A 132,826-nucleotide genomic window follows, 5' to 3' on the forward strand; every position below is an offset into this window, starting at 1 on the left:
TGTAGTGGGTCTGGTCTGGGTCTGTATTTATAGGGTTTTCTCAAGGATCTGTATTTGTATTGGGAAGTCCGCCCTGGAAACTTCAGCATGGTTTCTATTCTGGGTTTTTATTGGCAGGATCTGAATTTATTTTGGGGGTTTGGTCTGAGTCAGTAAAATACTTGCATTGAAGTTCTGACAAGCCTGCAAAGCATAATCAGGGTATATAAAGTCCATACCAGTCTGATTAAACTGCTAAGGCTCTGTACTGTACTACACTGAGCAGAAAATGTCAACTCAATGTGATGATGCATAGGAAAACAATCCTTACAAAACAAATTAAACATGAAAGATAGCACCTATTCACGTACTTACAGATTACATGCTATCTGCCTGAATGAAAATGAGAAACTAATACCTAGAAATCAAATAAAAGGCTCATACATTCATCTGGTGCAGTCATTTGTCTGACTGTGTAGGTAACTAATATAGACTCTTAAAAACATGATGCAAATATGATGCAATGTAAAGCCTAGATAGAAATCTACCATTAGTGTTAGTGAATGTGTCAGATTATAAAACAAACCGTTTCTAATAAATATGTAAAGTGCAGAGACTAACATTAAGGTCGGAGCCCCACGTAGCATAAACTCCACGATTTTTGCAGTACTTGTAGTACCATAGTTTTACAGTATGTGCAAAGTGAATGGGATTCTGATTAATTCCATCCACACATTGCAGAAAAAAAATCCACATCAAAATGGTGCGACCTCAAAAACCATTGCATTTTATGTAAAATGCAGCATGTTTGTTATATCTACAGATACTCTGGCACTTTCCCTGTATGTATAATTGAAGAATAATGTCTACAACGGTTTCTGTGAAAAGTGCGTACGTAATGCGTTTCCACTGCGGTTTTTCCCACAGCGCTTTTTGGCTGTGGCTTGTGGGGCATTAGCCTCAGAGTGACTTTTTATTTTTGAGACTAATGTATATAAAGAAAGTGTTTCACTGGTTATCTTATGATTTACTTGGCTAATACCAGAATACATACATGTCTATGTATACATAGCTGATGTGATGTTTTACACTGATGATGATGATGGTAATCATGGCATGCTTTAACGCTTATGTTTATTTAAATTATGTGTTGAGCTACTATTTTGATGTACATCTGGTCACATGACTATATTTAGTGGTCCTCAAGTCAGCAACGTGTGAGGCATAGCTCCTCATGAAGACAAGAAGCTGTATCTATAAATAAGCATGTTTCTGTGCTACTACAGCAGTTGGGTGTGTGCCAGTGTGTCACACCTGACACCCATTGCCTGGGGTGGTGACCAAGTCTCCCATGAGAATGGAGTTGAGGAAAAAAATAGAGCTGCGGAGATATAGAGCTGCAATGCTGCAGATAAGACAACATCTGAAACTGAAGGAGGCTGACTGTAGATATTGCTGCAACAGAGCTAGGCAGCCATGTTCAGTCAGCTAGCAGAAGGGTGTATCTTATCAGCAGTGTCAGTACCCTGTATAGTTGTGCCAAACAGGAGTGTCTGGTTTACTGCTGCAACCCTGATTTAAAGAGAACATAATGATTTATGCTGCCCTAAAGTATCTGAGAGTAGGATGAAATAATATAGTGTTTTATATGTAATGGAGCAGGAGTAAAAGCAGAGGCAAACTTTACAGGACTCCTAGGAGAGACAGTGAGTCCTAAAGCCTTGCCCACTCAGGATGACAGACAGCCTACTGGGTAGGGTCAGGGGACACTCGTCCACATTAGGGAGAGTGTTTGCCTACATAGGCAGTACAGAGACTTACAAGTCATTCCTGCTCCGCTAGGGATTATGGGTAAAAAATATGCAAATCTATTCTCCTGGATGGAATTAGGAGAACAGAGTGCACTCTGTACACCACCCTATAGAGGGCAGCATCCTTAACATCATGAACGACTCAGTTATAAAGTCTTTTAATGTGCCTATGTAGGCACACGCTCTTCCTAATGTGGACGAGTGTCCCCATACCCTGGTCTATAGTCTCTCACTCTGCCAAATCAGTATCCCTACGCTATGCTGAGGATGGCCCAATAGGCCGAAACAGCGCTGTTCATAGCTGGGAATCTATTCCTTTTGGGACAGAAATACTGATTTGGCAATTAAATCCATATCATGATTAAAAAACTTTATAACTGAGTCGTTCATGATGTTAAGGATGCTGCCCTCTATAGGGTGGCGTACAGAGTGCACTGTTCTCCTAATTCCATCCAGGAGAATAGATTTGCATATTTTTTAGCCTACTGGGTACACACACTAAAATAGGGAAAGTTGTTAATCACTGTGTGTGGGTAATATAAGCAGGACACTGTTTTTCTTAGGGCTAGTTCACACGGGGCACGGTTAGGCGTATTTTGGTCCTGATTTTGACGCGGAAGCCGCATCAGAATAGAACCAAAATGCGCCTGGTATGACTGTTGCAGCTTCCGACAATCACGGCTTCCCGCTCCGGAGTAGGCCCAAATGAATGGGCCTAGTTCGGAGGGTGCTGCTGCGAGGCGGATGCCAGGGCTGAATCAGCCGCGGAATCCACCTGAAGAAAGGGCAGCTCGCTTCTTTTTTTCGTGAACGGCAACATGCCACTCACGGAAAAAAGTAAGCTAGAAGTCTACATAGACCTCTATTGTGAGGGGGCGGATTATGACGTGGATTAAGCGCCAAAATCCGCTCCCTCTTGCCCCGTGTGAACGAGCCCTTAGGAGTCCTAGTGAGATATATTTTTACCCTATCTATATGTTACAAAAAAATCAAATCTAGTTGAGTTACTTACAATTGCCATTTGAAGGGGTGTGTGACTTATTAGAAGAATTGAACAGAGATAGGAAATTTTATGGTATAGTCAGGAGCAATTGCCCAGGGCCCCCGGGATCCAGAGCCTGATGACTCCGGATCCCGGAGTCAGGCCCAGCCATATCAATAACAGAAAGGGATCCAGCGTCAGGTGCCACAGGGCCCCTTTCTGAGGTGAGTAAAAATAACAAACATTTTTACTACTCAGCTGTCCTAGGCATCCAATGTCATCTTCTGAACTTCAGCTGACATCACGTGGTCCGAACATCGCTGCTGAGGCCAGGCCCAATCACAGGCCTAAGCGCAACATCAGCTGCAGAGAAGAGGAAGATGACAGCAGGAACAGCGGAGCAGCAATAATAGTAGAGGTTAGGCAAGGTAACTATAACTGTTCTTTATTTTCCCTTACCTCCCCTGGGCCTCCGATTATACTCTGGGAACTGAAGAGACCCCAGAGTATAATATAATAATAGCACTGATGGAGTCTGTGAGGCCACTGTGCAGCATTATACTGGGGGGCCCTTCTGGAGAGCATGTTATTTTCTGTGGGGCCACTGTAGAGCATTATACTAGAGGGGGCCCTCTGGAGTGCATATTATACTGGGTGAACTGGGGAGCCTATTATACTGTGTGGGGCCACTGTGCAGCGAATTATATTTGTGTAGGGCTTCTCGGGAGCATATTATACTCTGTGGGGCCACTGAACAGCAGTATACTGGGGGGCACTGTAGGGAGCATATTATACTGTTTTGGGCCACTATGGAGCATTACACTAGGGGAACCCCTCTAGGGAGTATATTATACTGTGTGGAGGACATTGTGGAGCATTATACTGGTGGGAACCTCTGGAGACCATAATATATAGTATGGGCGCCAGTGTGGAGCATTATTCGGGGGGGGGGGGCACTAAGGAGCATTATACTAGGGGGGGCCTCTGGAAAGCATATTATACTACATGGGGCCCACTGTGCAGCATTATACTGGGGAGCATATTATATTGTGTGGGGCCACTGTGGAGCAATATACGGAGGGGGGAATGTGGAGCATTATACTAGGGGGCCCTCTAGGGAGCATATTATACTGTGGGCCACTGTAGTGCTTTATACTGGGGGAAGGGGCAATGTGGAGAGCCTGTTATACTGTGTGGGGCCAATGTGGAATGTATTATATTTTGTGGTGCTTCTCGGGAGCATATTATACTCTGTGGGGCCACTGTAGAGCATTATACTGGGGGACACTGTGTGGGGCCACTGTGGATCATTATTCTGGCAGAACCCCTCTGGGGAGTGTGTGGAAGCCATTGTGGAGCATGTTATACTGTGTGCAGCCACTAGCCGTGTAAGGGGGCTATTATAAAGGGAAATTATATACACGGGGAGCTATTAATAAGGTGAACTATTATTTATAAGACAGACTATTATTTTTAAGAGAGGAACTATTTATAAGAGGCCTGTAAAGAAGTTGAAAATTATTAAATATAAGGCATCTATTATAAGGAGGAGCTATTATATATAAATAGGGAAACTATTTATATTTTATTACTATACTATATTACTGATACAGGGCACTATTTACCATTTATAAAGGCACTATTACTGTTAAAGATGTAATATTATTTATAAGCAAGGACTATAACAACTGATGACTAGGTGCAAAAATCTATTAGGCGGTACAAGGGTGCGCATTTGAATTGTGTGTGGGGTAAAAAAGAGGCATTATTAAAGGATTACTACTAGAAGATGATGGTTTTGTTTGTACATCAGCATTTGGGGCCCGCTTTTAATTTTACCCAGGGCCATACTTTGTCTAAAACCTGCCCTGACTATAATTTAAAAAAAAAAACAAAAAAAACAGGGCTCATCGGTTATACATCTTCCATTTCAGCCCAGTCCCCAACAAACAGAACATCAGTGGCTAGCCTCAAAGCCATGTGCTGTTTGTTTACACGTCACCACTGCAGGTGGTGATTAGCTAAAGTGGCCATGTGGTGACCAACAGGACATCAACAATTTCCACTCCTGCAAGGACTGGAAAAAGCAGGGACTGAGCTGCCAACGCTGAAACAGAAAACATAACGGGTGAATTCTATTTTCATGTATTTTCAGTATATACAATTCAACTCCTTTAAGTCAACCATGGCTTTGTTTTCCATCTTGGAAAAATTAAGGTCATGTTGCCCTAATCTGTGATTTTACCACATCTTGCAGGTGACCATTTGTCACCCTGTTGCCCTAGTCTATAAATCATCCTGTGGTTGGGACAAAAACATAACAGCTATTTATAAAAAAAAAAAAAAAAAACATCCATTATACATTGCATATTAAAGAAATTGATTTTTCTTTCTTGCCTTCTTTATATGACAAATGATCTCATCTCTTTCTATGGCTAGTTATCTCATCCTGATTTATGTTGTTGTTACCTCTGCTAAGGCAGAGAGCGGGTGTAAACCAGTCATTATATCAGTATATCAGTGAGGAATGCATGAAACCAGTGGTGTGTTCACTTACTCTGTGGGAGGGATATCTGTGGAAAACATCTCCTGGTCTGTTCCTGCCAACAGCTCAGCCTTCATTCCACGTGTGCACAACACCTGCTTGCAAAACCTGCAGTGCAAGACAGAGACTTGCTTCTCCTTAAAGATGGACGCCACAAAGGACATGATGCTGCAAGTGTAAAAATGCCTTATTAACATTTGCATTGCTGAATTTATCACTTATAATAATTAAAAGGAGTTATGTACTATGATAATTGTTGATCATGTCCCTACATAGCCAGCTAGATTTGTTATATTTGCTGGATGACAAAATTGTTTCACTAGACTAGAGGATGAAGACAACATGACAAAAGACTGTTGAAAAAAGGAGAGTTTAGAAAATATTACATACTACATATTACACTATACCTCCTCAACCATGGATATATTATATACTATACCTCTTCAACCATGTCATGGATTTGCGGGTTACCGTATTGCTATTTAAAAATGGAAGGTTGGTCTAGTGCAGGGGCGGGCAATTCATTTTCCCATGGGGCCGCATGAGAAATTTAAACTGTTCTAAAGGGCTATGCGTGCCATTGCAAATTTAGCTCTACCCACTTCTACGTTAACTCTGCCCATTCTCAATCATTTTTCCATGTGCCCCCACAAAGTATAATCCTCCTACAGTTACCATAACATTATGCACCCCCACATTATAACGTTTCCCTCCAAATGTCCCACAGTATTAAGTCCATCTCCAGCTGCCCCAGTTTAATGTCCCCCCTCCATCTGCCTTTAGTTTAACTGCCCCCTAGATCTAACCCAGTTCCCTCCTCTTACTCACACATACTGTCTCTTCTCTCCTTATCTTCCTTCAGTCTCCATTCCCAGCAGCTTGCTTTTTCTGTGTAACAGCAACAACATTGTCCCGTGTGGCTCCACCCACTAACGAGTCTTAGCCTATCCTAGTGAGCTAAGGGACCTGTGATGACGTCATCACAGGTCCTTTAGCGGACTTCCCATTCAGCATCTACTTTTTTCCCAAAAGCTATAGGGGCTGGACAGAACCAGTCGATGTGGTCCGCGGGCCGTACATTGCCCAGGTCTGGTCTAGTGTCTCACCTCTTGCATAGATAACGCACAATTTTTATGCCTACTATTTTAGAGAAATATCTACTATGTGACACTACAATCCATATATTATTAAAGGAGTATTTCCTTATCCAGGATCCTATACACACATGTTGCTTACACTAAATGAAGACATTGCTTTGTCTATCTTCTTCCATTTGCCTGCGCAGTGTTCACAGCTTGTTCCTTAGGTCACAGACCACCTCCCTGGCTGGGCTAGTGACTCAGGGCTTCTATAACTCTTCTAGATTCTCTAATCTTTCATGTTAAAACCCTTTAAAGGGGCTCTATCACTGGGAAAAGTCATTTTTATCTAAACACATGCTTGCATAGGCTTTAGAAATGCTACTTCACACCTACCTTTAGTATGTAAATTGCCTCAGTGGTTGATGAAAATAAGTCAGTTTTTATTCATATGCTAATGAGCTTTCAGCCAGTACAGGAAGTTCCCAGCAGCCTCCTCTCTCCCATTATCTTCTATGTGTGTGAGGCAAAAAGGAAGCCGAGTCTTCAGCAGCAGCAGCAGCCTCCCATAGGAAACAACAGGAGAGGAGTGCACGATCTATCATGCAACAGTCTAATTAGCATATGAATAAAAACGGACTTATTCAGAAACCACTGAAGCAAGCTACATACTAAAGGTAGGTGTGGAATAGACTTTCTAAAGGCTATGCAAAGGTGTGATTAGTTAAAAATGACTTTTCCCAGTGATAGAGCCAATTTAAACTGTATTATAGTATTGTCATTGCTAGTATGCAATTCTATGACTAGGTGTCTATTACAATGCTGGTCTTCACCCCTAACCCTAAAAGAAATGATGTGTGAAGAATTCTTAGATTACATATCCTCATAATAGTCTATGAAGCATAGAATAGATTACTATACTGTAGAATATGCAGTTGTTGATACCGTCACTAGGAAGTGAAGAGCAATGTAACCAGCAGCCAAGAGAGGAGTCAGGGTGCAGGAATGAAGTTGTAGTAGGAAGACAGTACATAGCTAGAGCCAAGATAATAAGGGAAACAAAGCCAAGAAATGTAACTCATATAACCAAAAAAGACAGAACAATAGCCAAGACCAAGAAACGGAACAGATTTGACTATCAGAATCATACATGAAAGACCACAGTCATGGAAGATACTCTAGTAGGGAAAGCTTTATCAGACCAGATTTGGATAACCTGCTGCACTATGACACTGGATCACATAGTTGTCTGGGTTAAAGATCATCTTTAATACAAATAGCAAACAGGCGAAACACAACTTTTATTTTAAATAATACTATGGAAAAATAAAAAGGTGAGCTGTGATTGGCTGCTTTGGGCAACAAAGACAGTTTTTATATTAGACCGTTTTCTTAAAGAGTTATTTCTATTGCCATGGGATATGCCATAAATACTTGATAGATATGTGTCCCACATCTATCTCAGAGACCAGGCCCTTTCATGGCTGCAAGTAAATGGTGAAGGGCCACTCGTGCAAATCTCTCTACTCATGCTCAGTGGAGTTCCAAAAATAGCCAAGCATGCTGTTCCCACAAGTGAATGGAGAGACTTACACACTCCTGTACTATCTTGGCCGTGAGCTTAGGGTCGCTACCTTGTTGGAAGATGAACTTTAGGCCAGTGGTTCTTAACCTTGTTTGAGGTACCGAACCCACCAGTTTCATGTGCACATTCACCGAACCCTTCTTTAATGATAAATCAAATATGATTTTTTTCCAAATTCAAGACATAGGTATGCATACAGGGTTCCTCTGTCCGCTTGAGAAGTCGGACATCTTCTCATGCGGACAGGGAAGGACGGGCACGGAGTGCAAAAGAACGCACCCGATGCCCATTCAAGTGAATGACAGGTGTCACGGACACAGCTAGTGTCCGCTCCTAGTGTCCGTGACAGATTTTGAGCGGACACTAGGAGCGGACACTACATGTCGGACACCGACGGTAGTGTGAACGCCCCCTTAGAGATGAGCGAACACTAAAATGTTCGAGGTTAGAAATTCGATTCGAACAGCCGCTCACTGTTCGAGTGTTCGAACGGGTTTCGAACCCCATTATAGTCTATGGGGAACATATACTCGTTAAGGGGGAAACCCAAATCCGTCTCTGGAGGGTCACCAATGACACCACAGGAAATGATGCCAACACCTCTGGAATGACACTAGGACAGCAGGGGAAGCATGTCTGGGGGCATCTAACACACCAAAGACCCTCTATTACCCCAAAATCACAGCCTAATAACTAAACACTTTACACACTCAATACCACCTCTCAGACAGTAGGAAAACACCTTGAAACATGTGTATTTGGCACTTGGAGTGAGGAGAGCTTGTCACCAGCAGTGAATTTGGCCCTTGTAGTAAGTTGAGGTTGGCACCAACATTTGTTTTGAAAATCAGGGTGGATTGAGCCTCTAACCAGCAGAGTTTGGGCAAATTCATGGTGGAGGGAGCCTCTAAAAACCCCAGTTTGGACCAATTCATGGTGGAGGGAGCCTCTAAAAACCCCAGTTTGGACCAATTCATGGTGGAGGGAGCCTCTAAAAACCACAGTTTGGCCAAATTCATGGTGGAGGGAGCCTCTAAACAGCCAAGTTTTGGGAAATTCATGGTAGAGGGAGCCTCTAAAAACCCCAGTTTGGGCAAATTCATGGTGGAGGGAGCCTCTAACCAGCCCAGTTTGGACCAATTCATGGTGGATTGAGCCTCTAAACAGCCAAGTTTTGGGAAATTCATGGTGGAGGGAGCCTCTAACCAGCCCAGTTTGGACCAATTCATGATGGAGGGAGCCTCTAAACAGCCAAGTTATGGGAAGTTCATGGTGGAGGGAGCCTCTAAAAACCCCAGTTTGGGCAAATTCATGGTGGAGGGAGCCTCTAACCAGCCCAGTTTGGACCAATTCATGGTGGAGGGAGCCTCTAAACAGCCAAGCTATGGGAAGTTCATGGTGAAGGGAGCCTCTAACCAGTCCAGTTTGGACCAATTCATGGTGGATTGAGCCTCTAAACAGCCAAGCTATGGGAAGTTCATGGTGGAGGGAGCCTCTAAAAACCCCAGTTTGGGCAAATTCATGGTGGAGGGAGCCTCTAACCAGCCCAGTTTGGACCAATTCATGGTGGATTGAGCCTCTAAACAGCCAAGTTTTGGGAAATTCATGGTGGAGGGAGCCTCTAAAAACCCCAGTTTGGGAAAATTCATGGTGGAGGGAGCCTCTAAACAGCCAAGCTATGGGAAGTTCATGGTGGAGGGAGCCTCTAAAAACCCCAGTTTGGGCAAATTCATGGTGGAGGGAGCCTCTAACCAGCCCAGTTTGGACAAATTCATGGTGGATTGAGCCTCTAAACAGCCAAGCTATGGGAAGTTCATGGTGGAGGGAGCCTCTAAAAACCCCAGTTTGGGCAAATTCATGGTGGAGGGAGCCTCTAACCAGCCCAGTTTGGACAAATTCATGGTGGATTGAGCCTCTAAACAGCCAAGTTTTGGGAAGTTCATGGTGGAGGGAGCCTCTAACCAGCCCAGTTTGGACCAATTCATGGTGGGTTGAGCCTCTAAACAGCCAAGTTTTGGGAAATTCATGGTGGAGGGAGCCTCTAAAAACCCCAGTTTGGGCAAATTCATGGTGGAGGGAGCCTTTAACCAGCCCAGTTTGGACCAATTCATGGTGGAGGGAGCCTCTAAAGAGCCAAGCTATGGGAAGTTCATGGTGGAGGGAGCCTCTAACCAGCCCAGTTTGGACCAATTCATGGTGGAGGGAGCCTCTAAACAGCCAAGCTATGGGAAGTTCATGGTGGAGGGAGCCTCTAACCAGCCCAGTTTGGACCAATTCATGGTGGATTGAGCCTCTAAACAGCCAAGTTTTGGGAAATTCATGGTGGAGGGAGCCTCTAAAAACCCCAGTTTGGGAAAATTCATGGTGGAGGGAGCCTCTAACCAGCCCAGTTTGGACCAATTCATGGTGGATTGAGCCTCTCAACAGCCAAGTTTTGGGAAATTCATGGTGGTGGGAGCCTCTAAAAACCCCAGTTTGGGCAAATTCATGGTGGAGGGAGCCTCTAACCAGCCCAGTTTGGACCAATTCATGGTGGATTGATCCTCTAACCAGCCCAGTTTGGGAAAATTCATGGTGGAGGGAGCCTCTAACCAGCCCAGTTTGGACCAATTCATGGTGGAGGGAGCCTCTAAACAGCCAAGCTATGGGAAGTTCATGGTGGAGGGAGCCTCTAACCAGCCCAGTTTGGACCAATTCATGGTGGATTGAGCCTCTCAACAGCCAAGTTTTGGGAAATTCATGGTGGTGGGAGCCTCTAAAAACCCCAGTTTGGGCAAATTCATGGTGGAGGGAGCCTCTAACCAGCCCAGTTTGGACCAATTCATGGTGGATTGATCCTCTAACCAGCCCAGTTTGGGAAAATTCATGGTGGAGGGAGCCTCTAACCAGCCCAGTTTGGACCAATTCATGGTGGAGGGAGCCTCTAAACAGCCAAGCTATGGGAAGTTCATGGTGGAGGGAGCCTCTAAAAACCCCAGTTTGGGCAAATTCATGGTGGAGGGAGCCTCTAACCAGCCCAGTTTGGACAAATTCATGGTGGATTGAGCCTCTAAACAGCCAAGTTTTGGGAAATTCATGGTGGAGGGAGCCTCTAAACAGCCAAGTTTTGGGAAATTCATGGTGGAGGGAGCCTCTAAAAACCCCAGTTTGGGCAAATTCATGGTGGAGGGAGCCTCTAAACAGCCAAGCTATGGGAAGTTCATGGTGGAGGGAGCCTCTAACCAGCCCAGTTTGGACCAATTCATGGTGGATTGAGCCTCTAAACAGCCAAGTTTTGGGAAATTCATGGTGGAGGGAGCCTCTAAAAACCACAGTTTGGGAAAATTCATGGTGGAGGGAGCCTCTAACCAGCCCAGTTTGGACCAATTCATGGTGGATTGAGCCTCTAAACAGCCAAGTTTTGGGAAATTCATGGTGGAGGGAGCCTCTAACCAGCCCAGTTTGGACCAATTCATGGTGGATTGAGCCTCTAAACAGCCAAGTTTTGGGAAATTCATGGTGGAGGGAGCCTCTAAAAACCCCAGTTTGGGAAAATTCATGGTGGAGGGAGCCTCTAAACAGCCAAGCTATGGGAAGTTCATAGTGGAGGGAGCCTCTAACCAGCCCAGTTTGGACCAATTCATGGTGGAGGGAGCCTCTAAACAGCCAAGCTATGGGAAGTTCATGGTGGAGGGAGCCTTTAAAAACCACAGTTTGGCCAAATTCATGGTGGAGGGAGCCTCTAAACAGCCAAGTTTTGGGCAAATTCATGGTGGAGGGAGCCTCTAAAAACCCCAGTTTGGGCAAATTCATGGTGGAGGGAGCCTCTAACCAGCCCAGTTTGGACCAATTCATGGTGGAGGGAGCCTCTAAAAACCTCAGTTTGGGCAAATTCATGGTGGAGGGAGCCTCTAACCAGCCCAATTTGGACCAATTCATGGTGGAGGGAGCCTCTAAACAGCCAAGCTATGGGAAGTTCATGGTGGAGGGAGCCTCTAAAAACCACAGTTTGGCCAAATTCATGGTGGAGGGAGCCTCTAAAACCCCCAGTTTGGGCAAATTCATGGTGGAGGGAGCCTCTAACCAGCCCAGTTTGGACCAATTCATGGTGGAGGGAGCCTCTAAACAGCCAAGCTATGGGAAGTTCATGGTGAAGGGAGCCTCTAACCAGCCCAGTTTGGACCAATTCATGGTGGATTGAGCCTCTAAACAGCCAAGTTTTGGGTAATTCATGGTGGAGGGAGCCTCTAAACAGCCAAGCTATGGGAAGTTCATGGTGGAAGGAGCCTCTAAAAACCACAGTTTGGCCAAATTCATGGTGGAGGGAGCCTCTAAACAGCCAAGTTTTGGGAAATTCATGGTGGAGGGAGCCTCTAAAACCCCCAGTTTGGGCAAATTCATGGTGGAGGGAGCCTCTAACCAGCCCAGTTTGGACCAATTCATGGTGGAGGGAGCCTCTAAACAGCCAAGCTATGGGAAGTTCATGGTGGAGGGAGCCTCTAAAAACCCCAGTTTGGACCAATTCATGGTGGATTGAGCCTCTAAACAGCCAAGTTTTGGGAAATTCATGGTGGAGGGAGCCTCTAAAAACCCCAGTTTGGGCAAATTCATGGTGGAGGGAGCCTCTAACCAGCCCAGTTTGGACCAATTCATGGTGGAGGGAGCCTCTAAACAGCCAAGCTATGGGAAATCAGAGTTGTGGGAAATCAGGGTGGAGGGAGCCTCTAACCAGCAGAGTTGTGGGAAATCAGGGTGGAGGGAGCCTCTAACCAGCAGAGTTGTGGGAAATCAGGGTGGAGGGAGCCTAGTATTAGCAGAATTGTGCAACGCTTATGGTGGATGAGTATGAGGATGCGGAGGAATTGGAGAGGTTGAGCACAGACATGGAGTTTCATGTTGGGGTGCTTTACACAGGTGGGCACGAAAACAAAGGCTCTATCCAGTGGTGGTTCATTTTTATCAAAGTGAGCCGGTCGGCACTCTCAGCTGACAGACGGGTGCGCTTGTCAGTGATGATGCCACCGGCTGCACTGAACACCCTCTCAGATAAGACGCTGGCGGCAGGACAGGACAGCACCTCCAAGGCATATAGGACAAGTTCAAGCCACAGGTCCAACTTCGACACCCAATACATGTAGGGCGCAGAGGGATCGGAGAGGACAGGGCTGTGGTCGGAAAGGTATTCCCGCAACATGCGCCTATACTTCTCACGCCTGGTGACACTAGGACCCTCTGTGGCGGCACTTTGGCGAGGGGGTGCCATCAAGGTGTCCCAGACCTTAGACAGTGTGCCCCTTGTTTGTGTGGACCGGTGAGAACTTGGTCGCCTACTGGAGAAACTGCCCTCCCTGCCGCCAACGTCACATGCTGGAAACATCTCCATCATATTCTGCACCAATTGCTTGTGGCAAGCATTGATGCGATTGGCCCTCCCCTCTACCGGAACAAAAGAGGAGATGTTGTTTTTATACCGGGGGTCAAGGATAGCAAAGATCCAGTACTGGTTGTCCTCCATGATTTTGACAATACGCTTGTCGGTTGTAAAGCACCCCAACATGAACTCAGCCATGTCTGCCACAGTGTTAGTTGGCATGACTCCTCTGGCCCCACCGGAAAGTTCAATCTCCATTTCCTCCTCATCGTCCATGTCTACCCATCCGCGCTGCAACAATGGGACGATTCGAAGTTGCCCGGAATCCTCCTGTATCACCATCACATCATCGGACAACTCTTCTTCCTCCTCCTCCATTAAACGCGATGAAGCGGACAGATGTGTGGACGTACTCTCCAGCTGTGACAGATCGGATGCTATCCCTGACTCCTCTGTGTGATCTGAGTTATCCCTGATGTCAATCAGGGATTCTCTCAGAACACACAAGAGCGGGATTGTAAGGCTCACCATCGCATCCTCAGAGCTCACCCTCCTTGTGGACTCCTCAAACACCCGTAGGATGTCACAAAGGTCTCTCATCCATGGCCACTCATGGATGTGAAACTGAGGCAGCTGACTTTGTGGCACCCTAGGGTTTTGTAGCTGGTATTCCATCAAAGGTCTCTGCTGCTCAACCACTCTATTCAACATCTGAAACGTTGAGTTCCAGCGTGTGGGGACGTCGCACAAAAGCCGGTGTTGTGGCACATGCAGGCGTTGCTGGAGAGATTTTAAGCTAGCAGCGGCTACTGTCGACTTGCGAAAGTGGGCGCACATGCGCCGCACTTTCACCAGTAGCTCTGGAACATTGGGGTAGCTCTTTAGGAAACGTTGCACCACTAGGTTGAAGACGTGGGCCAGGCATGGAACATGTTGGAGTCCGGCAAGCTCCAGAGCTGCTACCAGGTTCCGGCCGTTATCACAAACGACCATGCCTGGGCCCAGGTGCAGCGGCTCAAACCATATTGCCGTCTCATCGAGGAGGGCATCCCTCACCTCGGAGGCAGTGTGCTGTCTGTCCCCCAAGCTGATCAGCTTCAGCACGGCCTGCTGACGTCTACCAACGCCAGTGCTGCAACGTTTCCAACTCGTAGCTGGGGTCAATCTAACAGCGGAGGAGGAGGCGGTGGCGGAGGAGGAGGAGGGGGGGGGGTGTTCTTCTCGTGTCCCTGCCAGGAATGTTAGGCGGGGAGACAAGGTGCACCGGGCCAGTTTGGGAAGCAGTCCCAGCCTCAACTACATTCACCCAGTGTGCCGTCAGTGAAATGTAGCGTCCCTGTCCGCATGCACTTGTCCACGCGTCGGTGGTCAAGTGGACCATTGTGCAAAGCGCGGAACTAAGGGCCCGCCTGATGTTGAGTGACACGTGCTGGTGCCAGGCGGGGACGGCACACTGGGAGAAGTAGTGACGGCTAGGGACGGCATAGCAAGGTTCCGCAATTGCCACCAGGTCCAGGAAGGCGGGAGTTTCAACAAGCCGGAACGCCAACATCTCCTGGGCCAGCAGTTTAGCGATGTTGGCGTTCAAGGCTTGCGTGTGTGGGTGGTTAGCGGTGTATTTCTGCCGCCGCTCCAATGTCTGAGAGATGGTGGGTTGTTGTAAAGAAGCGCCTGATGGTGCCTTTGATGGTGCAGGAGAAGGAGATAAGACAGGAACAGGGGAGGATGAGGAAGAAGTCAACAAAGTGGTGGAGGCAGATGAAGTGGTGTCCTGGCTCGTCCTCTGGAGTGCATCGCCAGCACAGTCAGCAGTGGCAGTGGCGTGAACGGCAGGCGACCTTTGTCCTGCCGTTGCTGCCTGCCACTGATTCCAGTGCTTGGATTCCAAATGACGGCGCATTGAAGTGGTGGACAGGTTGCTCTTCTCAGAGCCCCTAATCAATTTCGAGAGGCAAATTGTGCAGACAACACTATATCTGTCCTCGGTGCATTCCTTGAAAAAACTCCACACCTTCGAGAAACGTGCCCTCGAGGTGGGAGTTTTTCGGGGCTGGGTACGAACTGGAACATCTTGGGAGATTCCGGGTGTGGCCTGGCTTCGCCTAAGCTGCTGACCTCTGCCTCTAGCTACCCTTTTTGGTGCTGCACCTGCCTCAACATCCACACTACTTTCCCCGCTTGACATCCCCCCTGTCCAGGTCGGGTCAGTGTCCTCATCATCCACCACTTCCTCTTCCAACTCCTGTCTCATCTCCTCCTCCCGCACAATGCGCATGTCAACTGGATGCCCTGACGGCAACTGCGTCACATCGTCATCGATGAGGGTGGGTTGCTGGTCATCCACCACCAAATCGAACGGAGATGGAGGAGACTCTAGTGTTTGAGCATCTGGACACAGATGCTCGTCTGTTAGGTCCGTGGAATCGCGAAATGGAGGGGCAGGTTGAGGGACAATGAAAGGAGCGGAGAACAGCTCTGGGGAGCAGGGACTGTTGGGGTTATTGTTCTGTGAAGCTTGGGAATTTTGGGAGGAAGGAGGACAATACTGTTGGGTAATAGGAGGAATGGAGGCAGAGGCTGACTGGCTGCTGGACAATGTGCTGTAAGCGTTAGTGGCAGGACTTGAAGGTATTTGTAACCCCAATATATTCTTTGAATTCCCAGTCAGAAACTGGCACTATATGGCAGTAGCAAGAAATGAGGGTATTTGTAACCCCAATATATTCTTTGAATTCCCAGTCAGAAACTGGCACTATATGTCAGTGGCAGGACTTGAAGGTATTTGTAACCCCAATATATTCTTTGAATTCCCAGTCAGAAACTGGCACTATATACCAGTAGGAAAGATAGTGGGTGTATATAGCCCCAATTCTATTGCTAGGGGACTTGCAGTGTATTTCTGGGGTGAAGGTGGGAGGGCACACAGTTGGAACGGGGATCGGGGGTGTATATATAGGGTATACGGGAATACACTGTCAGTGTATTCTATTCAGGATCCGGGGAAAGCTGGGTTGCGGCGATTGAGCCCGTCAGTGCCACGTTACACTGACAAGCTTCTCCCTGGAATTTAGCTCTTACAAGAGCTGTTGGTTGTCTTCTCCTTCCTATCCTAGCCTGTCCCTTCCTACCCAGAATCTAAGCCCTAGCTAAATGGACTAAAGCCTCCGTTCTCGGTGAATTGCAAGCTCAGAATGATGCGAACCTGGGCGGCGCTGTTCTTTTAAATCAGAGGTCACATGTTTTCGGCAGCCAATGGGTTTTTCCTACTTTTTTCAACGTCACCAGTGTCGTAGTTCCTGTCCCACCTACCCTGCGCTGTTATTGGAGCAAAAAAGGCGCCAGGGAAGGTGGGAGGGGAATCGAGTAATGGCGCACTTTACCACGCAGTGTTCGATTCGATTCAAACAGCCTAATATCCGATCGAACATGAGTTCGATAGAACACTGTTCGCTCATCTCTAATAGGTATATGTTTTTTTAATGGTACACAAAATGAACCGTGCATAGGGCCTAGGGTTTGATCGAACCCCAGTTAACAACCACTGCCTTAGGCCCATTTTGTTTTCCTTCAGCCCTAGCCAGTCTCCTTGCACCAGCCCATGAAAATTGCCCCCACAGCATGATGCTGTCACCACAATGCTTCACATTAGAAATGGTATTATTGTTTTACACAGTCAGAATCCTTTAGGTACTTTTTTTTGCAAACTCCAGACTGTTTTACTTAGGAAAGGCTTCTTTCTGACCACTCTACCACAAATGCTGCAGTGATGGTTGACCGTCTCGAAGTTTCTCCAATCTGCACACAGGATCATTGAAGGGTACACTGAAAACAGGATACAGCATACAGGAAACCAATAGCAGGGAGTCAAACACCATCATCTCATTGCGCCAAAAGTCACCAGGACTTGTGAGGCTGCCAATTTGAGCCTACTCCTGCCTTTGTCACCCTGGGCCACTACAGAATGTTTTTGAAGAAGACCTTTCACCACCTTCACCAATTCAAGCTCTTAGTAATTGTTAATAGGCGTGTTCCACTAATTCCATCGCAGCAAATTTTCTTTCTAGTCTTCATGATTCCCGATCAACAAGCAGTTAGTTTTGATGCTTGATGTGCTATTTAAGCTCTGTAATGTCAGCATTGATTGCTTGGGAATGGTGGAGGCTAGAGAAAAAATTCCAACTGTGCCAGAATAAGTGGAGCAGCAGCTATTTAGTGATGTAAAGCGCTCGACTTATTGGAGAGAGTGAATCTTCTACTTTAATGCCATCTCTTAGTTCATGAAAATTGGCCTGAAGTTTAGTGTTTTTGTAGCCCCATTACTAAACATCTTATTAAATGATAACTTACTATGTTGTGGTCACTATTACCGAGGTGTCCCCTGAATTTTAAAAATCTGTTAGGTCTTTTTGTCAAAATTAGGTCTAAAAGAACCTCTGCTCTTTTTGGGTCCTGCGCTTTTTGTGAAAGGTACTGGCCTTTAATTACTGAAAATTTTTTTTTTACCCTTGTTGCAACCCTTCAGGTTTCTGACTTCCAATTTCTACCTGTTTTGATGAAATCCCCCATAGTAATGACTTCAATACATTAGATTTTAAGCTTCATTCAATTTCCTAGGGACTTACATGAAACCCCTAACATGAAGCACTTTTCACAGAAAGTCTTCAGCGCTTTCTTTCTGCTTCAATTACACCTATAGGGAAACCTACATCGTTTCTGTAGGTATAAATGACATGATGCGATTTCCAAAACTGCATTCATCTTGAAACTTGCAGCATGTCCTATTTTTTGCAATTTTTTTTTTTCGACTTTGGCGAACGATGCATTTGAACGATGACTTTGGCTATGATTCCTTGCGTTGGGTTCTTCTTGTACTGTTTAAACAGTGTCCTATTCATTCACCTCTGTAACTGATTTTCCACCACACCCATCTCTTTCACTTTGGTTTCCCTTTGTTCCTCTAATAGTTAATCTTGCCTTACCTGTGTGATTGACAGCCTATCTTCCTATCAAGTCTGGGGTGGGTTCTTCCTTCCTATTTATTCTCTCTAACACTCTCCTTGGCGCTTGCTATTGCCTTGTGCATGCTGGCTATTTCCTCTTCGCTATTGTTATCTCTATATATATTCCTAACCTCTGACTTTATCTTTGACTATTCTCTTGGATTTTGATTCTGTACTGTGCTGCTCGACTGGTATTGACCCCTTGGCTAGTTGACCTCCCTTTAGCTGTTGTTTATCTTGTCTACATTCTGTGTCATAACTTGTATCTAAGAAGGGACAGTCGCCCAGTTGCCCTCTAATGCCTAGGGTAGTTGAGGCAAGTAGGCAGGGACCAGGGAGGGTTCAGCTTACGGCTCACTGTCTCGTCATGCCCCTCCCCCAGGGTTCACTAGCTCCAGTGGCCTCTGCCAGTCTTTGTTTATTCTTGCTATATGACTGCTCAGGGCCGCCGATAGGCCAGCACTACTGCTACTGGCGTCAGGGGCCCGGCCAAATTGAAAAATGGGGGGGGGGCCCCGGTTTTGGCCCGCCACCGTGTGCCGGCCCCCTGGCCCCCGCAGCAGTCATTGTATGTCCTATTTCAACTCAGATCTGCGTCCGCAGATCTGAGTTGAACACATACGCGGCTGAAGCAAGGAGCTGACACAGGTCAGCTCCTTGTTTCGCCGCTGAACGCCGCCTACTGGCTATGTACGCGTTGTGATGACGTCACGTCGCGTCTATAACTGTGTCAGCGAGAGAGAGGCGTGGAGAGAGCGGCGAGGGAAGGAGAGGAGAAGGTAAGTGTAATGTGGAACGTGAAACTGGGGGCAGATGAAGGAGAGGACAGCATGACACTGGGGGCAGAGATGTGGGGACATGAATCTGGGGGCAGAGATGTGGAGACATGAACCTGGGGCAGAGATGGAGGGGACATGAATCTGGGGGCAGAGATGGAGGGGACATGAATCTGGGGGCAGAGATGGAGGGGACATGAATCTGGGGGCAGAGATGGAGGGGACATGAATCTGGGGGCAGAGATGGAGGGACATGAATCTGGGGGCAGAGATGGGGGGACATGAATCTGGGGGCAGAGATGGGGGGACATGAATCTGGGGGCAGAGATGGAGGAACATGAATCTGGGGGAAGAGATGGAGGAACATGAATCTGGGGGCAGAGATGGAGGGGACATGAATCTGGGGGCAGAGATGGAGGGGGGACATGAATCTGGGGGCAGAGATGGAGGGGGGACATGAATCTGGGGGCAGAGATGGAGGGGACATGAATCTGGGGGCAGAGATGGAGGGGGGGGACATGAATCTGGGGGCAGAGATGGAGGGGGGGGACATGAATCTGGGGGCAGAGATGGAGGGGGGGGACATGAAACTGGGGGCAGTTGAAGGGTGTATATGAAGCTGGGGGAGAGATAGAGGGGGGACATATAATTTACGGGTGAGTGTAGGAGGACTATACTGTGTGCGGGCACATGAAAAATTAATGAGTGGGCGGAGTCAACATAACAGTGGGTGGGGCTAAACTTGCCATGGCGCGCCACACATTTTGTCCCTCTTTTGGTTCTTCAAAAGTTGGGAGGTATGGGTACAGGGGGCAATGGAGAGATGTTAGAAGGTGGACGGGGGGGGGATTGTTGGGGCATCGGGTGTGCGGCACTGCAGAGAGGGAACTGGGGCAATAATATATAATATATAAGTTTTTAGCTGGAGAATAATAATGATGTAGGGGCTGCTATGCTACTAGCATAGCAGCCTGTTTGGGGCTGTGACTTTCACTTTAAAGTAGTGTTCACATTGCGTTTTTGGCCTCCCTTGCCGGGATATGTTGGTAACCAGTCACAATCAGCTACCCACTTATCCCTGCACGGAGAACTACAGGCCCCCCTTTTTTTATTGGCCAGTTCTACGTGCAGGGATAAGTTGACAGCTGATTCTGACTGGTTACCAACGTATCCCGGCAAAGGAGGCCAAAAACGCAATGTGATAAAGCCCTGAGGATTTATTAAGAGGGCTCTTATAAATGGTGTTGGCTCTCTATAGGTGCTTTCACACGTAGCAGATTATACCTGCAAATAGAATCTGATTAAGCCTTGTAATGCAGCTAAATAAAGGGAAATGTAATACATAATTGGTATGTCGCAAAAAATGACGGGGGGGGGGGGGGGGCAGACACTTAGGCTGTATGGGGCCCCAAAATTCCTGATGGCGGCCCTGTGACTGCTGTAGTGACTTCAGCAGTGATATTAGAACGTGCAGAACCTGATTGTCGAGATCAGAACCATAGCCCGGCACTATAAAGTGACTAATAGTCACGGGTCATGTGAAAATAAGCCAAATGTAACCCTTATGGGGTCAAGCTACCTTGAGACAAATGGACAATTGTAGCACAGTGAAACAGAATACATGCTTTTGCTGAGAAAAAATGTACTTCTTCTACTCTTTCTCTGTATGAATACGTATATACACTGTCTTTTTCAAGTCCGGAAGTCAAAGATCGTGCACCTTGTACCATGGAATGGGGAGCTAAAAAATATAAATTTTTCTTTGGGATTTATGTACTTCTTTCAAGTCTTCACAGTAAACAAATCTGATCATTAAGACGTTCCATAACAATGGTGCAGGACTTATCATGAATCAAGAACATCCTCTGCCACAAAAGTGTTGTGAATGATTGTGAAGTTGGCATGTTCTTTGACACCACTCACACCCCTCCACTAAAAAAGTGGTAAGGCCAGTTTAAAAATGCCACTTCTGACTATTTTAGGTACAAGTGGTGTTAAAAAGTGGCAACCCACCAAAAAGTAGTGCATATTCTTAGCAAATCTGCCCCATTTAGATTTATTGGTATTATTTTTTAATAGCAAAATGCCAATAATTGGTTCCAGATAGCACTAAACAAAAACACATCAAGCAAACATTTCCTATACTAAAGGAAACCTCCCCCTTCCATAACAGGAAAGTGACAGCTGACAATAGCACAGCAGGTGTCCCCCGCTGACATGTACCGTAACTGTTTCATTTCCTGACCACACCAGTTATATAATGATTAATCGCTGTAGTCAGAACTGCTTTATCAATCTTAGTGTTAACAACAAAATAGAACCTGCAACCCATCAATGAGAAGGAAAAAGTGTGAACAGAGACCACCTAAATACTCAGATACAGTATTCGATTGTACCTCTGAATTCACTGCCTTACAACATGTGCCCGTAACAACACCACCAAAATCATTGGTACCATTTAGGAATCACTACATCTAAATTACTGGCAGATATCCCACAAAGGCTATAGGGATACAGAGATATAATCTGTATATTAGAGATGATCGAGTAGTATTCAATTGAGTAGGTATTCGATCGAATATTCAAATATTGAGGTCTACTCGAATTGAATTTTTTAATATTTCACTACTCGCTCATTTCTACTGTATACGTTTTTTTTTTTTTTTAATGCCTACGTTGTCCTACTTCCTGTCCCACCTCCCCTGCATAGTTATTGGTGTAAAAAAAAGCGCCAGGGAAGGTGGGAGGGGAATCGAATTTTTACTGCGTTTACTGCGTGGTATTGGACTGAGTACAAGTATTTCGAATACCGTAGTATTCGATTGACTACCTACTCGATCAAATACTACTCGCTCATCTCTAATGTATATGTGATTCCTTTCTAATCAGTATATTCACATCTGTATTATATGGACCATATTACAATTGGAAATCCAGTTCAACCAGCTGCTATGGCTGAGTTCACACCTGCGTTGGCTCTCTCTGTTCGGGCATTCCATTCCCCTCTCCACGTGAAAGCATTTTTTACCCTTTTTGGGTGGAAACCGAGTGGACCCCATTATAGTTTGGGGTCCGTGGGTTTCCGAAGATAACTGCTTCTTTTAATCATATTAGGTTTCCGTTGGCAGAACAGTCCGTGCGGTCTCCGCACTTTACTCTCCGCATGTTTCGTGCAGAAACCAAGCGGAAACCACATGAACTCCATCACAGTTTATGGGGTCCACGGGTTTCCCAGGTAAGCAGGCTGTATATACTATATAATTACATGTATCTCCTGTCACTGCTATATACAGTGCCTGATACATATATACTCCTGTACACAGGCTGTATATACTATATAATTACATGTATCTCCTATCACTGCTATATACAGAGCCTGATACATATATACTCCTGTACACAGGCTGTATATACTATATAATTACATGTATCTCCTATCACTGCTATACACAGAGCCTGATACATATATACCCCTGTACACAGGCTGTATATACTATATAATTACATGCATCTCCTATCACTGCTATATACAGTGCCTGATACATATATACTCCTGTACACAGGCTGTATATACTATATAATTACATGTATCTCCTATCACTGCTATATACAGTGCCTGATACATATATACTCCTGTACACAGGCTGTATATACTATATAATTACATATATCTCCTATCACTGCTATATACAGTGCCTGATACATATATACTCCTGTACACAGGCTGTATATACTATATAATTACATATATCTCCTATCACTGCTATATACAGAGCCTGATACATATATACTCCTGTACACAGGCTGTATATACTATATAATTACATGTATCTCCTATCACTGCTATATACAGAGCCTGATACATATATACTCCTGTACACAGGCTGTATATACTATATAATTACATGTGTCTCCTATCACTGCTATATACAGAGCCTGATACATATATACTCCTGTACACAGGCTGTATAACACATCACATTGTCTGTATCACAACATACACAATATAACACATCAAATCACATTTGCTAGCCCACCAAACTTTTTAAAGCACTTTTACAGTTTCACACGTCTGTGTCCGCCCAATACTCAAATCACCGCAGACGAAGTCGCGGGTAAAAGCTAGTATTGAATAAAATTGAAAGCCTAGGGAGCCATCTTGTATTCCTTCTAATAATTGTACCTGAAGCTCTTACGAATGAGGAATGATAAGGTTACACTTGGTCAGAGACACTCTCTATGGCGACCTAGTCCTGATGACGTCATTACTATAGCTGACACTGCTATTTCCGCTACTCCTGTGCTAGCGCATTCCATAAGACAAGCTGTCAGGAAAGAGTTAATGTACCTCAGTGGCAGCCGCTGACCAGGCTTTACTTCCGCCCTCTGACTGGCCTCTCTCGCAGTTTGAATCTCCCGCTTGTGTCCCCGCCCACCTATTGGCCCCTCCTACCCTCTCTCATAACCTTTCAATCAACCGCATCTTCATTACTAATCCCGCCTCCTCCCTGTGATAGGCAGCTACATAAGTCACGCCTTCCATTGTAAGCTTTGACTTCTCATTGGTTAATACGGCTGACAGTCAAACCCCACAGCACACACCTTTTTTCAATGACGTTTACACACGCCCATTCGGGTCAAAGCTCTCAATGATTGGCTGCAGCGCACGCTTTCTGGGAACGCCTCCAAGAGGCGGACTGGTTTCAGCAGCTGTCTGTCTGGATCTTGGTACAGTGCTATTGGTGTAGAGAATTTGAGTAGGTGGGGCTTAGGTATTCCATTGGGAATTGTAGTTGCAAAAGGAGATCCCTTCCTGCTCTTTTCATGGACTGAACGGGATGTGAGGGAGGATGAAGAGACTGGAATTTGGATGTAGAAAAGATCAACAATAGTAACAGTACAGAGGTAAACAAGAGGGTGCGGGGTAATGTGCCTGCTGCACTGGAGACAAAGGGAGTGCAGGGATTTAGTGGGGTGTGTCAGGTTCCCTTGTGTGCAGCGCATCACATCATGTGTGGGAATGCATGCAGGGGGTGGAGGGCTCCCAGGGGACATGATAGTAGTGCACAGAATCCTGTTGCTTGTGCATTAGACTCTCAGCTTCCAGGCTACTCTGTTACTGCCCATGGTCAGTGATGAGGGAGAACAATAGATGGGATTCTTAGACTACTCTGCCATGGACAGTACTGAGTGGGGGTCACATTCTTATGTGAGATCACTCCTCCTGGGGTCCCTGGCTGCTCCCTCATCCAGGTCACAGATATTTGGCAGGGTGTGCAGGCGCTGAGAGGGATTGTACACATTACAGCCCATCCTTGCAGCAAAAGCTTGTGAGCAACAGTCATCTCCTTGCATTCATTAGGCAGCTCCCAGATGCTTCCACTGCTCTGCTGGGGCTTGCAAATGTTAACCCCTTCTACACCTGTTAATCACAAGGAAAATGGATTGGCAGAATTATAAAATATTGTTTTTCGTTGCCTCCCATTTACACGTGACGGTCTGATGGTCTTAATGGTTAATGATTTTCTTTATCATTATGGGAGTATATTTTGCAGTGAAAGTTGCGTTGTAGCGGTGTGTTTACACACCCTTAACTAATTGTTGTGCAGTAACAAAGTCTCTGCTTTGTTACAAATCTTGAAATCCAATTTCCCGTGCCATTATCTGGTCCCTGTGATGTGTAAGGCTTTTCCTTCCTGGCTGACCCTCTCCTCCCCTTTCCTCTTACTTTCTGCCAGCTCTTTCTCTTTCTAAAGTTTGGGATTTTTTTTTTTTTTTTCTTTGCCTGATGTTTTATTGCTATCCTCTTAGCTAGTAATGCCATGTACGCCATAGCATTTCCAGGGTCCTAGAGCTGTGTCCATTCCTAAATAACTCAGATAAAAAATAGAAATATATTATTCTGTATGCACCAAGTGTCTTCATTGTGCACCACTCTGATCTTGCATATGAGGCGGTGCTGTGCAACCATTTCCAGGCTTTACATACATTAATTCATTGATGTTCTCAGCAAGGGAATTCACAAAGATTGCATTGAAGACAATGGTAATATAGTCATGGCTAGGGGGAGCTGAGATCTATTCCAGTGCATTGTGTCTTTGGATACAGTTTTGCATTGCTTGCTAAACATTTATCAATAAAGATAAAATATCAAACACTTAATTTACCTTTCCTTGAGGACCACAGATGTTTATCTTGTCCCCTATATAACAGCTTTTCCTATATCAATCTACAGCTGGAAGTTGTAGCTGTGTTACCAAATTCACTTTTACTGCTCTTTTTAATCTATTGCCCTGTTGCATTTCCAGCCCAGAAAAGCCCCCGTCCCCCTCCTGATTCCCTGTCTGTGTGAGATCATTGGTGGTGGTGAAGAAAGCCATGCAGTTGATTTGGGGAAGGACTTAACACTCTGTACTGTTAATGTCTGCAATCAGGAGAGGACTGCAGGAGCCAGGGCTGCTGCTTGGGATTTGGTGCAGGGAATAAGACCAAGGCTGCTGCTGCATCAAGCATTTAGCTGCATGTTGTCAGAAGGACCCAGAGCTCCCCTTGTCCCTTTCAGATCCAGCCTCCAGTCCTGTCACCTCTCCATGGACTGACAGCCCAGTGGATTCTACCAAAATCACATTGCTCGGAATCTGCAAGATCTGTTCTTCAAAGCCTGGATTGTAGCACCAGAGCCAGACAACATGACATCGCCAGCAAAATTCAAAAAGGATAAAGAGATCATTGCTGAGTATGACACCCAAGTCAAAGGTATTGCTTTTTATTCTCTGCTGAGCTGAAGGTTTATGGGGTGGATCTGGAATTTGGTGCGTTTCTGATTTAAAGAGCAATGTAGGATGGGGAATTGCTGAATATTTTTTTTTTTGAAGGGCTGGGCTGCGGTATGTTAGTCAGCAGGGCCTGAATGTTTCAAGAAATTTTTGGGCAGTAACTAATTTGTGGGAGCTGTTAACCCCTTCTGTCATACAAGGGTTAATGTTAGATGATCTGTTTTGCAATCCATCTTGTGACTGTGCTGACAGCAGTCTACATATTCTGCATAATGCAGCATGTAGCCCTTTGTGACAGGAAGTTAACCCCTTTTCAGCTGTCATTCCAAGATTCTAGGTTTTCTGATACTAGTGATATCCTGATGACTATTCTTGAATATTAGCAATGGTTCTGTATACAAACTCAATGGATTCTTATAGAGCCAATTCTATTCCTGTGTTTCATATTCTAACATTATGCATTTTATTACCCAATACCTTGAAGAGTATTGTGTTGTGACAGGAGGCTATTTAAAGGAGGCCACCATGAATACATAATGCTTATCCAATGTACCATATGAATGTAAAATGCTAGATTTTACTTAATGTATCATTGGGTGTTGTTATTGTTGTATGAGCATACATTTAGCATACCTTTATTACATAGCTCTTATACAGGCCACATACCTTGTATTACACACCCGTTGTCTCGTTATACACCAGATGAAGTTTGCTTGGGTCATATTGGTATACCTGAATATCCATAGATAGCTTCTACTTTTGTGTGGACAGTGTACATATTGACAAGCCCACATGAAGCCTGGGGTGATTGGAGTGGCCTTTAAATAGATTTTGTTGACCCATTCTTGTTACTTTTATCACTAAATCTCACCTGTTCTCTCTGTATTCAGTTTTAAGAATGGGAACAAGCAACGTGTAGACTAGGGGTTGGCAACCTTCTTTTGTATGGGGTGCCAACTTTAAAAAAAACCAAAAAAACAACCAAAACCCTATAACATCAATCAAATTAGATTATTACATTTTCAGTTCATTGTGATGCTTGTCCCTGACTTTTTATTTATCTTTTTGCAATGATGATTCTTGTATGGTGAATTCAGCTTAGGGATGAACACTGGACATTGGTTTGTTTAAAACCGACTCCGTGGGTGGGAAAATATGTATCTCATACAACCTGGTCTTTTTGTAAATCCATACAAATCTGTCCAGCCTTGCTGAAATGAGGGTACCCATGTTTAGCTGCTATATTATATTTCTGCACTTGCTTTAAGGTTAAAAAAAAAATAAAAATTGCACATGCAAATGCTGTCTCCCAATTAAGCTACCTCACGACCCGGATGCTAGGACATCTGTGCCTCCATGGTGCAGGAGAGGGATTACTGCCTGGAGCCACACTGCTCTGACAGAGACAGACCTGTGCCAGGTATATATATCTGAGGTGCCAACCTCCACACTGGTGTCAATGGTTGCTGACCCCTGGTGTCAGATCTTATTCAGTTATCTTAACTCTTCATATACATTAATGTTGGCTAAATCTGCTGATTAAGCAGTATTTACCAGTCATCTAATGTGTATGGGGGATTCTGACAGCAGATATTGGGAGGGGGGGTGTATGAAGCTGTTGGTTTCCAGCATGCCCCATTTCTTGGGTTTATAGAGGAGATGCACTGCTGCCAGAGATATTTGTTAGTAGCTTATTGTATACTTGGCTGAGGGTGCATCTGTGTGATTTAGACAATGGTTTAGGCGCAAAATATGCTTTGCTATATACTCGCATTACCAATCCACTTTCGGGTGCCCAACGCTTTTCTTGTCCCCCCCCCCCAAATGTGTTCGACAGTGATATATCAGATGATCACAATGGTTAAAGGCTGCGATGAATTGTCATCAATAGTCACATCCCCCAATTATGTTGAAAACCTCCTAAAAGGGCAAACTAATATGCAAAAAGTGTAGGTCTATGAGCTGGAACCCCCAGTAATGCTGGAATGAGCACGCTCAATGAACCCAAATCTGTCTCACCTGTCTACATTAACTTTACTATCAAATGTCTGTAAGCTGTAGGGCACATTACATTTTCTTTTGACATGCCCCTATGAAAGAGATAACCTTTTGTATTATGGTGGACTATTCTTTAATATGCACAACATTTATTGCCTACATACGGATGAAATTTGTGTACAACTTTGCTTGTTCTGTTTTATTCTAGTTTTTATTTTCAATTTTTTAAAAATTAGTAATCCTTTTTGCTAATGATGCTTGTGTGCAGGAGCCCTGGATGCGTACATGGTTGTCATGGAGGAGGAGGCACACACGTGTGTCCTGAGAGCTTTGGTACTGTCCAACTATAGGTTGTTGTTAATTATGTTGCAGTCATTGAGACACCCGGCAGTAAGGGGTATTGCTGATGTAGGCGTTCTTTATTCTCGTTTATTGTATTATCATATTCTGACTTTGTGTTTCTCAAACTTGGCTTTAAATCAGGACAAAGGAACGATCGCAGAGATTTAGCATGCCTCTTACAATGTTGTCTGGAAAGGTCTAAAAATGTTACTTTCCTGTGATGGTGCTCGGTCCCACCTGCTTCTGCTGCCCCTGTACCTCCACGGCGTTCTCCATAATTACCCGCTTAATATGACTCCAGTTTAAGCAACTTCAAAGAGATTCTCTTTTTTTTCTTTTTCTTTTTTTTCTAGAATTTAAAGGAGGTTTCTTTGTATGGCTCAGCTGTGTTTTCAGTACATTTTCTTCTGTTGCAGCTTATCCAAAATTTATCCAGATGTATCTGTCAGTTGCACAGAGTATAGGTTTTATGAATCTGTGATATCCCTCTTCCGAGGAAAAATTTCACGATAAGACAGATCCACCCAAAAATTTAATAAAATCAGAAAAACCGTAACAAAATCCGCAACATAAAACAAAGAGTGGTTACAAAAGGAAGGGGAAATATAAAGGAAGCACTTACATTTATCCCTTCTACTCAGGCCTTATTCACATCTGTGTTCGGGTTTCTGTTCAGCGAGTCCACTTGGGGATCCCCCATCCCGAATGGAAACCTATACGCATTAAAAACAGTTACCTGGGAAACCTGCGGAGCCCATAGACTATAATGGGGTCTGCGTGGTTTCCGCTCAGTTTCCACATGAAACATGCGGAGAGAAAAGTCCTCCAAGCATCACTTTTCTCTCTGCATGTTTTGTTCGGAAACCACATGGGCGCCATTATAGTCTACGGGCACCACAGGTTTCTATTAGGTAACCGCTTTCTAATGCTTATAGGTTTCGGTTCGGGGGTCACCAAGCAGACTTCCCAATCGCGGATGTGAATCGGGCCTCATTGGGCCACAAAATCTGTGACAAAAACTTTTCTCAGCTTAAAGAGAGTCTGTCAGCACAAAATTGAGATATAAACTAATCCCAGTACTACCTTGTAGGGCTGTCAGCATAGTTTACAATGATTTATTTTTTCTTCCGGGCTGCTGCTCCATTCTTATAAAAAAAAATAAAAATAATAATAATAATCTTTTTATCTCTATATAGATTCGCTTCCTTCACTTCGGGTGCAGTGTGTCATCCTCAGACTTTCACAGTACAGTCAGTGGGCGGAGCAGATAGTGAGGCCCCTTGATGAAAAGCCACACCTCTAAAATCCTTCTCTGCTCATTTGCATAGGGATAAAAGGATAATTTTTTTTTTACAAGAATGGAGCAGCGGTCCTGAATAAGAAATACATCTTTGTAATCTGTGCTGACAGCCCTACAAACTACTGAGATTACTCTATAGCTCAATTGTGTGCTGACAGACTCCCTTTAAGTAGAGCTGCTTGCCTTCCGTGTTTATTATATAACATAACAATGGGTTAATGGGTGTTTCTTTATATACCGTGGTTATATTTTTAATAGTTGTGTTGGTTAAAACTGCTGTGTATTTTAGTTTCCCTTTAAAGAATTTCTCAGTTTATATGTTTTTTAATAAATCTTAATTCTGTTGCCAAAATAATGTATAGAAACTGGGTGAGTCCCTTCTGGCAGAAAATGTATTCGTATAATACACCCAAGTTAGGATGAGTACAGCCGCACCCACGAGCCTGAACACTGCACCCCATTCAGGATGTCTGCAGGGTGAGGTGCGTGCTGGGGTGTGATAAGAATATTCAGCTGTAAACTACTACATCTATCAACCGTGCGATATTATTCCTGAATGCAGAATCGGAGGAATAGGCTTACTCTCACCATGTGGAAGGTCCACTTGCAGAATATTTTGTATTGTGCAGTTTTATTTCTATTCGTCACCGACCAATTGCTTATCTTTTCATTATTCTGAAATCTTCTCTCTCCTCTGGTATCGGCAGAACATCCCCACAGCTGCAGAGCTCTTACCAGTGAAAGCCTTAGAATTAGGCTGTGATTTATTTATTTTGGCAGCCTGCCTAAATGACTGCATCCATTCATTGCCTGCCCCTTCTTTTCCCCCTCTCGTGTTCCTTTTTCAAGCGGTGGTTCCACTGGGATCATTTATAACTCATTCCCTTGGTCTTACTATCTTTGTATGAGCCCAAGTGAATCAGGGCTCTTTTGTGCATTGCTTTTACTACATGCACTGGCTTGGTGCACATCTTCGCTATCTTATGTTGTCACCATATAAGATGGTAGACATTGGATGGTGGTGTTCTGCTAAGGTTATCAAAGCTGATCTGAACTCAGTTGGCTATATGATCCTAAAAAAATCCAAACCTTTAAAAATTTGTGTTTAGAAAACTACTGTTCACATTTTTCAGATTTCTAGAAACTTGTTGGTCAGGCATGACTTCTCAAGGGTCTTCCCTTAGGACCAGGAAATGGTGATGCTTGGCTTTACCGTTTGTTGTAGTCCATACCAAAACTTATAAACATTACCTCCCCCCCCCCCTTTTTTTTTTTTTATCTTGGGCCTAACAAGTACATCTTAAAATAAGTATATGTTGTTGCTAACCCTTCGTTCACATCTGCGTTCAGTATTCCGTTCGGGGAGTCCGCATGGGAAGCCCCGAACGGAATACCGAACGCAACTGCAAGCGGTGTGCAGTGAAAGCACACGGATCTCATAGACTATAATGGGGTCCATGTGCTGGCCATGCGCTGCCCACGCGAATCATGTGGACAGTTAAGTAGATTGCGAACTACTTTCCTGTCCGCATGATCCCTGCGGCAATCTGGCGGCAAGCACACGGACCTCATTATAGTCTATGGAGTCCGTGTGCTTTCACTGGCACACCGCTTGCAGTTGCTTTCGATATTCCGTTTGGGGAGGGACCTCATGCAGACTTCCCCAGACGGAATCCAAATGTAGATGTGAACGAGGCCTAAGGGAGCCTGCACACGGAGTTACGCTCCGCTCATTCTGAACGTAATACTCGTAATACTCGTTCAGAGTGAGCACGTAAAAAAACGATCCCATTTATTTCTATGGGTGCCGGCATACGTCTGCTACTCATTGAAATCAATGGGAGGATTCCCCCCCCCATTGCTTTCAATGTGATATCACACACGCGTATCACATTGAAAGCAATAGAGAAAAAGCCTCCCATTGGTTTCAATGGGGAGCGCACGTATGCCGGCACCCATAGAAATCAATGGGATCTGAGTTTTACGTTCAGAATGAGCGGAGCGTATACTCCGTGTAAAGGCTCCCTTACTCATAGCAAACCACCTATCCTCCAAGGCAGAGATGGGCGATAAATGTTTGGGCACTGAGATCCCATTAATCACTAAAACAAGGACATTTTTCTTCCTCACTTGCATGATACTGGTGTAGAGAGGCATTAATGGAGTTTGCACTATAGACAGGACAATGACGAGAACGCCATTCGCAGCACCTTTTCCTTCATTCTCTTTCCATGTAAATGAAAGAGGATCTCGATTTTAGTGATGAGATGTCCATGTATTTTGAACGTCTCAGCATGAGACAATAAACCGCCTTCACTTTTTTAACCACGTACTCTTTGGTGTGTCGCCTGATTTTATTTTTTTTAATGTTGTAAAGCAGAGGTGGCATACATATTATCAATCTAGACAAGGATTGCTATCAATCGAAATGCAAAACCATGTTAATTTCACGAAATTAGCTGCAGCCACCATTTGGAACGTTATAGGAGCTTTCTGGGCTAAAAATATTACTAACCAGAAAAAAAATATTCCCTCAAATCAATATAAAGTCTGGAGTCACATCAACAAAAATTATAAACGTCTAGAAATATTCATTGAGAACAGCTCAGCAAAAGGTTTCCTGACTATTTATTATTGTAAAATAAATATACATATACTAGATAAATCATACAAATTCAAGGAGAGGTAACAAACAATACACTGCAAAACACTGCCTCTATGATACAAAAAAAACTCTCCCTTCCCGCTCCTCCCAAAGAATAGAGGATGCCCCCCAAATAGATAACCTGCAGAGTATAATCCTAAAAAGGTGCAAAAAAAAAAAAAAAAAACATCAGATGATATTCCTAATCACATGTAAACTTATGATGTACATAGATCTTATGCAAAACCCATTTGCTTAAATATAATCACTAAAATAAGGTAAAATACCTGCAAAAGTTACAATGGGAAAAGTGCCAAGTATATAAAGTAACAAGCACCAAGAAACACGAGACAAACAGCTATTCACATCTGCGCCCGTTCTCCGTTCATACGGGTTTTCGTTTCCTGCACAAAACAGAGCAGGAGACGGAAACCTGCAGGACTCTTTCATACCCATTCATTTGAATGGGTTTGAAAGATGTCCGGCCGTGAGCGTTTTATGCTCTCCACCGCAAAACTGTTTTTTTTTTTTTTTTTTTTTTTTTTTTTTAAAAAAACTGACACAGAATCGGTCATGTAGTACTCCGTACTAAAAAAAAAAAAAAAAAACGGTTTTGTGGCGGAGAGCATAAAACTCTCACCATCGCTCACGGCCGGACCCAGTCTGACAGGTTTCCGTCTTCTGCATACGGAAGACTGAAACCTGAAAACGGAGTTCAGGCGTTAGTGTGAACCCAGCGTAAGGTACCAAGTATTATAAATAGGCACTTAGTTTATTTTCCCTATAGATATACTATGACCAGCCGCAATAGTGATGTATAGAATCTCCCATAAAATAGTGAAAAAAACCAAAGCTTTAAAAAAATGTTCTAAATCACTCCTTTCCCTAGAATGCATCTAAAAGTAGAAAATTACTGTGATACACATTAGGTATCCCTGTGTCTGAAAGTGCCTGGTCTACTGAATATAGGGTATCTACAGGGGTTAATAGGAGCACTGCAGATACCCTATATTCAGCCAGGCTGAATTCCAAGTGGGGGGAAGAAAACTCAGTCCTCAAGCTCAGGGAAGGGGCAGACAGACAACCAAAACACCCCCTCCCCTTTCCCAGTACCCAGCAGCTACTGCACCCAAAAACTCCGACCATTTTAATTTTTGAAAATTTTCAGTAGCTGCTGCATTTCCCTCACTAGGCTTATACTCGAGTCAATAAAATTAGTAATTACTCGTACTAAAGTATGGATAGCACTCCAGGTAATTGAGCTTGCTTCTAAGTTTTATTTGCAGAACACATATTCCATGTTAGAGCATGTTGTATCCACCACAATAGACCTTATCATATACAGGATTGTGAAAATGTAGTATAGATATTTTAAGAGCCAAGATTAACATTTCAGGCTGCAAGAGCTGACAATTAGAAGAATATGAAGGCATGACGACTGCCGTGTAAGTAGAAAAAAATATAGAGTGCTGCTCACATCAGTATAGTATGAGCTAATCTGTGGAGGTCCTGGCTACCAGACCTTCACTGATCTGATACAGATTACTTATCCTTCGTAGAGGACATCAATATTTTTAACATGGAAAACCCCTTTTAGACGTCTTCATAATAAATCAACATAATATAATTTTATTTTATAAAAACTAATAACTTTTAGTCTAACAAAATGATTGTGCGTCTTAGAGCGAATGCAGGGTGTAGCTACCCCACGCACATGGTTATCGCATAGCATAGTGTGAAAGTATAAGAAGCGGTAACTTATTCTCTGTTATTAAAAGGACGATGCATGCCGGGTAAGTTATTCACTTTGAGCCTGTCAGGAAGAAGTGATGTAGAAATTCAGAATTTGATTCTGAAGAACTTTATAACAAGAAGGCGTGAAATGAAAGGAACTTGTAAGCAAAGTGATTTCTAAGTTTTCTGTCAAAATATAAAAATAAACACCCTGATGCTGGGTACACACTAGCGCCCGGACTCCGTTTTCAAGTTTCCGTCTTGTACTGCATGTCCGACTCTGTGTCCGGTTTAAAAAAATCGGTTTCGCAGCGGAGAGCATAAAACGCTCACCGGCGCCCACAGCCAGACATCTTTCAAACCCATTCAAATGAATGGGTATGAAAGAGTCCTGCAGGTTTCCGTCTCCTGCTCAGTTTTGTGCAGGAAACGGAAACCTGCAGAACAGAGACCGAGCGCAGATGTGAACGAGCCCTTAGATGTATCTTTGTATATATTCTGCAGGGCCTCCATTTTATAGATTAAACCTATATGTAGCTTGTAATTTTTTGGGGAAAAATTGGGTTTGCTTTCGAACCCTATATGTATGAACTCAATTGATTTACTTTTGGACTGTAACTGGGTAGCAAGTTTTATTTTTCCCCTTTCGTACCAATGGTTACCGTTCTCCCTGACTTCGCCTGCATGCCTTTGGACTGATATACCTCCACAATGCTGTCAGATGAATTACTTTCATCTTTGCTCTGTGTGTTACTATTATGTGAATGTGCACAATACAGTTTTGTATAGTAAAAAGGAGAACCCCATAGCAGATTGGTGTATATATATGTGTGCTAAAAGATTGACTATAACTAGCAAACTATTCATTTAACCATGCTTTAGGTTGGGTTCCACATAGTGTAAATGCTACGATGTGTCAGTGGCAGAAATGCTATGGCAAAAACCACGTCGTTTTACAGTACCTGCAAAGAGAATGAGATTCTAGAAATTCCCATCCACACATTGCAGGAAAAAATCTGCAGCAGATATGCTTCGATTTAAAAAACGCTTGCATTTTTGTAAGTTGCAGCATGTCAATTATACCTACGGAAACGCTGGCGGTTTCCATATACGTATAATAGAAGCTTAAAGTTCGTAGTGGAAAACTCTGCCAATTTTCTGTGAAAAGCACTGTGGCAAAAACAGCGATGCATTTCCGCTACAGTCTTTTCCAAGGTGTTTTTTGGTGGCCAATCCGTGAAAAACTTCACCAATCTACAAAAACAGGGAATATGTAGGTAAACATTGAGTTAGTTGTAATGAAGGTGTCCTATAGTTATACTCTAGAATTGTTTTTTATTATTTAGATACTGTACTTTGTTGCCAGTGACTCTGTAAACTGACTCTTCATGAAAGACAGGTTGAGTTCTCAGTAGGGGAGTGCAGAATGGTCATTAACCTCTAAGGTATTCACCTTTCCCAGATTCCAGACAGGATATTACCCTTGTATCTAACAGTGCTTTAGTATGTGAATTTCGCAGTCTGCACTCTCTGCCTGCACAACTCTCAATTTACAAATGATTTTTAGGCACAAAGTTTCTCCAGTATCTCTAGGCCTTCTCTTTGACCTAATTATGTAAATTCCACCATGAATAACTCTGAAATCCCACTTACTGCCTAGTCCTAAACCTTCTAATGGAACGCAGATGGAACGCAGGACCTCGTTCATTAATGTGCATGTGACCAATAATATTCCCGTGGGGGCAAAGTTTTTTTCCTGTAGTCTCCATTATGTACTTTCAAGTTTTTATGTTGCTTGCAAAACAGGTCAAATGTATCGCAGTGCTTCCTGCTGTGGGATTAAATTGGATTTCAGGCCTGTTTCACACATGTGCATTGGATGAGAATTGAGAACAGAACCTTGCAAATTGTCATAAAATTCCAGAGAGTAGATGGTCCAGCGAAAGCGTCGTGGTGTTATACATAGTATTAAGTGTTTTTTTTTTTTTGTTTTTTTTTTATTTAATCGACAAATTTGCAATATTTCATTGGCCATCAAAAAACTTAGTGCAATATTTAGGCCCAATACTAAATTTTATTGAATGCTACAGCTACGTATAAAGCACTTCTGATGGTCACAAGCAGGACTCATTTTCTGAATTCTTGCACGGTAAGGGAGCATTCACACGGCGTAATGTCCCGCGAGATTTGGCACGTGTACGCCGCGTGACCCTTTGCGTGCCGTACACGCTCCCATTCATTTCAATGGGAGCGTATGCGCCGCGCTAGTTTGCGGCCGTGAATAAATGCACGGCCGCAAACTAGCGCGGCGCATACGCTCCCCGCTCCCATTGAAATGAATGGGAGCGTGTACGGCACGCAAAGGGTCACGTGGCATACACGTGCCAAATCTCGTGGGACGTTACGCCGTGTGAATGCTCCCTAAGAGTGCATTCACACGGAGGAGAACTGCGCTGAATTTGGTGTGGAATCTGCGTCAGATTCAGCGCTGAAAAACAAAGCCTCCCATTGACTTGACTTCAATGGGTTCAATGCTAGCAGAAAAAGGAACCCATTGAAGTCAATGGGAGGTTTTTTTTTTTTTTTTTTTCAGCACTGAATCTGACGCAGATTCCACACCAAATTCAGTGCCATTTTCCTCCGTGTGAATGCACCCTAAAGCCACATGTAGCGGGCACTGTTCTTCTAACTGTTATATTGGTAGGCATTTTCTGAATGCATATTTGTGTGCACGCAGTCATTGCATTCTAAAATGGTGTCAGATTAAACTAAGGGGGCATTCACACTGAGTAACGCCGGGCGTGTATCACAGCCGTACACGCTGGCATTACGGCAGACTGCCGAACACTTCCCATTCACTTCAATGGGAGCGCTCGTAAACGCCGCTGTTACGAGCGCTCCCATTGAAGTGAATGGGAAGTGTTCGGCAGTCTGCCGTAATGCCGGTGTGTACGGCTGTGATACACGCCTGGCGTTACTCGGTGTGAATGCCCCCTAAAACTGCATGTTTCCATTCTCCAGATGGATGTAGGTCTCGCCTCTTGGAGCTTCACATGTTGAGTATTTACAGTAGATCATATTAATAATAATAATAATATTATTGTTTATATAGCACCATTAATTCCATGGTACTTTGCATTTGGGGGTTACATACAGTACACAAAATATACAAACAGATATAATACTAACAGTGACTGACTGGCACAGTGGAGCAGAGGGCCCTGCCCGCGAGGGCTTACAATCTCATGTTCAATACCCCTTTAAAGGTGTATGCAAAGAGGAATAAAACTTACTAATGCATTCCTGCACGGGATAAGCTTTATTACAAACATATATATCTGCCCCCTTATGGAATGTACCGAGTGGTGTGAGGTTTTCTGCTGCCACTGCAATTGTGTGATGTCATTCACCAACTCAACTGTGCTCTCACTAATCAATTCAAATCAAACAAGCTTTATTGGCACGTCCGAATAGATATTTGGCATTGCCAAAGCTAGTAAAGGGGGGGGGGGGGAGAGTTGGATTGTGGTGGGTGTGGTGGGTATGGTGGGGTGCGTGGTTTGGGGTATAACAGTCCGTGGAGTCTCATCTTCCTCTTGTTTGGTGACAACTGAACACATATTGGGCAGCGATCTCCACAGTGGCCTCTTCTTCTCCTATATGTTCATAGAGTAGAATGGTGTTGGTCATGTTGCCAAGAGTTTGAATCTCAGCAGGAGAACAAGAAATTGCAAAGATGATCACAGCTTTGTTGTACATGTATATAATTTGTATTGTAATAATGCTTATCCAGGGCAGGGAATGCATTGAAAAGGTTTATTTTTCCCTGCATAACCCCTTCAACACCGCATAGATCTGGCTAATAAAGGGAAGCCCTGAGCGGGTGCAATAGGGTTGTCTTCAAAAGAAAACTCTTTAATTTACTACGCTAGCTTAACCTTAAAGAGGTATACCTAGTATATAGCTTGTATGAGAGTATGCCATGTATGTGAGCCCTATCTCTGGGAAACTTTTTTTTTTTTTTTTTTTTTTTTTACTCCTATAGACCTGAACGGAGGGATGTATTATACTTGTTTGTACAGCAATTATGCAACACCTTTGCAGAGTGTAAACCCAGCTTCCATGAGACAACTTAAACTAACTTTACATTTGTGGGGGAGAACATTTGTGCATATATTTTAGTACTGAATGGAAACTGGAAACCAGTCTGATGACAGACGAGGACAAATGGCCAATTATTAACCAGCCTGCATAGTTCCTCCGGAATTTTCTCGCTGCGTGTGTATATTAGGGTTGTGGTATACTTCTGATTTCCATGCTAATTGTACAAGAGCCAGGCACAATTCTGCCCTAATTCAATAGACCATAATATACCTAATAGTCTTCCTCTATATTTATTTGGATGAATATGCCTATTTAAGCTATTTGTGTGTATAGTCGATGGAGGCGGCCTGCATAATCTTATTATGGCTTTAGAGTTATGAGAAAGAGATGAACTGTAAGTGGTTATTTGTCTTGATTTATGACAGCCATGTTTTTTCTGCAGCTATTGTGTCTGGTAATTCACATGAATCTCTCTGCTTATACATTTTCATCATGTATGGGGCCTCATTTACAGAAAGTCGTGTGGACGGAAATGAGGAGATATTGCCCATAGCAAGCAATCACATTCCATGTCTTTTGTTTGGTAACCTACACTAGATATATAATAAGAGAATTGTTTCGTTTCTATGGGGATTTGTTTAGTGTGTGTGTGTGTGTGTGTGTGTGTGTATATATATATATATATATATATATATATATATATATACACACACACACACGCGCACATCATTTTGGGAGTCCATATATCTACATTTGTGACTATTTCAGTAACTGATGTATTAGTTCATTCATAGGATTCTGTTCTCTCGGCGCTTTAGCAGTGATCCCCCCTCCCCAACGCTAGAGCAATATATGCGCATTCTCCAGGCTTTGTACTATTACCATAGTGCTGACTTGCTTTTCTGCACAGCGAAGCATATTTCTGCTGAATAGTAGCCTGTGATGTGCTGCTTGGATGTTGTTTTGTATCCTGGCAGTGATCTAACAAACCAGTAAAAAAGTGCCACGTGGGAAGAGGTAGACTGCAGGGTGTATGGTTACTATGGCAATCTTCCTTGCTTAGGTTTCTTCTCGCCTTTGTCCTTGTGACAGCTGCTGACCTTCTGCTGAATTGAAGTCAGAAGGTCAATGACTACTTTACTGTGGAAGGAGGTCAGTTTGGTGCAGACACTGTTCTACAAATGTCCGCTACTGTGCAAGTGACAAATGTCCAAGAACATTCTGTGGCCTGTGTACTGATCTAACTCCAGATTTCTGGGCTTGCAGGGGTTGTGTGGTTCTGCAGTGCGACACTCTGCCTCCTTTAGTAGAGAAGGAGTTAAGGAAATCTTGGGCCTTTTGCCCAGCTGCCTGATGAATTAAAGGCTGTGATTAAACAGAAGGCCGCGTGCCCGGGATCCGCCAGGAATGTGCCTTGTGCTAGCAGGATACTCGCACATAGAAACTTGCCACTGGGCTCTCTGTGTACGCCTTCTTACTGTGTCCTAACAACTTTTTTTTATTGGAGGCATCTTAACCCCTTGTATGTCCAAGGGGTGATTGGAGGAGTGATCTTTACTTTAAATATAAGACTTTATTATTTTTAAATATTAACTTTTTTTATATATAAAATTACAAAGGTTCACAATTTAAATTGCAACAATCTTAACAAAATGCTGACACACAGGTCAGAAGGTAAGCATTATAGCGAATTACAGCAAAAGATTACTTAGCACAAGGAAGCGTGGTCACTCAGGAACACACAATGAATGTGGAGGCAGTAAAAGCAATCCTAGTAGTAGTGGTTGTTTGCCATATCCATCAAAAAGAGTTGCTTTGGCTAAAGGTACTAAGCTGAGAACAGGGTATGTAAGTGTATTACAAACTAGGTAGCATTCAGAGGAATTGACAAAGAGCCAGCAATCCATGCACTCCAGTTTCTCCAATATCTGGGAATGATCATGGTTCCAAGTTGTAACAACTTGTAGTGTATATGGATTTCCATCTCAACGTAATATATGTAATTGATGTTCTGAAAACAGGTGGTAAATCTGTAACGCCTTTGTGTAAGAGCATCAATGCAGGATGGGGTTCTGATAACGCATCTGTTACTAAAGATATTAGGGGTGATCAATATATCAGCTTAGTACAACATAACCGAGAATGACTTGCTGAGCCTTTCTTTTAACAACCCTGTGATACTCACAGCAATACTGTGAGCCTAGTGATCTGGGGTTTAGTACCAACGTAGAGCCAAAGCCTTGACGTCCCAATCACGTCTTGGTTGACTTTATTCCCGTGACTCTACATAGATTAATTAATTATACGCAAAACTCTGCCATGACGAAGAGAGCTACAAACATTAGTGAGAATTAGCTGTGGTTGGAAATTATAGGATTGACAACATTGTAGAATGAGGCATTCTTAATATAATACCAATCCTTCAATTAAAGAAGTGTAATTGTATTTGTTTGGTTTCTCATCTGAAAACCACAAGGAAAATGGAATTGTGTCATTGAATCTAAATCAAAGGGGCATAAAAAAAATAATTAACATGGTTTCCACACATAAACAGTAGAAAACAAGTAGATATCCACAAGCTGATCCATTCCATTCAATGGTTCAAGTATTTGCAAGCATCTGTATGTAAAACTCATCTATAAGGATTCCTGTTAGTGTAACCTGCAAAACTGCGTCAGAAGCCAAGGATCAACCTAAGACTAGGGTAGAGCGATCGGGATGGGAAAAGTTCGGATTCCGATCGGCGATCGCGAACGTGAAATTTACTCGATCGGAATTCCGATCCTGATCTTTTCCGGCGGGATCGAGGTCGGAGGTTATTTCCCACAATGCTTGGCTAGTGGCCAAGTATTGTGGGAAAAGCTAACAATGTTAGCTACTACTACTACAATGTACAGTAATGGAGATGTAGCAGGGTCCAGTATACGGCATAGCAGGGAGGAAACAGAAGATTAGATGGTATCTACTCTTCGGTTTCCTCCCTGCTGTGCCGTATACTGGACTCTGCTACATCTGCATTACTGTACATTGACTTGTCTATCTACTCTTCTGCTTCGTCCCTGCTTTACTATATACTCGGTACTGCTATATCTCAGATAAAATCTACGGTAAAGCAGGGAGGAAGCAGAAGAGTGGCAGGCTGAGGTAAATCACTCTGCGCTGCTGCTATAGCTGCCTTATCTGCAGTAACTGACACTCGATGGCTGCGGTTATTTTAGGTGAGTGCCCTTCTTCCTGCACTGTACTACCAGCCGGAGCGGTGCCCTCTCTGCCCAGTACCTTTATATCTCCAGCATGCCCTCGTAGGCCTGCACGTATTCCTGTTCTTCAGGGCGCTGCTGTGAGGACGACGAGGCACTCGCCATATAAGCAGCCATGGGTGAAGTTCGCAAATAGATAGATACTACTGTACATTGACTTGTCTATCTACTCTTCTGCTCTGTCCCTGCTTTACCGTATACTCAGCTCTGCTACATCTCAGATGTAGCAGAGCTGAGTATACGATAAAGCAGGGACGAAGCAGAAGAGTAGCTAGACAAGTCAATGTACAGTAATGCAGATGTAGCAGAGTCCAGTATACAGCACCGCAGGGAGAAAACAGAAGAGTAGATAGTATCTATCTACTTGCAAACTTCAGCCATGGCTTATTATATGGCGAGTGCTTTGTCGTCCTCACAAAGTAATTAAAAAACAATGTTTCATGGCCATTTAAGTGTTCCCTTGCTTTTTCTATGTATTCTAAGAACTTGTATGTATTGTTTGTTTTATAGCTTTTGAAAACTATCTTTAAAAAAAAAAAAAAAAAAAAACCTGAAAAAAACATTGACTTGCATTAGGATCGGAATTTGGTTCGAATGGAAAATGATTGGAAATCGGATTTTAAAATCGATCCTGATATCTCAAGATCGGCTCAACCCTACCTAAGACGTGTGTTTGCAGTGGAACCTGCTGCAGAAATCTCAGTTTTCTAATGCATGTTTGTATATCATGTGATGTTTTACTGCAAGACTCATAGGACAGCGAGCAGCATCTGACTTTCTTCATTGCACATATCAAAAATAATACTGTTTTTGGTAGCACTGCCACATTGTGCAAAGAATGCTATTGATAGGCACAATTCAGCCCATTTGTAGGATTTTTATTATTTATTTATATAGCACCATTAATTCCATGGTGCTTTACATTTGGGGGTTACATACAATACACAAAATATACAGGTAGATATAATACTAACAGTGATCGGCTGGCACAGTGGGGCAGAGGACCCTGCCCGTGAGGGTTTACAATCTATGAGGGAAGGGGGGGTAGAGACAGAAGGAGATCAGTGGTGTGGCATCAGACATCTCTTCAACTAGCTGGCATGGTTCTTATATCTGATTTCCATCAATGGTGTTTCTGATAAATGACCCAGCATGTGTCCATGTCTCTTTGTACAAACATTTCTGGTAGAATGATTTTCCTGTTCCCCCTTCTCAGGGCTTGAGTTTTATGACTGTAGTAGAAGGCGATAAAGGATGAAAGAAGTCTCTTCTTCTAGTAAAACTTTTCATTCCTTAGATGTGAGGCTGAGCAAGTCTTTTAAGCAGAATCCCTGGCCTAGTGACACTGGAGACCTCCACTAGAAATACATAGCTGTAGATCCTGGGGCTTTCCATTGACTCATTGTGCGTGTGGTTTCTTTCATTAGCAGTGTCCTTAAATTTCATACAACCCCCTTACCCTTCGCTAGCATTTTCTTGGTCAAACACTTTCAGACACTTCTCCCCAGGCCTTTTACTTTCTAAACAAGCTTTTCCTTACTATAATTGTCACACTTACTTCCCGAGCCCTATTGAAGAATGCATCTGTCTCTCCGCTTAGGCATCTCATATTCCCTCTGAGTCCATTTTAGTCTATATTGTGTGTCCTGCTCAAACTAACATATTGTATTCTGGCATGTTTGACTTGGCAGGGTGCTCCACTGGAGCTCAGCCTAGGAAACCCTTCTGCCTACACCTCTTCAGGATTCCTTTAGCCACCCAAACTTTTCTAGGATTCTGGCAAGGAAAATGCAGCTCTCAGCTATTTACAGAGTATGTGTTTTACCTAATTTTACTATTTTAGCAAACTTTGATGTTCTGGGCATATTATGAGGTGGAATAACCAGTAAGTGGTTCTCATCCTTCAGTATACATACCCGCATGCCCTGGTGGCATATATTGCAGCTAAGAACCACTGGTCTATATTACATGCTGCAAGTAGGTCTGCCTGCCCACCACATGCACCAGCGGCCATCTCCGAATTGAGCTCTTCCATCAGCACTGATGGAGGTGATTGCTGGTGCCCTGGGAGTGAGTGGGGAACTACAGCCATCACTCACCACCCTAATCCCAATTCCTCTGACATCACAGTAGACCCCAGAGCAGAGAGGAAGTGGGGAGCACTCATTGCTCTTCTAAAGTAAGCATGTGTGAGCATGTGGCCACGACAGGTGGAACCTGCATGCAGTGCAGTATGTAATATAGACCTTATTGGGTGACCATTATATGCTACGTGGGAGCATAACCTATAAGTAACTACTACTTTTGCACTAGTGGGTACATCACTTGAAAAGGTTAGGGAACACCGAATTAGACCATCTATGAAATTTCATATAAAAGGCAGTAGGCAATTCTTACTGTTGCTGCAGCGCCTGAATTTTTGCTTATAGTGTGATAAAATCTGGTACATTTGGTCATTATATTTACTAACTGAACATGCCTACATTTTTAAGTAGGCCATACCTGGACTTGTCACAAAAATACATTGATATTTATGGAATTTTTATTTATTTATTGAAATATTTCTAGAATATGTTACATCTAGTTTTACTTATAGCAGTAATAACATATATGTGTGCATAATGGTACAACCACATCCAGCACCAAATCTTAGTTTTCTTTTTTCTTTTATTACCCATCCCCCTTCTCCTGTGTGAAGTCAGCAATAGAAAGAAGCCTGATTCTCTTGCAGCTGGTTGACAGTGACGTGTATTGTGAAGCATCAAGGCCTATTGTTCTCTGTAAGATAAAGATAGATCTAAAGCTAGATCTTGATTCTTTATCTAATATGGCCAATAATGAGCTCTTATAATGTTACTATTAGTACTGTAAGGACAAAGGTTATCAGATATGAACAAATTACATTTTATTCAATTCATAAGGCTTTGGCTGTACGCTAACAATTGAGTTTCGCCCAGGAAACACTGTCTGTGTGCCGGCCATATCTCCTAGACTGAACTTGATTGTGTGAATGGCTCTCACTGTATCATGGTCCGCTGGGCCTGATTTTTTTTTTTTTTTTTCATGGATGGCACACTTGCACATTGATTTACATGTAATAATTCCCATTTGTTTTTGTTTTTTTGCTGAACATGAACTGTAAAAATTAAAATGAAGACACCTTCATTAAAGGGGTTCTCCACTTTTTACTATTGATGGCCTGTCCTTTGACTAGGCCAACAATATTACAGTTTATACCTGGGACCCACGCACATCAGCTTTAGGGCTAGTTCACACGTGAACTGCCCGCGCGGGTTTTGACACAGAGAGAGACGCGGCGAGCCGCTAGCGGAGAACAGAAGCCCGGCGGTCTCCATAGACCACCATTATAAGGGGAGGTTTTGGACGCGAAATCCGCTGTCAAAAACCTCCCCTTATACTCACGTGTGAACTAGCCCTTACTGAAACCGAGTGGCTCTCGGTAAAGTTTATATATCAAAAGCTATTCTGCCTATTCGTTGTACAAACCGTAGCAGCAGGTGTAGGTAATACAGCTCTATCCTATTGATGTATAAGAATAGGCCATCAATAGAAAAAAAACTGGATAACCCCCATTAAAGTAGCAGTTTGTGGACAACTTATTTTGTAGTCATTGCATGTGGATCAAATGGTTGAATCGCTTATCATTATTAACAATAATTCCTTCTGTCCAGATTCAGTGTAACTCCATTTATCTCTGTAAAATGTGTCACCAGTAAGTTCCTAAATAACATTTTTTCAAGAACAGAGTTACTTAGCATGGATCATACAGCTACATGGAAACATGGAACAAGGAGTCTTTTATGTTTAATGTTTTTCCTCTCCCATTTCAGAGACAGATTAAACCCTTGAAAAATGACAGCTGTTTCTACTGCTGAGATTTCCTCACTTTTTTTTTTTTTTTGTAATGAAGCAGGGAACTGAATTTGGCAGAGAGCTGAACAGTCAAAACACACCGTTTGTAATTTAAGCTATCTCCATTCCAGGCCTCTCTAGGTTTACAGACCCTTAAAGGTTGGCTGTATGTTGATGATGACTAAAAAAAAAAAAAAAATGTTGGCGTCAAATATATGCCATTGACGCTTCCTAAATGGTCACTAACATTTTGACAAAATTTTCATAAATCAGTAGTCCAAGTAGATTTAAGAAACTTTTGCAATATAAGTTATCAAAGAAAACAAATACTGATATTTCTACTACTCAGATCCTTTCCCTCTTTCCGAAACTCTTTACTTACTCTGAAATCTATGCTGAATTTGTTTTGGTCTCCCAAGACTGACTGGCAGTTCACTGAAAAATCCAATTACAGCTGTAAAGTAGGATAGAGGAGCTGTGTAAGGCCCACTTCACATCTGCGTTTGGTATTCCGCTTAGGGACCCCACGAACAGAATCCTATACGCATTAAAAAGCGGTTAGCTGAGAAACCACACGGATGACCGTGTGGTTTCCACTTTTTTTCAGTACGAATCATGCAGAGAGAAGTCCTGCAAGCAGCACTTTTCTCTCCGCATGTTTTGTGCGGAAACCACTCGCACCCCATTATAGTCTATGGGGTCCTTGTGGTTTCTTAGCTAACCACTTTTTAATGCGTATAAGTTTCCTTTTGGGGGGGTCCCCAAGTGGATTTCCCAAACGGAATACTGAATGCAGATGTGAACCGGGTTCTTAGAGAGTAGTAGAGCGGCTGCAGCAGCTAACAGTGAGTTCTCTATCTCACCCAAAGTATGTGCTTTATTCACATTAGTAATGTTAGTAATTCTTAATAGTCACCTATATGATGGTAGTGCTGATGCTTCTGAGTGAGTAAGGTTTAAGAATCATAAACTCCTGTTTTTGCCATGTACTATGTCTAGGAGACATTATAAGTTTTTACCCACTAGTTCAAGGAAGACTAAGAATTGGATATTGAACCTTCGTACAGTAGTAGAAAACATCTTGTAATAGATACTGTGGTAGTGATGCGTCTCGTGCATGCACATATGGCATATTATCCTAAAACTCATATGAAAGTTTAAAGGACATGTCCTATTACAGACACTTAGAACTTGCCTGGATTCTAAACACTGGGTTCCCCAGAGATCTGGCAAATGCAATATCCAGCAACCCCATAGAAGTGAGTGGACGTCAAACACACAAGCACACTAGAGATTTAATCACATGGAGGATGCAGGAGACTTTCAATTTTTTTTCTTTGCCAAATCTCTGGGGAACCCATTGCAAGAAGCCCCAGCAATGTGAAACTTATTTCCTATCCACAGGATAGGGGATACGAGTCTATAGTGGGAAAACCCCTTTAAATATTCTTTATTTAGACCTCTAGCACATTATGGTGTAATATTGGTTAGTTCTTGTAAATCATAGTCATGCACTTCTCATTTCTGGTCATGGAAATTAGCATCACAGACATAGAGGACATTGACACACAATCACATGTAACATGTTGGCAGTGACTCCATAGGTGCACAAAGATTATTTGTAACACTTCTGTTTCAGGTAACTCAAATATAATTGTCATAGACCGTGTACATCTATAGCTTGTTCTGTACTTGGATGTGTCTAAATACATACGGTATTTATTTCCACTTGCATATATAGCTCAAGCACATTGTGTAGTGCTGTACAAAATTTTGACATTATTCACGCCAGTCCTTTTCCAGTGGAGTCTGGAAAAGGACTTTTGCCATCTCAGACCAATAAAAGTATCAGTATGTTTGGGGTGTATGAGAAAACTGGAGTAAATCTACACTGGCGTTAGGCGGACATAGAAAACCCTTGCAGATGTTGGATTTAAAGTAGAACTCCCACAAAAATTTTAATATCTGACCCGTTAGAAAGATACTTGATGTAAATGGTAGAAAAGGTAATCTTACCGGTGGCAGTATTTGTGAGTTATCCACTGTTTTCTGGTCCTCAGCTCTGTCACATGACACAGCAATCAGCTCGTTTCTCTATTCATTCCTATAAGGGTCCATTCACACGGAGTAAACGCGCGCTCATTTTGGCAGAATACACGTGTAATGAATACACGTGTGAAAATAAGACTCCCATTGACTTCAATGACATTTTTTACACGTGTAAAAAAAAAAAAAAGTGCCAGAAAATGCAACGCATTTTTTGACGCGTTTTTTTTACACATTTAAAAGATGTCATTGAAGTCAATGGGAGTCTTATTTTTACACGTGTAGTCTGCCAAATTGAGCGCGCGTTGACTCCGTGTGAATGGACCCCAAGAGCTACAGTATGAGTCTCGCGTGAGTGAATGGAAAAACCAACTTCCTATCATTCATAACCTGCTGTGTCCGTTGGAGAGTCTACTGGTCAAATGACAGAGGGCCAGAAAAGAGTGGATCCCTTTTAAATTTAAGTCATGTGCCTATGTAATAGTCCAGAGGCTGAAAATTTTGGTGGGAATTTTACTTTAGGCTAATTCGGTTCTTCCCCCAGTGCTTTTGACAGAAAGTTAGCAGAGCTTTCTCTATGGACTTTCTACTTCAGTTATACCTTTAGGGAAACTAAAAGTTTCTGTAGTTTTTGGAAGTCACGGCTGGTCTGCAACATGTATTTTAACACAAAGTGGAGATGGGATTCGCCACGTGGGGCCCTGGCCTTAAACCCAGCAGGACCCCAATGCATCAAGAACAAAAACTAACTGTTGACCATTCAGCTAGATCTGTTTCTCCGAAAACACATACATGCGCACACGCACACACTTTTTTCTCCACATGATTAGTGAGGAAACCACACGGACCCCATTATAGTCTATGGGGTCCATGTGGTTTCTCAGCTAACCACTTTTTAATGTGTATAGTTTTTTTTTTTTTTTTTTTTTTTTTTTTTTTATGCGTACAGCTTTCCATTCGGAGGGACCCAAGCGTACTCCCCGAACGGAATACCGAACGCAGATGTGAACCAGGCCTAAACTTTAAAATTGTTTGCATGCACCCGAAAAAGCAAGGAGTCATATGCTAAAATCAGAAACTGGGGGCAGAGGAGGTAAAATGAACAAATATAACTGTAGATTGATTTAGACTGAAATCTACATCTACGCAATTCTTTGTTCTACACACACATTTCTATTCGCTGCTATATAGCCAGAACGTATAATAATTTATAGGACTGTGTATTTGTCTATAGTCAGCCGGGTAGTTTTTTTTACTAGTATCAGCGAGCGTGAATGGTTTAATCTTCTCGGTATTGTCGTCTCCCGGTCTGTATGATAATATGTGTATTCTGGGTCACTCCCACCCATTCTGCCGTTTAATAAGAAGTAAAGATGCGGCAATCTTGTTATCAGCTCTGGTACCCAGGAAGTGTAAAGGTTTCCATGGCAACCTTCTTCTGCTCTGAAGATGCTCCTCGGCTGAGACTGAGGCACAGACACCTATTTGCAATGCTGCAGTCACCTCCCATGTGAACACAACTTGCCTGGAGTACCAGAGACACGAGCTTAATTCTCCCCTCCCCCATCCAGATCCCAAAGCTCAATGAGAATAAAGGGCACGGAAAAATGTAGCCTTGGTAAATGACAAATTCATACGTAGTGTTAACTGTAAGGAAACCCAGGAAGCAAGTCATGTTAAATTGAGTATGCCATGACACAATGAAAAATATTAATTTAAAAATGTCATTTATTACATCGCATGGCACTTAATATACAAAACATGGGTAAATGTGTAATGTAAGTACAGTTGCTCTCAAAGCACAGATATAAAAATGGCTGTGCTAATGCGAACCTTTCATCATCTCCAGCACATCTAATTCTTTACATCAGGTAATAGGTGATGCTCCACTCATTCTGGCACATTTGGAATCTTTTTTTTTTTTTTTTTTTTTTCTAGCCCCCAACGTTCCTGAGTGATCAATACTGGTAGTTTTGGTGCCTGACATGCTATTTAGGCTCTGTACTGTCAGGAGGGCGGTATCAGGCAGGAGCAGACAAGGGGGTGTGATTCTGAGATCGGAGACTGGCTGCCTATGATTGGAGATATGACTGATGCCCCCTCATTACAGAGCTTAAAGGGGTTGTCCAGGAGATGTGTGTGTGTGTATATATATGTATGTATATATATATATATATATATATATATATATATATATATATATATATATATATATATATAAATTGTTAATAGGAGGCCGGGGAGGGGGAGAAACCCCACACTCTCATGTCCCTGGTGGACCGGTCCTGCTGCTCTGCCGGAGGTCCCCACCACATGTGGCCGCTGAGGCCAATCGGCGGCCTCAGCAAAGTTATCCTGGACAATCCTTTTTAGAAAGCACATCATTCACTCAACCCAACTGCTCAGGATTCCAACTGCATTGGTATACTTGTTAAGAAATGCTAAGAACGGGAATTAGTGGAGGTGGCAAAAAGTCCTCTTTAAAGGGATTCTATCATTAGAATCCCTTTTTCTATGAAGATCACATCAGAATAGTTTTTATAAAGGCTATTCTTCTCCTACCTTTATTATTTTGCTCCATGCCACCATTTCTGTGAATTTTCTTTTTTCTTCCAAATGCAAATGAGTCTTCATCAGCCGGCAGAGCCGACTGTGCATGTTCTTTTGGCCATTTTCCTGTGGCCTCTTACACAAGCGTCCGTTCAGCCACAGGAAAATGGATGATGGAGAGCATGGATGCTTTCTGAAGACACATTTGCATACAAAAGAAAATTCGCAGAAATGGCGACACGGGTCAGAATAATAAAGATCAGAGAAGAATAGCCTTTAGAAAGGTTATTCCTGTGGTCTTTTTAGAAAAAGGGATTCTAATGATAGAATCCCTTTTAAAAGGGTTTTCCTATTTAATTAGCCATATTTAAATTAGTAGCCAATAAAGTTAAACATTCTTGTATATAAATAATAAAGATTTAAAAAACTGGATCATTTTAAAGATTTTCTCAAACCATCCAAGTGGTGAAAGTCTTTTTTTTCTTGATCGTTGCTAATGGATACAACTATAAGTGCAGGAATTTTCTATGGTTTTCGGCTTGTCGGAAACTCCTGACAGTCTCAGTGTGGCGAGGTCATCTTTGGATACATGTAGTGTCCCTGCCTGATGACCTGTCATTCAGTTCCAGGTTGGCCGCTCGCTTTTGGTGGATCATCATGCCAAACGTTAGTATTTTCACCGGAGAGCTGGTCAAAATATCCAACGTAACCTATCTGTTCACACTACCGTTATTTATAGTCCATTGCTGTCATCGAACTTTAACGGTAGTAGAGTAACAGACCCAATGGTCCATTGCTCTTATCCTGTGACCCACTATCAGTCAGCCGGCGAACAAATGTTTGTGGCATTAAAACCTGAAGTGAAAATGTGAAATGTGTATGGCCATCTAAAGTGAATAAACCTCACCGTCTGTACTGTACTTCCAGTATAGGCCCCTGAACAGACTGCCCAGTGCATCACTAAAGAGCCGGCTAACCAACAGACTGTGTATGGCTATCTAAAGTGAATAAACCTCATCGCCCATACTGTACTTCCAGTATAGACCCATTGCATTACTAAAGAGCCGGCTAACCAGCACACAATATGATAGTAATGATACATGAGATAAATTGTGACCCAACTCCTGTTCACCTGAATTCACCATAACGTACTTGAAGATCAGAGTGTGCTTGTGTTTATAGTAGAATGAGGGGAGTGAGATGTTTCCAGACACTCCTGTGAAACAAAAGATATTTTGGAAATAAGAACTTTTATAGAACTCAGAAGAAAACAACTTTTTTTTTTTTTTTCAAAGGCTATGTGCCAGTAGCAGATGAGGAACTTTAGTGCATAGTTAGTCATATCACTTGCACGAGCTTGGCAACCCATTAGTTGTGTTCCATTTGCTCATGGTTGTCATTTTTAAAAAGTGTTTTATTTTTTTTTATTTTTTTTTTATTTTTTTTTAAGAAAAGTCCCGACTTTCTACCACTGGGTCATATACAAGAAAAAATATCAAATTTTCTTTTTGCTATTATTGAAACTGAAGACTAAACCATACATAATTGTCATTCTTCTGCTCAGCAGTGATGGTAATCTTGGAAGTTCATGGCAGTGTTAGAAACCTTGGAAGTCATTTTGAAACATTGGGTTGGATACACCTTTAGACGGAGACCACATCTTACAAAAAAGCCATGGTTTTTGTTGCAGAATGCTGTGTATTTTATTTCCCCCCCCACTAAAGCCACAATTGGCTTCAAAGGGAATGGGAAATATAATTTTCTCTTTTGCTAAATCCATTCCTACCTCCTTTGACCATAAAAAGCTGCAGCAAAAGATACTAGACACAGTCTGTCACTAGAACCCAACATATCAACCTTCTCCTTTCAGATGAGTTGGGGGTCAGTGGTTAAACCCTTGTGAATTGCAGCCTCCATTGGCAAGATTCTGCGATTATCAATATGTTAATGAGCTCTTTGTAGCAAGGGGGGAATTGCCATTGCTCCAGAAAAGTCATCCGCTCCAACACCCTAACCCTATGTGGGTTCTGTTGACAGACTTTCTTTAGAGGGTTTTTTTTGTTTGAAGACCATTTGCAGTTATCTGTGAGGCATACTTCAGCAGAGGTTTAGGCTATATAGGGATGGAAGATGATAAACCTTGTAATATACTATACTATGCCATATTCTCCTGACAGTGAATAAATCTGTACAATAGAACTTTATGGGAGAGGGGGAGGGAAAGGAGAATCAGAGAGGCATCTGAGAAACAGATCTATAGAGAAACAGTTTTCCCAACATAGATGAGATTTCAGGAATTACTATGTAGCATTTTCACAGAAATTACAAATTTTAATTATGTAGACTGCCTCATATCTCTCTCATTCCATAGGCTTCATTGTAAACTGAACTTCTTGTGTACAGGGTACAGGCCAAAATCGCTTAGGGAGGCGGTAAAGCTATGAGTACTAGTTAAAGACACAAGCACTTGCCTGTGTGCACATAGTAGTTGTGATCAGTGCTGGGTACACATATCTAGCTGAAAGGGCAAGAGAGGTGCTGTGTTCAGTACTGCCATGAAGGGGCTTTGATGGCTCCGTGTAACCTATAGGCCATCAGTGGCAAATCCTTGAAAATTCTTTAAGGCCGGGGCCCCACAGGCCAGAAACGCCGTGATTTGCCCGTGGTGGAAAAATCGCAGTGTTTTACAGTATCTGCAAAATGGATGGGGTTCATGTGAATCTCACGTCCACTTTGTGGGAAAAACTGCGCGTACACGCTGCAACTTCCAAAAACAGCACAGTTTTGGAAATTGCACCATGTTAACTATATCTACCTAAACGACGGTGGCTTTCCCTTCAATCCAATGGTAACAGAATGTCCGCGTAGGAAAACTCTCTGAACTTTCTGTTCAAAGCAATGCGGAAAGAACCGCTTTAGCGTGACGTTTCTGGACCGTGGGGCCTTAGCCTAAAGAGGACTTTCACTACTTCCATCAATTCAAGTTCTTAACATCTGTGAATAGGGGCTTCTCCACTGCTTCTAGTGTAGTTGGAATTTTTTTCTCTAGCCCTCACCATTCCCGAGCAATGACTGCAGATAGTTTTGTAGACTGATGTGCTATTTAGGCTGTGTGATGTCATATGGGCAGTGTCAGGCAGGAGGACATGATTCAGAGCTCCAATCAGTGTCGGAGCACAGAATCGCAACTATTGTCTGCTCTGCCTGACAACAGCATAGAGTCTAAATAGCATATTGAGGGACTAACGTTAACAGCATTGATTGCTCAGGAACAGCTGGAGCTAGAGAAAAATTCCAATTTTTGTCAAAAATCAGTGTACTTGCTGGAAGTGGTGAAAGGTCCTCTTTACAGAAGTACTCCCATCTTAAGAAGTTAGGAATAATGGATGACTTGCAGGTCAGACCACTGAAACCACCAACAATCCAAAGAGCAGGGACTTTAAGTAGTTCTAAATAGAGCAGTGCTGTGTGTAGATGCTCTCTGTACTTTGGGTCTCTCCAGCATTCCCATTGTAATGAAGGTAGCAGTGTGCATCCATCCCACCACTCCATGTAGAATAAGGAATAAAACTCCTCCAGTCTTCTGATCGGTAGGGGTGGCTTCCTCTCCACTCTGCTTGAAAAATACATGTAAACTCAGCTGAACCGAACACTTATGTGCATGGGATGGGGGGTCAGGAGTTCAGTCAACAGCTAATAAACTTGTATGGGCACCTTGTTAAACCAAATTTCTTAAAGTCCTATGTGTGTGTTATGTGCGTATATGTAGCCAAATCTGATATCTGTCTCCTGATATGCTTTTTGTATCAGGTTAAATTGTGTACTGTCTCGTCAGAGCTTTTCTATCCATGTACTGTATATAGGTATATGTATATTAGAATATCAAATATTAATTTATATAATTTGAATCATTCCATGATATGACGTTAATCTGGTTATTTACATTGAGAGGGTGACAAGGATCCTGACCATGTCCTGCTTACGCAGCTGTCAGGTTTTTTTTTATTTTTTACAGTATATCGTGGGGAATAAACAAGTAGCTGTGTAAGCATGCTAAGTACACTATTCCAGTCTCTCAATGTAATCAGGAACAGCAAGCAGAGATCTTAACATGGTGTTTCTTTGTTTTTTTCCTTTTATATAGCCGTGGACAATTGTTTGTGTGTGTATATATATGTATGTATGTATATATATATATATATATATATATATATAATATATATATATATATATATATATATATATTACACTATATAAATTATATCCCTCTTTTGTTTTGTCACTGCTTATCTTTATCTTTTTGTCCCCCATGGTCTTATTCCCTATTTTGCCTGCAACCTACTTGCTTTAGATCATGATCACTTGCCTTGATTCTGTTTCTGACTGTTCAGAGTGGCAGCAGATGGTGATGGGGAAGTGACCATGTGCCAGACACCGCAGCGCCCACACCCCACCTTTCTCTTCATTCTTAATCCGTTCTCTTCCTCACTGTCATATAGCTCAGCACGAGCTGCAGCCATATCCTACACCCCCCTCCGTCTCCCTCTGCTGCCTGTAAGGAAATGACACGGTTGGAAATAACATTTATAACATTTTGTGTGCAGCTCTTCGAAATCCTGTTTGAGGAAATGAACCATATGATACCAACTTTAGAGTTGTAACTACTGGCGAGAGAAAATAACAAAAGCACTGCTTTCATGTTGAATCATTTGGTGGCCATTACAGCATTAACCACTTAACAATGGAAGTAATGGCAACCCCCTATTGCCTGCATTATTATGGTGGATTTTATAGGTATGGAATGTTTAAAGCTCATTTTGGCCTTTGGTAAGAATCTCTAGTTCTCCAGCCCTGGATTTTGTGGTAAAACATTTGTATAACCTAGTAAATGCCGCAGGTTCATTATGCCATCTATTCTTACCCTCTGGCTGTTTGCATAGCTTTACCCTTATTCTGTATTTGGTAGCTGGTATGACGCCCTCAATAAATAGCAAAGTGTAGGGTTTACAGGACTCTCCCCTGCTATAGCCATGCCAAGCAGATACTTGGGAAGAGTTTTTATTTCCTCGCTTATCTACCTCCACAAACAGCAACTTATATGGGGCTCAAAAGCAAGTTGACTCTTATCTAATGGTGGTATTGGCTTTATAAGCTACAAAGTGCTGACAAACTACAAATTGTAAAGTGATCCAATGATGTGTGACTGTTAGAACTGCATATTGCTATTCGGTGACTGGATTAGACAAAAATATGGACAATGTGCCCCCAGTTTACAAAATACCTCATTGATCCATGTATTATGGGGCATTCATCAAAATGTCCACTGCCCCTTGCATATAAGATAAGATAATCCTTTAATAGTCCCACAGTGGGGAAATTTCAGTATGTTACAGCAGCATAGTAATACAGATACAGGATAATACACAGTAATATATTACGGAAGTAGAAACACATATGCTAAGAAGAGAAGCTATACTAGGAGTCCATAGTAGCTAGGAACAGACGAAGAAAGAAGACTTCATAATCATAATCATTAGTTTTCTGTACAGCGTGATCTTCGCTTGGTCTGATGTAGATTATGTAGCCTGATCGTGGTTGGAAGGAAAGACTTGTGATAGCACCTCTTCTCACACTTGGGGTGAAGCAGACGGTCACTTACAGTGCTGCCAAGTGCCATCAAGGTCCCATACATGGGGTGGGATTTATTCTCCCGCATGGAGCTCACCATGGACAGTATCCTTCTGTCACCCACCACCTGTACTGGGTCCAAGGGGCTCCCCAGGACAGAGCTGGCCCTTCTAATCAGCCTGTCAAGTCTATTTCTGTCCCTGGTTGATATACTGCTCCCCCAGCAGGCCACACCGAAAAAGATGGCTAAGGCAACCACAGAGTTGAAAAAGGCCCTAAGAGGTAACCCCTGACTCTAAAGGCCCTCAGCCTCCTGAGCCGGTAGAGTCTGCTGTGGCCCTTTCTGTACAGCGCCTCCAGGTGATCAGCCCAGTCTAGTTTATTATTGAGGAGCACGCCTAGATACTTATAGGTCCTGACTATCTCAATACATGTTCCTTGGATCTCCACCGGGGTCGGAGCACCTCTCTGTTTGCTAAAGTCCACCACCATCTCCTTGGTCTTCCCAGCATTAATCCTGAGCTGGTTCTGCTGGCACCATTCAACAAAATCCCGGTTTAAGTCTCTGTATTCCCTATCGTCGCCATCAGTGATAAGGCCTACTGTAGCAGAGTCATCGGAGTACTTCTGTAAGTAACAGCTGGATGAGTTGTGCCTAAAGTCAGCAGTGTACAGTGTGAAGGGAAATAGGACAGAAGCTACAAAATGGCCTTTCTGTGGGTTGCGTACAAGCTATAACTGGGCATCTGGGGTTGTGGGCAAATCTGAAGCAACCACCATGTCCCTCGCAAGGGAGGAATAAGTTGGGGGTTGGGCCCAGAATCAATAGAAAACACGTGTTGGGATCAAATCTCTGGCTGCCTAGACTTTGTCTCTAGGGCATCTCTATTTGTCCTATCAATAATGTAATGAGCTGGGATAAGGGATTGGAAACTGTGTTAGATCAGTGTTACTCAAACTATTGTTCTACCAAGAGCCATGACATTCCCAATAATGTACATTCGGCTTGGACAAACAAGAATGTTCTGAATAGGGAGGTTGGCAGATTAGAAGTTGCTTATCTTCTAGGGAGGGTACAAAATCCATCAGCCTGTCAGATCCAGGGTTTCCCCAACAGCAAAATTTTGAAGATCTCATCGACCATAGTGAAATTCTGAGAACTGGCATCAAAACTCAAATGTATATGAACACGCTTAAGGTTAATTTAATGTCAGGTTGTTGATCTTGGTTCATGTCCCAGGGGTAGCATGTAATGTCACCTATATGATGCATTATGCGCTGGCTGCTTTTGCTCATTTTAATGCAAATATATGGTATCTGAATATTAAGCTTTTCCTGATTCCTGCACTATCAATCCTTTACCCATTACAAGTTAGAGTCCTGCAATGAGGTTAATAAGACAAGGCCTCTTTGAGTGAATGAAATGGTGAAGTTAGCAGAGCTTTGGCTAATTGTTTTATGGGTCATTTCCTGCTGATGAGTCTCTAGGGAGACCCAGGGAATCCTCCCTTCTGGCATAAAGTCCCTGGGTAGTGGAGGAGAGGTCACTGCTGTCACCTTGCAGCAAGCCTCTGCTGTTCACAGGGCCAGAGATGCACAGGGTAGGCGGAATGTCTGTCATCTCAAGCACATGGACAATATGTGTTCCGCCATTTAAATCTACCCACCCAAGTGTTAATTTCTATCTTTCTGGTTTAATTACTCTCCAGTGACTAATAAAACTGATTATTATGGAAATAACAGCTTTTCTATGTAAATGGGGAAGAAAAATGGCTTGTTGTCCTAACCCCAAGGAACAAAAAAGGATTCCTACTGATAGGAATGCGTGTCTGGAATACATGTGGCTGCTATTGAAGTGAACAGAATTTCAATGTAGAAGATTTTTATCCTTACAACCACCAAAGTGGTGCAGAGCTTGATATCCAGATATCCGTATGATCTATATAACTCTATCATAATTGAATTTTTCATGCAATCATATGAGTGCAATGACTAGAAAAAGGTGTTTTGATTCAGTTTAAGAGGTTTAGTTTATTAGTGGTATTCGCCATGAAATACTAATTCTGAACCATCTTTTCATATACTTTGTGTTGTGCCATTCCTTTGTTATTCCTCCTAGAAATTTTTATGTAAACGGACAACTGGGTGTTATTTGGGGGCGAGGGGTGTCACTGTATATTGTCCAGTCAGTGCTACCAGGCCAGACTGTAATAATCTATACCCCTTTGACAAGAGGAATCCTGAATGCTTAGTTTGGTGAAAAGATATCATTATAACATTAGATTGTGTTGCAGGAAGTCACATATGGACTATAAAGGGGGTTCAGTAGTAGCAGTTACTGAGCTCTGGAGCCGAACGTCTGATGCACACAACCGGTGTGCTAGTTGTATTGCACATGAGTCCCATTATTCTAAAAGGCAAAATGTAACCCTGCTACAGACTTTGCATTGGGACTCGGGCTTCAAGTTACATCTGTAGGACTGTGTGAACAATCTTTATGAAACATATAAACGCCTTTTGTTCTTGGAGAGATAAGTCACCACCCAAGGTGACTGTTTCTTCTTCATTTGGGAAAGGGCTGTCCTATACACATGCACACTTAGCTTGGCCAATGAGTTTGGACACGGTACCTTCTAATACAGGATTGCTGTGAAACTACGGCTCCCAACATGATCCATTTACTTCCATGAGCGTTTCAAGAACAGCAGGGCAAGTATGCATGCTTTGAGTTGTAATTTTACAACAGCTGGAGTGCTGAAGGTTGCCTTCCCCTGTTCTAATGTGTATGGGTTGCTTAAGGGCTAGTTCACACAGTTTTTTGGCAGCGGATTTTGACGTGGAATCCGCCTCAAAATCTGTCTGCCAAAACGACTCCCATTGTCTTCAATAGGAGCCGCTCACTTCATTATTCTGCTAACTAGTAGTGGAAAAAAGAAGTGAGACGACCCTTCTTGCCAGGGATTCCGCAACTGACTCGTCCACGGTGCGTAACTCCCTCCCGATTAGGCCCTAATCCGGAGCAGAATGCCGCGACGGGATACCGGTGAACTGCATCAGCATTCTGTTGCGACTAGCCATGCGGTATATTCACACGCGGAATCCATTTTCCGCCATGTGGCCATACCCTTACTCTTCTCTCACCATTCAGAAATCTCGTGAAGCTGCATGGGCACCTTCAATTGCCTGAGAGGATGGGTAGCATTCTGAAACGTAAAAGGTTTGGCCACATTCGGGCCAATAATAAGAGACAAATGTTATTGTTTGTTTAATAAAAAGTTATACAATTTTTCAGTATACTTTCTGTATCAATTCCTCGTGGTTTTCTAGATCTCTGCTTGCTGTCATTCATTCTGCTTACTCCTGGTGGATAAAATTGTCCATGGTCTTGTGACTTGCAGTCCATATCACACAAAATGACACAAAAAGAAAACATGGATGGCATCTCATAAAATGGAGTTAGTTGTTCCTAAGCGTAGCGCAGATGGGCAAAAAGTGACAGTTTAGCAACAACAATTGTTTTGGATTAGTTCCACTTTACATTCCACATGTCATGCTGGTGGAAATTCCTGTTATTTTATGAGTTGAGATCAGTTGAGCTTTTCCACTTTCATCTTCTCAGAGAAGATCCCAATAATTGCCCCGCTCTCTGTATATAATAAAGAATGCATGGTGCAACAGGTGGTATATAAAGCTTTTATGTATCTCACATATAGAATATTAAACGAGGACTCAAGGACGTGACGGAGATGTCTATTGACATATTATATGATTCCGTAGTCCTGGACATGCAAAGTGTTTAATTCTGCCTCTTTAGATTTTCTTTGATGATTTTCTATAAAGGCTAGCAAGGGTTAATATGGAAAAAGAATTTGCCTCTTTGGTGTATGAGACAGTGGGAAGGGGATGGGGTCTGCCGCCTTGTAATTACAGGCTGTGCGGAGACGTCTGCTTTGTGAAATTAGCCTCGAAAGGGTTGTAGGAACTACAATTTATTTATTTTTGTCTAAATTTAGAAATGTTCTGTATGTGGGATAACCGTTCAGGATGTAAAATGTGTGACTTTATAATTAGGAATGGATACAGTTGGCCATACAAAGTAGTTTTTGACAGCCTTTGTGTGGCCATTTGAGTGATGGTGGGATTGTTTTTGTGAATGATCAGCTATTTAAAGGGATTCTACCATTAAAACCTTTTTTTGTGGATAAGATGTCGGAATAGCCTTTAGAAAGGCTATTCGTCTCTTACCTTTAGACGTGGTCTCTGCTGCGCCGTTCCTTAAAAATACCAGTTTTTTTACCAGTATGCAAATGAGTTCTCTCGCAGTGTTGGGGGCGGGCCCCAGCGCTCAAACAGCAATGGGGGCGTCCCCACTGCTGCCAGAGAAGTGTCTCCAGCGCCGCCGCCTCCTTCGTCTGCAGCAGGCTCGTAACTTCTAGGCCTTGGACAGAGCACCCGAAGAAGACATTGAAGATGACGCTGTGGACGAAGAAGGAGGCGGCGCTGGAGACTCTTCTCTGGCAGCGGTGGGGCCGCCCCCATCGCTGCAAGAGAACTCATTTGCGTACCGGCTATTCCGACATCTTATCCACAAAAAAAGGTTTTAATGGTAGAATCCCTTTAAGAAAAAAAACTCAGTGAGTCTGCATAAATCGCCGATCATGACACTCTAATTTTAGCTGACTCTTTGTAACTGATGGTCAGCCAGAATTGGCCATTTTGGCCAACAAATGTCCAGCTTTACATTTCCATTATTCATTGCTGTGTGTTGTCCATGTTCTCCACACTGAGCCTACAGTCCTCCTAATTTTAGCATGGATGTGTTTCCATGGTTTTTCATGGACCCATAGATTTTGAAAGACTTATTTGTGCCACAGAATGGACCAAAATGGGAATGTCTCTGTTTGCCCAAATAGGTTTGTCCTCATGAGTTTGTGGTCACCATAAATTCATCTATTTTGTGCACTTATGCTGGTAGGATGGAACTGAAATGTAGAAATGCTATACTTCCTTATTTTGGAGAAATAAAAAGGATTATACTTGTTCCTATCCTCCCATCTCAATATGAGCCTGATGTCATACTGAAACCAGAGGGAGCACTGACTTACCACTTATAGAACATGAAATCTTCAGCTATATTGTCTTTCTACAACCGGGGAAGGAAAGGTAAAGGACAGGTTAGAACAATACAGTAATTTGACATGTCGCCTTATTAAGGTGGTGTGAGGAGGGTTCCCGCTGTTGTTCATTCATCGCTTTTAGGTTTTGTATCTAATCCATGACTAGTCAGAAGGTAGTCATGTAGTTACCGGTATGTTTTCCAAATGTGGTGTGCAGTACTTTGTGTGGATGTGTATATATGTATGTATATAATTATATATATTTTCCTTGGTTCACCAGTATGGTGTTTTCTTACCCTTGGCATCCTGCATGGGTAAATACCATGTCCTTGGTAATCTGGTGATCAGTACAGAAAAATACAGCATCAGCTACTGATGGAAAAGATTTGCTTTGAGCTGTAGATTGGAAGGAGCAATCCACTAAATTAAAGAACCCAGGTAATTATAATGTGGGGAATTAGAGAACAGATCAAATTACACCTATAATTGCTTTTTAATTAGAATTTGTGCTATCTATCGGTGAATGGAGGGCAATAACGCATTATACAGTAATTTCCTGTATAATAGAATAAATGCGGGTTCTGTGGTGGAGTCACATAGGATCTACATTTCCCCTGTTACACGTACTGCTCCGATTATTACTGGAAATTGAGAAGAATGGTTAGGTCTGCCTAAATGTCATAGACTAGTTGGAGCACACTGCCATGTCAGATTTCATATATCGTCTTTGGCTTGGTGTTTCGCCAACTGCAGAAAGGCCTATATAGGGGCTGCTAGTGACAAACTTTGACATGCAGCGCTTTGCTTACATTTTATTCAGCCAAAATGTGCCTCTAGTTCGATCTGTTAAATTGAATAGAACCTATAACAATAATACTAGTCACATTGCTATAATAAATAGTAATAACAATGATATATGCAAAGTAACTATTTTAGGGATATAAAGAAAATACATTGTAATGGAGCTGGAGACTGAAAATGTTCCAATAAATCCATATAATCTTCATGTAATACCATTTTTTGTTTTTCGTGAATAATTAATAGGAATCTCTGAAGTTGATTCAGACAGTACAGTTGAGACTTACAGTAACCCTTTCCTGAAAACTCATGTTCTGTTATTCTATATAATTATATTGCAGTGCAATGAAAGTTGGGCGAAAATAATATTTTGGAACGGTAAACGATAAAATAGTGAGTCTTTGCAATGTTGCTAAATTTCTAGATGGAAGTGTGTATTCTATTTACTGTCTCAACCTTGCACGAAACATAAAGCTGCAAAGAGCTTCATAATGTGGCACAAAAAAGGTTCAGTCTACGGTATGTGACCATATACCACCAGTGATCCCTAAGGTTTTGAAGGGTATAAATAAAGGGACTGAGTTATTTACTCTGCACTGCCCCAGGCACTGGCCAAGAACTGCATCTCCCCTCTGTTCAATTGAGTAGATTCTATGGCAGTATACAGCATAAAATTAAGATGGCTCTACTTTACTCTAGCATTGTAACACCTTCGTTGGTAAGGGTCTGAGTACTTGGACCACCACAGTAAGCAAATGATGGCATTATCCATAGATATGTTGTCACTTATTCTGGCCAGAATACCCCTTTAATTTATCAGTAACAATAAAAATTTAGATGACTGAAGCCCGAATCCAGTTTAATTATAAATGGCTTCCTAGAAATACTAGAAAAGTTAGTAGAACAACAAGATCATAAATTAATGGTTGAAAAAATGTGCCATAAAATAATTTCCAAATCTCCAACCGTGTACACCCATGGTATATATTGATCTGAGACATGGATGTTTGTTCTGGGGAATGGACGCGGTTTGTCTGCTGGAGCTCTCATGCAGGAAGTGTTTATCATTGTGTTAAAGTCTCTTATCCCAGACGCCCCTTGACAATGAGCCAATACAGATAAAAACATGTTAGCCTCCATGAAATGGAGTGGAATAGACTGTAACAATGAATCTCGCCTTTTTAGGATCCGGCCTTCAGTACTATGTGTAGGATATCCTTCATTTTGGTTTGGTAACCACTTCTGTACAAATCTTCTGCAAGGTTTGTGCATTAGTCTAAAAGTATCAATGTTATTAATAGCTCCACATGATCTTGGCAAGAACGCCACACAGGAACTACTCTTTCTCTTTATTCTCTTAGTCATGATGTCTTTTTACCAAATCCCACATCATGTGGTTTCTTGTAGGACTGAGTGTTTTGGCTTATAGTTTTAGTTTTTGTTGGTAAGCAAAAATTACAGGATAGCCAACAGACCATCTTTCACCCAAGTCTTGCAGCATATGTATTGTGGCTGCTTTATATTAGTGCTAGAAGTCTAAGGTCTCCGACATTGGCCACAACATCATAAAGTTCCCCATGGTGCAAGAAAAAACTCAAATTTCCAAAAATTATACCTGCAGCCCATTGTGCCAATGGCAGATCTAGATCCCTGCTGAAATTACATTGAGAAAATTCCTTTACAAATCACAGGGAACTTCAGTAGGTCACACAAATCAAATCACCCATTTGGCAATCTTGCAATATGTTGCGTATCAAAGCATTTCCCCCCCCCCTTTATAGAATTCATTTTCTATGTGTAGGATGAGAGATTGACATAAAATTGTATGTATGCTCAGTGGGCTATACCTCTTGCTTTGTGGCAGTAGGGTCCAGGCTTTACATTCGACAAACTGCAACATCTTCAGTAGTTTGTTTTTGGTTTTCACTGTATACATGGGTCTTCTCCAACCCTCATAAAAATGTGAATATGTTAAGAAGGCTTCCCCCTGAAATTGTCCCCAGTTTGTGTACATATGTGCATATGGTGTGCGGCTTTGGGCATAAGTGGATTAGACTATTTCTGTTACATCACAGTCTCTTTCACCGGCTTTTCACCCTTTTTTTTTTTTTTGTCGTGATTCATATTTGAAAATGAAATCACAGTAAGCTATTGCTGAAGGTCGGCTCAATGTGATGTTATACCATTATAGTCTATGGGGTCTGCAGGCATATACATACATATATATATTTTATTTATTTATTTTACTTTAGACTCCCCATGTGAACACGAAGGATAGAAACCGAGCGCTAATGTGAACCTAGCCTATGGGCTCATGTAGTGCAGAAAAGACCATGCGTTTGAAGAGTGACATTTCCATAGGTATAATTGACATGCTGCAATTTTCAAAACGCAGGCATTTTTAGCAGCTGTTCGGCTGCAAATTTATTTTATTTTTTTCTACAATGTGTGGATTCAAATCCCATCCAATTTGCTAGCAATGTAAAGCACAGCATTTTTTGCCCCACTATATTTCCGCCGTAGCCAAATCGCTGTGTTTTCACAACACTGGGCCGCGACCTAAAGAGACTTTCCCTTGAAAACAACCATATTGAAATTTGCAGACCGCTAAAAGTTAAGTTTTGCTAATATACATAATTTAAGTATTTTTCTAAATTTGAAATGTTTTCTTTAACATCTTCGTATTGACAGTCTTTTGTTTTTATTGGTTATCAATGGATCTGACCATGAAAGCAGGAACTTTCTATACTCTAGTACTTGTCAGAAACCCAGGCAAGATGCCATTTGTATGGACATTTTATCAGTCATGGACATAGGGAGATGATAACCCGGCCACAAATAAAGAAATCATGAAAGTGCCAAGCCATAGAAAGTTTTTGCATTCATGGTCTTATCCATTAGCAACTGATCAAGAAAAAGGTGTTCCTAGAAAAATGTCTAACTTGTTACCGTAATTGTCTACAAATTTTAATTATGTTTAGGTTTGTGGGAAAACTCCTCTTAGGGGGAATTCACACGGAGTAAAGTGGAGCGCGATCTGGCACATATACGGCATGTCAGTTTGCACGCTCAAAAAGATCCCATTGATTTCAATGGGAGTTACGAGCGTATACGCCGCGTAATTTTGTGCCTGTAAGGTGGCTTCCTTAATTTCCTTCACAAGAACATTGCATGGGTAATAAAACAAATCAAAATTAGTCTTGGGGTGAGAGGTCATAGGTCATTAATGTGTGAGTAGATTATGGTATACTCATGTGTTATATATACTTCTACATCTTGACAGTATGATGCAGCCGGGCACAGGACCAGCCAGTTACATAAATTATACGGTATTTTTGGATTTTGGTCACAGGAATTCCTTTCATTGTGTACAAGCCGTACACATTGTTTATCCTAAACAAGCCTAAATGTCAGTAGCTTAATGTGATGTTTTTACGGATGCTTGTGACTATACTGCCATGAACATGTGTTTTCAGTTTCCGTAGGATGCCAATGCGTTAACAGAACGCTATAGTCGCTATAACAAATCTGCTTAATGATAGTGTATTAATATTTGTCGGCAATGTCTTAAGCACATCAGGAGTTAAAGTCTGTGCCCTGACTTCTAAGGGCACATGGGATGACTGTCTGTTGCCCGGGGTATTGTGGGCTGTCAGGAATCCAGGCATTGTGGGCTCGGCACAGCTGAACAAAGCAGTATTGAGCCCCACTATGCTCTGCTGCATTGAAATCTGAGTGGGTCAGGAAATTCCTGACATTGCTGTGGGAACACTCGGAGACCCAATGCTACTGCTAAAGTGAGTGTGCCGCAGACAATATGCAGCCATTCCACCTAGAAAAATGAAAAGATGGGTTTTACACTAAAGGTTTCCACCCAGAGCAATGTTGGGCCGCGACGATTGTATCAAACAATATAGTGTTGAGCTTTAAATGTTTCACAAAATCCCATCCTCTATATCTTCTACTGTTTTACAAGGATGATATCTCTCGCCTTCTCTTAGGATATGTTCTTTGTTACATGGATCCGTATTATCCTTGTACCTTTAATAGCTTGTTAAAATTCCAGTAGCCATTGTTTGTAGAAATTGTGTGCTGTGGCCTAACTAACTCTTTTAGGCTACCATGTCCTGCCCATCCCTGATCATAGGACAAAGAGTCGATTCGTAGCTTTTTCATTGGCACCTGGGTTAGAAACAAGGCTCTCTCTATCATGCTCATGTCTCATGACAGCAAACTGCGTCATCTTGAGCTACAATATTTAGGTCAGGATGGAAAATAGACATCATTTGAAGATGTAGCTGGTTTCTCAAGAGAATTGCAGTCTCCTCACTTCTGAGAGATACCTGGACACACATGACCACATTTCTTTTTATATTGCTTTGGAATCACTTTATATATTTCATTATTCTTCACCTGAAATATTGCCAATATCTACTTGCTACCTATAATTTACTTCTGTTGCTTTCCATACCTGCTCCTCACTGCTATTTTTCCCTTGCGGCTCCTGAATCAAAGGTGACAGCAGCCTTGAGCAGAGGGCTTTGGCGAGAGAACTATGCAAATAACCACCAACAGCAAGATACATAGCAAGAAGAATTTGACTCTTTTTGGAACCATCAAAAGTACAGAATATATTTAGACTCAGCACCTTTATACATAGAAGCCTTAGGGAATGGGAATTTGGAATTTTTGACTTGTGTGCATAAATGCTTGTCCCATTGCTGTATCTGTCCACTTTTGTCTAAACTAGTTGATCAAAACTAGTTACATTTGCAGTTCTGGAGCCTGGAAAAGCTGGGCAGGAGTTATAATAGTGGCCATATCTTTTGTCACTCAGCTTTCTCAGTAGTAGATATAACTAACACTGGTGGTTATTTCTCCAAGGCAAGTGTTTGATTTTTGTTTTTGTTTTTTGTTTTTTCCTGTACCCCCTACACAGGAAAAATAGGGTCTAGGGAAAGACTGATTACTCAAAAAACACACAAAAAAAATCCCTATTAAAATTTAACCTTTAATAATTACTTATTAAAACGCAAATCCCCTTAATAAAATAGCTGGTGGTGTGAAGGGGCCAAGGAGTTACAGATGCACAAAAGAGCTATATGGGGGGTGCATGAAAAGTGGGACCAATCCCTCAAGACATTTCATATAGTCTCCACTATCCCTGTACAGAATGCATTACCCCTATGTTACTATTGAACAGCTCCAATGATAACTCCTGCCCTTACAGACACTATGTTTCAATGTAAAAGATATAGATACATGGGTAAGTAGTCAGTGAGTTAGGTCCTCTAGCCTCAGCTAATACTACCCTGTCCCGTCAATCCGTAAGGACAGGGCTGCCAGACGTGTACACCCTCACTCAGTGGTACCCTCTACACTAATGATTCAACCTCAACGCGTTTCACTACATCGTTCATCAGGATGTAAGTATGTAATCGGATAGATGTGCGGTAAAAACCTATTTTATTAAGCTATTTTATTAAGGAGATTTGCGTTTTAATAAGTAATTATTAAAGGTTAAATTTTAATAGGGAATTTTTTTGTGTTTATTTATATAGCGCCAACATATTCCGCAGCGCTGTACAATTTGTAGGGTTCAAATACAGACAGAAAGATACATTACAAAGAAAGTCATTTCACACAATGGGACTGAGGGCCCTGTTCGCAAGAGCTTACAATCTATGAGGTAGAGGGGGTGACACAAGAGGTAGCAGGGGCGGTATTGCTTATGCAGAGGTCAGACACTTTTGTAATAGAGATTACTGTATTACACAAACAGGCGGTGAATTTCAATTCTCCTTGTCTCCAAAAACCTGAAGTGTTACAGTTGTCACACTTCTATTACCGAGTAATGACCACAGTCATCTCCTCACCATTTACAGGGCAGGATTGGAATAGAAGGTAACACTTGATGCTCACCTCCTCCCCATCCATGTATCAGGACCTCTGCACGCGCCAAGCTATTGATGATGCTCCATCCAGTTCTATGAGACTGCAGGAGAGCTCTATGGCCCTATTACCCTAGAAATGTAGAGCAGTGGCCATATATACCACCCTTCTGAATTCACATGGGAACTCAAAAAGCCTTGTGATCCCTGTGGATCCTATAGGCCAGCCTCTAGTGATCACACACTTTTTCCCTATCCATACAATCTGGGATAAGTGTCTATAGTTGAGCAATGCCTTCTGTATAAGAACTGTCATACTTAGTACCTCAACAGAAGGCTGGGTTCATATCTGCTTGGTTTTCGTCCGATATTCTATTTCGACGTAAGAACTAAAGGTTAAGGTGAATCCATCTAATGACTGACACCATTCCAAGGCATCCCATTGACTATAAAGAGATCTCTTGCAGGTACACTGTTTTCTCCATCACTTTGCCAGATAAGAAAGTCATAATTCCAGGACTTTTTCATCTGCCATTTTGAATGGACTCTGTGCCATATGTAGTCTAAGTTCTGTGCCATAAACAGATTTGCTAGCTTGTACTGCAATACTGACAACTATATATATTTGCTTTTTCTCCTATAGAAATCCGAGCCCAGTTGTTGGAGCAGCTGAAATGCCTGGATCAGCAATGTGATCTGCGCACCCAGCTTCTTCAGGATCTGCAGGACTTCTTTCGTAAGAAAGCTGAGATTGAAATGGATTATTCCCGTAACCTGGAGAAACTAAGTGAGCGGTTCCTTTCCAAAACACGTGGAGCCAAAGATCAACAGTTCAAGTAAGATAAAATACACCAATGAGTTAAATGAACCATTATTGTAATGTTACTTAATAGATGCTGCTCAGTGCTCAATGACTACCATATTAGAATTTGCTAAGCTACTTGGATGTCTTCTATTAGCAGTAACCCTACTGAAATAGCTGGTGATCAGTCGCACTTTCTAGGAGTTTAATTATACTTTACCACTAGCACATAATCTTGTATTGGAAAAGAATGCTAATTCCCGTCATCGAGACCACAGTAGAGTCTGAGAATAACTGCGCGTCTAGAAATAGCAACTATGTCCTGGCGTTTTCAGGCAATGAAAAACGTACAAGCACCTTTGGAGGTTTCTTTGCTTGCCATGTGTATGGTGATCAATCTGAACGTAACTTTTCCTATGACTAAAAATATTTGGAGTCGATTTTAATGAATGACTTTACAGTGGATCTTACATCTTGATGCAATTCCATATTTGTCATCTTTTGGACTCTTCTGTTGGTAACCTCCAAATATAATCAGTTCTAGACTTGCGGCAGTTTAGCAATACCAGAAAATGAAAAGCAAATCTATTGAACATTATTAACCCTTGACAAGCCATACATAGGAAGAGTCAATGCCAGAAGCACATTTCCCATGCTGACAGTCTAGGAAAGTCTAGCTCCTTTTATTTATTGCATTACTATTGTAGAAGATCAAATTTTGTGGTGTCGTCCCCGACCCCTCCCCCACAATAGATTACAAATTACTTCTAACAGATCTGTTTTGTGTCCTTTATGGTGGAAACCTACATGATAATACATTTAGGGTATGTTCACACAGAGTTTTTCAGAGACGATTTTGATGTGGAATCCACCTCAAAATCCGCCTCCAAAAACTGCTCCCAATCACTTCAATGGGAGCTGCTTGCTTCTTTTTTCCGCTAGCTAATAGCAGAAAAAAAGAAGCGAGCTGCCCTATCTTGCCGCTGACTCCGCGAGGCTCCCTTCCAGAGCAGAATGTCGCAACTGTATGTCGGTGCACTTCACCAGCATCCCATTGCAAATAGCCACACGGAAGTGTTCACATGCAGAATGCAAATTTGGACGTGTGAACATACCCTTAGAGGGAGTATGCCATCTTCAAAATTTATATACCTATGCTATGAGAAATCTTGCTGCTAATAAAATAAGTTTATAAATAATATTCACATTATCTGTTCTTTATACCCGGGGCTTGGCCACATCTGCTGGAACACCCGTTCTATGCTCATGGTTTCCAGACATCAGGACCTCATGGGTTACTAATATCACTTACGTTAGGATGTGGCAGTGAGCAGTAACCAACATGAGAATAGCTACTTATATGTAAGACTATTATGGTCCTATTTATCACTATGTAACAAATGTCACTGTCATAATAACCTGTTTAACACCACATTTTTGTCTGAAACTGTAACCTATCTCCATGTGTATGTTGACAGTTCACGCATGGTGTCATCTATTACAAAATGGTTTTCTTATAAAAAGCAGGACACTTGATGTAAAAAAGTCAAATCTGACATTTTACTGTTGTATAATAAAACCCAGGCCATGCGCTTTGGGAGGGGCCAGCGTGTAACTGTGCTGTACCGGTATCTGGCATATGTCTCTTCCTGACCATTCTAGTAAACAGCAGATGTTTTGTGCAGCGGCTGATGGAATTCCTCAAATTCCAGTAGTAGCTCAGAGAACCAGAGCGTCCGGCTGTTTTTCGCAGAACAGTTTAAAAGTGGGTCAGTCTTGTCATGGAGCAAAGGAAGTGTGGCCAGAAGTACTTGGAAAAAGATCCTGCCAATGCTGGCAGCACGCTAACAAAGTGTCCTTGCCACCAAATGTACATGGCTTTCCAAAGTGAAAAAAATAAAAAATCCTGTCCCAGACCTGCTGTTCCGTTATCATGTTCAGTTTAGCTCCAGATATTAGTTGGATTTGGTGTAGGAACAAAACAAGGACTAGTGGGTAACTTTTCTTCTAACCTCAAATTTACACTCTCTATTGTATATTCAACAACTTTTACTATGCTTGTTATAATAAGAGCCTACAATATGCTTATTTCTATTTTATAGCCTAACGTGACACACGCTAGATATTCACTAATATTCACATCATAATATAGGATATAACTGTGTAGCTAAAAATGTGATACGCAGGGATATTCAGCAGCATTTTGCACTGCAAATGCTATATGAAATTGGAAATTGCCCTGCAATTTCCCGACTGCTTTCATTCTTTGCATTGCAAAGATTGGGGGAAAAAGTTACCGACTCTGACTCCAGCTGTAAAATAAAATTTATTATTTTAATGATATTCTATAATTATTGCTACAACTATTGCATGTGATGTTTGTTGCATATTTAATTCCATTGTACAATCACTATTTTTGTAATATATTAGGAGCAGTAAAGTTCTTCCCATTGACCCTGGCTATCTGCGATTTATGAGGGATTCAGAGTTGGGCTGTAGGGGAAAAAAAAGATGTTGGAGTTGGTGGTTTGGCCTATTGACTCCACAGCCCTTGCTTTGCCCTGCAGTTTTATTGCACAGCATGGCTGGGATATAAGTTCCATACACTATTCTGCAGCTGTAAATAGTCATAGGTTAGTCAATACATGGCATCGAACACCCAGTGATGTTGCCCAGTTTGTTCCTGGCCTAATCCTCCTCCATGTATATACTGTATGTGCCAACATACAAACCAGAGGCTGAAGCTATTAGATTTTCACAAATTTGCAATAAATGGTAGTTTCTGGATGTTTTGGGCTTGATTGACTTATCCTTTGCCAGCCTGTGACCCTCCTTATATGTCCTTCAAATGCTCTACCTAGCTATCCGGCACCTGCATCTAAATCTAGTTATCCAGCACCTGTATGTATCAATGTGCAGGTATGGGATTTCCAAGCAGCTGACCGATACCTAGATAGACCCCGTCAGTTATGTAAATTGCAAGTTTTGGAGTACTTCTAGCTGGGCAACACACATTAAAACCCAATTATATCTTCCATTACACGTTTTACTATGTATATATGTCTGCTTCAGGGGTACGCAATAGAACAAGTGGCATACAGTTAGGTTTTTAAAGGGTTTTTTCCCCATCTCCTGTCTTGTCTCCTCTCCCCTTTTGGTTTTATTAAGTTGATGGATGGGCTTAACTTATGTGATGGACAGCTCAGATCAGCAGATGCTTCCAAGACTTACCTGCACACTACTATCCTTACAGTGTTTTAGAAGGGCTCAGCAGATGAGAGCACTTTGAAGAGCTGACAGGCTGCTCCATTAGCCATCAGTCAGTGAGGAGAAGAGACTATAGGTGGCAAGGAAAAATGGGGACTGATGTCACCAGCTTGACCACTGTAACTAGATAACAGAGGTGGTCTGAAATCTATGCAATGAGCTATAAACACTAAGGACACATAATGAGCGGTATCTGGTAAACAGAGCAAGATGGATAAAGCAATGCATTAGTTAAAACATTTCAGTTAACTTAGACTTCAAGTTTAACTATGATCTTGTAGATGGGAATACACCTATAGGCTAAGGCCTCATGTAGAGAACCGCAGCAAAATCGTGCTGTAGGAAAAACTACAGCAGCAATGCATCCTGGTTTTTCCCACAGAGCTTTCCCAGAGGATTTCACTGTGGACTTTCTGCTTCCATTATACCTACAGGTAAACAACTAGCGTTTCCGTAGGTAATTTATATGCTGCGATTTCCAAAACTGCGACTGTTTTGGAAATAGCAGTGTATCCGCTGTGTGTATTTTTCACACTGTGTGTGTATGAGATTCACTAGAATATATAATTTATTTTTTATTTTTTCCCTACGGCATTTATGCCACGTGGGGTCCTGGCCTTAATGCCACACTTGATGAGCAGATTAAACCTAAGGTTATTAGGAATCTTGTTTAAATGGAGTCTATCACCTATGCCATTTGCTTTAAACTATTGTCCCCATAATATTCCTGTATAGACCTTTGGGTTGGTCACAGCAGCACAGAGTCTTTCAGATTTGTCAGTTAAGGTATCAAGTGTTATGTCACGTGCCAGTGATTAGTATTAATAGAAAATGGTTAGAATGGGATAAAATGTGCATCTGCATTGCCCCACGTTTATTCGTCTCAATTAAATAAGAAATGCACATACTTACCAATGTAGCGGATTAGCGTAGACCTCTGCTTACAATCGGCGAGGCATCCATAGAAGTGTGTACATCAGCCTGAAATTTGCATTTACATGCAGAAATATCTTGCTGGGAATATTAATCCCTTCTGTTCCCTGTAATGGAGTTTGATCGCCATTTGCATGGAGCTGTGGTGACACAGAAAATGTATGCAGGTGAGTATGATATGCGTCGCTAACATCAGTTAAGTAATTTTTTTCTTTTTTTCTTTATTAATCCATGTTATTTATGTCCTATATACCGTAAATAGGACTATAACATATGTAATGTTAGAAGACAATGCTCCGCTACAGATTCTGTAGTCTCCTATAGCCTGAGGCCTGCTGCTGATGGAGAATACCCCTGTGTAACAGAACAGCGTTCCTCTGCTTTATCATATTCTTGCATCACACGCTGCCAAGCGCTTTCATCAACTAGCGATCACATATTTTGCTTTGTTTACTGACTATGCTTTATATCATTCCTAAAGAAGGACTCCGGGCGACACTTGAATACTGCATAATGCCTTGTGCAGTGCCTTAGGTGGTTGTGCACAACAGATAGATACAAAGACCACCACGGAGACATTGTTTGTCCTATACTACTCCCCATATCTGTCCCTGTACTTTGTGTAACATATATGAATTTTGCACAAAGTCTTTGTTATAGCTGGTAAATGTAAATCTAGCTTTCTATTTGATATACTGGAGTGTGAATTGGGATCAAGGTGCATTTCTTGAAGATTTCCAACTCTCCAGGTACAAGGATGTTGTCTACATTGGTGACAACCATACTAGTCTTTTGTCTCTGGAGGTGAAGTGGATGGATGTGAGCTCATGGTTCAATTTTTCAAGGCAGCTTTTTCTATTTACCATTTTGTGTTGCATAGACATGGTGATAATTCCTATCACATACTGGAGCCATCTTCTGTATATTCTCCTGCCATCATACATCTGACATGTTTCATCACTTCTGACACACGTCCTCACTCAGCCAATGCAATAATACCAGTAACGTGTCCATTACATGTAGTGGTTGCTAAGAAAGTCACCAAGAAGAGAGATGAATTGTGGTGCATTATGACTTCTGCTGACATGGGAAGGAGTGGTGAGGACATCTGTGATGGCAATTTTTTTTTTTTTTTTTTTTTTGCAACAACTTGTGATTTATTACTTTAAGAACTATTTCTATGTGTAAACATATCTTAGTGTCATGGCGTCCTTCACAAACACACCCACACACAGTTTACATGTTGTTTGACTTAAAAATGCATGCATGATTTTCTGAAATGTTACATGTTTTTATAACATTTTTGTTGAATTTTGCAATATAGTGTGCAATATAATTGGGGGCTGTGGGAAGAAATATGCTACAAACTGCCTAAAAATACTAACTTAAGTGCATTCTGTGTTTGGGGAGGTTGAGCTGCCAAGCCAAAAATCACACCATGATTAGAAAAAATACATCAGAAAAGAGAACACCATGATAGGAAATAATCAATCATTCTATGGCACAGGTTTGGTGCAAGGTGCGCTTGAAGCCCTGATCTGTGCCTCACCTTCTGCATTCTGCCAATGAGAGCAGGGTAAGGGTCCAGACGGTCCTCAAAACGACTGAGAACGCTACCGATAAGATTGCGGTCTCCTGGACCTTTGCTGTTCATTTCATGTATATAATTGCATAATGTTTTATATCCCATAAAGAGATGAATTACACACAACTTGATTTATGTTTGTGACCCATTTAGAAAGGGTTAAGAAGGATCTTTGAGCTTAGTTACTGTTTAGCTTTCTTAAATAATGTGTAAACTGCCTCTTGAGGACTTCCTGGATTCTTTTAAAACCAAAAAGGGGAAGAATGTGTAACTTGTGAAAAACCAGATCAAGCTCTGAAGAATAACACTCACATTTCCTGACTTTTACATGACTTGGTATATTCCAGAGAAGATGTGTGAAGGAACAGAAACCATGCAGCTACTTACCACAGTATTTTTGAGCTTTGCTTCAAATAACAATTGCAGGAAAAATTTTATAATTCGGGTTCCAAAATACTACAAACTAGAAATATATATATGTGTATATATAATATTTATTCAGGCACAAAATAATCAAAACAAAATACAGCCTAAGGGCTAGTTCACACGTAGGCAAAGGGGCGGATTTTGACAGCGGATTTCGCTTCAAATTCCGCCCCTTTACAATGGTGGTCTATGTAGACCACCGGGCTTTTTTTTTCCGCTAGCGGCGGGCTGCCGCTAGCGAAGAAAAGAAACGACATGCCCTTTCTTCAGGCGGAAGCCGTGCGGCTTCCACCCCCAGAAGCTCCCTCCTATGTTGGCTCATTCATTTGAGCCGACAGCGGAGGGGAAAGCCGCGACCGCGATGTTCGCGGCAGGCGGGTTTTGACAAGAGAGAGACGCGGCTCACCGCGTCTCTCTTGGTGTCAAAACCCGCGCGGGCAGTTCACGTGTGAACTGACCCTTAACTTTGGCAAAAACAAAATAAATACCTGCTCGTCTGAGCAATTAACTAAACAGATCTGATAACATAACTATACGTGTGGTTTACTTCCAGCCACATGAACAAAATAGGCACAATATTATCTCACCGGACTCTGGGTTACAGGACAGAAACATACACCTCATCTCCCTTCATGGAACTGCACTGGAATGCAGGAGCTGCAGCTTTTTCTGGTCCAGTTACGAGCCCAGGCTCTACACCTGGAGCTGAGGCCTACTCCTGGTCCGCCCTGGACCACACATATGTCAAAACTGGGACTGATATATCTGGACTCCAGTATTCTGCCTGTCACCTTCCATATCCATATACAGTCCTATGAAAAAGTTTGGGCACCCCTATTAATCTTAATCATTTTTAGTTCTAAATATTTTGGTGTTTGCAACAGCCATTTCAGTTTGATATATCTAATAACTGATGGACACAGTAATATTTCAGGATTGAAATGAGGTTTATTGTACTAACAGAAAATGCGCAATATGCATTAAACCAAAATTTGACCGGTGCAAAAATATGGGCACCTCAACAGAAAAGTGACATTAATATTTAGTACATCCTCCTTTTGCAAAGATAACAGCCTCTAGTCACTTCCTGTAGCTTTTAATCAGTTCCTGGATCCTGGATAAAGGTATTTTGGACAAACAATTCAAGTTCAGTTAAGTTAGATGGTCGCCGAGCATGGACAGCCCACTTCAAATCATCCCACAGATGTTCAATGATATTCAGGTCTGGGGACTGGGATGGCCATTCCAGAACATTGTAATTGTTTCTCTGCATGAATGCCTGAGGATTTGGAGCGGTGTTTTGGATCATTGTCTTGCTGAAATATCCATCCCCGGCGTAACTTCAACTTCGTCACTGATTCTTGAACATTATTCTCAAGAATCTGCTGATACTGAGTGGAATCCATGCGACTCTCAACTTTAACAAGATTCCCGATGCCGGCATTGTCCACACAGCCCCAAAGCATGATGGAACCTCCACCAAATTTTACAGTGGGTAGCATGTGTTTTTCTTGGAATGCTGTTTCTTTTTGGACGCCATGCATAACGCCTTTTTTTATAACCAAACAACTCAATTTTTGTTTCCAAAATGAAGCTGCCTTGTCCAAATGTGCTTTTTCATACCTCAGGCAACTCTATTTGTGGCGTACATGCAGAAACGGCTTCTTTCTCATCACTCTCCCATACAGCTTCTATTTGTGCAAAGTGCGCTGTATAGTTGACCGATGCACAGTGACACCATCTGCAGCAAGATGATGCTGCAGCTCTTTGGAGGTGGTCTGTGGATTGTCCTTGACTGTTCTCACCATTCTTCTTCTCTGTCTTTCTGATATTTTTCTTGGCCTGCCACTTCTGGGCTTAACAAGAACTGTCCCTGTGCTCTTCCATTTCCTTACTATGTTCCTCACAGTGGAAACTGACAGGTTAAATCTCTGAGACAACTTTTTGTATCCTTCCCCTGAACAACTATGTTGAACAATCTTTGTTTTCAGATCATTTGAGAGTTGTTTTGAGTAGCCCATGATGCCACTCTTCAGAGGAGATTCAAATAGGAGATCAACTTGCAATTGGCCACCTTAAATACCTTTTCTTATGATTGGATACATCTGGCTATGAAGTTCAAAGCTCACTGAGGTTACAAAACCAATTTTGTGCTTCAGTAAGTCAGTAAAAAGTAGTTAGGGGAATTCAAATCAATAAAATGATAAGGGTGCCCATACTTTTGCACCGGTCAAATTTTGGTTTAATGCATATTGCGCATTTTCTGTTAGTACAATAAACCTCATTTCAATCCTGAAATATTACTGTCCATCAGTTATTAGATATATCAAACTGAAATGGCTGTTGCAAATACCAAAATATTTAGAACTAAAAATGATTTAAAATTAATAGGGGTGCCCAAACTTTTTCATAGGACTGTAAATAAATAAATAAATAAATAAATATATATTTCCCTCCCTAATAATTCTGGAGGAGGATCCTTAAAGGGGTTGGCCGGGATAACTGGAAATCTAATCTGGTGACATTCCATTTCTCCATTTCTGGAAATGAATCGTTACTTATAATCCCCACCCTCCACCCCATTATACTTATGCGCTTCTTCCTGCTCCTTCTTTACACTTGGAGAAGAGTGTGCGCCTGCCATATCAGTAGAGGTAGATCATCGCTGCAGAGGATGCAGCGATGGAGAAGAGCACGTGCCATCTTGCAGGAAGGTAAGTATACTGTATAATGTGTCGGACTGAGTAGGCAGGGAAGAGCGGGATAGCTAGAGAGAAAGGGACGGGGTATCTGGGAAGGAGTCGGGAGAGAGAGAAGTAAGGTGGGAGGAAATTACATAGCAGGAAGCTGAAGCTTGTAAACAAATGAAGGAGATGCCAGGAGCTCTCAGAGAGACACAGAAAACATATAAAACATGGCTAAAGGTATATGGGTGTATTTATTAACCCATTAATAGCTGTAACAGACTTTTTTAAAATACTTTTTTTTTTTTTTTTTTTTTGGCTGGAAAACTTCTTTAATGCACTGCTCATTCTGATTTAGAGGCAAAGAATGTTCAAGGGAGTCGCCAGAATTCACCTTATCAACCCAACCCTGCAGATAGATGGATAGTTTCAGGTCACCTGAATGAAATGTTGTTTTCCCTCTTGTGAAGTAGTATCTCTATTACCAAAGTCATCTTCCCACTGTTCTGTGTCTCCTCACACCTCTCCCTACAGGCATTGTTTACCTAATCTTGGCTGGCACTGAAACACTCGCCGCCTCCCTTGTTCTCAACACATACAAAAATGGACCAAGATGGGTTGAGGATTAATTCATAGTATAATATGAAATTGCCGCAAAGGGGGGGGGGGGGGTTGGCGATATTAGGTATACACTGCCTGGCGGTGTCACAGGAGGGGTGGCACTTAACAGTGGCAGGCTGAAATCATTGGAGTCATGGCAATTCCCTTTGCTGCTCTAAAAGTACTCATTTGTATATTGGAAAACATGGTGATATCTCTGCACTGGGGGCACTGATTCACAAGGGGAAACACTGTTTGATTCAGGAGACTCTAATCTAGCAATCCGTTGGCCTCGGTTATTACCGTATGTTGGGTTCTGTTGACAGACTCCCTTTAAGTCACACTCTATAGCTAAGCCCCAGCTCTTCCAATTTATTAATGGAAGAGATTGCATAAGGTTAACATGTATGTTCTCTGAAAGATTTCAGCAACACTGGTGTAGATGGAAATAGTTTTGCCACATGTTTGGTGCTTGGTCCTTTCTGTTGCCAGAAATGCATCTCTTCCCACATTCTGTGCCCCACTTCTAAGCAGAGCCAAAGCGGGCTGGGGCAGAGAAGCCTCGGCCAGACAAATTTACTGTAATGTATAACCAAGCTAATACGTTGTGCAGGATATCTATATAAAATCTCTGTTCTGGTGCATCTGAATAACCAAGAGGCTATTAAAGGGGTATTCCCATAACTCTTGTTCTGCAGCCTGAAGGTTCTGTATTCTCTTCACTTCCTGGATTTCTCACACATTGGTGGGCAGGGTTTCACTTGCTCTATCTACTGTGATCCACAGTATGATGCTGATGTGGAAACTGATGTAGCAGAGCTAGCTTTGAGTGCGCTTGCATTACATACAGAGGTAACGGACTCCTTATCTCAGCCCTTATCAGCCAAATTCAATTAAACCAGCTGATAAGTGGAAAAGCTGAAGATAGACCGCACAGTAATCCCGGAGCTCTCACCTCCCCCTCCCCTATATGAGGAGCTCCGTTGCTTGTCAGCCACTCCCTCCCCCCCTGAGAGCAGGCAGCTACATCACTTGACAAATGAGCAGATAATCCCAAGGGCCAGTGTCAACAATGAAGTGAATAACTTAAGATAGCGGCCAAACAAAGCAGTTTTGATAAAGCAATTTAGAAAACTCTTATATCCACATAAACTAGCAGTATAGATAGGATCCTTGTTATGAGGCAACCCCTTTAATAATTCAGGCACAGCTAGTGCCAGCAGAGGTGAGTAGAGATGAGCGAGTAGTATTCGATCGAATACTCGTATCGGTCGAATACCACGCGGGAAAATTCCATTGAATTCAATGCAAAAACCTCCTTGTGCTCCTCATTCTGCTACTTCCGGAACTTGGAGGATCCAAGGTGTCGAACTTTGGTTTCCATGGAAACCGTAGCAACATTCCCGGTTTTTCCCATAGACTATAATAGGATTCGATATTCAAACGAATACTACTCGCTCATCTCTAGAGGTGAGTGAATTAAGACTGGCAGACAGAGCACCAGTCTTAAAGAGGACCTTTCACCACTTTTGGACACATGCAGTGTTATATACTGCCAGAAAGCAGACAGTGTGCTGAGTTCAGCGCACTGTCGGCTTTCCCGATCTGTGCCCGGTGTGAAGAGCTTACGGTGCCGGTACCGTAGTGCTCTATGGTCAGAAGGGCGTTTCTGACCATTAGCCAGAGACGTCCTTCTGCCTCGCGGCGCCTATCGCGCTGTGCTGTGGAGCGGGGAGGAACGCCCCCCTCCCGCTCCTGATAATACTCGTCTATGGACGAGCTGTGTGAGCAGAGGGAGGGGGCGTTCCTCCCGGCTCCACAGCACAGCGCGATTGGCGCCGCGAGGCAGAAGGACGTCTCTGGCTAATGGTCAGAAACGCCCTTCTGACAATAGAGCACTACGGTACCGGCACCGTAAGCTCTTTACACCGGGCACAGATCGGGAAAGCCGACAGTGCGCTGAACTCAGCGCACTGTCGGCTTTCTGGCAGTATATAACACTGCATGTGCCCAAAAGTGGTGAAAGGTCCTCTTTAATAAATCCTGTTTCAGTAGCACGCAGAAAATCCAGAGTGGAAATGAAAATGCATTTTGTAACATGGAGGATGCTGCATAATTCCACTTTTCAGGTGGTGTTGTCTTCACAAATAGAGCCTGTCGAGTGTATGTAATATTTTGTGAGAAGCCAGAAAGAGGTTGCTATAGGTTGCGGCCAGGATAGTCCAGGCACATCGTATTGTTTTCACTGCATGGAGTTGGTGTTATAAGAGTTATTCTTGATGTATGTTAGACCTTTCTAATCCGCATCCTACAAATGACCTCAAATCTGTTCTCAAACATTAGAATAAATCCCAAGCAGTTTAATTCACTCTTGACTTCATGTGGGGGTTGGAGAATATCACAGCCCAATATGACTCAAATCCATTTAATCCCTCCTCCCCTTCAAAGTGCTTAATGTGAACTTTGCCTTTAGTTGCCAGAGGTGGGATTAACCCTTTTGCAATAAATGCTGGTACAGTTTTTATATGAAGTACAATATTCATCTCAATAACTAAATATTAAAGTGATATGTGATCTACAATGGAAATGATATTGTGACATAACTGTAGGATTGGTTTGATATGCTTTCTCCCATTTTCTGTCCTTGAGTCTTCACCAGATATATATAATTTATTCTCAAACAGCAATTTTTTTTTCTAATTTTAAGATTTTTGAATTTTACAACTCTTATAGCCAATACTCTGGTGGAGGGGGGAAAGGGTTCCTCTGAATTGTATGTGATTTATTATATAGATAATTTATTTTGATTTATTTATTAACTACAGGAAGGATCAGAATGTCCTCTCTCCAGTGAGCTGTTGGAACCTGCTACTAACTCAGGTGAAGAGGGAGAGCCGTAACCATGCCACATTAAGTGACATCTACTTGAATAACATTATCCCTCGATTTGGTCAAGTCGGTGAGGACTCTGGGAGGCTCTTTAAGAAGGTGAGACTTCATACTACAGTAGTTTTATTTGCTTAAGGGTAAAAATGACCATGTGACCATGCTGCGCTCTTGGTTACACATCTCTGTTGTCTATGTGGTTTTTCTTGTTTAAGAGGTAATTCATCACATCACACTGGGGAACAATTTGTAACACAATTTCTGTTGAGTTTGATTCTTGACATGCTGGTTTTAAAACTGCAGTTAGTTTTCTTCTACCACGTCAAGTTTTTCTCTCTACCTTTTTATGAGAGTATGACCACTCTTCGCGGAATCGAGCATGGATCATAGGAAGCACTATTGCTCTCCTATTGGGTATGTTCACACAGAGTTTTTTGCAGGTGGATTTTGACGCAGAATCTGCCTCAAAATCCGACTGCAAAAATGGCTCCCATTGACTTCAATGGGAACCGCTCGCTTTTTTTCCCACTAACTAGTAGTGGGGAAAAAAAAGCAAGATGCCCTATCTTGCTGCGGATTCCATGGCCTGAGAAACACTCCTGTTTAGGCCCATTCATTTGGGCCTAATCAGGAGTGGGATGCCACGAAGGAATGTCGATGCTGCATCAGCATCCCGTTGCGGCTAGTTGTGTGGAATGTTCACAAGGCGGCAAAGGTTTCCATGACCTTTTCTTTCATGTGGACATACCCATTGGCTGACACAAACCTTCTCCGATGGGCTCCAGGTGAACGACGCATAGCAGAACAGTGACAGATTTATACTTCTCTGGACTTGGTCAGTTACACCTGAGATACTTTAGTGAGACGTTGTGTGTCGCTCTCGAAATAGTGCAGTGCGTTCCGACGTGGAGTCTGAGTGCTTGTTCATATACAAGGTTGAAGACTATCTTGGAAATACACGAGCACAAAATTATGCCGAAATTGTGCAGCAACTCTTGGAGAGCTTCAAACTGCTAGGCTGCAACAGGAGCATCAAATTGCATTTTTTAACCTGGCCATCTTGCTAACTTCCCAGAAAGTCTTGGTGCAGTCAGTGATGAGCAGGGTGAGCGGTTCCACCAAGATTTGAAGGTCATTGAGACACGGTATCAAGGTAGATGGGATGTACACATGATGGCTGACTATTGTTGGAGCATCAAGCGAGAATGTCCACAGATTAAACACTCCAGAAAAAGCTATAAGCTGAAATTTGTACCTTTAATATGTAATTACGTTCGATAAAAAAAAGGCTTTTTATGAATAAAATTATTCTTTGTAAACAGTATGTTTGGTAAGTTTTTACTTTATTTTCCTTTATCTGACTTTTGAGGGTAGCCTGTAGCTTAAAAAGTTGACATGATAGACAAAAACTGGTTATTTTTGGATCCAGAGGCCAAAATTTAGTTGAAAACAAGTCACAGATTTAAGACCACGAAATTGCTGTTCCCCAAGTGTGATCAAATAGATTGAATTTGTTCATTGAAAATGTTACTTTCCATTTAATGTATTAAATGGAAATGTATCATCATTATCTGATGATATCTCCAGAAATACAAATTCATCTGTAAAAGAACAGGGTGTAGATAAAGTTTCCATTAGAGGATGGGGGAAATGGTCCCGGTTGTAGCACCTGGTTTACAGATATTCCATTTTCAAATATTGGGTAAGTGGGTGCTATATCAAATCCCCTTACCTTTAGGCTCTGTATATAATGGGACGCCAGTTTTCATTTCACTGGAGTCAGCAGAAGGTGCACCTTGTAATAAATAAGGTGCACTGTCTACTGGGCTGTACACCAGATTTCCAGCTAAATGATTGTAAATCTGGTAGGGCCGAAGGCCTCACCCTCGGCATGCCCTTGTCACATCTCCTTTGTGGGAAAGTGGCAAAGACGGTGCAGAATTTGAAACTTACCTCATATACAAAAAATTATGATCTATATTATTTATTTATTTTAAATAATGCCTTGTACCCCAGAAAACTGCCTTACAGGATGTAATAAATTTACCCCAATGTGTTCCCTGCCTCCATCAGATGTATACACTCAGAATGTATATTCTCATCAATATCAGATTGGTTAGGCTGTTACCCTACCCTCCCACAGATCAGCTGTTAGAGAGGGACATGACAACGTGTACACTATATACCAGGCACAGCACAGTAAATGATGAGCCGATGGGACAGAGCAGTAAAAGGGTTGGGTGTCTGACAGACGTGATGTTGGTCAGGAAAGAGGAGGTAGCAGTGCTATCCTTAAAGGGGCTCTATCACTGGGAAAAGTCATTTTTAAATAATCACATCCTTGCATAGCCTTTAGAAATGCTATTTCACACCTACCTTTAGTATGTAGATTGCCTCAGTGGTGTCTGAATAAGTCCGTTTTTATTAATATGCTACTGAGCTTCTAGCCAGCACAGGAAGTTCCCAGCAGCCTTCTCTCTCCTATTATCTCCTATGTGTGTGAGGCAAACAGGAAGCTGAGTCATCAGCTGCAGCAGCAGCAGCAGTCTCCCATAGGAAACAACAGGAGAGGCGTGCACGATGTATCGTGCAACAGTCTAATTAGCATATGAATAAAAACTGACTTATTCAGAAACCACTGAGGCAATAGAATAGACTTTCTAAAGGCTATGCAGAGGTGTGATTAGTTAAAAATGACTTTTCCTAGTGATAGAGCCCCTTTAACACAGGGTCCTCTTTAATCAGATCAAGGGGGATGACAGGAGAGGTCCTCAATGGAAAAGTTCTGAAATATTTCTTATTATAATTGCACAAATTCACGGCTTCTATGAGGTTCCAGTTATATGATGACTGGCTGCCTACTGGTCATGCCCATATTATTAGACTGGACATATTGCTCTGTACCTTCTACACCAGGAGTAGGGAACCTTCCTTTCTCTATTAGAAGAACATACTACATCCTGAAGAAATTATAAATACTGTATTAGTTCAAGGGGGTTTCCAGCCACAGATCAAATTTTCACACTCGTGACCTATCCGCATAATAGGTCATCACCATGAGATCTGTCGGGGCTCACCACCTGGACTCCGCATAGATCATCTGTCCTAGCAGACTCTGGATACCAGAAGCTACTAGTGCCTCATCCCTATTCAAGTTTTAAGAGCAATGCTGCAGTTAGTTGGAACGACCACTAGGTAGTGGATTGTCCACTAGCCGCTTACAGCGAAGCGAAGAGATAACCTGTGCAGAATTCGGATGTCGAACCCCAACAGATCACATGCTGAAAATTTGTTTTGGAACCAAAAAACCCTTTAATGCTTTGGCCAAAGATCGCAAGCTCACAACTTGCGGAAGTCGTCATTGTCGTACCAGTTCCTTCACTAACACCATTCCATTTTGTTGCGTGCTTAAAGATTATAATATTATCTATGAATATATAAATGTTATTAAATTTCACACTTTAATCTATGATCCCTACTTTCCCTATTTTTATTTTTAAGCTCTATTCTTCTTTCCACTTTTTCTATATTTCTGTTTGCTTTGTATACTCATTTTATTTAGCCCTAATATTCTTTTCTTTTTATTTTTTGATCTTTCACTCCCTTATATCTCTTGTGCCAACTGTTACCAGACTGTGTTCTTACTCCTGCCATCCTTTGGCAGACTGTGCCAGATGCCAATTCTCCCTTTATTAATGCTTGTCTTGTGTACATAAATCACAAGGGTTAAGCAGAGATCACTTTAATTTTTCATAAAATGTATGGTTGCGGACTATATTTGTTTTGTCTTCTTGACAATGCTGCCCAGACTTTAGATTGTTTTATTATTTTGCTTGTTTTCTGAAGGCTTTTGGCATCTGCCTCATTTTAGCATTTTACATTGAACCTTTAAAATTCATATCACATATTCAGGCAATTGCAGTTTGTTTGTTCTTGTCAAATGCTTTGGTAATTGCAGCCACATTTATATCTGCATTTGCCTTGCTTGCATTTTATCCTATTGTTGTCAAGATTTTAACATTTTAGTCGACTTCTATGTCGAATGGATATGACAATGCTAGTTAGCATTTTAGAACATGGAAATGATTTATAAAGACATTTTCCACATTGGTCTTGATATCCCCTGAGGAGGATGTGCCTAATTTATGACCGTGTGACCCACCTCCTTGAAAAGGAGGCCAATACGACTGTTCTCAGTGATTTGCATACAGACTTCTGGGGTCTGAATTTAATATAACTCGTATAATCGCAGTTACGGTTCGGTTATTCTCTGTCCGAACAAAACAGGTGAACTTTGCAAGACGACTCTTGAGATTCTCTCAGCGCATACTTCTAATTAAAGAAGGTTGTGACCTGAATAATTGGCATTAATTGTCATCGAGATTAAGTACAGTATGGCTTAGTGAGTGCCATAATCGGTTCTTTGCCAAAGGGGTATTGGATAGGTAATATAATACAATGATATATGGGAGGTAAAAGCTGTGCAAATGAGTTCCTAAAAAGGAATGGATCTTAGAAGTTGGAAGGCGCCCCCTTTGTCTGTTTGATGAATTTAAAGAGTATGAGCAGGGTCTTAAGAAACCCGCACATGAGCCCCCTTTGGCCAGTTAGGTGCACTTAGAGGGTGTACCTGCCCTCATGTGCATATGAGAGCTGTAGACCATTTATAACTAACGATCTCCAAATTAACAGGACTTCTTGGAGATGTTCTTAAAGACCTCTGTAAAGTGACAGATGCTGCTTAAACCCTTTTGGCATGACTCAAAGATTTCTGTTACTGGAAATCTGGCATAACATGCTCATCAAACTTCCATTGAGGTAAATGGTCCATCTTTTGCATATGGGGGCAGATTTATTAGTACTGTTTTATTAGTAAGGCAGTTACAATTCATTACTATTCACACTCTCTGTGATAGATTTGGTCTCATCCTGCTAGAACTTATCCACGTTCCTCTTTTTACAGTGCTGTATTATTATAGAAGTAGTCTGAGACCAATGTGATCATTTGACAACAGTCTATGCCATATCCGAACATCATGTTTCCGGTTTACAAAGCCCTACAAAAGTGGGGAAATCTGAAAAGTACCCTGTATATAGATCTGATCTATACACTTATTATATGTAGTAAATGTGTCTTGTATGCACTAATACAGAGAAGACACAGTCGCAATAATAATATTGGTTACATACAGACTTTTTGGTTATTGGTTAGTGTAAAAGCAGACAGTAAATTTTGGGAATGATCAAGAGTGATAATAGTTGTAAAGTTGTTTGTTTTTTACTACTAATGCTACTATGAGCAAAGGCTTAACAATAATCACAGGATAAGCAAAATCCAGGAATCAAAGACATCCGTACCATTCTCTGCCAAGACTAAAATAAAAATGTTCCATCGTTTCCAAATAATAGAAGCATGTGAACGTTTTGTAATTGGTTATAGTGGAGCCAGTTGGATTGTTTTCTGATGTACAAAGGTTGGTTTGTAGCCAACTACTATATATGAGACTACATCTCTAACCTCCGGTCTGCCCCTCCCTCGTTGGTGTCTCCCATGGGGACAGTCCAGTTAAAGAGACAGCTCAGCGTGTGGTCTCCTTCCTGGCTTTGTGGCTGGGCTACATGAAAAGTCCCATAGGGAAAGCTCAGCGGGATAAAGGTATTAAGAATTAATATGGCAGCAAATGCCCCCTCCTGTGATAGAAGCCTTTAGAAAAAATAACTGTATGAATTAATGATGCCAGTTGTGGGGTCTGGATTAGGGAGTATGGCTGTCTGAGTTCTGTCTCAATCTCTTATATTCCTGCATAGAAGGCGTACAAGTTTGAGCCTAATAGTGGGGAGTGCAGCGCTTAATGGGTTAAGAACTAAACTGCATCTGTTCCTATACCCCTGTGACATAACGGCTTACCGACCGCTACAATACATGCTTTGCCAGTGCTCTACGTATATGCTATATATGTATTTAAAGGACTTTAGCATGGTCTGGAGAACAGGCAGGAATCCAGCTAATTCTGTGTGTGCAGTAGCCTGTCCTGTGCCCATCTGGTGTCAGAGCACTTCAGGGTATCTTCTCCTCATGTTCTCCTACCAATTCTACATCACCTCCAGAGTCTTCCTCTCCCCCCAACTATCTTCCCTTCTGTTCCCGTCTGTCACTTCCTCCTGTTGCCATTGTCTCATCTTCTGCTTGCATTTTCTCCAATATTGCTTATAGAAGCTCTCAATGGCGGAATACAGTCATCTACTTCCATTATTTGTGGAGGGGGAGGATAAGAATTCTGAGTTTTATTGTATATTATTTTCAGCCATGTGCATGTCATAGGGAATCCAAATCCCTACTTCTAGACATTGGTCTTCATGGACACTTACTTATTCACATTAGAAATGTTTTTCTTTCTGGATCATTACATCCCATTACATCCCTACATTTAAAACATTCCTTTCAAGAAATCTGACATTATACAAACAGTATATGACAATGCAGAGAAGTTAAAATTCTATGTAAGCTGGTATTCTATATATTGTATGTTAGTTGCCCTGATAACCCCATACTACAGGCTACAAGGTTACGCGCCAAAATGCCCCACCAATTGGCTATATAAAATCTGGGCTGCCAATGAATATAGAGGGTGCTATGGTCTCGGACAGTCACACAGCGAGAACAAGTAATCTGTGTGTCCCTTACATCATAATGTTTAAGGAAGCTAGGGTATATGTAGAGATTAGAGATGAGCGAGTAGTATTCGATCGAATAGTCAAATATTGAGGTCTACTCGAATCAAATTTCGAATATTTCACTACTCGCTGATCTCTACTGTATATACATTTTTTTATTCTATTTTTTTTAATGCCTATGTTGTCCTACTTCCTGTCCCCCACCTCCCCTGCATAGTTATTGGTGTAAAAAAAAAAAAAAAAAAAAAAAAAAAGTGCCAGGGAAGGTGGCAGGGGAATCGAATTTTTACTGCGTTTACCACATAGTATTTGACCGAGTACGAGTATTTCGAATACCGTAGTATTCGATCGAATACCTACACAATCGAATACTACTCGCACATCTCTAGTATAGAACAAATCTAACAAAGACTTGTAGCTTCTCCTATAAATTAAAGCCACAATATAAAGCTACGTGAAGTTATTCATGCCTGCATACATATAGGTTCAAGTTATTAAATTATCTATTTTATGTTCCATATTTCCAGAATTCTGTGCTCATTTCTTTCACAATGTAACTTTATAGGGGTCTTCACCTTTCTGCAATATAGTTAAAGCATACCTGTCATTAAATAACTTCTGACGTGTCCTATAGACACTGTGCTGTACGGCTCAGCTCAAAATTTTTCAGGTATCTCAGAATGCTGTATACAAATTATGGTATATACAGTTCCCACATGACAGACATGAAAAATGCAAATGCTATTTGGGCATGACACACAGACTGTAGGATTAGAAATGTCTTTTACTAGAAGCTTAGGTGTGGTAATGTTGTGTTGATCCATAAATAATTGATAATTGTTCTACCCTCTGAAAGCAAACAAGTATTGCAGATTCTGGGCTGTTTAACATACACTGGTCCATACTAGTCTACTTGTCCTGCAGTGATGATGGACCTTACATACATAAGGGTACTGCTGCAGCGGTCTCATTCATACATGCAGGCATCTCTCCTGAAGCCAGTGACTGGCTGTAGTGGTCACCTGCAGCACATCATTGCTGCAGAGCAGTAAATAGAAACAAGTAGGGACTAGTGGACCGTTATTTTTATTTTACCACATTTGTTTGTTTAATACATTCTTTTTAATTCTGGCCAACTTCTTTAAAAGGCCCTCTCCTTTTTTAGTTTGAAGGTCCACCAAATATACTCGTCATGTAACATCCCACTGATTGACCCCCCCCCCCCCCCAGCAGTCAACTGTAATCAGAAAGGTCGCCAGACAACGAGTGTTTCATATTTCTGCAGTGCCCCCGCAGGAGAAAGAAAGCATTACACAGGGACCTCCAGCGAGAGAATCTTCTTGTAGCACTAATTAATGGAAGCCTTAAGTGAGGGATTTTTCTGTTATTTCAGAATACCACAGTAAGGTATATGGAAATAGGCTTTTGTGAACTGAACTACCCTTTAAAGGGATCCTATGATTGGATACCCTTTTTTCTGACTAACACGTAGAAATAGCCTTAAGAAAGGCTATTGTTCTCCTACCTTTAGATGTCTTCTCCGCGCCACCGTTCGGTAGAAATCCAGGTTTTGTTCAGTATGCAAATGAGTTATCTTGCAGCATTGGGGACCGCCCCAAGTGCTGCGAGAGAAATCTCCAGCATTATCTTCTTCTGGAATGCCCTCTCCCTGGGTCTTCTTCCATCCTGGGTTTCAATCTTCTAGTCATGAGCAGTCGGCGCTGCTATCGAGCCTCAGGCAGAGCTGACTGCGCATGGCCACAAGCAAATGGCCGCTTACACCAGCTTACTATGCAAATGGCCATTTTCTTGTGGCCATGGGCATGCGCAGTTGGCTCTACCTGAGGCCCGATGGCAGAGCTCACTGCGTATGCCTAGAAGACTGAAACCCAGGACACACGGTGGCGTACACTTGTGGGTTTCATTGATGCCAAATCAGGTGGCATCTAACCCACGGTCATGTACAGTAGCATTTTTGTGGATGATATTTGAATTAAAAAAAGGAAAAAAAAAATTATTTATTTTTTTAGTGGCCAAGACCCAAATAGCCTTAAAGCGGAAAAAATCCTTTCTGACCCTTGCAGGCAATCGGACAGGTCCCTGGATACACGTTTTTTTTTTTTTTTTCCTCCCAATACTCGTAAGCATCCAATCCTGCAGCATCATGTTCCTTGTCTTTACATTTCTGAGAATAAAGTAATGTTTGCATGTCCTAAAATGCATTGCTAAATTACAAGCCATATTGTTCCTTTGCAGAGTAAGGAGATTGGTCTGCAGCTGCAGGAAGACCTCATGAAGGTGTTAAATGAGCTGTACACGGTAAGATCTGGGGATTTGCATCTGTTCAGTAACCGCTTATTGGGGATATATACTGTTTTTGAGCAGTGTCCACTAGCTCGGCTCGGCTCTCTCCACAGAAGCCAATTGTTTATTAAATCCATACACTGGTGCTGAGATCATTGTGATTGTGGAGAATCTGGTTTGATCTCTGTCCACTTAATCAGCTAAAAACCATCTCCAAGTAACATTAATAATAATCAGGGAATCATCTCTCTTTAGTAATAAGTGCTGGAGCTTCCAGCATTGACGTGAGCATATATTAGACTGCAATTCTTAGCAAACCGCGTGGAGCAAGGCTTTCTGGTGCCTAGCTGTCATTGTTCCCTATGTGTGACAGACAATCATACTCTAGTCCTGTTTTTTTAACATCAATTATTCAATTATTATTTAATTATTCAAAAGATGGAATAACAGGATTAGACCATTAACTCCAGACTCGCATGGGAAAAGGTGGTATGGCTGGCAATCATGTTAGCACTTATTTGTACCCACATAATAGGGAACGTTTCAACTATGCTGTATATTGTAAGGTTTTTTGGAACATTGAGATAGATCATGTTATAGATCATGTTATAGTCACACATAATACACACATTTAAACATACTATTTTACATCTGGTTCACGCAGGGCTTTTGTGATATGATTTGGTTGCTTCATCCAGTTGCACAAGATTAGTGAGTGGAACTTTATGAAATTGCCATTCACAATTGTTTTACATTATTATTTTTCTTGTTTTATTTTCAGCTGCAGCTTTTGAAGTTGTAGCTTTTTCCAGGAATGAGGTTTTTTGTTTTTTTTGTAGCTTTGTGGTTTCATTGGAAAAAAAAAAACCTCGGGGAAAAAAATTAAATTTGCAGATGTGGTTCCTGTTAATTGAAAAAATTACATAAATTCCTCACATAATTGCAGTATAATTCAAGTTGCCGTAAGTATTGGTTTTGCAAAAGTGAGCACGCCACTGTAAACTCCGCTGGTGGAATTTGTTTTTTGTTTTTTTTATAATTTTTTTTATTTTATTTTATTTTTTTCCAGGTAATGAAAACTTACCACATGTATAATGCAGATAGTATTGCAGCACAGAGTAAACTGAAGGAGGCAGAAAAACAGGAGGAGAAGCAAATGAGCCGCTCAGTGAGACAGGAAGATCGCCAAACTCCCCGCTCCCCAGACACCGCCACCAGTGTCCGCTTAGATGAAAAACACATTAGGCGCAGCTCGGTTAGAAAAATTGAAAAGATGAAAGAGAAGGTAAAAATGTAATTTACTAAAATTGCATTTAACTGCATTGACTGACTTTTTGGCACCCTTACAAGGGCCATTATCCTGTGTATGTAGCCCTCTCAGAATATGCCTTTGTTCATGCATTTTTTTTCTACTCCAGCGTCAAGCCAAATACACGGAAAACAAGGTGAAGGCTATCAAGGCTCGTAATGAGTATATATTGGCACTGGAAGCTACTAATGCCTCCGTCTTCAAATATTACATCCATGACTTGTCTGACCTCATTGATGTAAGTAACACCGGTTGTCCTAAGTTTTCCCATTTAATGTATATCTAGAAATTAAAATCTCTAATTCTTATACAATAACTTATTATAACTAGAGATGAGCGAACACTGTTCGGATCAGCCGTTCCGAACAGCACGCTCCCATAGAAATGAATGGAAGCACCTGGCACGTATACTTTGCCGGCGGCCGGCCGCCATGCCAGGTGCTTCCATTCATTTCTATGGGAGCGTGCTGTTCGCAATGGCTGACCCGAACAGTGTTCGCTCATCTCTAATTATAACGTAGATATTTTGTTTAAAGGTTTGATTTTTGTGTGGATTTTAGCAGCTATAAATCTTGATTCTACTAGTGATGATTGCTCAAGTAAACTTCTATATAAACAAATGTAATATACTGTATGGAACCATATCTGCTACACTTACCTAATGCACAGCCATAGTAACTATGGAATATTGTAGACTAAATTTAGAGACTCTTCTAACTCCTGCAGGTCAATGATTTATAGGTCAAGTTATATATTCACATACTTTTGCTGGCATGGTAATAAAAAGATCACGGTCACATTGCCCTACAATAGGCAGTGAAATTAAAATGCTAATGATCGCTGCAATGGATATATTTAGCACATGTGTGGTAGTTCTGGACATGGTAAAGTACAGGGCATTATGGGAATATACCGTAATCCATACAATGATGACTTTTATCAAATCAATCTGAAGTTAGACGTATGCCACTGTGCCAATGCATCTTATTAAATTATATGTATATCTGAAGAAATTAATGTGCACCAATGTAAACCGGTCCTAAGATGTGTAACAAAGTGCTATTTTCATTGCCAAACTAGTGGACTCCGCAACAGTATGTACATACGTACGTCTTGAGCCTGCCAGGTGGTGTCCATTTATACAGTGGACTCCGCAGAGCCTTGTGGCTTCGGTTTTTATGCAGATTTGTACATTGAATAGACATCTGGGATTTACAGAGGTTCACAACTCTACAAAGCTTGGTTGTAGCCACTCCCAACCAACTCCATAGATGATACAAATCGGATAACCCACTAGCATAAATAAATCTAAACTTATTAGTTGAACAACTGTTATACAGTGCATTGGGGGGAAAAATTGCTCGAAAATTATGACATTTTACATTTTTTATAGCATTCAATTCCCTTTTGAGAAGTGGGTAATAAAGTGGCCGTGGTTATCCAATCTAGCTTTCTGTACTCCAGAATTTGTGAAAGGCCAGAAAATTATGACTATGTCAATTCAATGAGTGGGTGGCAGAGAATATGGAGTATCATCATAAAACTGTTAGACTTCGGTATATATCACATACGAGGGTTTAAAGTAAAATCTGTTCAGTAGAAATGGTGTGTGTTTTGGAAGCATTACAAGAATTAGGACAGCTATGATGTATAGACACAGTTATCGCCATTACTTTTCCAAGGTGTCCCACTACTCCCACACAGATAAAGGTCTAAGGTTCTAACCTGGTGACAAAATTCAGTTGAATTTTTTAGCTCTCCTTTCCAAAGCACTTACACCACTACATTAGTGACAAGGATTCAGTGGAAAAGATGGCTATGTTTCCGATTCTGCACCTTGCTGGAGATAACTAAAGCAATCACTGGAGAGCATGTTAGTGCATGTCTTGCTACCAATTTCATGGAGTACTAAAATATAGTCATTAATCAGATCATGCATGTGAAACCAATGCATAGTGATGTAGTGCTTTATCTGCATTTCTTCTACTCTTACAGTGCTGTGATCTGGGCTACCATTCAAGCCTCCATCGAGCTCTGCGCACCTTCCTCTCTGCGGAGTTTAATTTGCAACACTCCAAGCAAGAGGGACTGGAGGCCCTGGAAAATGCCACAGAAAACCTAGATGCTACTTCAGACAAGCAACGCCTCATGGAGTCCTCCAACAGTGTCTTCTGCCCTCCTGTGAGGTTTGAGTTCCAGCCACATATGGGGGACACAGTAAGTATAGACACTCTGAAGTCTCTATAAAAGAATATGTCATGTAAGACTAAAGTATTATAGTTTACAAATAAATTTGCAGCGGTTCTGAGATGGCAATGCGGTTTTTCATTTCTCCATGGTTATAAGCCAAGATGGGAGCCAGATGACTTTTAAAGCCTGCAAAACTTTATTTTGTGTCTATTATAGAGAACATTTGTGAATGAAATAAAACTCTGGTTAAAAGTCAAGAGAGTCAGTTTTCACATTCCCAAAAAAAACCTAAAAAAAAAAAAAAAAAAATGAAATGCCTCTCGTTCTATAGTGGAGATTGCTGGTGGTTCCTCCATCCCATGCTGCCCGCATGTCCAATAGAGGTCTACACAGAGAGTGTCATGTATCTATCTATCTATCTATCTATCTATCTATCTATCTATCTATCTATCTATCTATGTGTGTGTGATAAACCTGACCCTGATATCTCATATTGTAGGCCTTTAAAGACTTATATGATGAAAACAGAAATAACTTCTATCTTTTAACGATATGTTGTGTATCCTGAATAAAATATTTGGGCAGTTCACACCATCATTGTTTTTCCATCAGGGGAACAGAAAAACACAAAATATCTTGTCTATAAGGATACATTGCAGGCAGAATGTTCGTCTTCTTGTCCATTCACGTCAATGTTTAAAAAAAAAAAAAAAAAAAAAAGCACAGAAACGACCATTTTTTTTTTTTTGAACCTGGTCAGTGAAGATGGAGACAAGCAGAAAGTGTTCTGTTTTTATTCGTTCTAAGGGATCCTCTCACTGATCAGAACTATGAAATAGAATAATGTATTGTAAATACTTATAAGGTAAAAATTTGTAGCGAAAAAAAATTCATAAATGTGTAGGCTGAAAAGCAGGTCAACTTTGGATTTTTCTTTCTAAGAAATGTGTACGGTACGTAGCTATAGATTCCTTTTAAGCCTTCATATTACCAATGACTCTCTTACTCTGTCTCTAGATCGCTCAGTTGTGCGCACAGCAGCCTCTACAGGGAGAGTTGTCTCAGAGGTGTCAGCAGCTACAGTGTCGGTTATCCACATTACATATCGAAAATGAAGAGGTAGGTGCTCATTTTACTAGTTTATATACAACAGTCAAAATGATTATTGTGGATATATTGGTTTTCATGCTAGAGTTTTAAATTATAGGTTAATTCTATCTATCTATCTATCTATCTATCTATCTATCCTATCTATCTTGCATATTGCATAATACACAAATTGTAGTACATAACCTCATACAAAGTGAACAAGCAGCTGCACTACAAAAATAGGAAACAAACTTTCGATACGGCCATTCATTTGTTGAATGCTACATCTTTATATATTGGTGTAAACTGCAGTTATTATTCAGTAACTTGGCAAATAATTTGCTTTTCTTTTTATGTTCTGATCTTGGTTTACCCTCCATTCTAGTTTGTAGCCAACCTCACAATTCTTTCGAATAGTAAGCTGAAACCCCTGGACATTCCCTAGGTATTCAATGTGTGAACACAACCTGCTCTGATGGTTTTCGTAGAAGGGTAGATGTTACGTCTTGCTCTATACATAAATCTGATGCAATGGCAGAATATTATATTCATTGTTTAGGTAACCACCCAGGATTTTACCGTCTGGGGGGGCCCCCATGTCCAAACCAGATCACCAATATGATGATCTGCAGCAATGATCAGGGCATGTAGCCAGCTGCCTATCAACAATGGAGCCCGGATCCTTCATCTGTGGCTCACAGCCTGTGATTGACGTTCTGCTCAGTCATCGGTCAAATATTGGGTCCTTTTAACAGCTAGGACTGGATTAAGTTGCCCAGCCGTCTAAGTGAAGTAAACATTGGCTTTGGAGAGTGGCAGCTGTTATGTGAGCATCAGCCCAGAGCAAAAGATCAAGCTGCTATGTGCAAGTAGATTGGATAGTGGTCTTCAAGGAGGGGTACATAGGGCTTCTCATTGCTAAAAGGTACAGGGGTTGTGCTGAATGTATTGTACTACCAGTATATATTCTCTAAAGCTGCACTCACTGTATTGTAAGGTAGGTTACTGTATCCAAACATTGCATTACTTATTGTGTAATGACCCTGAGTTATAGCCAGTGTTAAGCTCTAGGGATTCACTCAGTTCAGAGTGAATACAGATACAAAGACCTATTATGTAACCAGAAATAAACTTGTAGACCCAGAAAGGTTGTATTGACTATAGACCTATCATGGCATGTGTGGTAGGAAAGAATGGGTCAAAGTCTGGAGATCATGGGTCTAATGTCTACTTATTCGGCAACTGATCTTATATAAGAAATATTCACGTTACCCAGAACACATTGCGGCATAAAGCATTACATTACATGATCTCCACTGAGCTGTTATGGATGAGTCTGTCAGCAAGGTTCGAGTATCAACCTGTACGCCTGTGAATGCCGCTCTGGGCTAGAAGTCAGACTGCTACTCTAGATCGGTACAAGATAAATAAAGCAAAATATTTGCAGAGTAAAATATTAGCAGAGTAGTTACTCAGTTAGATGTTATCTATGTGCAAACTGTAAAATGATATTCAGAGGTGAAACTACACTTTGGACGCAGCACAGTAATAGAAGAGCTGTTTGTATGTGCAGGAATAGAGCTAGAGCAAACTTTAGAAGTTTCTTGTTTCTCTCGTTCAGGGTATACATTGGAAATGTAATCTGTAAATAAACCAAAAAATACTGGGGAAAAGGAAAAAGGAATTGATTATACTCAGCCTATATGCTCTCCTGGTGCCTGTAGTTCCACATATGCCTCCTTGGAGGGTCACGCCCGGATGAAAAAACTCTCTCGGTGCAGAGTTGCAGAGATAAATCCAACGGAAAAAACATCCAGCGAAGCAGTGGAGTATGTTGAATAAAAACTACTCCTTTATTATAACAGCCTTAAAAGTCAGCACTACACATAGAATAGGAAAAAAGGGGAGGGGGGCGTCAGGAGTCTGACGCCCCCCTCCCCTTTTTTCCTATTCTATGTGTAGTGCTGACTTTTAAGGCTGTTATAATAAAGGAGTAGTTTTTATTCAACATACTCCACTGCTTCGCTGGATGTTTTTTCCGTTGGATTTATCTGTAAATAAACATCCAACCTATGGCATTGTATAGCTATAGATATGCAAAAATGGCCACAATGGTGTTGCAATGGCCCAAGGTGTTGGAACGTAGCCTAAACCAGGTTATATTGACTATTAGGAATGTGAGACCCAAGGCTGTGGAATGTCTTTTATCTGTATTGCTACTATTGGGCAATCAAACCTGTCACAGAGAAGACGTCAACTAAAAGACCTGTCAGCCATCTTCATGCATATGCTTCAAGGTGTTTGTCTTCAGGTTTTTGATACAGTTTTTGAAGGAAAAAACAGGTGTGAATCATAAAAGGAAAGAAAATTTAAAGGGTATTTTTTTCTTTTTTTTTCCAATTAACCTTTTTGGCTCCAAAAACTGCATTAAAAAACCTGAACCTGTAAATACTTGTCTATCAAATAAATGACCTGAACAGTAATGGGAACATCCAGTTGTCACTTATGCATGTGGCTACACAGTCAGTCAGTGTGTCAGATCAACACCTTTTATATAGAAGAGAATAGTAACGCCCAGTGGTCAATTGATTCCTACATTTCCAAGTGAAATACAAGGTCCTCCTTAATCCCCTAGAATACAAACCACACGTTTTATTCTTTAGGTAACTCTTAGCAATAGCAGAACTTTAGTTTTTTTCTGAACTTTTTAAGACTTGGTCAAACAGATCCTCACTGTCATTTTCTGCTGCCAGAAATGGGATTGTTATTGTGACTTTGTTTTTGTGCACAGCCCAGCACAGGTTTCTAGAAGTATCCTGACATAGCTTTCTTCTGTTATAATTTATACTGTGTCTTGTAAGCAAAGTAGAATTTGCCTTAGCTGAGATTCATAAGGGTTTCTCAGTAACAGAAGCCATAAGTACTAAGTGCCTTGTTTTCAACATGTGGCAGCAACACGGCAGTAAATTATACTGGGCGCACAAAGGTTTCTGTATTCTTTCTTGGAACACTTCAGAACTTGTTTTTAGCATGTTGCAAGCACCTTGTGTCTGAATGTAATGCATATGGGCTGTATGAATATGGACTGAAGATGGCAGCCTGATCATATCAGTTCCCACAAAGATGTGAGCGTCATTGAAGGTTATCTGTGTTTTATCCACCTTTGGTCAAGTGGATGCAAGACCTAGTCCAAGACCTAGAATACTGTATGGGTTTACTATTGGAGCTCAGAGACCTTGTGGATCTCATTGTCACTCCTAGTATCGAATTAAAACACAAATTTACATTTATAATAGGACGTTATGGGAAAAAAAAGTCATTGCATGCAAATCTGAGAGACATGGAAGGCTGGAAATAATTTACTTTCTATGTACTGAGCTTCTTCAGGGTTCTAAACAGTATATACAACACACAGAAAAAGTTAAAAACAATTGTGGCACTTGAATTGTACTTGATGTGTTCATCATAAGTGCTCTTTCACATGAACATGCCGTGCAGTGGGTCTAGAAAATGTACTTTGTTCACGGTCAAGTGTACACCTGAGGATAACCCGGCAGCTTTCACGGATCCTTCATAGATTTGAGTATTTTGAAGGATCCAAGAAAACTGGATGGCATATTACGTGTTCTATTAGTTAAAGGATTGGATAAATGGATCCGTTTATGTCTATGTGACTGTACGCGGGCCATTAATACAACGGTTAGCTCCTAGCCAGAGACCCTGTGGTGTAAATAATCACTATAGAGAATAAAATGTTTTGTCTACTGTAGAGACCATGCGCACTATTAAATACAGATGTGTAACTTCATTGTTAATATGTCAAATTTACATTCTTGTGTATATATATTTTCCTGTAAGGTTAAAAAGACAATGGAAGCTACTTTACAGACCATTCAAGACATGGTGAGCGTGGAGGACTTTGATGTTTCTGACTGTTTCCAATATAGTAACTCTATGGAGTCTGTGAAATCCACAGTGTCCGAGACCTACATGAGCAAGCCAAGCATAGCCAAGCGGCGCGCCAATCAGCAGGAGACCGAGCAATTCTACTTTACTGTAAGGAAAATGGCCCTACTAAATGTTTACATACTGAATATACTATGCAAAGCACAACAGTTACATGGAATCACTGGTAAAGCCTTGGAATTCTCTTCATTTTGTTGCACGGGGTTTTAAGACAACTATCGCACTTTATTACACATTCAATTTTTTTTCCAACTTTTTTTTTTTGTTATGCTCCTTTAGCATATGCCTACAGCAATACATCTTTACATAGGCACAAAATTGTCATAATTGAAAGGACCAAAATCCCTGTGATCCAGATAGCAATATACTGTACCTTTGAGTCAATTAGTTGACGTAGGGATAACTATATATATGACCCCCGTTGTGTCATAATATAAAAAAAGTCCCTCAAATAATCTCTGATTAATAATCGGAGGTAGAAACATCAGCATCAAGACTATAGAGGCGAAGAGATGAAATTGGTCCCCCCGCCCCCCTTACTTATAGCTGCCTATCCCCTAAACAGATACAGAACCAGGATGTAATATTTTCCTCCTATTTCCTGCAACTAAAAATATCCTGGTATCATCTGAAATAGAAGATGATCAAGACTGGCATATTGTACACTGGTCCTGATGATGCCCCGAAGTGGAAACTGTGCCAGCTCACAGCTAAGGGCGGGTTCACACCTGCTCTCGGTCTCCGCTTTGTGGGTTTCTGTCTTCTGCCGTCAGGAGATGGAAACCCGACATTCAGTGTCTGTCCGTGAGCGTCTTTTTGTCTCCATGGCGAAACGTGTGTTTTGTTGGTTTTTTGTTTGTTTGTTTTTTAACCGGACACAAAGTCTTAAATCAATGTGAAAAATTATCCAGCAAACCAAAAATTAAAATATAACTTTTACTTAATTTATAAAAAATAAAAAGACACATTGTGCGTCCAGAATACAAGAGCATAGTCCAAAGCTTACGCATTTCGGAACTCCTTTTGTTGTCCCTTACTCATAGCTGAGTTGTTTGTCTACAAAGTCTTGCATGTCCGACTTTGTGTCTGGTAAAAAAAAACGGTTTCACTGCGGAGGGCAGAAGACACTCATGGGCGGACACTGTGCAAACCCATTCAATTGAATGGGTTTGAAAACTGTCTGCCAGTTTTCGTCTCTAGTCCAGCTTCTCGGGCAAGAAGATGGAAACCTGAAAGCGGAGACCGGGTGCAGGTGTGAACCCGCCCAAACAAAGACTTCAGACCTCATTTATGCCAGACTACTAGTGTAAATAATAATGAATCTAGGGATGGCCCCACCAACAGAAGTCCTCTCCATGCCCCCTTTTTGGAAAGTGGTGAGGTTGAAGTGAACATCATTTATGACAATTGTCATAGGTGGCATTGAATTTGCAAATACTGAGGTTTGCAACGTTTTTACCCCATGAGAGTGGCGTATTGACTTGGTAAATCTGCCCTGTGTGCTTTATCAATTGCCATAACTTTAATATAAGTGGTAGAGCTTAAACGATGATTTTATTATTAAGTCATGGCGTATTACATATGGATCGTGCTTAAGACATTGAAGTGAAGCTGAACTTTAATATCCTCTATTCACATAAAAAGGACATTAATTGGTTATCTTTGAGACATGTTAGCCGCTGGGCCTTTGTCACATTCATTTGGCTACTCGATGAGTACGAACACTTTTCATTTTGAAGGTGAAGATGTTTTTCCAATTCCCTTATCAAATTAGTCTCTGCCCTCGGCCTCCAGCTGGGAGCCCTATTTTGGGATTCTTCCATACTTTTAAAAGGAGTTTTGCCTTTATATCACAATGTTCTCACCTTCACAAAGACCTACTGTTTGCCCAAAAAAGAATTCTAGAAATTGATATGTTTTGCCTTAAGTGCAATCCACGTACGTGTATTAAAGCTTTGATATTAATTAAAAAATTTCTGGGTCAAATATAATGGCTGTCGGCTGCATCGAGCATCTGATTGGAGCTTGCTGATGAATTATTGCCTCTTTGTTCTCTGTAGAAGATGAAGGAATTCCTGGAGGGCCGAAATTTGATTACAAAACTGAAAGCCAAGCATGACATGTTACAGAAGACCCTGGGAGAGTGTGAGTCTGGCAGAAGCAATTTCTTATGTTCATCTGGGAACTGGGTGGGGAGGTACGCCTATCAGTCACATTGACAAAGTCAATGATAATCCACAGTGACAATCTTTGGGAGTCACCTGGTCACTGACTAATAACAGGTTTGTCACTTTCCGCCTCAAAATCAGTGTCCGCAATATCTAATAACTAATAGAATAACTTCCTATTTATAAATTCTGAATTCTAACATTGATGCCAAATGTTATGTGAAAAAGAATGCTTTAAGTAATCTTTACTTAAACTTTAGCCCTGTTTGTCAGTGCACTGAACTTTACTTAAACTTAATACTTACTTATTACTTTAAAAAAAAAAAGTACTATAATTTTTGCCCAGTTCTCTTATGGGAGATTTGTAGAACTGCTTTGAGCTGCTGTGATGTTACTGGTGTTTACATAGCTAGGTGAATGGCCTTGTAAGAGTTAATCATTTCTTGCGTCCTTAATTTAACACTATGATATCCCGAGTTCCTGTGCTGAACTGTATGTACAAGGCACCCATTGAACACTTGTGACTTTAAAGGGGCTCTATCAGCATAATCATGCTGATAGAGCCCCACATATGCGTGAATAGCCTTTAAAAAGGCTATTCAGGCACCGTAAATGTTATATTAAACTACCCCCCCCCCCCCCCCGTTTTAAAATAAAACCCTAAAAAAGAATATGATCTACTTATGCATCGTGCATGCTGGGCGGGCATTCAGGGTGTGTCTTCTTCTTCATCCACGCCTCTTCTTCCTCCGATGTCCTCCGGTCCTGTCCTCCTCCGGCGCTCGCGAACTGACACTGATATAAAAAAAAATGGCCTGGGCGCATGCGCAGTAGCATGCGGCTTCTACTGCGCAAGCGCCCAGGCCATTTTTTTTTTTTATCAGTGTCAGTTCGCGAGCGCCGGAGGAGGACGGGACCGGAGGACATCGGAGGAAGAGGAGGCGTGGATGAAGAAGACACACCCTGAATGCCCGCCCAGCGTGTACGATGTGTAAGTAGATCATATTCTTTTTTAGGGTTTTATTTTAAAACTGGGGGGTAGTTTAATATAACATTTACAGTGCCTGAATAGCCTTTTTAAAGGCTATTCACGCATATGTGGGGCTCTATCAACATGATTTTGCTGATAGAGCCCCTTTAAATATAATAAAATAGGTATATGCTTTGCTTAGAAGCTTCTCTTAGACAAAACTAATGGCCATATCTAGAGCGTCTCTTAGCTATGAATGACTGTAAAATGTTAAACATGGACGTCCACTAATTTTATTTGGGGCTGCTAATTATATAGTAGTGCTTAAGTTGCAAAAACCTTAAATAGGAGTTCTATTTCTTTTTGCTTATTTAGCACTAGCATATTCCATATTGTGATGGTCACCACTCACTTTGGTCTGTGTCCACTATGGGACTACAATCTAATTTCTCTATCTCAGAAACGCACTAGGATTAATTTCACAGGAAGCCTGTTATCCTGTTGGTATATATTTAAGAAAGTAGGAGGAAACTAGTGAAACCTTCCTACTATAAATAGATATAAGACTCCAACATGGAGATTCCTTATCTTCAGCTTGAGTTAAATTGGCCGTACACATTAGATTAATGCAGGGCAAACTCTCAGATTATGGTGTAAATGACAACCATTTAATATACATGTATATACCTCTCCCTTTACAAAATATCTCAGGGTAGAGAAGGATGAAGTGAATGGATTTCAACATGCCCAATCAATTTATTTTGTAGAGATAAACAAATGCCAGCGGTGTCTGGTTGTGGCTTCGGCCCCTCTCTTCTCTTTATTGAGAACACTTGTAAAGATAGGTATAGCTTTTGGACAACAGCGGCCTAATGTGGAAGGCCAGCCTTAGGCAGACCCAAAATGTAAAATTAGATTGTTCAAGGTAAATATCAGGCCGTCTGCAATTGGTATCTAATTGTAATGCATTTAGGTTAGTAAGTTAGTTAGTACTATTGTTAGAATGATACACCAGCTGTTGAGTTACAGCTATGAAGTGAGTGCAGAATTTTATGATTAATTAAACCTCAGAAATAATATAAGATGTGTCACAAGGTATATTTCAAGCCAGGGGCATGAGTAGCAAACACTGGGCCCCATAGTACACTTTTAACTTGCCCCCCCCCCCCCCCAATAGCACCCCCTCTCCTGGCCCCCACACAGTAGAACGCCACATTTACACACACTATAATATCCCAAAGTGCCAATGTCCTATAGTGGTCCCTCAGCACAGTATAATGTCATATAGTGGCTCTTCCACACAGTATTATTTCCCATAGTGGCCCCAACAGTGTTCATTGAAAATATTGCAAAACTTTCGGTTTCAACAGAACCTGAAATTTATGGGATACACCACCCACAAACTATTATTATACTCTGGAGTCTTTTCAGACCTCCCCTGGACCTTCTATCATTATACCCTGGGGTCTGAAGAGGCCTCCAGAGTATAATAATAGCAGTATTTGGGGTTTTTGTTGCCTCTGCTTCCCCTTCTTCCCTCCAGGGGGCCCCAGACAAGTGATAAGGGATGCATGGAACTCACTGTAGAGCAGGACAGAAGGGGAAGTGGAGGCTGCAGTGAGCAGGAACAGGGATCAGTAAGTAAATGGGGCCTGTTATCTGCTGGGCGCAAGCCCTGTGGCAGCCATTACGGCAGTACTTGTGCCACTGTCTCAATCTGGTATACACCCATATGCTGAGGATTGTACTGGTATGAAGTGAGGAACAAGTCCAGTTGGCATTTTAAATGTTAACATTCAAGGAGGTTTAGCTTGGCCAAGCAATTCTGGGTCATATGTGCTTGAAGGGGTCTTGGCAGAGGAACATACTGAGAGTTGGCCTATGTTATGTCACAATCTCCTAAATCTGCATCAGATTCTGATCCCAGTGAGACATAAAGGCTTCATAATGTTCATCAATAATAATAAATTTTTTATATATATATTTTGTTTTGTCAGGTCAACGTACAGACTGCTCTCTCGCCAGGTCAGTACTTACATATACACATATAATTTTCCTAGATAAATGGCCCTATTAACCTATTTAATATTTTATATTGTGTCTCTTGTCTTTCAGCGGTCGAAGAATGTCTACTCTACGGAAGCAGGTGAGATTGTGTGTGGTATGGATCATTGGTAAGATAGTTGATGGCAGTGGCGTAACTAGGAATGGTAGGGAACTTTTGACATGCCCCCCCTCCCTCTGACCGATGCCTGTCCCCACATTCCTGCACTCTCTATTATATTCCCCTTAGTGGCCCCTGTTCACACTCTTATGCGCCATAGTGGCCTCTGCACAAAGTATTATGCCCATAGTGGCCCCTGCACAGTATTATGCCCCATAGTGGCCCCTGCACACAGTATTATGCCTCATAGTGGCCCCTGCACGTGGTATTATAACCCATAGTGGTCCCTGCACACAGTATTATGCGCCATAGTGGCCCCTGCACACAGTATTATGCACCATAGTGGCCTCTGAACACAGTATTATACCCCATAGTGGCCCCTGCACGCACTATTATGCCCCACTGTGGACACCCATGAACAATTATTATGCTCCGGGGTCTTTTCAGACGCCAGAGTATGATAATCAGAGACCGAGAGGAGATGCGAACAAAAAAAACCAAACACTGTTACTTACCTATCTCTGGCTCCGCTGCAGTCCTTGGTGGTGTCGGCCGCCTTCAATGACGTCCGGGAAGTCACATGACCGGGACCTGTGTCCCAGGTCATGTGACATCAGGGAGCGTCCAGAAGTAGGCCCGAACCTGCCTGGAGTGCGGAAAGGTAAGTAACATGGTTTTTTATGTTACCTTACCTCCCCTGGGCCTCTGACCATTATACTCGGGGGTCTGAAACCCCCGGGTATAATAATCATGTTTGTGGGGCCCCCGGCGTCACTTACCCATCCCGGCCACTGCCAGGATCGGTAAGTAAATGGGGCCCGTTACCGGCTGGAGTAACTCCAGCCGTAACGGCCTATTAAGAAAAGAAAAAAAAACACAGGGGTAGCGGCTGTCGCCGGGCCCCTAATGTCCCGGGCCCTGTGGCAGCTGCTACCCCGGTAGTTACGCCACTGGATGATGGTACATAAACATTAAAGGGGTTTTTGCACAAACCCAAGTTATCCCTTATCTGTAGGGGAGAATTTGCTTCCATGGAAAAACCCCTTTAAAACTATTGCAATTAAGAGCCACATTTTATTTTGTCTATATGAAGCAACCTCCCCTATGGAATGGTGTAGGTGTGAGAAGTCTGCATAATGGTACATGATGAAGTATAGACCCTTGCGTCTAACCCTTATATGGTTATTTGTATTCATTGAGAACCTTTATTGTACAAAAATGAGAGAAGAGCGGCTGTACGTGTCTGGCTTTCAGCATTGAGGACTAATTGCTTACTATTTTACCTGTAACCAGATCAGCTCTTAATCTTGTTTCAGTAGGACACAACTTCTAACGTTGAATTATGTGGCAATAAGATCTTGTAAATCCAATTTGTATGGAATGACTACATTCATTGCGGTTAGCTGTATTATCTCTTCAGATTGCAAATGTAAAGATCAGAAATTATAATACAAACGTTTGTGCATAAATGAATTGGGCAGAATATATTTTTCTTCGTTTATTGCAGGACTCCAAACAGCCCATTCCCCTAGTGGTGGAAAGCTGTATAAGATTCATCAGTCGTCATGGTAGGTGATCCCATGGAAATACATGAAAAGCAATGCTCTATAAGAAAGGAACATCTGTAGACTTCTGTCTTGTCCGTCCGCAGGTCTTCAACATGAGGGGATATTTCGAGTGTCTGGCTCCCAAGTGGAAGTAAACGATATTAAGAATGCATTTGAGAGAGGTATGTGTCATTCTGTGAAACTCTTTCCATCTAAATTAACCTAAAGTAGCAAAAATGTATTCTCTGGCCTTATTATAAAGGTACATGCTATAGATTGTAGTGAAGGTAGTGGTTGTATTTGTGAGCTATCCATTCTGTTCTGATCATTAGTAGTGTGACATGACTGACTTACACGACATCCTAAGTGTGGACTCAAAGCTTCTTTCTCTCTTCATTCCTATGTGAGTCAAGATATGAGTCTCACAGAAGTGAATAGAGAAACTTCCTGCTCTCCCAAGACACTGTCCCAGCTGTAGAGTCTTATTGCAGGTCACATGGCATAGCTAAGGACCAAAACAAGTGGACAACTCACAAATACAGCCATTAGTATGAAGATTACATTTATGCTTCCACATAATCAAATCATGTTGTTGTTGGACCCAATACTCTGTGCTGATTAAACGCTTGATATACCTTTATAGCGGCAGGAGCTTTTTGTGATACTGAGTTCCAAGAAATAGCTTTAAAATTTATTCCCGGGAGGAAACGTTGAGTAGCTGACTGTAAACATTTGCAGTACCGAGTTTACTGTATAAATGTATTAAGTTATTAACTACATAATCTCCCTCTAGTGGAGACTGAATGCATGTTCGCACGCACACGCACACGCGCACACATATTTATTGAGAAAAACGCCACTTCAATCACTACCGATTATATTAATAAATTACTCCTAACAATATGTTGGCTTGCTTAAGAGTTTTTCACACTGTTTACTTGACCACTGAAAGCTTCGAGAGAAACGGGGTCTTTATTAGGTTATGAAGGTCACTTCTGAATTGATCATGTCTGAATGTGACTTTAGAGCTTTACCTTTTCTCTTACACAGGTAGAAGTTGGATGCTTTTTCTTTTACATAAAGAAATATATGTAGATCACATTGGACAAATTCATAACCGTTTCCCTCATCTTTATGTCTAAAAATATATAGCACCCGACGTGCACACCTATCTCCATTTTTGGAAATCTGTAGCACAACAGTAAGAATCTATCAGTCTGAATGGTCAATTGTTCAGAATAGTTCAAGGGTTTGAGTTTCAAGTGCACAAACCCCACCACGTTGAAAGATGTCAGTTTCTAAATAGAAGCTTAGAGATTTTTGTGGTAAAAAATGTACATTCATTTTTAAAGGAAAATTTACTCAAATTTTAGACAATATCTATGGGGTCTGTGTGCTTTTGTAAGCTCACCACTTGTCAACGCGTTCGGTATTCTGTTTGGGGGACCCAAAGCGAACTCTCCAAATGGAATACCGAATGCAGAGGTGAACCAGGCTTTAGGTGTGTTTTGTGCAAAAAAAAAAAAAAAAAAAAAAAAACAAAAGGTCAAGCTGTGACAAAGGGTTGGTTCACATTTGCTTTTGTATTCTGTCCATAGAGAGTCCACATGGAGATTCCACGAACGGAATGCAATTGCAAGCGCTGTGCTGTTAAAGCGCACGGACCCCATAGACTATAATGGGGTGCCGTGTGCTTGCCGCGCACTGCCCGCACCAATCATGCGGACATAATTCGTGCGGGCAGTGCACGGCAAGCACACAGCACCCCATTATAGTCTATGGGGTATGTGCGCTTTGACAGCACAGCGCTTGCAATTGCATTTGTATTCCGTTCGTGGGGTCTCCATGCGGACTCTCTACGGACGGAATACAAAAGCAAATGTGAACGAGGGGTAAGCTCCTTTTAATCTGTGGCTTTTGTGTTTATTACAGGAGAGGACCCTCTAGAAGAAGATCAAAATGACCATGATCTGGATTCTGTGGCTGGGGTTCTCAAACTTTACTTTCGCGGGCTATCAACACCACTTTTTCCTAAAGAAATCTTCCATGACCTCTTGAGCTGTGTCTGTAAGTATCAACATACCTCATTTTTGTTACTGAATAAACCGTTTGCTTATAAAGTGTTGCCATATGGTAACCTGTATATTGTAGTACCTTTTTATGGTGCTAAAAGCGAAAATAGTTGGTGCCTGAGTGACCCATGAATTATCAGAAGTAGTAAGGCTTGGTCCACATCACCTGTGCATTTAGCACGTGCCACTTTTATACAGTGGCATATATTGTGAGATTCACATTTGTTGCTTACTTAAGGAGATATCCCCCGGTATATACCCCAAACATATCCATTAAGCATACTGTAAACAGAGTCTAGATTTCTATTGATGTATAACAAATAGATGTTATTCTATTTATAAAAGGATTCAGAGTTTAAAGTGACCCTGTCATGTGATTTCTGCCAATACCATAAGTCATTTTATAGGTCCCACTACAAACTTTGACCCTTCTTTATACCTACAGCATATTCTTGAAAGACGTGGTTGTGGGTGCTTCTTGGAGCTACAGTATCCACAATCACCAAGGTTTGGTCCAAACCAAGGTTTATTCCAGTTCCTTGGCTTTGGATTATGCAGTGTAATTACAGTCTCATGATATTCACCTGTATAGGACGAGGCTGTAATTACATTGAGCGGCCACCATAAAACAGGTGGCGTGCGACTCTGTGGTCCCTTCAAACAGCTGATCAGCAGAGACCCGGTTGTTGCACTCCATTTTATTGATGACCTATTCTAAGGGCTAGGAAGACTACTGCCAGTGAATGTAAATATATATTTACAGTAATTCGATCCAAAGGCCTGGTTCTGATTATGTCCAGCAAAGGCTCTGTTCACGTAACTGGGGCTTCTGTGGGGTGAATTGAACCCAATGGATAAATTTGGCATATACACCATCACTTACAGTTATGGGCAGTTTGGGAGAAATCCACATGTTGGCGCAGTTCTGGGTGCGTAGTCATTACATGTGAACTCTACGTAACAGGCACACATGGTTTGCTAATATTACCGTACACCCGTGTCTCTTCAACATGATCAGGAAGGGGTTTCAGCCTTGAGATGTAAAGAATGACTGAATGCTTCCATTTACTGGCAGGAAGAGGAGAGTTTAAAAAATGACTGAGAGTTTTTGTTACACAGCAAAATATCTTTATGTACATAAAGCTGAAAAAGCTTCTAAACCAGCTACAGTATATAGAGTACATTTATTGTGCCGCATGGCTGCTACAGGAAAGAAACAATGAGCTACAGTAAAAGAGTTAATATACATTTTTCTATTAATGGGTTCCACAGGTCATTTCCCCAGAGAACTGAAATGACCTAATATGAATGATGTAGTTGCGGATGGGGGAGGGGCAAGGGGAAGAAAGCTCGCCAAGTGATGACTCGATGACTCAGGCAGCCTATTGAAGTGGGAAATGTATCATCGTCTTGCTGTATAATTGAGGAAGTCCCTTGATGTGGAGATGCATCACTATGGACATTTCTCGCACGTGACAGTCTGTTAACCTTTTCAGTATTGATTATTCATAATTGTATAGAAAATGTTGGGATTAATTTCTAGTTTATGCCTTGCAGCTATGGACAATATGCCGGAGCGAGCTGCTCACATACGCAAAGTTCTACTCTGCCTCCATTCTCCCACGCTCGTCCTTATGAGATACCTTTTTGCCTTCCTCAACCAGTGAGTATTTCATGACCCACTCGTGTATTAGTCATTGTTAGTTCATACTACCAGACATCCCAATTATATTAGTGGAGCTGAAAGGAACTACTGCTGCCTTCTCCCATAACAATGAATGGGACTGTAGTACATTCACTAACTGTGCAGAGTTCGGCAGTATGAACAGGATCCAAAGTATTGTAAGCAATGAAGAGACTAGAGTAGTCGCACAATGGTAACTGCCTACATAAGTAAAGACACATACACTCTGTTAATGTACCTGCATTTTAAGGACTTGCAGAGTTTTGGGGTTTTTTCTTAGACATTAGGGAAAAGCAGTGTACAAGATAAAATAAAATATGTAATATTGTTTAAGATGAGTTTCCAAGGATTCTGGATAACAATATAGATAAGAAATGGGTTGAATTGGCATTTTAGAGCTAACAGAAGACATCAGGAGGTCTTTATAATGATGAGGAGAACATGTCATATTGCTATTCTTCTCCTTATTTGTGTAACTGTATCACCTTCTTGATCTATGAGCAATTCACACCATACTAGCATGTCAGTGGTCCATTGAGGTGGGGGAGAGCTAGCATTAGAAGAAAAGGGGAGATAAAGAATTACACCCTTTCATCAAATGTATACCCCCTGGTCATTAACTGACACAGCGATTGCTGAATCTTCTGTATATAGACAGTATGGAAGCTGGGGCATTTGTATATTCAGTATTAGGTGACACACTTGGTAAATCGCTGTGTACCACCTAGTGTGTAGTGAATGCACAAGAGCAAGACCTGCTGTTAGCACTGGATCTCTGCCCTGACATAGTGGGTGGTCCATATACCCTTCACACCTGCGCCCGGTCTCCGCTTTATGGGTTTCTGTCTTATGCTGACAGGAGATGGAAATCCGGCAGTCAGTATCCACCTGTGCGCGTCTTGTGGTCTCCGCCACAGAACCGTTTTTTTAACCAGACAAAGTCCTGCATGTCCGACTTTGTGTCCAGTTAGGAGAAAACGGTTTTGCCGCGGAGAGGCAAAACACGCTCATGGGTGGACGCTTTGCAAACCCATTCAAATGAATGGGTTTGAAAACTGACTGCCGGTTTCCGCCTAATGTCCAGTTTGTCAGGCAGAAGATGGAAACCTGAAAGCGGAGACCAGGCGCAGGTGTGAACCCGCCCTTATACATGGTTCTGGGTCTGAAAATTCAGACAAAACACAATGTGAAATTCTGAAAATGTTTCATAGTTGGTTTGTTATTCTCTTTTGATTAATTCATTCCCTTGTTTTTTCCTCAGTCTTTCTCAGTTCAGTGATGATAACATGATGGACCCCTATAACCTTGCCATCTGCTTTGGCCCCACCCTGATGTGTGTACCTGACAACGTAGACCAAGTTTCTTGCCAGTCTCATGTTAATGAATTGATCAAGACCATCATCATGCAGCATGAGAGCATCTTCCCTGGCCCACGAGAGCTGGATGGACCAGTCTATTTGGCTGGCATTGGGGGTGAAGATTGGTACGAGATCAAAATTGTCATTCTTACAACAAACAAACAATGTAAAGTAGTTATTTCAATGCAGGGTCAGCTTGTCTCATATTATTAAACTCTGTTTTATTCTATTCTATTCCGGACTACAAAATATTAATGGACAACATTTAATAGGATTCTCTTCAATATCATATAAAGTAACTTATAAAAACCATCTTGGATAAAAACAAACAAACATACTCTGTTATACAGTATCTAAAAACTCCATTAATAACCTGCAATAGTTAAGACAGAAATTCTTGAATTCTTTGTACATGTGCACAAGCATGACTGTTAAAGGAATTGTTCCATCAATTAAACACCAATCCATGTTTGCTATTATGGTCTATATCTGCCACATAGACATTTTCGCCACTTAGGACCCTCCTCTTTAAATGAAAGCAGAGGGACCCTATCTACAGATGTAGTCTGTTTATGTATTCAAAACTGTCTGCTGCACATGCCAACATGAATTCAGCATTAGCTTGGAATTAGAAACTTTATTATTATACTAGCAGGAGGACTCCGCTTTGCACGGGTATATTTAATTTTTTGTTTGTGTAGTGGCCTCATAAGAATTGTCCGGTTTTGCACTGGTGTATCTTGTATATCGTTTGTGTGTGTCCGTAAGCGTCATGCGATCATGTGTATCTCATTTCGGATATCAGTGAAAAACCTGCGATTGGTTGTTATGGAGACCTGGAGTAAAGCTGTGTGTATGTGACCTTGTGTAACAGTGTCATTCACAGCGCCCTGGCTGGGTTGCTATGGAAACCTTGAGTAAAACCTAATATGTGGTACTCTGTGCAGAGCCATGTATTTAATCCTCGGGCGTGTGTTACTGTGTGCAGTGGCACATATATAATCCTCTGGCATGTGGTACTGTATGCAGTGGTGCATATCCAATCCTCCGGTATGTGGTACTGTGTGCATACTCGCGTATCTAATCCTCCGGCTTGTGGTACTTTGTGCAGACATGCATATTTAATCCTCCAGCGTGTGGTACTGTGTGCAGATGTGCGTATCTAATCCTCCGGTATTGTGTAAAGACTTGCGTATCTAATCCTCCGGAATGTAGAATTATGCGCAGACATGCGTATCTAATGCTGTGGCATGTGTAATTGTGTATAGACGCATGTATCTAATTCTCCGGCATGAGGAACTGTGCGGAGAGGTGCATATCTAATCCTCTGGCATTTGGTACTGTGTGCTGACTTGTGTATCTAATCCAACAGCGTATGGTACTGTGTGCAGACGAGTGCATCTAATCCACTGGTGTGTGGTACTGTGTGCAGACACGTGTATCTCACCTTCTCCGTGTGGTATTGTGTGCAGTAGTGTGTAATTAAACCTCTGCTGTGTGGTATTGTGTGCAGTGGGGCGTATTTAATCCTCCATTGTGTGGTATTGTGTAAAGATGTTCTTATCTAATCCTCCGGTATGTGGAACTGTGCGCAGACACACGTATCTAATCCTGCGGCATGTGGAACTGTGTATAGACGCAGGTATCTAATCCTCCGGCGTGTGGAACTGTGGGCAGACTTGTGTATCTAATCCTCCAGCATGTGGTACTGTTTGCAGACGTGCGTATCTAATCCTCCGGCGTGTGGTATTGTGTGAAGACGTGCATATCTAATCCTTTGCCGTGTGATGCTGTGTGCTGACCTGTGTATCTAATCCTCTGGCGTGTGGTACTTTGTGCAGACACGCAAATCTAATCCTCTGGCATGTTTAACTATGTGCAGATGTGTGTATCTAATCCTCTAGCATTTGATACTGGGTACTTACCTGTGTATCTAATCCTCTGATGTGTGTATCTCAGTTTGGATTTCGGTGTTGGATTGTACATGTGGAGTGACCGTGTGTATTGCAGTTGGAATATGAGTGAAAGACTTGCAGGTTTGTAATGGCTAATGGGGGGTCAGGGTGTTTGGAAAGCTGTATCTCCGAAACGGTACGTCCGAGTGAGTTGTGTGCCAAATTTGGTGAAGATCGGTCCAGTTGTTTGGTTGCGCATAGAGGACAGACAGACAGACAGACAGACAAGAATTCATTTTTATAGTATAGAGAGATTTACATTTAATAATTTTTTTTTTTTAAATATTTAATGTATTGTGTTCCTCTGCTTACTGTTTTGGTGGGGTTTTTTTGTTTTTGTTTCTTTAAGTTTTTTTGATATTACTCTTTTCTCTCCCGTACCTTTTGGTCCATAGTGAAAGCTCACATAGTGAACCGATCTCAGTTGAAGACTCTGTTTTGGATATGACATCGGAAATGCACAACACAGAGGACGGTAGGTACAGAGACATATCTACCGTAGAGGAACAGCTCATATGACTGTTGTGGGGATCCTTCAGGGGAGGGGGAACTGGATCTTGTTCCCTCCATCTTGTTTCTGAGCGTTGCGAACTCATGAAAAGCTCCCCTCAACAAGAGAGGTGAGCAAAAGATAGGAGGGGAATTTGCCCCAGGTATCATGAAAAGGGTGTGATGAACGCCCAGACCTTTCATTCTGGATGTGAGACTACTTTGATGTTTGTGTTTTGGTTCTGTACGTAACTCTATGGGTATTTCTTTTATAATCTGTTATACTTTTGCTTTCTGCCATGCACCTAATATACTAAAACTTCCCTTTTATAATAAAACATGTAGCGATTCCTGATTTAGCTTTGCTGCCAGCTTTGCTAAGATGTGAATGCCCAGGACCATCTGCTATATACTTCTGGATAAATAATTGTGCAAACTGACATATCTTGTTATTCACACAGGATCTCATCCAAACAGCGTTGCATACAGCAGGCGAATACCAGCTTCTGGAAGGTATGTCCCCAGGTGTATATAGTGGTATATTTAAAGTATAGGCAACCTCTATTCAACAAATAGTGTATCTTTTTAGGTTTTCTGTAGCCTTAAGTTATTCTCTTAGGTTCCTATTTTCATGCCAATGACAGAAATTGAGATATGTTTATCCTTGAGAATCATTACAGAATCATGGATTTGATAACAATGTGGTAATTATTCTTTTTTCCTGACAGCGATGACCCCCCTAGTGAGAGATCCAGTCCTCGATCTGACCCTGAGCAGAGTTCTGAGCCATTGGTAGAGGAAAAGGTCACGGCTAGAGCAAGCCTTAGCTGTCCCACAGGGAGCCACGTGGCTGACATTTACCTTGCCAACATTAACAAGTAAGGCCTGTTTAATAAGAGCTGGAATATATTTATGATGCATGGAATACAGTAAAACTCTTGCAAACATTCAATAACTGGAGAGGTTTTTGCATTTTTCTGGGATTGAGAGACTGTCCTCAGTAAAAGCATTTGGAAAAGAATTGTCTGACTACCACGTATAGAATGCATAAAATAGTTTGAGAAGCTGGTGGCCATTTTACACACACACGTGTGTGTGTGTGTGTATATATATATATATATATATATATATATATATATATATATATATATATATATATATATCCTATTAATTATCCTATTAATTATTATAAAGGTGAAAGTTTGTGGGTTTGTGTGTTTGGATGTTTGTTCCCCAATCACAGCCAAACGGCTGAATGGATTTTGGGGAAATTTCACACACACACACACACACACACACACACACACACACACACACACACACACACACACACACACACATATTTCCCAGGAAAAGGTAGTAGGCTACTTTAATTGTGGGTCACTCACCCCAAATCGCTACCGTGACCCTCCAAAGATTCCTCCGGCACGGGCTGTAGAAGCTGGCATTCTGCCAGTGCTGGTCTGTCCACGCACCTCCTATTGGTGCATGGCAGGCTGTGGGCGGGCTCTGGAGCCAGGGCTGCGGCACCATAGGTTGGGGGCTGAATGCGGGTGTGCCGATTCAGCAGGGAAAGACGGAGGAAGATGGCGGCAGTCCACATGCTCCCGGCGCCGCAGCTACACCAGGCCCCCTACACAGCTCGTGTGTGGAGGAGGTTGCTGCACCCGACACACCACAGGTCAGTGCAGCGGGTACAGGGGGTTGGGGAGGGGGTGTCCCGGAGGGAGGGGGGGTCACCTTGCCGCGCTCCCCCGATGCTCTCTCCCCCTTGGTCGCTGCACGTAGGTGTCGGGCGGCTGGCTGCGTATGGCAGGTACACTGCAGTACAGGCGCCGGGATTCGCCAATGCGCTGTTCAATACCGGCGCCTGTATTGCAATCTACCTGCCTAGGCTGCAATACAAGCGCACGCCTGACAGGCCAGGGAGGCAGCGCGAGGCTCCAGCTGTCATAGCAACATGACGCTGGCCCTCGCTCTGCCTCCTATACGCCACACGCAGCCAGCCACCTGACACCGATGTGAAGCGAGCGAGCAGAGAGAGCAGCGTGATAGCGTGGCAGGGTGAGTCCAACTACACTGGGGACGAGGTGCTGGTGGGGGGGGTAAGAAGCTGGGAGCAGAGATGGGGAGACATGAATCTGGGGGAAGAGATGGGGGGACAGGAATCTGGGGGCAGAGTTGGAGAGGACATGAATCTGGGGGCAGAGATGGGGGGCCATGAATCTGGGGGCAGAGATGGGGGACCATGAATCTGGGGGCAGAGATGGGAGGCCATGAATCTGGGGGCAGAGTTGGGGGGCCATGAATCTGGGGGCAGAGATGGGGGACCATGAATCTGGGGGCAGAGATGGAGAACTTGAATCTGGGGGCAGAGATGTGGAACATGAATCTGGGGGCAGATGAATGGGGGAACAAAAACCTGGTGGCAGATGAAGGGGGGACAAGCACCTAGAAGCAGAGATGTGGGGGGGACAACAAACTGGGGGCAGAGATACAGGGAGACAAGAAACTGGGGCCAGAAATGGTGGGAAAAAAACTGCGGGCAGGGATGGGGGGACAAGAAACTGGGGGCAGAGCTAGGGGGACAAGAAACTGGGGGCAGATGCAGGGAGGGACAAGAAACTGGGGGCAGATGCAGGGAGGGACAAGAAACTGGGGGCAGATGCAGGGAGGGACAAGAAACTGGGGGCAGAGATAGGGGGACAAGAAACTGGAGGCAGAGATGGGGGGGCCAAGAAACTAGAGGCAGACACAGGAGACCAAGAAATATAAGCGGTTCAGCGCCACCGCCAACCCGCAGACGAAGTCACGGGTAACTGCTAGTGTGTGTGTGTGTGTGTGTGTGTGTGTGTATATGTATATATATATATATATATATATATATATATATATATATATATATATATATATATTATCTATATCTCCTGTGTGTGTGTAATTCAGCCATGAGTACTGAACCTGTTTAAATAAAAAATATCTGGCTCTGTTCTCATATTCCCTCCTTTTGGTTGGAGTTCTGGCAAGGTGTTAAACCATCTTGTCCTCTGCATGTCTGTCATCTGCCACCTGGGTCTTTTTCTGAAAGATGTTTGGACCCACCCCCAAAATTTTTTCTTAAGGAATTTCCTCTTCTTGACTAGAAAGGCAATAGCACTGTGATGGATGTTTGGCCCTTTGGCTATCCCGCTGGAATTAATTTGTTAAATGCTATTTTTTTATATGGTAATATTCTATTAAGAATTGGGAGTTTAAAATTCAGAAGGTTTTGGGAGGTTTGTGTGAATCCCCTCTGACCCTACCCCATGATTCAGGGCTCTATGGTCTGCTTTAGAATAGCTTCATGTAACCTGTACATATTGATGGCTGTTGACTTAACCCTCAACTTTCTATATGATTTTGGAAGAGACTGGTAATTTTGCAAACTTCTTATAACTTATTTTGTAAAATTCTAATTGTTTAGTTTTCATAAAGCGAGTTTTTTTTAAAAAAAAAACTGGGCCTGTCAGTGACAGCTGTGTGGGTTGGAAAAAGACGATGGCGAGTGCCCACCGCATTGATACAGTGAGACCTTAACTATATGTGCGCTGTACCCTTTCATTGACAGAATATTTTTGTACTCCTTTGGTTATTGACAGTGTGGGCCTGTAGCTGTAACATATCGCCATTACATATAATAGCATCATTTAACTTCTTTAACATTGAGTAATATTGGTGATGGTTTTTATGTGGTTTTATCCATAGAGATCACAAGAACATTAAGTTCCTGCAAACTTTCCAAATATGCCGAAAATTCATCGCAGCTGTTTTAGACAGACATTTTGATTCATTTTACATGCTTGAAATGCTTCATGTTTATAACTTGGACACATTTTTAACATTTTCAATGTTCAGCTGCACATAAAATGATGAAAACGTGTCTGTGCTAAAATGACATCTCTGCACGTAAAAGAGGGGTGCACTCTATGGAGAAGTCACTTTAACTATTAGGACACTGTGTGACAATATTATTTACATCTTATATACAGTAAAAAAAAAAAAGCTAAAAGACTGCACCCCCCACCAGGATATAACATCTCTTGTTTATTCCACCTCTTATGTTGTTCAGGGAGGGAGTAGCAGGCTGCAAAATGAAAGGTAACATGTAATTCACGCAAGTTCTTTTACAAACCAAGAACGCTGCACATTTAAACATTATATATTTCTTTTATTTCAGCATTGTATAATTTTTCTTTTACTTTCCAAATAAATGAGTAGGTCCCACACACTGATTTACAGTTGGGTCTTCGCCGACCTGCATCCAATACTGTGGTCTGTTGGCAATGCTGTTCATTGCGACAACCCCTTAACAGAATATAGGCCATCAGGAACAATCTTTCTGGCGATAATACTGAAATTACCCGCAGCCCTGCAATGTTGTTATCTGCTCATTAACCCTTATGAAGGCCACAATGCCAGAGAGCTTACTATGGCAGTAACATTGAGGCTGCACTATATAGGTTATTTTTGTGATTTATTATAAAAAAAAAATTGTTTGTTTGCTGTTATGATTTTTGTTTAAGAAAAAATTGTAATCCTTTTCAGGCAGAGAAAAAGACCAGAGTCTGGCAGCATCAGGAGACCATTCAGACAGAGTGACAGTGTCTCCAGCTCCGACACTTCTGAACCAGCATCACCAGGAGCAACTGTACGGCCAGCATCTCAGCCTATCATGAGCCAGACGTTCTCCAGGGAAGCTCCAGATCGCTGCTCCATCAGTGGACACGGCACAGTCAGCAACATCAGCCGACACTCATCTCTTAAGAACAGGATGGACAGTCCTCAGATACGCAAAGCAATGGCCGCCGGCAGGTCTAAAAGCTTCAATAATCACCGCCCGCTGGACCCAGAAGTTATTGCTCAGGTTACTATTGTTCAATCTCCATTTGCTGCTTTGGTCCTGGTAATGGTAATCCAGCCTACAGTGAAAGCGAAGACTGGATTTCAGCACAGCGGTGACCAAACCAGTTCTCAAAACCTGTTTCATTCTTGTCTAAATTAGCCAAATAGTCTTAGCCCATAGTTATATCACTCGTTCTCACAAAGATTAATTAACAAGGTTAACCCATTCATTTTCAGACTATATAAAATACCTTCCTTTATGCATTATAAATATCTGTATATGATAAGCTTTTATCAGCATTTCACTATAATATTCCCCTTAGTATATATTCACAGTTAGGATTTGTATTAGGCCTTGAATTTTGAATGAACTCTGATCTCTGCCATGGATTGCTTGTTTTCTCAAGCAGTCGTGTATTATCAATAGAAATAGAAGAATAAATTGTTGCCAGACACTTCTAGTAGCATCTTATCTCCCTTGAGAACATAATGAATGTAACGGACACTTCTTTCCCTTGACGTTTACTGTTGAGGAAGCGTTGGGACATTCCCATATACATGAGATGATTGGACAGTTGTGGCACAATTCGTATGTTCGGCTGATGATCGCTCTTGGGGTCGGTTCACACTAGCGTTTGGATTCCGTCCGGAAGGAGTCTGCATAAGGACCACCCCGGACGGAATACAATCGCAACTGCAAGCGTTGAACAGTTAAAGCACACGGACCCCATAGACTATAATGGGGTCCGTGTGCTTGCCAAGCACTGCCCCACGGTGATTCGTGCAGGCAGTGCACGGCAAGCACACGGACCCCATAATAGTCTATGGGGTCCGTGTGCTTTAACTGTTCAGCGCTTGCAGTTGCGATTGTATTCCGTCCGAGGGGAGTCCTCATGCAGACTCCATCCGGATGGAATCCAAACGCTAGTGTGAACCGACCCCAAGAGCGATCATCAGCCGGGCATTACTCTGTTTATAAAGTGTCCAAGTACAAGCCCTGTTACTAGATAATGAAAGGTTGTTCATGAATATTGTCTTTAAACAACAGGTCTTGTGAGATACAAGCAAGCAAGTTTGTAGACAGTGGTATTGTGTAGTCCTTTTCCATTATATCAAATGTTTCACACATTTACTGAAATTGAATGTAACAGACTTAAATTGATCAAATCAAATGTCATTAGTTGTAGAAAAATACTATTTATTTCTTTATTATCTTCTATATTCTCAGGACATTGAAGCAACAATGAACTCTGCACTAAATGAGCTACGGCAGCTTGAGCTCCAAAGCAGTGCAAAACATGCTCCGGATGTGGTGCTGGACACCCTAGAGCCCCTAAAGACTTCACCAGTGGCTGCTCCCAATTCTGAGCCTTCCAGCCCCCTTCATGCGCAGTCTCTGCGGGACCAAGAACCTGGTTTTCAGCGAAGCTCTAGTTCCGCTAGCGACATTCCTTGCTCATTCCGTACAGCTAAATCAGTACGTCTACCCCCTTCGAGACCTCCAGCCACACGTCCCAAGCCAGCTATGTTCCCCAAATCCAATCCCCCTGCACCTGGTGGTGTTGGATCAGCATCTGGTCAGCAGCCCCCTGACAAATCTTGTCCAGTGTGATTCAGGTGACTTCGGGCCACCACTGTGAATTCTATGCTAGAAATCTTCTATGTGTACATACAGACTTCTGTTCAGTAGAATGTTGAATTGGATGCACGTGAGAGCCCTAAACTAAAGGCTGAAAGGAGAAATCTAGGAGGGGGTCCAGGACCAAATGACCAAATGGAGACAAGTGTTTATTTAATTTTTTTTTTCTATCTTTATCTTTCTTTTTCTTTTTTTCCCTTATAAATACCGGTCCCACGTAGGATCAATATGTTCCATTCTTGACAGGTAGTTGGTTTATCTATTGGGAACTCTTTGGTCTCAATGAAATATCCACTGCTGTCAACGTTTTTCTTCTTCTGCTTTCATAAAGGGCTACTGTATGTCTAAGCCAGTATTTCATGAGTTACTATAATAGAACACTAAAATTTAGTCTTACTAATGATTGCTTTGAGATGAATCCTATCCAGTAACTAGCAGTATTGTGTATGTTACATACATCATAGCACACATCTATGAAGTTTGCATCAGAACAGTTCTTCATGTACATGCATGAGAAAAGTACATTGGCACAATCAGAAAGAAATGCTTTACATGTGTTTTTGGAGGAAACCTAATCTGCAGATTTTAATATATGTATCAATGGGAAATGCTCAGAAATAACTGAATTTACATAAATTATTCATAAATTTAGAGTCATTTCCAAGTATATGGTAAATAGTCCTTTTTCTAGTAGAATAGAGTAGAAAATCATTCTATACTCACAATATAATAAAACACCATATATAAAGGTAGACTGGATTGTTGAGAATATTGATCCTATGTGGGGCCTTTGCTTTAAAAGTCTGTAATTCTCCTTTGCACTTGAAGAAATAAGAGCATCATATGGAGGAATGGGTGTAATGCTTTTACCCTTTCTACAAATGTTCTGTGTAGAATGGGTAGGTTGTTGTGAGCTCCCTTTTGTGGAGTGTTATTTTTTTTTCGTATTTACATTCCATTGTATTCTAATCTAGTTCCATTATTACCATGCAAGACTGAGAGAACCCTATAGTATCAATTCCTTTCTAAATAAAATGGTGTCCTACGTTCCATTAACACCCTAACCAACTACTCATCTTTGTCATCTGTATACTCAATCAAGCTCAAGTGATCTTAGGTACCAGGGTATCCCTGTAAGTCTGGCTGTCAGCCAAATATTGGTTCAGCTGACTGTTCCTTCCTAACACCCTCTTCCTCATATAAATACACGCTTGCCTACCTAAAAACACGTGTTTATTAAATGAGGGGTAAGCTGTTACCCAACACCGGAACTTCTGGTCGCTTTATCCCATGAGAACAAAAGGATTGGTCATATTGAACTCCAATATGATTGATCCTTCTTTCCTAAGATAGTGGGGGAAAGTTAGATGACACCCCATACACAGTAGATGACCATGGTTGGCTATACTGGCCAGTCTGTAAGCAAGAGACATGGAAGGAGAAATAATCCAAGTATCGTTGCGTAGATGATACCAAATGAAATGGCTGCGTAACCACTGGCACTAACTTAGTCAGTATTTACCCCGAATTGAGTCCATATTGAACATTTATCAAGTAAAACACTATATAGATCCACAGATCCTTTCTCCCAGTTGACAATCCCCTGAATGAATTCCAGTCCTATGTTATGTTACATTTGGCAGTACCTGGTTAAAAACTTTGTTTGAAGACCAATGTAAAAAAAAAAAAATTGTGCTGAGACTTGGAGAAGGTCTAAATACAGCAGAATGATACAGCATCAGCTTTAATACTTAATATTTTTGTTTTATAGTCTTTGTAGATTGTACGGATCCATAAATTAATACCAATGTATAGCAAGTAATTAAAGGATCCATCAATAAGGAAAATGTATTACAAGGAACTGAAGCCACTGTAAGCAGCTTATTCCCAATGTGCAATGACCGTGCGAGCTTCAGCTGATCTGAAACGTGACAGTATTTATTACACCTTCATGCATGATACTGCATTACAAAGCATGCAATTCCTGCTGGGTAACTGCCAAAGAGTGGAGGGAAGGTCTGGGATTGGCAAAAGAAGCCGAGCACTTTGCAGCAATACAAGAACAAGCAGTTCATTGATATGAAGTGTCTTTAAGGACTTACCATTAGGATGTATCCCAAATAATGGAGTATGGGGATCATTTACATGCCTGTCGCATTTTCAGTAGCCTTTTTGTATCTCATTTAAGCCTTTACGTTACCAAGAAGATGAAGTGTGGTGAAAAGCTTGGTGAACTTTGCGGTCCTACAGTGGACCTTTATTGTAGCAGGACATTTGAGTGTGCGCTATCCCTATCTACTTCCAGAGAGGACGTATCTCCCTCTGAATACATACGGGTTGCAAATCAGTCTCCTGTGTAATGCAGTCTCACTTGTTCTTGTTCCAACTCTTTGCTGGTGGTGTGGGCAGGATGAAGCGCTACTTTTGTGCCGCCAGCAAAGTAGAAAAGACCAGCCTTTTTAATTGTGTATGTGTGTGTGTGTGCATTTAGGAGAATGGAGCACGAACTTAATACAGTGCTCTCTTGCAATAAGCCAGCACTGTACAATTGCTTTTTTTGTTATGGCACTTTGACCACTGATACTAGAATAAATGTTTATGGACAGTGTTTCTCTGGGAGCTGTGTCAGTTATACTCATGCTGTCTAGGAGAATGTATGCATCACATATGTAACACCACGTGTATAAATGTCATTTAAAGTGGTCTCCTTATCCTCTGAACTACATGTTATAGATAAAAGAAAAAAAAAAACTAAGCAGCATTTTCACAACTGGAATAATGTATGTCCGTTTTTGTGCTTTGTATTCTCCAAAATCCCAAACTGAGGGAGGAGAATTTAATGTGGGACTCCTCAATAAATTGTGTTTTTAGATAATAGGTGTGTGTAGTTTGTAATTCATATTGACTGCTTATTGTGTAGTGCAAAAACCTAACATGACATCCCATTAGAAGTATCGTATCGAAGTATTGTAAGATTGCCTTTAAAAGGGGTTGTTCAGGATTAAAAAAAAATAACTTGCCTGTGAACACTGGGAGAGGAGGTGGAAGGTGGAGTGACCCAGAGGCCGGGTGAGGGTTGTGATCATGTGACCAAGGGTCGGAATCAGCCCACAATCTCTAGGTAAATGACCTGGAGGAAGCAAGTCTAAAAAGACTCCTTGGAGAACCTCTGACATAAAGTTCCAAATCCTCTGCTCCATTTAGCACGTGAAGTAAAATAACACAAGTGGCTGAGAAGTTTCTTGAAGATGGAGTTATTTAGTTCCATGAAAGCTGTGTAAATCTATTTTCAATAAGAAGTTTCCAAATAAACTGTTCTTTAATGCAAGTCACCCTGGCATTAAACTGTTCTTGAATATAATACATGGTTGTACGGACTGTCACAGTAGGAGTTGCTCTTAGCAGGGTTCTTAGTTTTAGAAGAAGCTCCTTTTATAATGTCCATCTGCCCGCGACTTCGTCAGCAAGTTGGTGTTGGCGCTGAGCCGCTTATATTTAGCCAATTGCTGTTGTGGATGATCCGCGTCTCTGCTCTGCTACATCGCTGCATATGCGCAGCATACTCAGTTGTATGTACATTTCTGCATATGGAGAGCATACTCAGCTGTGCTACAGCCTTGCCTAAGCTCTGCTACATCTGGCCATTTGAATTAGAGGGGTGTTCTTACGTCAGTGTCTGAGCAGCTTCTGTGTTGGAAATGGCTGAACAAATGTTGCAGAAATTTGCTATAGTTCGATCAGCCTGCTCCCGCGTCTCTGCTCTGCTACATTGCTGTATATGCGTAGGATTCCCAGCTGTATGTACATGTTTGCATATGGAGAGCCTATAGAGGTGTGCTACAGTGCTGCCTAAACTCTGCTACATCGGGCAATTGTGATTACAGGGGTTTGGTTATGTGACTGTCTGAGCAGCTTTTGTGTTACAAAGGGCTAAACGGATGTTGCTGACGTGCCAGAGTTCGATCAGCCTGCTCCCGCATCTCCGCTCTGCTACATCGCTTCATATACGTAGGATACCCAGCTGTATGTACATGTTTGCATATGGAGAGCCTGCAGAGCTGTGCTACAGCGGTGCCTAAGCTCTGCTACTTCGGGCAATTGTGATTACAGGGGTTTGGTTATGTGACTGTGTGAGCAGCTTCTGTGTTACAAAGGGCTGAATGGATGTTGGTGAAATGTGCCAAAGTTCTCCCCCATCAGAGGCAGAACACATTCCCCGTCGTACTGACTGAAACTTTACATCCGATATACTCTTCTTGCCCACACACAGCCTGCATGTTCTGTAGTCTTCTGATCTTCCATGAGACTCCATTTTCTTCTGCTTTCACATTGTCCAGCTTCATCCTATATATCTCTGCCCACAAAATAACGTCATGACCAGTCCTTTAGTGTTGTATAAACCTAAATTCCTTCTCTGCGGTCGTGTACTGATGTCATTTACCAGGATAAAAAGTAGGCTATGTTTTAATCGGGGTTCCTATTTATCTATGTGGCAAATTTCATGCAAATCCGTTCAGCCGTTTTTGCGTGATTGAGGAACAAACTTTCACATTTATAATAGTAGGAAAACTGAATTTTTCACTAGTGGCCATATGAGATTATACTGAATTATTTTATATTTGCATTTTGGATTAACTGTTGTGCTTGGGTGATACTCTTTTTATAAAGTGAAGGCATTCACTTAAATGTGTCTGTGTTGTAGTTCCCTGCACACTGCCTACACTGTGGTGCTCCCAGTCACCCAAAGTCTGAAAAAGAACTGAAATGTAGCCCTTTCAGCCTCTGGTCCTTGGTACTAGGATTTACACTAGTGATGCGTTGTTTGTGAATAACAAGAATTGGCCAAGAGCCAATTCTTTTCACTGCTTTTCTTGCTCTGCCCAAAAGTGTGTTAAATAGGGAGCTGTTAGGGAGCCAAAACTGTCGGTTCTTTTCAGTGAGTGGACCCAAATGCTCCACCTCACTGTAAAGAGTCAAAACTCCCATAACTAATTCCAGTGATGTGATCACTTTGAGAAGAGAAAACCACCACTCCCTTTACTAGCCCCCACACGGTACAGAGCTTCCATTCCACCACTGCTGCAGCTGTCTCTTCCCAATTTAGATGCTTGTGCGCTTTTTTTCAGTGGACAGGTTAAAATGAGCCTGTCCACCTACACAGCAAGCTGTAATGCACTGTGTGTTCTGACTGTTTACTATCATCGCCAGCACTGACTTTTTTTTTTTTTGTCTGTGCTACAGTACCTTTGTGGGATTGGACCAGATGGGCTCGACATCATGCACATCAGTGAGCCTTATGGTCCACTAGATGTCCTGTATTGTACTGGTTTTGGTAGGTACTAGCCGTTGAATACCAGGAACATCTCACATTTTGAGCTAAACGGGTTATGCCACACATGAGGCTTACCCCCACCCCTATAGCATGAGAAATGAGCAATAAAGGGGGTACAATAATTGGGATTCCTCTCCTGTTTCAGTGAAGTGACAGTTGCTCATTTCCACTGCTGCTCCTCCATTCCACACTTTACTGAAAAAAGAGAGAGAAGGACACCGAGCGCACACACTTTACTGAAAGTGATGGCCCGATAAAATATAACTTTTAATAATATTATTAAAATAACACCTAAAGGAACTCCCTCTGGTATATAGCAACAACAAAAAATAAGGCCTAGATCACTGTAGGAGTAAATACTAAAACATAACTTTTACTAATATTTGTTTTAAAATTGGCCTATTAGGCCAATTTTAAACAAATATTAGTAAAAGTTATGTTTTAGTATTTACTCCTACAGTGATCTAGTTTAGTACCTTGAGTAAATTACCCGTCAGTGACCCCCAAAAAATAAGGCCTGGTTCACAACTACGTTTGGTATTCCGTTTGGGGAGTCTGCTTGGGGACCCCCCCGAACGGAAACCTATTCGCATTAAAAAGCAGTTAGCTGAGAAACCGCATGAACCCCATAGACTATAATGGGGTCCATGTTTTTCTACTTCAAACAGGAGGTCTTACGACTCCCCTGTTCTCATGATCAGTGGGGTCTCAGCAGTTACACACCCAACCAGACACTTCTCACCTATCCTGTGGCTACAGCATAAGGCTTATTCACATATACATGAGCAACACAGAGAACAGACCATTCTACTGATTTTTAATTTAGTCATTCATATGACTTTTTTTTTTTCATGTTTCAGTCTTGTTTGTAGTACAACCCCACTAATAAGTTATCTACATCTGTATAAGTAGTATTGGATAGCTAGTTTAGCTTTTATTGCCACCTACTGACCACACATCATAAGTCAGATGTAAACTGAGAACATTGAGTCTCAAGTTTACAGAGAAAAATATGTGACTCCGATCTGGTGGCCAGCTGACATATCCTTGCATGAGTCATATAGTGATTAGAGATGAGCGAATACCGTTCGATCGAGTAGGTATTTGATCGAATATTACAGTATTCAGCATAGTCGATTCCGATCAAATACCATGCGGTAAACGCAGTAAAAATTCGTATCCCCTCCCACCTTCCCTGGCGCTTTTCTTTTTGCACCAATAACTGTGCAGGGAAGGTGGGACAGGAAGCAGGAAAATGTAGGCATCGAAAAAAAATAGAAAAAAGTTACTGGCTGGCTAAATCAGGGGACCTCGGATTTATAAGAATAGTGGCAGCCATATTCGTGTCAGATGTGGTTTGGTGAGATAGGGAGAGACATCGTAGTGAGGGTCAGATAGCGATTAGCTTCTGCTAGGCAGGAAAGCTGAAAACAAAAAGCTCTTTTCAGAGCTAAACTGCAGGAAGAGTATATACAACTCCAGTATATACACTGAACCTGCCAAAATTTCACAAAAGCCCCTTTTAGGGCTCAAGTTCCCTACCACTAGCATACATTCTAACTGTCCCATAGGGGTGAGAAGAAACCTGTATACTGTCATCACCTGTACACATCTGAAAATGCGTCAGGGTAGCAAAAAGGGACGGGGAAGTGGAAATCCAGCTGGGGATCCAGACCGCAGTCGAGCTACTGCGGATCCAATGGCTACTGGAGAGGGGCAGCCAGCAGTGTGCTTATCCACAACATCAAGCATGGTGCAGGGTGCCTCACCGACGAGGCCCGAGCACCAGGAACCGATGTTACAGTGGATAGCGGATATTGCTTAATTTGCACCAGCCAGTCAGCCACTGCCTCCAGGCGTGTAGTAACACAACAGTCTGCCTCTCCTGGTGATGTAGTGGCTGTGGACCCGCAACCAGCATGTCCCGTCCTCAGTGCTATTGAAGAGACACAGTTCCATGTTTCTGTGCCAACACACAAGTTCCTCGTCCTCCTCCTCCACCACCATCACTGTTGAAAACCAATTAAAATCACTTCATTAAGGCTCACCCCAAGGGCCTTACAAATTAATTTTTTGGGCTCACACCAAGGGCTTGAAAATTAATTTTTTATGGCTCACCCCAAGGGCCAAAAACTAAAACTCTGCCGGTGCAAGGCTCAACTCATTTTAAGGGCCTAAATCTCTACCAGTGCAAGGCTCAACTCACCTCAAGGGCCTAAAACTTTGCTACTACAAGGTTCAATTCACTTCAAGGGCTTAAAACCCCCCTCAGGTTGCCCCCACAGTATCATGTTGACCTACAATGACATGTCACACTCACGTTGCCCCCACAGTATCATGTCCTCACCCCAAGTTGCCCCCACAATATCATGTCCCCCACCTCCAAGTTGCCCCATAGTGTCTTACCCCCCCCCCCCCCCCCCCCCCAGGTTGCATCCTCAGTTTTGTGCCCTTCACTGTATATATAAAAGAAAAAAAAAATACCCCGTTCACTCCTCTCTCTGGTCCCAAAGTCTTTAAAGAGTAACAGGCGTGATGTAAGTGACATCACTACATTGTGCCTCCTACTACCAGGACATCAGGAGAAAAGACTGTGGCTAGGTGAAGGCAGATAGTTCCCCAATTCATCCCTGACTCTAATTCATTTGTGTCCAGTAGAAACCGATGAGCCGGGGTAGAAAGAACCCATTGACCTGGAAACTGGGACGGCAAATGTAGGACTGTCCTTCTGTCCAAAGGGAGTCCCTGCTAACAAGTGCACAGTAGGTTCTATGATTAAAGCGGCCCTGCAGCAAGGGATTTGGAAAGGTGGACACAGGGGTGAACCTGGGCTTTCTGCCGCCTGAAGTGGACGGCAGAAAGTCCCCCCCCCCCCCCGGAGGAGGGGGCGGAGCTGGGGGCGGGATCGCAAGAAAGGGGCAGGGCTGAGCGGCGCTCGCAGGCAGGGAGAGGACCTGCTCTCTGCCTGAGTGTGAGGGGCGGCCGCTGGAGCAGCGCTGTGTCCAGCAGGGCCGCCCCAATACACCGCTCGCTTCCCGTGTCGGGCTGCAGACACGGTGACGCTAAGCCAGTCCAGGATAGCTTGTCCTGGACTGGCTTAGGTCATCAAAAATTCCGCCCTCCCGAGGCCCTGGCATAGCGCCGTCTGAAGCGGTCACTTCAGGTCGCCTCATGGGAGGTGCGGCGCTGGGTGGACATGTGCCTATTTATTTTTAGCCAAATGTAGCTTATACTTGTCTTTTTCAAAATGTTGGGAAAAAACTTGTATCTCGCTAAGGTGACATTCACACTACTGTTGGATGTCCGTTCTGATAGGATGTTAATGTGTCTTTTTTTTTTTTTTTTAAACTGATCCACTTAATGAAGGCATTGTAACATTGGTTAATGTCCATTTATTTTCTTATTTTTTTTGTTCTGCTTTCTGAGCATGTGCAAGAATTAAAAAAACAGACCGTAGTAATGGACGACTGTCTGTTACTATCCATTAGCCATAGGCCTTAATATTTTTTTTTTTTAAATGGACACTTAACGTCTGTTATCATAAGTCCGTTAATTTGAATGGACCCAAAAGTCCTGCCCCCCAATTTATTATGTCTGCTAAAAATAACAGACACTAACAGACAGCCGATCAATTAAAATCGGTGGGATTTTTAAAACAAATTTATAATGGATCTGTTAGTAGTTAGTAGCAATATGTGCAGGGAAACTATGGCATATACATTACATTTAATACAACTGCAGATGACAAAGCAAGGAATAGTATTTAATGTACTGGTTACCAGCAAACTAAGGCTGGATTCCCATTTGCGTCGGAACTCGGAACCTCTGTTTGAGACTTCATTGTAGTGACCACCAAAAATCACCAGCTGAAAACTGCTGTAAGTCCAAGTTTTTCATTTAGCGGTTTCAGATTAAAACAGCCCCCATTATGGACTGATGGACGCCATTGGTGTCCGCTGTTTTAACAGTCTATGTGTTGTTAGTTGTTTTGGCCCTCCAACAGATTTGAACATAGTTTGAACATAGTGTAAGCAACATCTAGCTACGCCTCTGCCTTAGGGGATGTTCACACTACCATTATAAACATTAGTTGCTTTCATACATCATAGGCTGACCGAAATGGACATTAATGATAGTAGAGTGACGGATGTAGAAAAAGCCCCCTCTGTCTACGTCTGTGTCTATTGACTCTAATGTATACAACATGACAGCTGCTTATTGTGTGCACAGCTTTTTCTTCCATCAGAAGATAAAAACAGAAAGGTACCATCTTTTTTTTTTTTTTTTTTTTAATACCTTAGAGCAGACCTGGGCAAAGTCCGGCCCCCGGGCCATATCCGGCTATCTGACTGATTCAGTCCGGCCTGCACAGCTTTGACTAGGGAGGTGTGTCTAGGGGCGCGTGTCTTAGTGCCGGCAGAAGACGGAGAAATGTATGTGTGTCATAAGAGATGTAAGGTGAGATGCAGGGTGGAGAGTGTGTGTGTGTCTATATGTGTCTGTCTATATGTATGTATGTGTGTCTGTCTGTGTCTGTCTGTGTCTGTATGTGTCTGTATGTGTGTCTCAATAACCATGGGGCAGAGATGGAAGGGGAATGTTAAACTAGGGCAGAGATGGCAGATGGAGGGGGGGGGGACATGAAACTGGAGGAGAGATGGAGGGGGGACATGAAATGGGGAAAATAACGGGGGATATGAAACTGTAGTTGCTGTAGAAACTCTAGTTGCCCCCAGTTTCATGTCCCACTCCAGCTGTCAATTTATTGCCCCCCTCCAACTACCCCCACTGTTTAATGTCCCCCTCCAGCTGCTCCAGTTTCGTGTCCCCTCTAGTTTCCACCAGTTTATTCTGGGGCACCAGGAGAGGGACTTAATAATGTGGGGCAGTTGGAAGGGAACATTATAATGTGGGGACATATAATGTACGGGTGACTGTAGGAGGATTATACTTTGTGGGGGCACATGGAAAGATAATTGGGAATGGGCGGAGTCAATGTAGAAGTGGGCGGCCCTCTAGCATAGTTTCAATTTCTTATGCAGCCCCATGGGAAAATTAATTGCCTACCCCTGCCTTAGAGTAAATGCAGATAGACAAGACTGCTGTGACTGGTCCCCTCTTAACATTTACTTAAACACCCCTTGGTGTAACCAAGCCTACAAATAACCTCCAAGACACCAGGCATGGATTTAAAGTGGGTTGGCCACAGCTTTTATTTAACAACATTTTAAACAAGTTCAAATCATACGAGAAACATAACTTCCGTGACGGCTCCCATACGGCCTGCTGGTGGACAGCGGGCCCATTGTCCTCGATCAGCTCGCCACGAGACGTGGCACACTCCCGCTGGTGCTGTGACAACGAAGAAGGATCTAAAAACACAAACCATAGTTAAACCAAGCAAGGGTTGGCGGGCATTTCCTCACGTCAAGAATGGACGAAGGGTAAGAGACCTTGACCCATGTGCCCCCGAAATATATAACATTTATATCCTAAACAAGTGACCTCATCAAAACAAGGGGCGGTATATTAATTCAAACTCGTCACCTAGCAACCCCAGCACAGCAGTCTTAACCCCTTTTCCTTATGCAGTGCAAGGGTTGCTACAAATGGAGGGTGCACCATCTGTATCAGTGACTTTGTGTTCTTTGCTCTCATCCTATGACGGATATACACCCTTTAAAATAAAAACAGATTCCTGGTTTTCCTGGAACACAACCCTCTATAATAAGAACAGATAACCTGCTAGGTCTGGCATAAGCAGGGTAGCATCATCACCTACCTGCCCAATTTCCTTGGGTTCTGCTGGACAAGTTGTAAGTCCTCATCTTGAATTTTTGGTTCAGTGTCACAGAAAGCCCGCTGAGACTTTGTACTCAGGAGCAGTTTCAGGTTTTGGCAGGTCCTTGAGGAACAGAGAACTGTGCAAAGGACCAGGACACTATTTATATGTGAAGAAAAGACAGTGTGATAAGTAATATACACTGCTCAAAAAAAATAAAGGGAACACTCAAATAACACATCCTAGATCTGAATGAATGAAATATTCTCATTGAATACTTTGTTCTGTACAAAGTTTAATGTGATGACAAGATCACACAAAAATCATCAATGGAAATCAAATTTATTAACCAATGGAGACCTGGATTTGTAGTCACCCCCAAAATTAAAGTGGAAAAACACACTCTAGGCTGATCCAACTTTGATGTAATGTCTTTAAAAAATGTCAAAATGATGCTCAGTAGTGTGTGTGGCCTCCACGTGCCTATATGACCTCCCTACAATGCCTGGGCATGCTCCTGACGTAGTTGTGGATGGTCTCCTGAGGGATCTCCTCCCAGACCTGGACTAAAGCATCTGCCAACTCCTGGACAGTCTATGGTTCTGTGGTGTAACGTAACATTGGTGGATGGGGCGAGACATGTCTCAGATGTGCTCAATCGGATTCAGGTCTGGGGAATGGGTGGGCCAGTCCATAGCTTCAATGCCTTCATCTTGCAGGAACTGCTGGCACACTCCAGCCACATGAGGTCTGGCACTGTCCTGCGTTAGGAGGAACCCAGGGCCAACCCACCAGCATATGGTCTCACAAGGGGTTTGAGGATATCCTCGGTACCTAATGGCAGTCAGGCTACCTCTGGCGAGCACTCGGAGGGCTGTGCGGCCCTTCAAAGAAATGCCACCCCACACCATTTCTGACTCACTGCCAAACCGGTCATGCTGAAGGATGTTGCAGGCAGCAGAATCCTCTCTACGGCGTCTCCAGACTCTGTCACGTCTGTCACATGTGCTCAGTGTGAACCTGCTTTTATCTGTAAAGAGCACAGAGCGCCAGTGGCAAAGTTGACAGTCCTGATGTTCGGTGGCAAATGCCAAGCGTCCTGCATGGTGTTGGGCTGTGAGCACAACAACCATCTGTGGATGTCGGACCCTCATACCATCTTCATGGAGTCGGTTTCTAACCGTTTGTACAGACACATGCACATTTGTGGCCTGCTGGAGGTCATTTTCAGGGCTCTGTTCCTCCTTGCACAAAGGCGGAGGTAGCGGTCCTGCTGCTGGGTTGTTGCCCTCCTACTTCCCCCTCCACGTCTCCTGGTGTACTGGCCTGTCTCCTGGTAGCGTCTCCAGCATGTCACGTTGCACCACAGACTGTCCAGGAGTTGGCAGATGCTTTAGTCCAGGTCTGGGAGGAGATCCCTCAGGAGACCATCTGCAACCTCATCAGAAGCAAGCCCAGGCATTGTAGGGAGGTCATACAGGCACTTGGAGGCCACGCACACAACTGAGCATCATTTTGACAGGTTTTAAAGGGATCCTATCATTTAAATACTTTTTTTTTCTAGCTGACACGTCGGAATAGCCTTAAGAAAGGCTATTCGTCTCCTACCTTTATCAGTCGCCTCCGGCCCACCATTCAGTAGAAATATCGCTTTTTACCGGTATGCAAATGAGTTTTTAATTTAGTGTTTAAATGATAGGATCCCTTTACATTACATCCAGGTCTCCATTGGTTAATAAATTTGATTTCCATTGATGATATTTGTGTGATTTTGTTGTCATCACATTTAACTTTGTACAGAACAAAGTATTCAATGAGAATATTTCATTCATTCAGACCTAGGAGGTGTTATTTGCGTGTTCCCTTTTTTTTTTTTTTTGAGCAGTGTATATGGAAACAGGTTCCTTACAGATAGAGCAGTCAAGTTATTTAATAAGGGGTGGTATATCTTGACCCCCTTACAATGTGACATTTGCTTTTGTTGTTTTCACTTCGCCCCCCCTTGTTACAATTTGTATGTAATCCTATGTACAGTATTTTTACTGTAGTATTGCTTATCATCACTAGATGGCGATGCTGTCAGTGCCTGGGTGCAGTGGGACCGCATGAGATATCTGAGGGATATCCAAATCCTGCCCTTGTCCACCAAGAAAGGTGGTGGCGCGCTGGAATCTGGGGCATGTGACTGCGAAGCCCAGTGGAAGTGATGCAGTAGGTCTTTGAAGTTGAGAGAGAAAGACTTTAGAGGGAATGAAAAAAACACTGTGAGCCATAATAGTGTGTGCGTTGGCTGCTGTGGCCTATAATACCATATGCAGGAGCTGCAGTGGTCCATAATACCTTGTGCTCCAATGTCTCCCACCGCAGTCTGGATCTGCTGCTCTGGTGTTTTCTTCTGGTGAAAGTCCCCACCGCACATGACGGCTGAGGTCGCTGATATGGGACGTCACAGTGCTGTGGGGACTTCCACTGGAAGAAAACACCAGAGCAGCAGGACTGGAAAGCACTGACAGACACCGTAGCACCTTCTCATATTAAAAAAGTCCTGGACAACCCCTTTAAGGTGGCAACTGGATTTTATTAAAGGGAATTTCCAGCTAGTTTTTATTGATGTTCTATCCTCAGGACAGATTACCAATTAAAATCAGCTGTATGAAGGGGCCATGGCGTCTGATTATATCACACACTCTCTGTCTATAGTGACCGCAGTGGCGTAACTAGGAATGGTGGGGCCCTGTGGCGAACTTTTGACATGGGCCCGACCAACACCGACGCCAAAGACCTCAACTGACCCCCTCCTACACATTTCTGCGTGTTCTATTATCCCCCATAGTTGCCCCTGCACACAGTATTATCCCCCAAAGTGTCCACTGCACACAGTATTATGTCCCACTGTGGACA

General features: G+C 42.2%; 2 protein-coding genes across 3 annotated transcripts in view; one reads left to right on the forward strand and one right to left on the reverse strand.

Moving 5' to 3' along the window:
* The window catches only part of FAM72A (family with sequence similarity 72 member A), a 10,159-nt gene extending 4,678 nt beyond the window's left edge, over positions 1 to 5,481 (reverse strand). Inside the window, exon 1 of the mRNA XM_075262681.1 lies at positions 5,330 to 5,481. Within this exon, the coding sequence (XP_075118782.1) occupies positions 5,330 to 5,481 (152 nt within the window). The remainder of the gene's footprint in view (positions 1 to 5,329) is intronic.
* An 18,407-nt stretch (positions 5,482 to 23,888) lies between these two features.
* On the forward strand, positions 23,889 to 121,686 carry SRGAP2 (SLIT-ROBO Rho GTPase activating protein 2). Of its 2 annotated transcripts, none has more exons than XM_075264130.1 (23): positions 23,889 to 24,012; positions 25,416 to 25,863; positions 67,812 to 68,004; positions 80,291 to 80,453; positions 89,283 to 89,345; positions 90,400 to 90,615; positions 90,749 to 90,877; positions 92,635 to 92,856; positions 93,847 to 93,948; positions 97,777 to 97,974; positions 99,945 to 100,029; positions 103,020 to 103,047; positions 103,138 to 103,168; positions 104,694 to 104,754; positions 104,838 to 104,915; positions 106,666 to 106,800; positions 108,363 to 108,468; positions 109,751 to 109,972; positions 112,198 to 112,277; positions 112,753 to 112,804; positions 113,020 to 113,169; positions 116,876 to 117,194; positions 118,401 to 121,686. In XM_075264130.1, the coding sequence occupies exons 2-23, from the start codon at positions 25,797 to 25,799 to the stop codon at positions 118,782 to 118,784; spliced, it is 3,084 nt and encodes a 1,027-aa protein (XP_075120231.1). In that variant the 5' UTR covers positions 23,889 to 24,012; positions 25,416 to 25,796; the 3' UTR covers positions 118,785 to 121,686. The 2 variants fall into 2 exon arrangements, with proteins under 2 accessions (XP_075120231.1, XP_075120230.1); XM_075264129.1 differs by having other exon boundaries at positions 25,670 to 25,863.
* Positions 121,687 to 132,826: the final 11,140 nt, after the last annotated feature.

This window comes from Leptodactylus fuscus, chromosome 2, assembly GCF_031893055.1.
Source record: "Leptodactylus fuscus isolate aLepFus1 chromosome 2, aLepFus1.hap2, whole genome shotgun sequence".
Classification (NCBI taxonomy): Eukaryota; Metazoa; Chordata; class Amphibia; order Anura; family Leptodactylidae; genus Leptodactylus; species Leptodactylus fuscus.

Bases quoted from the DNA above. Each gene is read 5' to 3' on its own strand.
- SRGAP2 (XM_075264130.1), top strand. From the start codon at position 25,797: ATGACATCGCCAGCAAAATTCAAAAAGGATAAAGAGATCATTGCTGAG. The intron at 68,005-80,290 runs GTAAGATAAAAT...TATTAACTACAG, and splicing joins GCCAAAGATCAACAGTTCAA to GAAGGATCAGAATGTCCTCT. The intron at 104,755-104,837 runs GTAGGTGATCCC...GTCCGTCCGCAG, and splicing joins AAGATTCATCAGTCGTCATG to GTCTTCAACATGAGGGGATA.